We start from the raw sequence: 144,179 nt of genomic DNA on the forward strand, positions 1-144,179 counted from the left end.
AGCAAACGGGCACCGTCGAATCCTTTTCACTGATGAAATGATTTTCAGTGTTGAGAAGACTTTCAGTGACCAAAATGACAGGATATGCGCCACATCCTGTAGAGAAGCTGGTGAAAAGGTCTCAAGGATCCAGAGAGGACAGCATCCTGCCTCAGTCATGATGTGGTGGGATGTGAGCTACGAGGGCACGACTTCATTTCCACTTCAGATTGGCCTTCTATAACCCAGATGTAAACCCTTTGAAGTACAAATTGTGCTCCAAGCTTCAGGAGATGACTTGCAAGAAGAGACAACCCAATATTGAAAGTTTAAAGCGATCTCTTCGAAAGGTAACTGCAGGTTTTCTAGTTGATGTGTTCCAGTTCTAACCTAACCAAAGATCTATGGACTATGTGCATACTAATGGTAGCCATTTTGAATAATTATTTGTGGTTTTGCTTCATAATGCATCCATGTAACTCGTGTTATTAGGAGATTTGTATCTCTAACCATTTTATGTCAATGTATTTTATAACTTCAGGATAGTATTTATGGTAAGACTAGATAGTTTATTTAAAAAAAAAACAATTTTTCTGTTGGCTGTTTAAAAAGTTTAAAAACTATATAATTTGTATGAACTGATTTATTAATTGCAACCATCTTTTGCATATTTATATTCCCAATTCCATACATTCAACTTACAATCATAGAACGAACATGTTGCAATGGTATGTACCACAGTCTCAGTATCTTCGCTTGTCTCATGTGAAAGCGATCCTATATTCAATGGATTCTTTTCGTGACACCAATCTGCTCCGTAACATATACTATCATGTTCATTATATGTGGCCACAATTGGTTGTTCTCCATCACTTTGAATTTTATCACAACTAATTATTTTATAACCACCATACATGCAAGCTGCTAACAAGCGGTCGAAATCTACAGGATCCCACTTCAGCCTCCAGATTCCTCCTCCAACATCGGTTGTAGTTAGGGAGTTTTTCCACCTTCTGGTGTCCCACAGTAATAATTTTTCATCATAACTGAAGAGAAAAGTATACATTTTAAAGTAAATGTCAAATGAAGGTAATTTCACAAAGAAGTTACCGGTATTTCTTACAGTAACATGATTATACGTATGAACTCTGTTCAGGCTCGGTATTTCTTATAGTAACATGATTATACGTACGACCTCTGTTCAGGCTAGATGATTAGTATTATTACCTTTTGTGAGGCAGAAAATAGAAAATAGTTCGAATACCACAGTAAATTGCAGGTATGGATTTGGTGCTGAAAATCAATATTAATATTATACACTGGTAGAAATCGATTTGAGCACATCCAACAGGAATTCGAGGATCTGGGACCACAGAAAGGGAATTGGAGATGGTACTAATCCCAATATGGCACCGATGGACGTTCCGAAACATGTTATATAAGGTGTTAAAAAACACACTTCACTTTAACAGCACGTGTTAAATCCCGATCACCCGGTCGTACGAATGTTAAATGTCTGTCTAGGGTACGGTATCCCAAGCTCGTAGACTTTGGCGAATATCTTTACTAAGGCAGGCTAGCAGTCAGACACTGTCTTACCATACCCCATACGCACTTCATAAGACTTAAGTCTGGAAACCTATCGAGAGTAAGAAGGCATATACCAAGTACTGGACGCTGGGTTGCTTTGGCAGTACGAGATACGTTAAATACTGCCGGATGGAGTCCTGTAAAAAGTTCAGATAAGATCGGAGGACAGGATTGACGATGTCATGAATACATGACGCAGTAGTCACATGTATCTGAATGCAGACCAAAGGTGAGGGAGATATGTAGCTTATTGCCTCCACACCAGAATACCAGTGTCCATCCTCTATGAGCAAGTGTGAATACACGCTGCAAGTTCCCGTTTACAACGGTCTACGGGCCGCAATATATCTGAGACAACAACCTGTCTCATCGCTTAATACTAGCGTCCTGCTTTCGCATCTCCATTGCGTTTTTTTCTGACACCATCAAAGGGATTTTTGGCGATAATCAGATCGTGGAGAGAGACGCGGGAAGGTAAACCTGCTTTTAGCCATCAATTGTTTAGGGTTTGTGTTAGATAGTGGATTTTTTAAAGAGCTAAGAGTTATTTAACTTCTAAATTAACTTTCTAAGCTGCTAGTAATTCCTAATTGAGGTCTAAACAGCTTCCAGACTGCTCAACCTTTTAATGTATCTATATCTCTGGGTACATTAACATACGCTATTACAACCACTAAGGTTCAGAGATAACTGCCACATTTATATGTCCGTATTCTACCTAAAGAGAACTCCAACTAATACTCAGAACTAAACAATATACTCAGCCACTTTTGAATAATCAACATCAGCCACTTACGGCTCCAATCAAACATATTAACTTTAGCCACTTTTGGTTCATATCCAACCTACGAACAATTATCCATTATTTTTATTCTACAGTAACGGTTTTCTTTTGTTACTACAATTTCTTAACGCCTTGTCCGATACTTTTAAACAATGTCCAAGCATACTCACTAAACCCTAACAGTTTGCACACTCACAAGTACACAATATATATACACAATTCGTAACAGAGTATGGACATATGGTATTTGATCCAAGAAATTATGGTTACAATGATATATGAAAATCCTTAACAATGCTCATCAGTCGAGCCACTATTTCTACACATTTTTCAAAATATTTCTTAAACCACAGAATAATATTAAATAATTAATTATTACTTATTAAACTCTAGTCAAATGGTATATGAAATGGTTCGTCATTGCTACAAAATACGTCTTCAAATAAATGACATCGAGGCTTCAATGATGAACTGAAGAGAAAATTAAAAAATAATTTATGAAAAACTCAAAAACTGATATATTTACTCCAGAATTTTGTATTTACTAGAAAATTATATTTATATTTTTAAATCCTTGTCCCTTACATTACCCAAATTTTTCTTCATTTATTATTCCTTCGCTCTCCTGAGCTCTTAATCGACCCATACACCCTATTAGTTTTACCTTCCTCCACCAAACTTACATTACTTTAATTCTGGTAACAGTATAATGGAACTTTCTATTCCAACATGGCATCCACCCAGAACGCTTCACAGCTAATTCTCTGTTCTTTAATTTTTCTTTTTTCTCCATTCCTCTTCCGCTCCCTATCTGATGAAGAACTTAGCGAAAGGGCTTATGGTATACCTTTTCCAATGTGCATGATTAGGATTATACCGTATACGAGAAAGAAAAGACTTACCTTCCAGAAGCCAATAAATGTTCCTTTTTAGCATTAGAGTGAAAGCTTGTGACCCCAGCACTATGCGCTCTGCTTGTAATTCGTGAAGTAACATTGTTTTCTCTTACATCAAATATTCGTAATTTGCAGTCATCGCCACCTACGTGGTGAATAATAATGGTAACAGAACAGTGTTGCAAGTTAAGTGAAATCACAATTAAAACGTGTATATAAATAGAAAACAAACATGTGAGTTTCGTTTCACAATTGTACCGTGTTATGCAAAAGTGAACTAAGCGCCAAATTTTGAAAATCCACGTAAATGCGACGATTGGTTCCTGATAAGCATTAAAACGTTTTGCACAATCGAAAAGAGAGGAAAATGAACACCTTTCCAAGAAAAGAAACATAATTTCACTTTTGATTACGGCTACACTAATGCTGGACATCAACCTTTAAACGTAATTTTCTCAAAAGTATGAAAGTGGCGCTTAGTTCGCTTTCGCAGGACACGGTACAATTGTGAAACTACTATAGATTGCCAAATTATGCGAATTCAACATTACTGAAACATATCTATAACTCCCGGATGCAATAGATGATAATGATAGGTGAAACTTACCAAGTAGCAAACTTATCTTATAACCACTCCTGGTCTTAGTAGAGACATAAGGAGAAGATGGAATCTTTTCTTAAGATGCTGAATCGATTTTCAAAAAAACGTTTGAGTCTCTGTATTTCCACTTTTGTTCTACAGTACGCTGAACCCTGAAACCTGATCAACGCTAAAACCAGAAATAGTTGATTTCTATAACTTCCGGTTTAAATAAGTCAATGAAGGAGACGGAACCTATTCTTGGGACGCTAAATCAATATCGAGAAAGCACTTTTACCCGTTTTGCTCTTTGAAAATTAATATTAAAACCCGGAAATGCTAGGAAATTCCTACCACTTCCGCTTTTAGTAGAATGTTTTTGGAGGAGATTGGACCTATTCTTGGGACGTTAAATCAATTAAAAAACGCTTCTCGGTATCTATTACGGTTTTTGTTGTATGAAGTTTAATATTGAAACCGGAAGTACTATAAGACTTCTACCACTTCTAGCTTTAATTGTGTGTTAGCGATGGAAATGGTTATTTTCTTGAGATCCTGAATCGATCCCAAAGATCTGCTTATTGCTATCTATTACCGTTTTGTTGTATGGCGATCAACGTTGAAACCAGAAGTAGTACTAACTTACCACTTCCGGTGTTAATAGAGAAATGCAGGTTTCAGTACCATTTGAGAAAATACAATTTTATGTTGGGTTACCAACACTATTAATCTTATGGTATCGTAGAATATCCCAATCTATGTCCCCTTGCGTTTTTTGTTCATTGATTTAAATGTTACAAGGGCGTGTCAAAATAAGTGCTCCAATATATGTTAACATTCAATCTACCCATGTAAACATATACTATGTTTTGATTGACACATTCTACCTGGAATTCCTTTGTTCTAATCGTCTATATGTATGCTATTTGTGCAAGACAAAGGAAGAGAAATTCTATGATACCTTATGGTAGCTTTTGTAAGGTACGTAAGGCGGAGGGAACATTTCTTCCAATGAATGTGCTAATTAGAAGATTGTGTAACTTGTTATTTGATACGGGTTGTAGAATACACTTGTTTAATTATTGTGAGGGTAATTACCTGAATCTATTTTCATAATGTTTACGGTGGCCAATTTCAATCTTAATGTATCGTATCTACAGGTAAGGAATTCCGTAATAATGTCATTTCTAAAATTCAGAAGCATTCCGTGCGTATCAGGTGTAGACAACGAAAGCAATCTGTCTCCTTAGCCTTTTTTACTACTACTGGCATTATGAATGTAATACTTGTTAATCTTGTTAAACCTACGTTAATTTACGGTAACACGTTATACTAAACAAAAACTTCAATATTCATGTGTACAATAGCATAAAAAAATCAAGAATGAGACATTGGATTTTTTTTAGATAAAACTTAATAGAACTAGAACCAATGTTTCAGAATGAATTATTAAAAGGTATGGAATTTTATATATACACATTTCTTATAATATCCTACCTGAATATATAGTTGAAGTATTCCAATAATCGAATGCTACTATCCATGCTTCGTAATCATGGGCTTTCCAATGACACAAAATATTGATGGCATTATCTCCGATTTCAAGAAGTGTAATTTCTCCCTTTGAATCACTAACCACGATATTGGGGCTATCACAGGAGTATTTTCCCGTTGACCAATCCAGCGATAGACATAATGTTTTCTCATCATCTTTTGCAAGTTTAATTTCAGTAAGTAACTCCAACTGTGGGTGATCAACACCAGAGTGACTTCTGAATGTGTACACAAGCAAATAACCCTGCGAAGTGACTACTCCTAGAAGTATTTTATTTCTTACAAATACGTGACACCATTTGCAATCCAATATGCCTGCCATATCAATTTCTTGCAATAATGAAAGTTCTTCATTGCTGAACTTGAACAAATATAAACGTCCTATCCTAGTGTCTGAATTTCTTTTTTCTTCACTTTCATTTTCCTTCAGCTGATAAGTCCCACATACGAATAGATTTTGGAATGGTTCTATTGCGCACCATTCAACTGAATCTGCACTATATTCAGTCTTCCAAACATGTAAAGTTTGGATTTTGGTTGCATTCATTCTTGACTTCTGAAAATAAAGTAATACTCATTTTTAAAAAATAACAAAGAGCATCAGTCATATAACTTTAGTTTTGATTCTTAATGTCTATGTATGCGATTCTATAATTTATAATGCCTTGAAGTGGCTGAAATACATAAAACACTTACCGCACTGGGTTCTCCACTTAACCAAGAATACTGATTCATCCTCAAGACAGCACTAAACTACTCTTTGAGGGGCACAGTGGTAGAGCTCTTACCTCTGGTGCGTTAGGTCTCTGGTTCCCTGAAAGGACTTGGCAGTCATCGTTTCACACCAGAATACAATGGACTTATGATATTACCATCACAGAAAGCTTCTATGCCTGCATGCTTAATGCTTAGTGGAAGACAGTACTATGCGTAGGTTTCAGATAGTGTCCGCCAACTAGAGGTCTGCACGGGCTCGGGCCGAGTCCGCGGGCTTAAGCCCGACTCGAGCCTACAAAGCATATATCACTCCGGGCCCGGGCCGGGCTTGGGCCGTGAATTTTTAAATATAATATACTGTACAACGATACATCACCGTTCTTTCTGGAGAACTTTTAAAGCATAACTGCAAAATTAAACCGCTAAATGCTGTAAATAAAAATACAATTTTGCGTTAATTATTAAGTTTCTGTAATTCGGGTTCATTTGATTATCACACGAGCTCGGGCCGGGCTCGAGCTTAATTGCTAAAACATATTTCGGATTCGGGTCGGGCCTACATTATAAATTCAAGGACCGGGCTAAAAATTCCGGCCTGTGCATACCTCTACCGCCAACGTACAAACGTCCTGTTGTGGGAAACAATGTGAATAGTGATTAATCGACCACATGACGTGTTTCCATTGCTCGGCAATTCACATCCAGTGGTCTTTACAACGCTGATGTGTCGTTTAGTAACATTGACTAGTGTCACCAGGGCCTTGGATACGGTGTGATGTGTGTTTCTGTTTTATGGAGTTTCCTGCGCACTGTTTGCGGTGAAATTTGGTTTCTCGGTAATAACTCACTCACTCGGTAGTAATTTTAGTGGCAGTTTTCTTCTTATTTCTTGCCACTATTCCTTATAGTGCTTTTTGTCTCTGTCAGAGAGTGTCGTCTCTGGATTACTGTTATGTTTAGCAGACGCGGTTTTCCCACTAACTGTGTATGCTCGCATGACATTAAACAGTGATTTTTGATACCTTCACAATGCTTATCACTTTCGTCACAGATGCTCCCATTAACTGCGCACCAAGAATCTGCCCTCGTTGAGAGTCTAAAAGGTTTGCCATTTGGACACACCACAACACTCACGGATGAATTGAATATTGGTGACAGCTGAGCAAAATACACATCAAACATGGGCAGCAAAATATGATCGCCAACCCCAACACGTGTTACATAATAACACACAAAACTTGTATGTGACTTCTGACTTCTGTTCACTTCATTCTGTACAACTCCTGTATAGGCTACATTTCGTTTTTGATTATTCTTAATACGATTTCTATTTTTAAAATCTGGGACACTCATAAAATTTTGGAACATTCAGATCAATTATTCAGCTTTAACTTATTAACTGAACCTGCAAGACAATTCATATTAAATAAAATTATTCAGCCTTGTCGAAATATAAATGCAATATTAAGTAATTATTACGTACATCATCAGCAGTCTACTTAAACTTGGTAAATCATTATTTTTAAATACATTATATAAATATATGAAAATCAAATTTATGTACAATATGACTGTCTATGGAATAGTTGCAACCTTTATATAATACTAAATGCTATTCATTATTTATTTCCTTCACTATTCATTAATTATTTATCTTTATTTTTAAAATTAATTTCTCCTCTGTTGTGTATTAATACACAAGATAAAAGCACTCTAAACAAAGTTATCTCCTTAAGATATTCGTAAATAATTTCATATAGAGGTAAGAGCAAATAAGTTGACAAATTACATACTAATCATATATAGAAACATATTTTTTTATTCTATTTTAACGTCCCACGGTTCAGGATGGACAATTTATCTTGATCATCCGCGATAACGGAGAACCCGAAAGAGGGAGAAAAGTGAAACTTCGCACGAAGCAACTATAAGGAGGGGACATTGTTTTACGTATTAAGCAACACCACCCAGTGAACAGTGTTGCCATCCCAACATAAAGTTATATTTTTTCAAATGGCACTACATCAGATCATTACATATTTCAAATTAAGATGTCAAATAAAACCATAAAATACCATATTTATTATTCAGTGTTGCAAACTAAGGATGTTATAGTATCACAAAAATACAAAGTGTAGAAGCCTCTATCACATAATATACAGCACAACGGTGATGGACAGAATAATGCACATCGAAAGTACCTTAGCGTTGGATACCATGGCCATGGCATGACTTGTTTTGAATGAATAGGAACGAAGTTACCAGAGCTTGAAAATTGAACTTTTTTGAAAGGCTTTATTTCGAAAAAAAAAATGCTTAGATAAGTATCACATCTAGTTATTTGTATTGTTTTCAATGGACGTACTCATTATTTTTCCGTTTACAGCACTTCGATATCTCAAGCGTTCCGGAGATATAATACAGTGATAAAGTTCGTAACACTGCTGAAAAGGCGTATTTGTGGAAAATATTTAAAATGATTGTTGTTCACCTTCTCTTTTATAGGATTACATCAATAGCTTTTAGTAGCTGTAATTACAACAAGTTCTCGCAATTACATGATTTAAGCAGTGTTTCAAACTTAGGTAATGTTTATCATATCTCCAGAACGGTTTGAACATTTTTTTCGAAATAAAGCCTTTCAAAAAATTCAAATTTTCAAGCGCTGGTAATTTCGTTCCTATTCATTCGAAACAAGTCATACCATGGCATCCAACGCTAAGGTACTTTCGATGTGCATTATTCTGACCATCTCCTTTGTGTTGTATATGTGATAGAGGCTTCTAAACTTTGGACGTTTGTGATACTATAACATCCTTAGTTTGCAATACTGAATGATAAATGTAGTATTTTATGGTTTTATTTGACATCTTGATTTGAAATATGTAATAATCTGACGTAGTGCCGTTTAAAAAAAACATATAATTTTATATTGGGATGGCAACACTGTTCACTGGGTGGTGTTGCTTAATACGTAAAACGATGTCCCCTTCCTTATAGTTCCTTCATGCAAAGTTTCGCTTGTCTCCGTCTTTTGGTTTCTCCCTTGTCACAGATGATCAAGATAAATTGCCCACCCTGTATGTACCGAGGCTAAGGAAGACGGTGATGATGAGATGGGTAATAATGATGGAATGAATGACGAAAGTAGTAGAGAACGGGGAACTCCGAGGAAACCCACGTATATGGTGCCTATCCACCACAAAATTCACTTGGCAAGAGCTGGGATGACGAACCACGCGCCAGAGCGACCCGATACAAAAGAAATTCATTAGATACAAAACGATTAGTTCATTCTATGTGATAAAAAGCCATAAAAATAGGATAGTAGTTTATGAGGAAATCGAAATACTTTTATGTTCAAGTCAAGTGTTCGTTAGCATATCAGAAAGTATTATTTTTTCATAATTTTACAATATTATTAACATTTAAGGGAAAAAAAAAAACAAAAAACAAAAATGAGGCACGTACTAATCGATACATCGTACTAAGCTGAACAAAATTATAACCGTGAGTGTAAAACAGTATGCGTAGTTTTTGAGAAAATAAAGAAAAAAAATCTTTGTAAACCTAAAAACCGCTGCTGTACGAGAATTATGCCACATAATGAGAGACGAAACTGATACTGAAATATACCCTCATTAAGCACTTCATTATGACACTAGTGATTGATATAGAACGTTCTATAATAACAAGAAGTTATGACAAGTCAAAATAAGATAATATTCATCTTATATATTAAGATTTAAAATAATCCTTATGTACTTCACATCTTCTTTTAGATACATGAATTGGATAAATCAAAATGATAATTATAAATCAAAAAATGGAATAAGATTAATATTAAGTGAGATTTTTTTTTTTTTTTTTTTTGATGGTATACCGAATTGCACTTTCTTGTATGGAATTTCAGATAATTTGACCTATTATTTACTCCGGATTCATCTGTTTATCTCGAGACATGTGACGGACAACTTCAGTTACCATTTATTATGAGAATTATCAAATATGTTCCAATATTTCTGTTATTAGCCCTCCCCGCTAGTCTAGTGGCTTGCATATGATCCTGGGTTCGATTTTTGGTGGGATAGCACAAAAAAATTATCATTCACTTTCATAATCATCCATCTTCTTTGAACTAAAGCGCATAACCGCAGACCTTTAAACTGAAATATTTCATTTTGTTTTCATTTTATTTCTATAAAATTGGTCAAGTTATTATTAGAAAAATCTCTATTGTAGTATATATTCTCTTGAACTCACATTGTTTCTACGTTTAAATTCACTATTCGCACGACTACTGGTATTTGCTACGCTAATATTCCGGACAACGAAATCATTCTTTTAATCAAATTATTCCTCTGCTGGTTTTTAATTGGATTGTTCGTGCCAAAGTGTGTATATATTATATATACACAAGCCCTACTGCCGTAGGATACTTGTGTGTCCTGATTGAGGACCAGCCTTTATGTTTGTTATAAGATAGATAGATAGCGAGAAAGAGAGAGAAAGAGAGAGAGAGAGAGAGAGAGAGAGAGACTTGGAACAAAATAACTTTGAAGCAAAAGTTCACATTAAAGGAGTACACTAACAGCTAAAACTAACTAACTAACTCTATGGCCTATGGAACCCGGAGGTTCAATGCCGCGTTCACAAAAGCTCTCCACTGACTTCTATCCTTAGCTAACTGCATCCAGTTTCTACTTTGTATTCCAATCTCAGCGAGATCCATCTTAATATTGTCCTCCCATCTGCGCCTAGGTCTTCCTAATGGTCGTTTTCCGATTGGTCTTGCAGTCAAGACTTTCAGAGCGTTTCTACTTTCTTCCATTCTAGCTACATGACCCGCCCACCTAACCCCCTAGACTTGACGACCCTAACAATGTTGGGTAGACCATATAAATTATGTAGTTCCTCGTTATGAAGTTTTCGCCATTCCCCATTCCCGTTCCTCTTGGATCCGAATATTCGTCTCAGGATCTTGTTCTCAAATACTTTCAATCTGTGTTCTTTCCTCAGAGTAAGTGACCATGTTTCGCAGCCATACAGAACAACAGGCATAATTATCGTTTTGTATATTTTAAGCTTCAAATTTCTCGACAGAATTCGCGACGACAAGAGATTTTGAACCGAATAGTAACACGAATTCCCTGCTTTTAGTCGACATTTAATTTCTTCGTGAATATGATTTTCCTCTGTTAATATTGATCCTAGATATTTAAAACTATCCACTTTATCAAAAGTATTATTTAATATTTTAACGCATCCATAATTTGCTGTATTCCGGTCCATGTATTTAGTTTTCTCTACTTTCACAAAATACTTTATTAGGTAAGGAGGGAAAGACGTACGATAAAATAACAATTAAAGAACAGAGAAGTTGCTGTTAAGCGTCCAAGTGGACGATATGTTGTATTGTCAGAAAACCCTAGACTGTCTTTTGGAAGTAAAGTCTGAAAAAAATGATCCTAGAACTTCGCAGATTCCCTTTAGATCTGGATCATTTTCCCTGCATTTTTGCACAGTCAGGATGGAAATTGAACGATAATATTCCAGTATGTATACAAAAACTTCGTTGTAAATAAACAAAATAGCTATAATACAGGAAATTACGGTAATTTTAAGTCGTAAAATTAACACATTATTTATATTTTTAATCTGAAACGATTTAAAAAGCGATGGAAGAAGAGAAAATATCATAATTCCAAATAGGCTACAATTATTAACCACCTGCTTCGCGCGATTTGCTAATTGTTTCACTGTGAATTCAAGTGTCTCCAAAACAATTTTGTACGGTTATCTTCCCTGGAATGAAAACTATGGAGTAATTTATGAAAAACCTATCGAACTCAGCAAGAATATTTGAAAACATTCTGTTGTTCTCTGGTGTAACATGCAATTCATCCGACCCGTCTTTCACATAGGAGGTTGAGAGGAAACTGGTCTTTGTTTCTAAAAGCGTTGGAGATTTTCAGATCTTTCTAATGTTTGTATTACAAACTAGCAGAAAATAAACTAAAACCTGAATAAACTTTGCTGCGCATAAAGCGAGTTATTTATTTATTTATTTTTTCAAGCAAGGCTCGTAAAACTACAAATTTTTCACGAAAACATGTAAAAACTTTTGGAATTTATTTTCTGTAAAGTCCTTCAGCAAGTAACTCTTTAATTAGAGCATTTCTATTTCAAGTATGCCCTCGGAAAATAGGTGAAATATACTTCGGCCCCAACCCCGCCTGTTTTACGAAGAAAGCCTTCCCTTTGCTTTAGGGAAAGAACTCTGTCCCCATCCAACTATTGAAGGATCTCGGTCACAACAAGTTGTCCCTCCTCTTTCGAAGGAGGTATCGACAGGAGTGCCAGCAGGGGCATACTTGAAATAAAAAGGCTCTAGTATTCAAAATAAATATACAAATACGATGAGAAGAATCTTTAAAATTATGAATGTTTATTATAATAAACATATATACAAGGTGTAACATAAACGCGTGGTCAAAAGTGACGAGGTGATAGCGGACATCCAAATAAGTAAAAATGTTGCTATAAACATGGGTCCGATGCCGCGTCGTTTCCGAGATATAGGGCGTTCAAATATCGAGTCCCTCCAATGGCTCACTATGGGAAAGTGAATGAAAATGTTCAATATTACAGGAATAATACACTCAAGTTGAATTATGCCTGTGCAAATACATTTACACTGGCCTAGAGAATGAAACTAATCAACATTTGAGGTTATTGGATTGTTAGTGTTGCCAACCTGGTACAAAGTGTTATGTTTTCAAATAGCACTAGACATCCACACTTTAACATATGATTGATGACATCAAAACGTTCTTAAACATGGGTCACTGTCTTCCGAAGTTTATGTGTGGTATAAACGAACGCTGTGGCCTCTCGAATACCTTTCTCAATTACTTATCTTCGGAAACATGCAATAGTTGTGATCTATGAACCGTTGTTTACTATTGTGAACCGTTAATTGAATTCACACTTGGACGCCTTGTCTTTCGAAAACGAAGCGAAACTTTCCCAATGTTTAGGAACCTTTTGATGTCAGCAATCATATGCTAACGTGTGGACCTCTAGTGCTATTTGAAAACATAACAATTTTTACCAGGTTGGCAACACTGACAACCCAATGACCACAAATGTTGATTAGTTTCATTCTCAAGGTTAGTGTATATGTATTTGCACAGGCATAATTCCACTTGACTGTATTTTTCCTGTAATATTGAACATTTCCATTCATTTTCCCACAGTGAGCCATTGGAGGGACTCGACATTTGAACACCCTGTATCTCGGATATGAAGCAGCATCAGACCCATGTTTATGGGAACAGTTTTACTTATTTGGATGTCCGCAATCACCACGTCATTTTTGGCCATGCACTTATGTTACACCCTGTATATATAAATTTGTTGTTACTTCTATCTCCGGTGCGTGGACTTCCTGGAGGACAAACACCATAAGTGTGAATGTTCGCGGAGTTCTCTTGTTTTCTCTCACTTTCTTCATTCTACTATTATCTTTTATCTCATTATCACCGTTTTCTTTAGCCTCGATGCATAACGTAGGACGTTAAACTAAACAAAATGTTCCTCATTTTAAAATTAAACCCCAAGAAAACTATTTTAAGCTAAATTTCATGGCAATTCTACTTTTTGCCAGGAACAGAAATTTGGATATTAAAAATGCAAGAATACTGCTGATGTTTGATTATGATAAAATAACCCTTACGCATTTTAAAGTAATAATATCCGGCGACTGAAAGAAAGATAGGATTCTTGTAACAGCATTCCTTATTAGAAGTTCAGTAGCTTCTATTTATGTATATTTACATCACTTTGCACTTAATAACGATCCCACGCGCCGTTAACACAAACAAGAAATTTTGCACCTTTGCTTCTGGTTCTTTTGCTTTTCTGAGATACATCACTATTAAACTAAAGTACACAATTGCATTCATGTTTAACTTAACAGCTATCCTTATTTGTTTAACTGTCTCAGACCAATGTATCTACATCGTATTTTCTTTATACTGCGTAACTTACTGCAATGCATATTCCTGTATGAATCCAAAATATAATTTCCAACCCTGGGATATTTTAACATTCTTTCAGGAATTCTTTAGCATTCTTTTTCTATCATGAAATTACCTTACATGATACTGCAGTGTTGTAATAATAATACCATAACATGAATTTCCATATATATGGAGCAAACCTTTGAAAATAACTTTAGGAAAATGCGAACCCTGCACACTCCACTCCGGTCCTTCTGTATGAACTAAGAAAGAAAGAAAAATACTCACTGATAAGGTAGTCAAGTGTAAACTGAGTGGAAAATATGGAAAGGGTAAAACCCAAGATCAGTGGTTCAAACCCTCTCAACGACCTGCGACTTTTTTTTTTTTTTTTTTTTTTTTTTAAATAGTGAAACGAAAGGATAAATAACAAATATATATATATTATGTAGCAGGTACACTTGTGTTCTTAAAGCTTTATAAGGAAACTAGCTAAAATACCCGCTCCTTGCACTGGAAGAATACGTTTATGGAAAATATTTGAACTCATTTTCCCTTAGAATACGCATCTGAATGAAAGAGTAATTATAAAAACTTATAAGATACTCTATTTTTGGCGTATACTCTCCTATCCCAATGGGATATGTACTTTAATCAATGTGACATGATAAAAACATTGAAGAGTAATTAACTATGTTCAATGTTTCGTTTCAAACGGGTAAGCCGTTTTCCGTGATACGATCACAAACCAAAGACAACGTCTTTTCCAATGTAGCGAAAAAAATATAGAAACTGCAAGATCCACCCTCTTAAAACCAGAATTTTGGAGGATTTTTTTTCTTCACTTTTGAAGTTAATTTTAAAGTTTTCAGCTATTTCCCATGATGGGATCACAAGCAACAGATAACATAGATTTTAATGAGAAAAAAGTAATAGAAAATGCCTCTTTCCTTTTAAAACAGACATTTTTAAAAACGCTGGGATACGTGTCTGCTTATTTTTAATGATAAATTTATATGTCGAGTTTCATCTCCCTGACTTTATGGATTTATGTGATACTCTATTCTGGACAAAAGTCTGAGTCACTTTTTCACCTTATCTTCCTTAGCATACATATTTCAGAAAGTTCCTTTCTTATTCATTGCACTCGTACTAAAATGAGTCTTCTGTTTAAGTCTCATGTTTCTACATATGTTAACATGGCCTGAATTTTCAGGGAATCGCTTTCACTCTTCCTTATAATCAAATATATTGTCTTTTTCCCTTTCAACACTCGGAATTTTCGAAAATGCTTAAATACGTGTTTCATTTATTTTTAATCAAGTTTTTATATAACGAATTTCGCACCTCCAACTTCAGCAAATCCTCACAATGTGCACTATCTCAATAATGAAGGAACTTTATTATTATTATTATTATTATTATTATTATTATTATTATTATTATTATTATTATTATTATTATTATTATAGGATTAACTTGTTTCCCTCTTTACCCAGTGATGGGTGCTAAATGACCTCCGTCGTCGGCGCACCCACCCCAACCTTTTCAATTCAATTCAATTGTTTCCCTCTTAAGAGTACAATTTTTGAAAACGCTGAAATATGTTTTCCCTTATGTTTATATGAGTTTATATGTCGAAATTTCATATCTTCAACTTAAGTGAAGCCTTACATTGGGCACATTCTCAACAAAGAGAAATTTGGATCTTTTAGAAACTACCGCTGTTTTCTCTCTTAGGATCAGATTCGAAAATGTTGAAATATAGATTTTCACTTATTTTTATATGAATTTATACATCGAATTTCACATCTTCAACTTAAAGAAATCCCCATATTAGACACCTTCTCGATAAAGAAAGGGAAATTTGAATATTACAGAAATTGTCCTTAATTCCCCCCATTTGGAAGCGGAAGTTTCGAATACGCTGAAACACGTGTTCTGTTATTTTACTTACGAGTTTATATATCGAATTTCACATCTTCAAACCAGCACCAAATGGCGTTCCCCTGAACCGGTAAAAATTTATTGTTCAGAATTTAAATAACATCCTATCCCATTAAAAACATATTCCATAATTTGAATAAAAACGACTTTAGAACATTCAGGTTCATTATGTGGCTCCAGACCTCCCAACCCCATTTACAAACTGCGTTCAAACATACAAAAGCGGTCTTAAAACATTACAACTTTTCTCTGCTCTTATTAACAGCATCATAATAACCACAACTACTCTCAATTAGCCTAACCGGGCCCGGAGCCACTCCTGCACACTAATTATTCAAAATTCCAGACCTTATAATTAATAAATACAAAATATAAAAATAATAACATAACAAATAAAAAACATTAAAAATAAAAAATGATCTTATATACATACGGAGTATGGATTATTTATAGATTCTTTTTCTTAACTCATACTCTTCCTTCCTTTTCTCTCAAGTTTTTCGCCAATAATTTTTGTTCTTTCTTTTTTTTCTTAATATTCTATCTTCTTTACATTGTTTATTTTATCGCAATATGTTTATTTTCTCCCCATACTTCAACAATAAAACAACATAAATATAGCATTTACATAAAATAAATTGAAATACATCAATATATAATATCAATCACTCATCCAATAAAATATCATAAAAGAATAACAAATTTAGACAAAACCAATTTTTTAAAATTCCAATCATTAATCTTCAACCACTATAATCTGAGTGCATATTTAATATATCTAAGGATGACTTTAAAACGTATTTAACAATTCTTTTCTGAAGTAATTTAGGGATTGCAAACTTACTAAATACTAATAATAACGACTTTAATGATAGCTCCTCTAGATCCAATAATTATTGGAACTATTTCTAACTTTTTACTATCAGTAAAACTTCTTAAATGCTCTTTTATTATTGAGTTACTTTCCGTTTCTCCCTCCTCAAGCGTAATCGTCACATCCAGGACAAATCTATTATTCCCCTTCTCAATGATTAGGTCAGGCTTTAGCTTCCCAGTAGATGTATTGATCTCCGGTTCCTTAGCTGTTTTGAAACCATTGACTTGGAAGTGCTCAACAAACATATCAACAATCCTGTCATGCCTTGCACTACGACGATGAGCGTGGACGATACATTTCAGATAATAGTTTCCAAGGAGTGCTGGCATGAACGGCATTCCTTAGAAATATCAGGAATTAGCCCTGGCCAGCGCAATTTGAACACCATATGTATTTATTTTCATCTTAATAACATCTATGAATCTGCTATCGGGAAGCGTCTCCTCATACAAAAGTATATTACTGACAGAACTGCTTCGAAAATACTCCACATCTTTCCCTTGTGATCCTATGCCTTTCCAATCTTCAAACCATACTTTTTTAAACATTTTTTTCTTGTTACTTAAAACCATAAAATTGTAAGACCTGGATGTCTGCAATTTATTAACAGTCTTATCTTTAATCACATTAAACTCCGCTGTTCAATAAAATATCTTTCAAAAACTTGTCTCTCTCCTGATCTCTAAGCGAATGAATAAATTTTAATTGTGGTAATAGCATCTTGTTAGAAATACAGGGTGAACCTAGGCCTCCATCCCTTTTACGCCTATAAAAGAAAGCATCGACAATGGGGGGATGCAAATGAAGCGACTGCTTCAAAACTCTCCTAACCTTATCATCGATCTGCTTGAGAAATGTGAACACAACAAAACTGGAGATCCAAACGTGAAAATACCTGGGAATCAAATACATCTGTAGTAGTAATATTTTCTGTCGTACTTTTAATAGCAACCGATCTAATCTTGTCAGCAAACGGCCAAAGTTAACTAAATGAAATTTATTTTCCACTCTATGTTATATTGTATAAGCACAACCTAAGTAAATAAAAGGCTCTTCTACCTCAATTCCCTTAATTTTAAAGTTATTAATAAAAAGCTGGAATGGTTTAACAAACCAAGGTTTAATCTGTGGTTCTACTCCGAAACATATATATTTTTCAACGGCTACCCTCACACTCAGCCAAAACATTTCTAAAACTATCTATCAGTTTCTGTAGATCATTCTCATTATTACTAATAAGAAGATTATCATCCGCACCGGTCACGAGAGGAATTTGATAATCTTCAAACTTATATCCTAAACAATTTCCGAACAGCTGAATCTAATGTCAAATTAAAAAGGAGAGGGCTAAGGGAATCGGCCTGGTGGACTCCTCGCTTAACTTTCAGCAATATCCTTGTTATTATTATACAGATTGCCAATTATATTCCTATAGTTTAGAGAAACAGATCTCTTTTCAAGGGCTCGAAAAATTGCTACATGTAGCACTGAGTCAAAAGCCTTCTGGCCATCTGTAAATGCCCCATATACCGCTATCTTGGTTTTACCAAGTTTAATAAGCGTATCTAATGCGAAACAATGAAACAAAGTACTACTATCCTAAAACCTTTTTGGGCCTCATGAATACCCAGAACCTTGGCAAACCTTTCTTCAATTGTTCCCAAAAACATGCTACAAATTATTGAAGAAATAGTAATGCGTCTCCAATTTCATCGATAACGGGATAACGATGGTCCTATTTCGACACCATGCAGTTGGAACCTTCTTCATTACTAACAAAAGTTATATAATTTAGAAAGAGGATCTATTACTTCCATTTCATTAATATGATGTTTCTTTCAGACCATCAGAGCTACCTGAAATTTTTTTAATCCTTTTTATTGTTTCTTGAAAAGTTATAGACGCTGCATTCCTTTAACTATACCGTCGTCCAGATCTTGTTCACGCAAATCTTCTATACAAGTCTCTTCCGTTCCCCACAAATCATTATAGTAACGATAAATCTCGTCAGGATCCAACTTCCCCGTTTCTTTATTAATATCTAACATTCTATCCTCAAAGAGAAGCTGAGCCAGTCACCTTAATTTCTTTGGCATCTAACAGGTTTAAAAGTTTACTATACCACACATCAATTTCGTCAGACCCTACTTTATTTTGCTGCAGTATAATCCCAATCATTCAATCCAATCATTCAATATTTTCATTTATATCTCTCAATATCGTTGAATCGCAATATTCAACATCAATCACCATATCTTCCCTACAACATCAATCAATACAGACTTGTGTCTCAACCTCAGATTGAAGTACTTCCTGTACTACCTTCTCCATCTGCTGGATGAAAATCATACTATATTGGTAATCAACTAACATGTATTATCAGGTTCAACAGTATTAGCTTCTATAATCCTATCAGTATTCGTTCCTGCCTCTACCATATCGACTACCCTATCCTTACTTACACCACATCCTGTACGGACTCTTTTCCAACATACAGTTGTATTATATTTTCTAATTCATTTATCTTTAACAAAAGCTTATTCTCCTCAATCTCCCCCTTCTTCACAACCTCTTGCATATTCGTAATCATTTTTTCTCTTAACTCAACTAATTCCTTTTAATAACCATAAGCTTGTGCCCTCAATTTTTGAATCTGAATTTTTAAAACAGAAAATTCTTTTTCTTTACTTATAATATTCACTTGTAAACTTTTTTAATTACAACTAGTTCCTTTGTCCATTCTCTTTCTTTTTCTAATACAAACTCTCATGAAGAACTATTCATTATTAATTTTTTTTTTCCTGTTTAATATCTCATTTTTCAATTCCTGTATTTGATTGTTCGTAAAGGCAAATATCATCTCTTTATCCTTATTACATTCTACTGCTATACCTCAATAACGGAATTTTCTGTTCGATACATTATTTGTCCGATTAACTCAGGATATAAATCCAATAAAGACAGTTGATCCGTATCTTCAATATTTTCATTCATCCCAGGCAATTCACTTAAAATAAACTTATAACCGATTCATAATCTCATTTATAATCAATCTCCACCCTCTCATTCGATGGGGCTACATTATCTAGTTCCACTTCAATGAAAACACTATTTTCAGCTTGAAAACTCTCTTTAGCAGAGACAGAAACTCTCTTTGAGTTTCTTCAATCTCATCCCCAATACTCTAATCCGAGTTCTTATATTTAAAAAGCATGTCTAGGCTCTGCGAAATAAGACATTTCTTATTAATGAGCTGTTCGGGGAAGAACGAATGAAGAATTGCATTAATACTAAGTTTACTGATATTCTCAAGAGTTACCTGAACTAACAAGTGAACTTTATCATCTTTTCATTTAGCCAACTTCAATTTTTCTTTCTTCAACCTTTTCTTCTCCACTTTCGCCTTCTGCCACTCCCGAGGACATTTCTTTGTACGATGAATTGCTACACCACCCTGCTTGTTAAAAGACAACGTACACCACTGGCATAGATAACTAACCTGCTTTCGTGGGCTTGCACACTTTGAAACATGGCAGTGCGCCACATGAGACTTACCGAATCTGTTTTTACAAACCTTACACAAACTCAAATTGCACAGGATGTATAGATTCAAGATGTTTATAAAAATCACGTTTCCGTACGAAAAGAATATGATGATGATCAAGGCAACTCATAACTTGTCCAACGGTATAGTATATGTACTCCGTCCAGCATGATCCCTATAATGATCATTACAGTCCTGACTCATAACAGTATCGCTACTCCCAGATGCCACAACTAATAAAATAACCACAAAATATATATATAAAACTCTGCATGCTCAAAATAATATAAAATTTTACAATTTCGTTACATATCGTCTTGTAAACTTGTTTTTTTTTTAACCACCAATACCAATAAGTCTAATAACACAGTCGAGCACTTCTTACCACTGTCCAAATACAATGGACCAATCCTATTTCCACTTCTCCACTTTCCCTATTAAAACACAAATCAACGAACAATACCCACATCAAGTAGATTTAAATCAAGCATTACACACATAGCTCAATTTCCCCAGCATTCCAGTAACCTTAACATCAAAACACAAACACCTCAAACTCACTGCATATGAAATAGTTTTCACATAAACATATGAAACACAATTATTGTATTACAACAGTCTTCCCAACTAGGTACGAGAGATTCATCAACTCCGTATAAACAATCTGGCAACCTGGGCTCACATGACCATCACCTGACTTCTCAGAAACCTCTTTACCAACAAGAAGAGCCCAATTATAGCCTTACATTTTATTTTAGAAATTACTTATATCTGAGTATATCTTCCACATTGACTCACTCAGAAAAAGAATCTATAAATGTAAGCTTGCCCACTGTTTTTATCTTTAGAATAACAATCATTTGGACAGCGCGAATACTTTAATAAAAATATTCAAATAATTAACTTAAAACATCTCCCAGTGCACAAGATAACCGGCCGCCATTTCATACAAAGTTTCAATTATCACAAACTCATTTAGTATTCTTCAATTGTTTCTCTCATAGTTAATTAAAAATAATCACTCTTCAAAAATAAAATAAAAAGTGTATATACACACATAATACTATTAAAGTTTTCTACTACCGTTTCGCCTATACGGCCGTAGTAGTAAAGTTAAATATTAAAATATATTAACGAGATTCACTTTATTACCAAATATTAATCGCTTAACCATATACAAAAAGAAGACATCGTAAAAAATGCAGTCCTCCATTAATTTTGTCCATAAACTCATCCTACAGGAGCTTTCACGACACACATCTATTCTCTCTTAAAAGACAAAGCAAATTCTTACATTAGACACTTTCTGATTAAAGAATGGAAATTTGGATATTATAGAAATGACGCAGCTTTTCCCCCTTAGAAGCGGAATTTTCGAAAACAATGAAACATGTATTATCGTATTTTTATTTAAGAGTTTATATACCGAATTTTACATCTTCAACTTGAGCAAATCCTCACATCCGACATTTTGTGAACAAATAAAGGGAATTTCAATATAAACGAAATTGCCCTCTCTTCCCCTTTAGAAGTGGAATTTTCAGCAACGCTGAAATACGTGTTTGTTTTAAATTAAAAATCTATAGGTCTGTACTGAATTTCAGAACTCCAACTTAAGCAAATCCTCACATTCGGCACCTTCTGATTAAACAAAGGGAAATTTGAGTATTTTATAGATGTCCCCCTTTCAGTGGAATTTTTGAAAATGCTGAAACACAAGTTCCCTTATTTTTAATGACGAGTTCATATGCCGAGTTCCATCTCTCTAATGCCAATGATCTGTAGGATACAAAATTCTTGAAAGAAATTTTGAACCCCTTTTCACCCGCCTAGAATGGATATTTCCAAAACTTCTTCCTTATCTCATACCCTCGTGACAAAATCAGTATTCTTTCCAAAATCTACATTAATATCTATAGTAGCATGGCTTAGGCGATGACGAGTCCAGGAAACACTTCTACTATTGCAAAACAGTATACATAAAAGAGAATATTATGCAGCTCTGACTACCATAAATATTTTGTGATGGACGAACTCATGTTGGTTTTTCTCTGTGTTCTCTCGTTTTATTTTTTCCCCTTCTTCCCATCATTTCGTTCACTCTCACCATCATCTTCATTTCGTTCATTCTCCCTTAGCCTTGGAGCATTATGGTGAGATGCTATTTAATAAAATAATAATGACAATAAGCTTAGACAAACCTTACTCACTAGTCTAGTGGCTTCGGCGTTCTTTGAGTTCAATTCCTGATCAGATAGCTTTGAAATTTCAACTAATTACAGTGGTACGGGTCTACATCTCGTGTAACTTTGGCGCTGAAAAGGTACTCTGAATTCCAACCAATCAACTGAAATAAGCGAAGTCAAAAATATACATCGGGTCACGACAGTACAACGATTACTGTTTTAAACTACACCTTCGAAAAATTATTTAAGGAAACAGTTAAACCTCATCTCAGTAACGAGAGGTATTTTGCCTAAATCACGTGTCCAGCCATTCTGATTACTATTTTTCACCTTCTGCCTCAGTTTCACAAGTAACGGGATGAGCAGGTGATACATATAATATCTAGACTTTGACTCGATTTCTCATCAAAATATGCATTTCAAATTCTTAAAGATTCTCAGTGTTTATACTTTTTACGAAAATCATCACAGAAACTTCATCAAATGCGAACCTGCTGAATCAATGCTTAAGATGGAGGAACGCAGAAGGTTGAAAACCATGAACATCAAAGAATACAGAAGGTTGAATAACGAATTGAGAAGAGAGAAGGACAAAGCCAAAGGAAAGTACATGGAACACATATGTGAAGAAATAATGGAACTTCAACGGCGCGACAAATGTAATCTGATGTATCAGAAATCACAAGAAATAAGATGAAAAGCTAACAAAAGTATGCACAAGTTTGGAATCAAAGATCAACAAGATTAATGACCATCAAAGAATCCTTAGAATCTGACAGGAATATATAAAGAATCTGTATGACCAGAAGAACCGCCCTAAAGATATTACGATCGAAGAAAAGGAAGAGGCGGATGATGAAGAAAAAAAAAAACAGTATATTGAAAAGTGAAGTAGTACAAGTATCAAAAACATGTGAAGGGAGAAGGCAACTGGAAACGACGACACACCAGCAGATTTGCTCAAGAGATTAGGAGACAATGCAATGAAAATACTGACTTCATTTATTAACAAGATCTACCTGAGTGGAGAACGGCCAAAGGATTTTCTTGATGTTACAATGGTTACATTACCCAAGATAAAGCAAGCAAAGAAGTGCTGTTATCACAGAACCATTAGCTTTATTTCTCACACTAGAAAGATTATTGCGCACATACTGAACAAGAAGCACCAGAGATGCTATTGGATTGATGAGGATTATATCAGAACGAGTTCTTGACGTAAAGGAAGAGTTTGTTTGTGCTGCATGGACTGGCAAAAAGCTATCGATCGGGTCAGTTAGGCCAAACCTCTGAAAATACTTAAAGAAATCGGGATCAACTGGATAGACCGACGACTGATTCACAACCTTTACATAGGACAACGAGTGAAATTGCGCTTGAATCAACGAGAAACCAATGGTGCAGAGATTGGAAAATGAGTCAGACAAGAATATAGTATGACACCCTATTTATTCAACGATTGCAGCGAATGTTTAATGAAGGAAACATTAATGGAAATTGGAGATTTCAAGATTGGAGGAGAGATCATTAACAGTCGCGTACCAAAACTACTTTTACGTTAGTATATACCAATGACGAGGATCAGTTACTGACCCCATTTTATTGCTATACATTTCAATATAGAAACGAATATCAATGTGTTTGCTACGATACAAACATTTATATGAAGTTTAAAATGAATAGGTGGATGCGCGAATAACGTTAAATAGCGTATGATGAGCCACTTCATGTTTTTGAAAGAACAAACAACCCTAAAATAAAACTTCGTTTATAAAATAACTGAAAATAAGGTATATTTAGTTTTCAGAAAATTTTACAACATAGTGTTTTTGTTTGTCCATTGCGTTTCCTATAGTTAACCAGTTCTGCGTGCAAGTTCTTTTTATCATATGCTCTTCCTTCTTGAAATTAATTAAAAAAAAAAAAAAAGTGTGGTTAGTATAATTTTTATGAGCAAATTTATTCATATTTTCGGCAACACTAATTTGGCCACGCCAAATTAAGATGGTTGCCATCAGGTGAAATATACCTTCAAAATAAATGTCTTGAATGGTCAAAACTATGTTCGAAAGATTAACAGAGATATTGTCAAAAATATTGTATGGAGTCAGTCGCTGACCCCTCCATTGGTATGCAACTATTAACAAGGTGAGATATGCAGATGATACAGTTATTATAGTTAGAGTCGAAGAAGGACTACAGGAGATGATGAGCAAATAGTTAACACTGGGAAACAATATAGAACGGAGATCAATATCGAAAAGTAGGAAGTTATGAGAATATCAAATGGAAACGCGCTCTTACAGATCAGAATAGAAAAAAAGGAGAACTTGACGATAAAGATCATATATCTGGGAAACATTTTGATGATAGGCGCTTACTGCTGCAAATAGATAAAGTCAAGAATTGCCGTAGCCAAAGAGGCATTCAACAAGAAAAGATCACTCTTAACTAGCAGGCTTAGTATAGGACTAAGGAAGAAACTAGTCAGTGTTACATATGAAGTACTGAACTCTATGGTTTAGAGACTTGGATATTACGGAAGTTCGAGAAGAAATATATAGAGAGCTTCGAAATGTGATGTTGGAGGAAGATGGAGATGATCAAATGGACAGAGATTAACAAACGAAGATGTTCTAAAACTGGTAAGAGAGAAGAGGACGCTTTTAGCCAGCATCCTTTGTAGAAAGGTCAATTGGATTGGACTTATCTTGCGAAGACATTGTCTTCTTCATACCACCATAGATTAAGGAAAGCAAGGAGTAGGAACAAGAAGAACATAACTGATTGACGATTTGAAAAATAGAAGAAAATATTGGGAGTTAAAAAGAGGAAGCTGATCAAGAAACGTGAAAGAAATATTTCCACGCCGAATCTAAATACTTAATAATAATAAAATTAAGTATTTAAGAGATAGCAATTAACGCCAACACAAATTGAAAAAGATGTAGAGTGGGAAGTATAAAAGAAAAATAATTGTATAAAATAAAGAAATTCCCAAAAATGGAAACGGAGTGGTTGTACTTGAAGTAGACTATCCTAGACAGTTAAGACCAGGCAGTAGAATGATTGGAGTACAGCGCTTCGATGCTTCGAGACTGGAACATACCGTTGATGGTGGAATCCGTACCACTATAATGCTTCAAATTTCAAGGCTCTCCCACAGGACCAGTGCACCAAAGGAGCGCCTACTATCCACTGGACTAGTGGAGAGGGCAATGTGAGGGCAGGATAGTCATGTAACTTCACATTTCTTTCTGGGGACCATGGAACAATTTGGAAGAAGGATTTTGCGAATAGTCAAATGCACTGATGTGTCTTTTGTGATCAGTTAGAAGTATAACTTGCGCGCTAATGGAATATCCGTGACTGTTGATGCAAATCGAAGAAAGAATTACGCTACCATAGAAAGTTGAACAGGATCTAAAGGAGGTTGAAATAGTAGCAAGTACTGGGATGTTGCAAATTGTGTTATCTTTGGGATAGGGTTTTGAAAGATCAAACTACTATCAAATATAGGACAAGTTTTACATCTGGGTTTTCGAGTATCTCTTCGGTGAAGTTACAAGATCTTTCAAGAGACCACTTCACGTAGTTAATGTTGGGAGGGGGGCTTGATACATGGTTGTTGGAGGGGTCGAGAAAAAAAAAAAAAAAGCTCTTTCTGTTTTAAGAGAGTGAACAAGTACGGGATAAACACGATTCATCGGTAACTAAATAGCGAATATAGGCTGGGATGACATTAGGTAAAGTCGGAGTAAAGGATTATAAAAAAGTAACTTTTTTTTTCCAAAGACTGAACTGTCAAGGTTGAAATATGCGTGGTTATGGAGTGCTGATAAGAGAATCCTGAGGTATATTTAAGAGAGAATCTGGAGGAATGAAACACATTCCCCGAATGACCAAGGCATCGATAGAAAAAGTTTGATATAGTGAGAATGGGGGCTCTTGAAGTGGAGGCACTGTATACTGTTGTAAAATTATCACATCTGAAGTTTGACAGCCACATTCAGGAAGGTGACTGTATAGTTGGAAAAGGACTAGGTGAATTTAAATGGGTAACTGTTATTTTGAGACTACAGGAATGTTTCAGCTCTGATTATCGGTGGGTCCATATTACGACATGTCTATGAATCGAAAGCCAGTGGCAAGGTTGAAGTAATGCAGAGAGTATTATTTGTTGTTCTAAGAATCTCAAGAATAGATTGGCACAGAAGGGGATGTGCAATTCTTTTGATTTACAGATAGAGGTTATTTTTAAATGTGAAATTGTTCATGGTTAAGACAAACTGGGGAATTAGATTAGGAGTCGTGTTCTGCGTTTCTGAAGTAGAATGGGTACGTGTAGGAATTCTTCAAGAGCACTGAGATCGTTGGTAAGTGGCATATTGGTGTATAATGAAGGTACTCTACAGTTTCAACGCCCTTGAAGAATTCTTAAATGCACACCTACCAACTTCAAACAGAATTTCAAAGTAGTATCTTCCTCTGCGTAGATTGATCTCAAGGAAATAAATAAAATCCAAATCCTGATGATTCCTCCTCGTAAAAATAGTTGAATGCTCAATCCCGAATCGTTATCTATTCTTTGGTCGATTGTTTACTATAACCACAGTTACCATTACACATTAAACTGTCTTTACAAGTATTGAAGTTTTTCTTCTAGCATTTAAATTTTAGTATCGTATGAGCAAAGTGCTTTATACTAACTGCCTTTTTTTTTTTTTTTTAATTGAATTGAATTGAATTGCTCTTTATTTCAGCGGGCGAGGTTCAGCCGGAGGCTGCGCTGCCACCTAACCCTTGTCATCATTACAAATAAAGCAAAAAAGATACAAATTATATAATTATCATTCAAAATTAAAAACAAGATATTATCATTCGAAAGATCCGTCACATCATTTCCTATGCTTCGAAATAATGTGTTCATTTTACGTCTGCTGTTTGCCACTTGCTTACGAAATGATGTATAATACAAAAGTTTTCTGCTTTCGTCTTTACTGTAATTGGCGTAGAGATAAGTACTTCATTTTTGTCGTAAGCCCACTCCTATATTATAATAATAACAAAAATTTCGAGAGGTTTGATTCTTTTCTGGAATCCTACCACTTTGTCTTATCATTTAAAAAAATAAAGGTTTGTGATGATAAAATTATTTAAAAAAAAATCATCTTTACCTGTCCAATACAAAATATAATCGCATATTGGACAAGCTACGTATACAGGGCTCCCAGCAGGACATTGAAAAAAAATATAGGACAGCCTGGTTTAAAAAATAGAACAATACAATATATTTTATACAATAGAACAATGGTTTGGTTTATACAATAGAACATTATGCTCTGAAGCACAGAAAAAAATATAGATAAATGTATTGTAAGAAAAGACCACCCTTCATCTCAATGGGGAACTCTAAACAAGATTGAGATTAATACAAAAAGATTAATGAAAAAAGAAGGTTGATAACTTATTTCTCTGTAATGAAATATTTGAATCTAATTAATCACTGAATTATTTCAAGTTCCAGGGTGTTTCCACGACACACTTTTATTTCCAGGTTTTCCATGACGCGTATTATGTACAGCAATATTGGAAGGCATTGGGATATGTTGGTGAATACCAACACATCTCAATACCTAGCCAATACTACTGCGCACACTGTTGAAAAAAAATGATAACACAGCTTGTGTTATAAGAAACTGGAGCATGGCAAGGTTCCTCAGTTAAGCTTCAAATGGAGAAGAATAAGCACATAGGAAACAAAGAAAAAAGGTGGACATGGGAAGATAGGGAAAAGCAAATTTAAAAAATAATAATAATAATAATAGTGAGAATTAGTGACTAGTAAAAGAGCTAAGACACATTTAGCATATTGCTAATACTTAGCAATTTAAATTATCACTGAAACTGTCCTTGGCTTGTATTTTTAATAATTCAATCACTGAAAAATATACGAAATAAAGACCAAGATTAAAATATAGGACATATATATAGGATAAATATACAAATTTCCAAAATATAGGAAAAAATAGGAAAATAGAGCAGCTGGGAGCCCTGCATATATGATTATTATTTTAATAAGTATTCTGTCTATAGCAGATCCTGGGATTGCTTTCTTTCCCTTAGGTGGGGCCTAGAAATGTTTTTCGATCTTCGGTGTTTTCTCTTAACTCCCAATATTTTCTTCTATGATCCAAATCATTGATCAGTTATGTTCTTCCTATTCCTCGCTTTCCTTCTGTGGCGGTATGAAGACAATTTCTTCGCTGGATTTGTCCAACCCAATTGGCCTTCCTACGCAGGATATTGGTTAAAAATGTCCTTTTCTTTCCTACTCGTTTTAAAACATCTTCGTTTGTTACTTATTCAATTACATGAATTCAATATGGAACACGCAGAGAGGAAAGATATCATTAATCTTTTTGTATTAATCTAAATCTTGTTTCCAGTTGCCCATTGAGGTGAAGGGTGGTCTTTTCTTACAATACATTTATATTTTTTTTTCTGTGCTTCAGAGCATAATGTTCTATTGTATAAACCAAACTGTTCTATTTTGTAAACCAGGCTGTCCTATATTTTTTTTTCAATGTCCTGCTGGGAGGCCTGTATATGTAGCTTGTCCAATATTCGATTATATTTTGTATTGGACAGGTAAAGATGATTTTTTTTAAATAATTTTATCATCACAACCTTTACTATTCTTTTTAATGATAAGACAAAGTGGTAGGATTCTAGAAAAGAATCAAACCTCTCGAAATTTTTGTTATTAGTATAGTATAGGAGTGGGCTTACGACAAAAATCAAGTACTTATCTCTACGCCAATTACAGTAAAGACGAAAGCAGAAAACTTTTGTATTATACATCATTTCGTAAGCAAGTGGCAAACAGCAGACGTAAAATGAACACATTATTTCGAAGCATAGGAAATGATGTGACGGATCTTTCGAATGATAATATCTTGTTTTTAATTTTGAATGATAATTATATAATTTGTATCTTTTTTGCTTTATTTGTAATGATGACAAGGGTTAGGTGGCAGCGCAGCCTCCGGCTGAACCTCGCCCGCTGAAATAAAGAGCAATTCAATTCAATTCAATTAAAAAAAAAAAAAAGGCAGTTAGTATAAAGCACTTTGCTCATACGATACTAAAATTTAAATGCTAGAAGAAAAACTTCAATACTTGTAAAGACAGTTTAATGTGTAATGGTAACTGTGGTTATAGTAAACAATCGACCAAAGAATAGATAACGATTCGGGATTGAGCATTCAACTATTTTTACGAGGAGGAATCATCAGGATTTGGATTTTATTTATTTCCTTGAGATCAATCTACGCAGAGGAAGATACTACTTTGAAATTCTGTTTGAAGTTGGTAGGTGTGTATTTAAGAATTCTTCAAGGGCGTTGAAACTGTAGAGTACCTTCATTATACACCAATATGCCACTTACCAACGATCTCAGTGCTCTTGAAGAATTCCTACACGTACCCATTCTACTTCAGAAACGCAGAACACGACTCCTAATCTAATTCCCCAGTTTGTCTTAACCATGAACAATTTCACATTTAAAAATAACCTCTATCTGTAAATCAAAAGAATTGCACATCCCCTTCTGTGCCAATCTATTCTTGAGATTCTTAGAACAACAAATAATACTCTCTGCATTACTTCAACCTTGCCACTGGCTTTCGATTCATAGACATGTCGTAATATGGACCCACCGATAATCAGAGCTGAAACATTCCTGTAGTCTCAAAATAACAGTTACCCATTTAAATTCACCTAGTCCTTTTCCAACTATACAGTCACCTTCCTGAATGTGGCTGTCAAACTTCAGATGTGATAATTTTACAACAGTATACAGTGCCTCCACTTCAAGAGCCCCCATTCTCACTATATCAAACTTTTTCTATCGATGCCTTGGTCATTCGGGGAATGTGTTTCATTCCTCCAGATTCTCTCTTAAATATACCTCAGGATTCTCTTATCAGCACTCCATAACCACGCATATTTCAACCTTGACAGTTCAGTCTTTGGAAAAAAAAAGTTACTTTTTTATAATCCTTTACTCCGACTTTACCTAATGTCATCCCAGCCTATATTCGCTATTTAGTTACCGATGAATCGTGTTTATCCCGTACTTGTTCACTCTCTTAAAACAGAAAGAGCTTTTTTTTTTTTTTTTCTCGACCCCTCCAACAACCATGTATCAAGCCCCCCTCCCAACATTAACTACGTGAAGTGGTCTCTTGAAAGATCTTGTAACTTCACCGAAGAGATACTCGAAAACCCAGATGTAAAACTTGTCCTATATTTGATAGTAGTTTGATCTTTCAAAACCCTATCCCAAAGATAACACAATTTGCAACATCCCAGTACTTGCTACTATTTCAACCTCCTTTAGATCCTGTTCAACTTTCTATGATAGCGTAATTCTTTCTTCGATTTGCATCAACAGTCACGGATATTCCATTAGCGCGCAAGTTATACTTCTACCTGATCACAAAAGACACATCAGTGCATTTGACCATTCGCAAAATCCTTCCTCCAGATTCTTCCATGGTCCCCAGAAAGAAATGGGAAGGTACATTACTATCCTGCCCTCACATTGCCCTCTCCACTAGTCCAGTGGATAGTAGGCGCTCCTTTGGTGCACTGGTCCTGTGGGAGAGCCTTGAAATTTGAAGCATTATAGTGGTACGGATTCCACCATCAACGGTATGTTCCAGTCTCATATAGCATCGAAAGTGGAAAGAGGCGCTGTACTCCAATCATTCTACCGCCTGGTCTTAACTGTCTAGGATAGTCTACTTCAAGTACAACCACTCCGTCTCCATTCTCTTTTTCCATTTTTGGGAATTTCTTTATTTTATACAATTATTTTTCTTTTATACTTCCCACTCTACATCACTTTCAATTTGTGATTTTTTAATTACTATTCCTGCTCATTTGATTTATAATTATATCCTATATTATATGTATGGAATCTTTCTTTTTATTTATTATTTCATTAGTCTTGTGCATTTTTACCAATCCACCTGTCACGTTAGTTTTATCTTTACCCATTAAACTATTGTTTTTCATTCTGCAACACGTCTGGTCACAAAACCTAGGCTGTCATTAAGAGATTAAGTCTAAAAAATTGAACCTGGATTCTTACGTCCTTTGGATGTGCGCTTACAGGGAAATTTATTTTCCCTCCGTTCTGACAGAGTAAATATCTATAGTCTTACAAGAACAACAGATCATCTTTACGTTGCCGCCAAGTAAATATGTAGTTGACATATAAGATACAATTATAACACTTTACAAAAACATACATACATACATTTATATATATGGAGAGGGAGAGAAAGAGAGATAAAAGTTAAATCCTACTATACTGATGAAACGGAATAATTAAAGTGTATAAGGAGCATCATCATCAAGAAAGCTAGATACACACAGACAAAGCACTTCCGAAGTCATGCTTTCGCAGTTCGATAATTAGATGGAACCAGAAGCACAGGTTCGAATTCTAGCTTATAGACTGTTTTATCAGAAACGAATTGCATTTTATTGCAACAAACATTGATATATCATATATGAATGCAAGAAAATTATAAAAACATCACAGCTAAGTAACATAGGAAATTAAATAACATACAGGGTGACCCAAAAGTAGGTATACAGTACCATACTGGTCAACTTATTACTTATTGTTACTTACAACTTATTACTTATTACTTATATCATTTCTTATTGTTATCCATCAGGTAAAATTAGTTTCTTTATTTGTATTTGTATTTATTTTCATCCTTTTTCATACAAATTGTTCACAACGTGAACGTATGAGTTGGACACGTCATAAGAACACTGAATGTGTACATGTGTATTATTTGTTCTTAATTCCTTTTTACTATCTTAAGCTCGGAACAGCCGAAGCAAATAAACCTATAAGCTAGAATGTTATACTTGATTAATACTTGTATATTAAACCAAATCACAAATCGTTCTCGTCTCTAATGTGCACGTGGTCCTGGGTTCGATACTTGCTGGGAGAGCAGAAAAAAATAATCTTACAACCAGTTACTTTTATCAATCATCCGTCTCCTTTATTTTAAGGCCATAACCGTGTGGTGATATAATAAAAAAAATCTTTCTTTTTCTTTTCTTTCTTTTTTTGTAAGTAATTTATATTCTTGAACAGAAACCAATATGGAAAGTTATAATCTGAGATGCTGAACAGTTGTTCAGTGTTTCATTATATAAGAAAACAAATGGTCACTAAATTATATTATAGGTTACTTTACCCAGGGCGGTATTTATATATTGTGCGCCCATGTGCTCTAAGTAATTTGCCGCCCCCGCACAGAATTTTCCTCCCCCCCCCCCAAAAACGACCAATATTAGAGTTGAATTCATAGTTTTTGGGGTCGCTAAGATGAAAAGGGACAGTTTTTAATCCGATTCAACTTCAAAGCCATACTCCACTTCCTAGGGAGGGGCAGGATTTTAAAAGTAATCGAAAACGACGGATATTAGTGTTCAATTCATAGTTTCCAAGGTCGCTGAGTTTAATGGTATCAGTTTTCATGATGTTCAAGTTCATCCTTACCCCTTGGGGTGGGGGTGGGAGAAGATGACATTTTCTTAAAAATAATCAGATAAGTTAGCTAATTAGTAACTACTGTAATTAGAGCGAATTAAACACATTAACATATTTCCTCGCTTTTGCGCGGGACTGTGCGGGTTGCTAGTTTTAAATATTACTTTATTGTGAATCTTAAAAGCATTCCAAAATTTTACCGCCCCTAAATTCTGCCGGCCTGTGCACAAGCACAGAATAGCACTTACCTAAATACGGGCCTGACTTTATCACTACAAAACTGGTCAATTTCGATTGCTAATGAACCGTTGGCGTTACTTGCTATCTCTTAAATACTTAATTTTATTATTATTATTATTATTTTTTTTTTAGATTCGGACTGGAAATATTTCTTTTACGTTTCTTGATCTTCAGCTTCCTCTTTTTAACTCCCAATATTTTCTTCTATTTTTCAAATCGTCAATCAGTTGTGTTCTTCTTGTTCCTACTCCTTGCTTTCCTTAATCTATGGTGGTATGAAGAAGACAATGTCTTCGCAAGATAAGTCCAATCCAATTGACCTTTCTACAAAGGATGCTGGCTAAAAGCGTCCTCTTCTCTCTTACCAGTTTTAGAACATCTTCGTTTGTTAATCTCTGTCCATTTGATCATCTCCATCTTCCTCCAACATCACATTTCGAAGCTCTCTATATATTTCTTCTCGAACTTCCGTAATATCCAAGTCTCTAAACCATAGAGTTCAGTACTTCATATGTAACACTGACTAGTTTCTTCCTTAGTCCTATACTAAGCCTGCTAGTTAAGAGTGATCTTTTCTTGTTGAATGCCTCTTTGGCTACGGCAATTCTTGACTTTATCTATTTGCAGCAGTAAGCGCCTATCATACCCCTGCAAAATGTTTCCCAGACATATGATCTTTATCGTCAAGTTCTCCTTTTTTCTACTCTGATCTGTAAGAGCGCGTTTCCATTTGATATTCTCATAACTTCTTATTTTTCGATATTGATCTCCGTTCTATATTGTTTCCCAGTGTTAACTATTTGCTCATCATCTCCTGTAGTCCTTCTTCGACTCTAACTATAATAACTGTATCATCTGCATATCTCACCTTGTTAATAGTTGCATACCAATGGAGGGGTCAGCGACTGACTCCATACAATATTTTTGACAATATCTCTGTTAATCTTTCCAACATAGTTTTGACCATTTAAGACATTTATTTTGAAGGCATATTTCACCTGATGGCAACCATGTTAATTTGGCGAGGCCAAATTAGTGTTGCCGAAAATATGAATAAATTTGCTCATAAAAATTATACTAACCACACTTTTTTTTTTTTTTTTCAAAATTAATTTCAAGAAGGAAGAGCATATGATAAAAAAAAACTTGCACGCAGTGCAGAACTGGTTAACTATAGGAAACGCAATGGACAAACAAAAACACTATGTTGTAAAATTTTCTAAAAACTAAATATACCTTATGTTTGTCTTGCCAGTGAAGAGGATACTATGGATAAAATCGAAACCGTCTGGAGCTTCCGCTGGGTCCATTCACAAAGTTCCATCCGGTCACTCGAGTTTGTGGTGGCGAACATATTGTCCGTCTTTTTTTTTTTTTTTTCGGGGGGGTCTCCCGTTTTCTCCCACTAATTATTTCACTTTCGTTAATCATCCGTCGTTACATTAATCATCCGTTAATCAAATTCACCACATTAAAAAAAATGCTATTAACTTATTATCTGTACTAACTTTGTGATACATATAATTGTAAAAATATAGATTATTATTACAGTATTTCTAGACTGCACCGACTATTAGAGCGATCAAACAAACCCACGTGGTCGTTGGCATTTGTTTTGCCACACCAACAGAAATGCTACATAGAAGGGATACATCCACAGAAAACAGATCAGATAGAATCCATAAAAAATAGTAAAAACACTTTACATTTATTTTTAAATATCAAGATCCCAACTATTATATTTCTACCTCATTAGGAGGGGGTAAATTAACAAGAAATTTCAACCGTGGTGTATTACGTCATTATGAAGTCTCATCACAAGAATGGGAGATGGATGCAACTGCATTTTGTTTACATTAAAGTAACTCTAACGGAGAACACTGTTTAGTATCACAAGATATAATCAAGAAAGTGTCTTGCGTATTTTATACTATGGAAGGATTGAGAAAATGAACACTGAACATCTTTCTTCAAATAATAAGGTCTCAACTAAACCCATAACCCTTGAATTTCCTTTTCGTTTTGACCAAAACTGTAACTTGAATAAAGTAGCTAAAAGTACCTGATTTACAGGTTAGGTACATATTTTGTATAAATATTGAGAAAAAAAGTCATGAATTCCAAGAAATATTTTGTTAAAAGTCTGTTCAAGGGGAAATTTATGACTTGAAGGTTCATACATAGGTTATGATAAAAAGGAATATTTATACCAGAATAATGAAGCATATAAGGAAACCAAGAATCAATATTACGCAATTTCCAGCTTACTCAAACATCTAGGTACGTCCAAACCCAGTATTAAGTCAAATCATCTACGAAACTGCACCGCACATCGAAAAGAGCGTCCTAGTTTATTTTTGGATGTTGGCAACCTTGACAAGAACAAGTAGTGTTATCAATACAGGGTTTGCCCAAGTGGGTCCAGCCCGAAAAAACCCAGTGGATTTTTTCGGGTTGGATCCACTTGGGTTTTTGATCTTTTTGTTAGTATATTATTGGTACAACTAAGGTGGTCACATTGAAAGTTATTTTTATCAGGTTTTGCACTTTCTTTGGCGAATTATATGCTTTCACGTTAAGGTAGACAACAACATTCAACATAAGACCTTTATCAAGTTCTGAATGAATGAATAAGTAAATAAATAAATAAATTATTATTAAAAAAACACCTTAGCTTAAGATAATTATAGAACAAATTAATGTGTGGATTATGCTTATAGCCTATTTGAAGTAAAATAAGCAATTTTATATTTTAGAAAATACTTTCCGTGAATAGTGTGCTTCCTGACTCGGCGCCACCGAGGGACTTCATCCCTCATACGTTGACGGATTTAAGGTCATAGGTGCCGGTACTAACAGTAAATATGTAAATACATTAGTAAAACTACTAGAATTATTTCTTACCTTTGATGGTAACAAAAGTATTCAGTAAAATTTGGTTTTCCAACAGTTTAGTTCAGTCATTTGTTGCTACCCTTCAAATAAGCATTGTGTAGAATCAACACCAGCAATAGCGTAAAAATTCTTGTCAAAATTAAGAAGCTTAGTTCTCGGAGCTCCCAAGACTACGTAACGCTTACTATTTTAAGTGTTGAATTAAACATCAGTATTAATGGAAGTTTCGATGTACAGTAAAGCAACCTGCATTTTCAGGGAAAACCCGTCGTCTAAGAAGTGTTCGGGAAATTCCCGCAATTGAACGCACAAAGCATCGGAAATGAATACTTCATCAATAAAACTACTTATTTTAAGCTGGAAGATATTTAATTTCATTTATGACATGTTGAAACCTTTACTTTATAAAATATGAATTATAGGCCTATCTTTGTTAATTGTTTTAAATAGAGATGCAAAAAAGCCTGCTTTTTTGAATCGATGGTTTTTTTCACATAAAAAGCCGGCTTTTTTGGGAAAAAAACGAGAATTTTGGAAATTTTGGCTTTTTTCAACTTCATGATTTTTCTATCTAAATAGCTTTCTTATAGTATATTCTATAGTTAGATAAGAATTCCATGACCTGAATGTGATATTTCGCTCTGAAATTCACCATCAAGATGGATGGAGCACATGTTTTACGAATTAAAGCTAACATGAAGAATGTAGTATTTGAGGGTAATTTTAGAGGCTATTTAACTTTATTTTAACTTTTAAGTTATCGACATCTTTTTTCTTCTCTAGTTTGTCATCCGTGTTTCATTTCTAAGAGCTTTTAGTACTCTAGCTTCTAGCGCAAAAGTTAAACTTGCCCGTTTTTCTATTTATCCGTCAAAGCGTACGTTTTTCAATATATCCGTCAAACCGTACTTCCACATTTCTGTTATACTGTAGCTGTGAAGTGATTTAGCAATAATTTTCCGGACACAACCTTGAATACCAATTTATACAAATAATCAGTAGCGGATTTAGAAAAGTACTTTAGTAGGGTTTTTTCTGATTGTTTCGTTTCCTAAAAAGTCCTAATTTTATTTGGGAAGTGCTTGAAGTTTATGAGTACAGGCATAACTAATATTTCGTTTCGTTTATATGTTTAGCAATAATCTTCCGGATACAACTTTAAAAATCATTTTATACTGAGAATCAGTGGCGGATTTAGAAAAGTATTTTGGGAAGGGTTTCTTACTAATGTTATTTTTTTTAAACATTCGTAATTTTTATTTGACGGGAGCTTAAAGTTTATGAGTAAAGGCATAAATAATAGATATTTCGTTTGTTGCAGACATTCCGTAACTTTGGGGAACGGGCTTCAGTCCGAAAGACCGCCCCCCTAACCTTCGCAAAACCGTCACTGCTGGTAATTAGTAATAATAACGATTTAAAAACAATAAAAAAGGAAGTCGCCCAACTCACAGTACACGCACTATTTCTACATTCACAGATGGAATGAAGAAAAGCTTTGTCAGAATGGTCGAATGCTGGTTGAATCCCGGACTTCCCGATAGAAGCGCAAAAGCTAATCACTCAGTCATGTTTGTTGTGCAGTTGTATTTAGCTTAACTTAAATATATTCCGTAGTCTTTTTTTTTTTGGGGGGGGGGGAGTTCCGTAATGATATGTTGAATCCCTCTTGTTAAAAATTCTAACTTGAGGATTGGGTAAACTGTGATGGTGGTTCTATAAAACTTAACTGTAGAATTTCAAGAATATACAGAACCAAAAGCTCTAGATGTGCAGTCTTTAAGTGTATCATATAAATCTAAGTATTTCTCTCATGTTTTATTTTAATTTTATTTTGTTTCAAAAAGAGGGTATGGAATATTTTGAAGTAAAAATACTACATACTATTTTGCTAGTTATTTGTGTATTCTTTAAAAAGAAGTGTTTACTTTTACGGTTGGCTGATTTACACCAACTTTTTTTTTTTTTTTTTTTAATAACTGGTTTAAACCACAAAAATAAAAAGAATGAAAAATGCGAATCGTGTGAACTTCATGGTAACGTTTCCAGATATCAAACCACCTGCAATAGTTTTATTTCCCTTTCACCTTTTAATCAAGGTGTCCCATGTTCAATTCTCGGTCGAACCACAATCCTTCTTTCATGCGTAACCCAAGTAGCGGTTCGGATGTCAGTTTAAGCGAAAGTCTTCTCCTTGATAACCTCGGTATTTCGTAAGGATGTTAAGCCTAAATATACGAACCAAACCAAATTGTATATTTCTACATGCCTAAATGCGTGTTGTTTTATAAAGAAGCCAATATTGCTTAAATATATTGATAGAAATTGGCAAAATTTATCGATTGCCTACGTAGCTTCCAACATTAGCTTGGATTGGACTTTCAATGATATCTACGTACCGGTACTAAATTTGTAATTTAATACCTCAGTTTTAGCGATGAGCGTAGCTTTAAATTTTACATGCAAAGCAATAACAGGATTTTCCCGTTATTGTCTTACATTTCAAGTAATGACGGGATTTTCCCAATGGCTAGGGCGGGAGATTCTCAACTTAAGAAATTTACTGACCGCACTTCTTTAAGCTTATGGGAGTTCTTCCGGCATAACCCCGCTGTTGCATAATAACATCAAGGCGAAACAAACTTAGGCTATTTCTGTGAATATGCAATATAAATACATAAAGCAAAAAATGTAAGTCAAAAAAGCCTGGTTTAGACCAAAAAAAGCCTAGTTTAAACATCCCCCAAAAAACGGGTTTTTGGCATTTTCAAAAACAACCACGGTTCTTGCCAATTCTGCTTACTTTTGTATATAGGAGGTTAAAAAATTCTTATTATATACATTGGTTAATCCTGTGGAATTCATAATGTAAATATGTTGAAGAAAAATTGTTTGAAATATTTTTTCGAAATTCATAGTTTATTTTCGATGTTTTATATTATTATCAGCATCAACCACTAATTAAATGATTTTGTGTGTTATAGAGAAGCGATACAAAGTCTGTTTTATCAATTTAAAGCAGTATTTTGAAAAAAGCCCAAAATTTCCGAAGCAAAAAAGCAAAGCAGAAAAAACCGAGTTTTTTTCCAAAAAAAGCCGGTTTTTTTCCGAGCCCTTGCATTTCTAGTTTTAAATTAATTTTCAGAAAAGAACCGTCTTGCAACAAGTGCTCGGGAAATTCTCGTAATTGAACGCGCAAAGCATCGAAAGTGAACTTCAACAATAAAACCATTTATTTTACGTTGAAAAGTATTTTGATTAATTATGTCTTTGTTTTAAATTAATATAGCAATTTGGTATTCATATTTGGCGAACGTCACTGAGGCTCCTACGATGACTCGATCTACATTTGTTCGTTTGTCTACCTGTACCACACAGTGTTCAACTTTCGGGCTTTTAAATTCTCAGGATACAAGCTGGAGACACACTAAATTTCCTGTATAGATTTTGGTGGCATACCAACGTAAAATTACAAAATGACGCTTTTTTTTTTTTTTTTTTTTTTTTCAAAATAGCTACCATGCTGCACGGATATCCACGCTAAAATGCGCAGTTTTCTGTCTTTCAAATTGAAATTTTCAGAGTAGAAGCACGAGAGACTAAATTAGCTGTATATATTTTGGCGGCATAAAATTTCCAAATAGCGAGTATCCATGCTACAGGGTGCAATTTTCGGACTTTTTAAGTTGAAATTTTGAGGGTAGAAGCACAAGACATTCTAAATTTGCTGTATAGATTTTCTCGGCTATCCAATACAAAATTTCAAAATGGCGGCCATTTTTTCAAAACAGCAATGAATAGAAAATTGTTGCAAGTTGTGACAATGACAATCTTAAAATGTAAATCATATTTTAACATTTTTACCCCAAAGACATTGAGATATTTCGAGAGAACCCAATTAAACCCGAAAAACCCACATGGGCCCAGGTAGGTTGGGTTTTTAAAAAATACCCTTTTTTTAAACCCTAATAACTTCAATTATCAACTTGTGTCATCGAGATTGATGTCTGAAAATAAAAATTACATTTAAAAAAATGAAATGAGAACTGTAAGTAATTGTTCATAAAAATATAATTTCCTTACAACTCAACGTTAAAATTTATATTTAATTGGAATTTTCCGTTGTTTTAAAATTGATGTAAAAAAATAAATAAACAAAAAAAAACTTGTTTTCAACATTCATCGAACAAAAGCGATTTGAGATTTTTTTTTTATCACACAACATAACCCTTTTTTGATGACTGATCCAATTATCCAGATTACGTTCAGAACTCATTATTCCGGGTAGCTGAAGTTTCACTGTAGTTTCAATCACAAATTTGGTTTCTGTTTGTGCTAACCCCACCACTTTTTTCAAAATAGTTATTCTTACAGGCACTACACAGAAGCAAATTACTCGGTTGTATTTACTGCAATACTTTGTATAAGTTGATATACTCTTTTATTAAAAAAATAAAAAGTATATGCATTAGAGTATTCAGAACGCGTTCACCTAGCAACTTAAATACAGTAACTTGTGTTACAGTGCAGTGAAAAAAAAAAAAGACTAGGTCTTCTTTCATTGGCTACTGAAAAAGTGGGGCAGAAGCACTTTCGAAAACTTTCACCTTATTTGTTGCAACATTCTGCATCTGAGTTATTCAAATTTACGTTGAGTATTTCAAGAACTGTAACTTTTGTGAAACTAGTGCATAGAGTGGCAAAATCCGTTATTACCTTAGCATATTCGCACAGTGTTCCCGAGAAATTTATGGGAAAACCTCAGTAAAATGTTAGTTCGCAATTTTCAACCAGTGTAAAATATTCGTTCAATAAATCTGCTCACTGCAATTATTGTTTGCCGAAAGAGTTATCCTTTATTGAGGTTCTTCCAGTGGCGGATAATGTTAGTGTTGCACAATGACCAATTACAAGAAAAAATATTAGCAGTAGTAGTAAGCAGAAAAAAATATTTCCTAATACTCCTATATATACTTTAAATAACATATTTTTTTTACTTCTATAACTGTAAAATCCATTAATCCGTTTAAAAAAAGTGAAAAACAATCCGTCACATAGTCTCTACTTTATATTATGTTGCAGCGAGCATACAACGACCAGATTTCTACAGCGCCGCAATTGGAGCGAATGTTAGGTCTCCTTTCCCCTGTCTCAGAAGTTAAAGGCTCTGGTCGTTGCAGTGCTTCTGCAACGCGGCACCGTTTCCAGCGAACGAGAAAGTTTTTCTCGCTAAATAAGATTTCTGAATTTTATTTCACTACCAATTAACCAATGGAATTTATTTTTATGCATTCATATTTTTAAATTACGGGACTATTCTGAAGCAAACCCATATAATGACAATTAAAAAAGTGATTGCAGAATTACAAAATATGTAGTAGGGAAGAAAACAAACGAAAGTAAACACGCATTTACAAGTTAATTCTTAGCTTATACTGATGATGATGCTTTCTTGTACAGTAATTTGTGAACCAAATATTAATATATAGAATCCCCCCCCCCCCGTTTATAGTATTTTAGTATATACATATTTCTTTTATGAAGTTTTATGCTCTTGATAACTTTCCACATAAAACTTTATGATGGGAAACGCTACATTGAATTTGGGATAAGTTAGCAATGTTCAGGCGCACAGCCACGAGGAAAATCCACCGGTTCCGGACCTCCCAAAAATTTCGAAACTCTACTAACATTTGTAGATTTTTTTAACAACTATACTTGTTTAACACAAAAATGATCGATGTGGGCTAAACATTTTATTTTACGCCTCATCGTGTACTCTTTCTTTTCTTATAAAATAATCGTTCTACCATTTTATATATATATATAATGTGACAGTAATTAAGAATTACTTATTGTCTTTTCGGGTGCAGAATAAGGCAGGTTCGATATTACACAGGCGTATTGGACCCCCTCAAATACTTTGTACCCCTCCCAGCAAACATTTCTGGGTGTAGAACTGGCAATGCCCTTTGGTTTGACGTTCTTTGACTTATGGCTTCTGTTACATGTTGATCCTATATCTGGTGAGTTTCAAAGTTTGTTTTCCAGAACGTATGACAATAAGCATTGTTTCGCCTCATGTGGAAGTATATTGTGTTCATCGTGCATTGGTTACAACCAAGCCGGATGATTTGGAATGTAGTTTTTCTTTTACGCATGTGTGGTGTTGGTAAATATGTGACATTCGAGATTCATATACTTCTTTTGTATCAGTTATTTTGGTTTTTGTGTCAACTTTTTCAATCAGCTGTTTTCGTTTTTAGGTATAGATTTACTTGCATTGTGTGCGCTCTAATTCTGTAAATAAATTACAAATTCTGAATGAATTCTATACCATGACTTCTGTAAATAACATAAAAAAAAGAAAGAAAAGCGATTTGCCCAGCTCATCGCTGAGGAAAAACTTGCAATTAAGGCTTAGATAAAACAATAAAGGGCAATTCAGGAGTGTGTTAAAAAAAAAAATCCGGTTTAAATTCACAGAACACCTTATGGCAGCAATGTTGTTTGCATTAGATATAATTCCACAATTTGTTTTAAATTTTCCTAGATAAACTGTGAATAAAGTGTATTCAATTTACATTTTCTTTTATAACACTAATCTCTGCCAAGAACTGTCTTCAGTCTAAGCTGGAAAGGAATTTGAATCACTCTTAGGGACTGGGTTTGCTACGATGAATTGTTCGCGATAATCTAGAAAAAATATTTAATGAATCTACAAAGCTTCTGAAATGAATATTAATTGTACCTATGACGTCAGCAAAAAGGAAAAAGGCGTTTTTCCACATCGAAAAACATTGACACTTTCAAGGAAATGAATGTCCTAAGAAAGGTTATGGTGCCTTCCATTTCAATTCAGGCAGAGCATGTACCATCACCATCTCAGATATTATTGGAACTTTTTTTTATAGCAACTAGACATGTTTTTAAGAGACCCATATTTTTTTGTTTTGTCGAAAAAAAATCCCGCCAAGTAATGGGCCATCAAAGACGGGGAGTACAATTTATGAATTGTAGAAGACATGGAAATGGTCAACTTCGGAGTTCCACCATTCAGCTATGGAGGCAGGTAGAGTTATAATTTTTGTTGTGGTATGTATATATGGGTATAAATAAACTATATTTTATTATAACTTGGTTTGCGCATGCGTATCTTTTTCTACATAAATTAATAAATGAACGTCAGTTTATCTGAAAAGTCGAAGTTTGCGAATTTTTTTCGAGCACTTCCGGTTCGAATTTTAAAATTCTGTTTTCACGGTTGGTAAGACCTAGTTACCCGCTTTCCGAAAAAAAAAAAAAAAAATGTATCGCTTCTGTGTGCAACCGTTTTGTCGCAAAAAAATTCCAGAAATTGTAAAATTTTCAAAAATCGCCATTTTTGGGCGTCATTTTCTCGAAAACACCATCTTTTAAAATTCTGAAATTTTGTCATATGGTTTAACTTTACATGAATAATAAACACACCAAATACCATTCTCGACCAATGCTTCATGAATTAACTATAGCCTTTTGAAGTTGGCGAAGTTTCGTTAACTTTGATGTCACAGTTAGCAACACTGGAAACAGTAAAAGTGCAATGATTTGATGGTGTTTGTGGTTCACATTCATTAAATGAAGAATAAAAGGTTTTCCTGACTGTTTTTTTATTATTATTATTTTCATCAAAAAGGCGCTCTCAAATAGTAAAATGAGCCTCACTCCTTCTCCGTTTTTTTATTCCGAAGTAATCTGAGATGGAAATTACGACTACGAACCTCACAAATTTTAAGTTTACTTGAAATGGCCATCCAATAAATTCTGATGATCTATAAAAAGCCTAAACTATTAGCTCAGTGATGATTTGGAATGCTCCAGACAAAGTCTCAATTAAGTGCGATGTTATTACTATGATCGAAAAAGGACAAAAAGTTTAAAAAAATCGAAACGTTTTCTTACGTGTTCCATCAAAGAAATTTACGGACTTTTTAAACAGAACAATTCCAGCATAAAAATGGGTCACTCGGAATTTTATAGTATTCGACTAAAGTGGGTCAGTCCGCAACCTGTGAAAAAGTGTGTGTATTGTGCAAATTTTAAGTTAGCTGCTATTGCCTTAAAACAAATCAAAGGTGCAGCCTGTATTGAAGTTGTTATGAGTGATCTATTTCCTTTCGTAGTATGATCCGTAGAAAATGACAGCTGTCTTCTTCAAGAATGTGGTGAATGTCCTGGAGTGGACGGAATAAGTGTGGAGTCTTTAATTACTGATCCTGATGAAAATGAAAGTGTTACGTATGCCATATGGGAAAACAATGATCTCGTTAAGAAACTTTGCCACTTTCTGTTTTCGTATCGTACATTGCTGGTTTAACTTAACAACATCAAGAAAATCCAAAGAGAATTAATTCCTACCGAAATGCATCGTATAAAATTACAAGATACAAATTCTATTTTATTTTATGTGGACTTCGTTGAAAACTGGACTGTTATTCTCCAAAGTGAAATTCAGAATTATCACCGGAATATGAACTGACAGTTTTATTGTAATAAGCAACGACAAAACACGATTCGGCTCATGTATTCATAGCCATAGACAAGATTCTAAAAATACTCGAAGAAAAGCGAAAATACAGGTTATAGAAAAAGGTTTGAATACGTGAAAAGCGGTTGGCGTACGCGTCTTTGGCGTGGGAGACCCGGGTTCGCTTCCCGGCGGGAGCTCATGCGGTTTTGATTTCACGTTTCATATAGCCTCGCTGCTGAACGGGATGCTAAATTAAAATGAACTCAACAACGTGAAAATAAGTGTCTACAATTTCCCAAACCGTCAGTGATTTCTGATGGTGCTGCATTCCACTTTAAAAATCACTTTCAGATGTTCGAGATGCAGACAAGTCCGATAAAGCAGTGTTCTTGTAGTGAAACCGGCCATGCAAGGGTCTTTGCGACGGTATTGTGGGGAAGGGTGTGTGTGTGTAAAGAATGTGACAACGCGGCATAACCTTAGGCAAAAACAGATACACAGTATTAAAACCGCAAAAGAATTCGTGAGTATAGCGCAAGTACAAACTCCGGGTATTACTCTCGTTTTGTTGCCTGGAACTGAATTCAACAACTTCCGAGAAAAAAAAAAAAAAAAATGCGACCGGTAATTGGTATTCAACGAAGTCACCTTTGGCTTTCGGAAAATGGCGAAGTTTTTATGGGAGTAACGGGTCATCATGAACTAACTTCATGCAACCCCCAAAATCGATCTTCTGCAATTTAAGGTGTAGATTTAAGAAGTCTGCAAAAAGGAACTTTTGTTACATACATATACGTATGATAATAGTGGTGCGTAGCAGAAATATGAATAAATCATGAATTACGTGAAATTGAAGTGCTGTTTATGCTTCCATATGAAGCTTCAGCAGGGTACAGGTTTCCAGAAGAGTATAAGAGAAGTGAAAATAAGTGTTTTGTGGCTATCGACAATGTGCTACGCAGGGGCGGATCCAGGACGGACTTCTGGGGAAGGAGGGTAATACTGGTGCTTAGAGCTACTTTTAAGAGCTAAAAACTCGGGGGAGTTTTATTTATATATAAAATAAGAAACTTTCTTTTTCTGGGAGGGAGGGGGGACTATCGACCCCTGGACGAGTTGTGGGTGCATCAACAGCTATTGGAGCATCTGCACGGTTTACATGCTATTAGCGAAGAAGATACCAAGCAAGCAAATGATTGGTTCATGTAGAAAAAAAAAAAAATCAGTGAAATTTTGTTTCCGGAGACCATTTTAAGTGAACTTGAAATTTGTGTGTTTCGTAATCGTAATTTCCATCTCAGATTACTTCGGAATAAATAAATAAATAAAAAAAAAAAATAATAAAAAAAAAAACGGAAAAGGGAGGAGGCTCATTTTACTATTTGAGAGAGTCTTTTTGATCAAAATAATAATAATAATAATAAAAACAGTCAGGAAAACCTTTTATTCTTCATTTAAGGAATGTGAACCACAAACATCATCAAATCATTGCACTTTTACTGTTTCCAGTGTTGCTAACTGTGACATCAAAGTTAACGAAACTTCGCCAACTTCAAAAGGCTATAGTTAATTCATGAAGCATTGGTCGAGAATGGTATTTGGTGTGTTTATTATTCATGTAAAGTTGAACCATACGACAAAATTTCAGAATTTTAAAAGATGGTGTTTTCGAGAAAATGTCGCCCAAAAATGGCGATTTTTGAAAATTTTACAATTTCTGGAATTTTTTGCGACAAAACGGTTGCACACAGAAGCGATACAAATTTTTTTTCGGAAAGCGGGTAATTAGATCTTACCAACCGTGTAAACAGAATTTTAAAATTCGAACGGGAAGTGCTCGAAAAAAATTCGCAAACTTCGACTTTTCAGATAAACTGATGTTCATTTATTAATTTATGTAGAAAAAGATACGCGCATGCACAAACCAAACTATAATAAAATATAGTTTATTTATACCCCTATGTACATACCACAACAAGAACTATAACTCTACCTGTCTCCATAGCTGAATGGTGGAACTCCGAAGTTGGCCATTTTCCATGTCTTCTACAATTCATAAATTGTACTCCCCGTCTTTGATGGCCCATTACTTGGCGGGATTTTTTTTTCGACAAAACAAAAAAAAATATGGGTCTCTTAGAAACATGTCTAGTTGCTATAAAAAAAAGTTTCAACAATATCTGAGATGGTGATGGTACAAATTTATTTATTTATTTTTGCCTGAGTTGGAATGGAAGGCACCTTATCACCATTGGTTATGCCTTCCGTGGAAAAAGACCTGATAATAAAAATACCAGAGTTCAACTAGCATATATTAGACATATTTGCTCTAATTAAAGAGAGGAGAATGGATTTACTAATTAAGATGACTAATCGGATAAAATGTTCAGCATTATTTTTTTTTATTATTTCTTTAAGCAGGTAGTCAATGAGTCCAGTTTATATCTTCTATCCCCGATCGTTCATACTGCAACACCCGAAAACACAATCCACCGGCCGCCACTGGGTTCTTGTATATCCTTTATGCAATTATTCAGGTCCTTGTAATAATGTCATTCAATATTCGTGTTATTACATGGTACTGGACAGTATTTTAACGCCAGTTTTCATAAATAACGTCTTACAAAGAAAAAAAAAAACACAAAAATAGCATTGATTTCTTTAATAACTTACATTTGTAGCAATAAATTAAACTTTTTCATACAAGAAAAAAAAATACAATTACTGATGCATTTTACAAAGCATTGCTATGTATTTCAAAATCCAACAATAAATGTACGTACAGCTACAAGTTTTCTCAGACCACAATTTTCCAACTTTTAATTGCATAATACAAAGTAACTCATCATTCTTATTTCATTCATAAATCACATTATAGTCTTAGATGTACCACAACCACAAGAATCTTTCATGTATGATCTATCAATCAGGTAATGTGTATCAGTACATACTGTCTTAAATAAATTACTGTATTCAATATACATATATACATGTGAAAATATGTTATCTCTTTTCATGCAAAATTGAAAAAATGTTCAAAAACTGCATAGTACATATCCTGATTCGTAGCGAGTTGATGACTAAGGTATTTCATAATTTTGGAATTATTACTTGTCGTATGATCACAACTATGCTATGTATACTACACATTTACGATTTGGAAAAATAGTTTCTATGATTATCGTATACACAACACATGAGTTTTCATTATAGTTAATGAAAGAATACTTTTATTTATAAGTAGTCCATACAATGATCACGATACTGACTACTTCCAATGCCTGAACAATTAAGTCAGTTTTTATTTCACGTCAAAACCTATTTACACATATAACATAATAAATACTCATTAAGGTCAAACACACACATGCACAATATTACATATCACTTTTTTTTTTTTGTTTGTGACTTGGGATGCATACAATATGCCATTCAACATAGTATGATATGAATTAAATTTTCAAGTTTATACGAGCTATCCGCATTTATTTTAATCATTTTATTGACAATAAAGGTCATGAGACTTCTTGAGACGCTGGAAGAAATGGATATGTGCATGGTACGAAATGCATAGATATAAATCTGATCAACTGTTGTGCGTTTAGTTGTCAACGAAACGAACTTTTACACTGTTAAGATCTCACGAGAATAATGTTATTCGATTCGTATTATTATGAACTCCCCGTGGATAATGATCTTTTGGTGCACAAGGCTCGTGCTCACATCTCAGGAGATGTTATTTCGGTGCTGAGAAGGGACATTATACTACAAACTAAAAAGAAAGCAATATTAATGTTGATTTCTACTTTTTACAGCAAAATAAACACCTAATACGACGATTATTAAATATGCTCACAATTATAGTGAAATCTGTTAAATACAAATGAAATGGAATCTTTAATTTAACGTTCCACTCATATACCCTTAGGTTAAAGGAGACGAATTATTAATGGAAGTGAATTATTATAAAATAATTAATAAAGTGAGAATGTGGATGGAAACGGAAGAACCTAAGACAATTCAAAACCATAATGTTGTTTACTACAAACTCACGTAAGTTGGGGTCGAACCAGGAACCCCTCGCAATAGATGTGAGTGCTTTTCACTAAGCCACCGTGCAAGCTTGAAATCTGGTAAACATGCATAAACATCTTACTGTCGTTTCTATTCTACATATATGCGTTACCCTGCTCTCCTAATCGACCTTCTCTTATTTATTTATTTAAATGATAATACATTTTAAGCGATAACTATATGTAAGAAATACCAACATCTAAAGGACATGACAGTGTGTACCTTCACATTAAGTGTTTAAAAACCCATATACAATGCAAGACAAAAATTATCTAACAGGAACGTGTTCGGTAATTCAATTATATAAGACTGGAAGTTCGAATACCATTGAGCAATCGAACATACTCACAAAAGACAAAGTTACTACAAACAGAACCCAACAGCAGATCTAATCGTACGTCATTTGTTCTCGATCTCTTTACTTAGGATAAAAATATTTTTCGCTATAATTTCGTTAACAAGGTATATTTCTCCACCTAAAGACAGATGAAACAATAAGAATCAGAGTCTTTCGTGAATGGAAGCGTGGATCAATACAAAAGCTCTGAGAAATGGCTAGAGGTTTTTGAAATTTCGGAGTGGAGAATGGAGAGAACTGACTGAGTCGAATGGAAAACCAATGGCGTAAAAAAAAAAAAAAAAAAAAAAAAAAAAAAAAAAAAATTTAAAGCTCACTCCTTTTGGGGGCAAGCCATGAAGGCCCAGGAGTTATGTATGGAGGTAAAGGCACTCATGGAGGTGATATAGTCAAGACTACGCTGTGGCTGCCTTTACTTCCCCCACACTGCCCTAGGTACCATTTCAAAGAGGTTGGGGTGAACCTCAGACCCACACTAGAACGAGAAAAATTTCCGCCTCTAAAGGGGATCGAATCCGCCCGCCCAGTTGGCTGGTAGACGCCTTACTGACTAAACTTCTGCGTCTCTCTAAGTGATAGAATCTAGAGAAAAAAAGGAATGAAGTTGGAGATGATTAAAAGAGGGAAAGAAACTGACTGAAGAATTAAATTGTATTCTAGAGAACGTTATGGAAGGTGAAATAGGGAGACCCGTTACAATCGATGAACAGTACAAAAATGGATAATTGTTATGCAAAGTGACAGAGGTTAGTTGAGAACCACAGAACACGAAAGTTTCCCAATTTGCAAAAAGTGACTTGCCAATCATGGCATAATACTCATGACAATGGTGTGTACATGTAGGTCTAAGACCTCTAATTGTTTCCAATGAAATTAAATAATACCCATAAATAATATCTGAATGCAAGACCACAATCTAACTTGAGAGACTGCAGAGCATACAGGATTTAACTCTTTCACTTCAGCTGGATGCAGTTTCCTACAAGGTGTTGATGTAAGATACCAGTAAAAACAAATCGATATATGACAGAACTTATTCTGTCTCATTTGACTAAACAGTTACTGAAAAAGAACATCTCGGAAAAATGCTTGCATAGATATCCTATAGGTATCTCTAAGCTAAAATGAGGTTTTCATTACGTTCGATAGATGATTCTCATCGAAATAATTTTTTTTTTCTTTTTCTCTCTTGTTTTTATTTTCAAGTGCGGAGTAAACCGAAAGGTATCTGTCTGTCATTTCTGTGGCTAAAGAGCAGTTTTCCCTTTTTAGTGAGACATATATATATATATATATATATATATATATATATATATATATATATATATATATATATATATATATTACTCTACGTATCAAACAAAACTTGCTTGGGTTATATGGTTAGCGTACGCGCCTTTGGCGCGGAAGACCCGGGTTCGATTCCCGGTGAGATACCATGTGGTTTAGATTTCATGTTAGGCTTAAGTCCACGTCTCATATAGCCTCGCTGCTGAACGGGACGTTAAATTCTAATCTAATCAATGTACCGTGCAGCATATACGTAACATCTATATGACTCAATCTTGATCTGGAAAAAAAAAAAAAAAAAAAAAAAATAAATCTGATATGAGTCTTTTTGAAAATATTAATTTAATCAGCAAAAAATACCTTCAATATATGCTTTAAAAAAATCAAGAAGTGTTTATTCAAACTTATGCTTCGTTAAGACACCTTTGACGCCACAGAAAAGAAATCACAGCAAAAATCAAAATCAAATGACGTAAGAAAGATCTATTGATTATCCAGTTTGTGCGACTAAAAAATCAGTTTTACCAAAATACAAGTTATCTGAAAAATAATCACAAAACGAAAACAGTGCAAATCTATTTTTTAAAAAAAAGACATTGAAATACAAATCAACATCTGATAAATCCACTTGAAAGATATATTAGAGAAAAAATAAGAATATCTGTGTACGGAATACTTGTTTAACAGTTTTAGAATTTGTTATATTTTTCAAGGTTTACAATTTATTATCACCTTTCCTAGAATTTGAGGAAGCATTTTCCAAAATCTGGTGAGTTCAAGCAAAATACATTTACTTTTTGTATTTCCTTATGATTTTAACAGTACGTCCTACGATTCTGCTTTCTAGAACTGTCCAAAAACAGCAAGCATGAATTAAAGATGATGGAAAACCTACTGAGATAGATAAGAGCTACAGGAACTACCATATTATTACAGGTTACTGGATTTTTACTAAGCGTACAGGGCGAGCGATGTCATCGAACTTCTGGTTATAGAAATGAGCATCTTTCCTCTCAGTGTCTTAAAACTTTTTAAATTAGGACTAAAACGTACAACATGATTTCCTGTTACGATCATTAACTTTTGATACCTATAGAAGCGTCATCAAAAATTTGCCTTATCGTAAAGATAAGGGCCCATGTTGAGAAAAAAAAAAAGAGGATTATTTCGTCTGTAAACTTCAACTGCTTGCATATTTGATATTTAAAATTTTAGCATTTCATTTAATTGCAAGAAGCAAAGTGTTATGTAGAAATAGACGTGATAACAATCAACAGTACCTTCTCAGAAGTCTCATGACCTAACATACAGTCCATGGTTTATACTAAATGTGTCAAGGAATGTGCAAGCTGAGGTTAGCATGATTTTGAATTACAAGAACACAAACAGAGAAAATCATGTATCAAGTTAACGACTGTCTAATCTGTACTAATCCGTCATTTTACTTCCATAATACACACGCCGGTTGTGTATACCAATAGGAACATCAAAAAGTCAACTTAGTACTAAAATATCAGAACTTCTGTTAGTAGTGTTCAAACATTAATGCAAAATAGCAAGTAGATTACTTTTTAAAAGTATAAATCTCATATATATTTGAACGAAACAGGCACTCTTGCACTGAAAGACAAAAAATGGACTGGAATGTTTGTAATAACCGGGCGGAAACTTCTGAATACCTAACTTCCCAACTGTGACAGTTGGATTTTGAATTGAAATTTTCAATCAGTGCCTGTCGATTCTCACAGACTTACATCATCTCTCTATAACAGAAACTGACTGTAGTAAAATATCTCGAATCTCGCACATTCCTCTAAACTAAATGTATAACGAGAAAGATTACTCTAATGATTCGGGACATGTATAAGTAGATCGCTGAGTGTTCCAGGAATTGTATTTGATATCTTACAAGATCCTTCAGAACTTTTGACAATCAAAATGATGATGATAGATACTGAACGAAGTCGCACTAGAGTAACCATTCCCATTGCAAGTATAAAATATCTTTTATCAAATCTACCACAATAAGTTATCTTTTCGTCATAAATAATATCGAAAATCAAGAGAACAGTCTAGAAAATTTTAGTAATCAAATTACATTTCTATTTCAAAGACAAAATGAAAGGCAGTGTCTTTTTTTATTTCCTTCTTGAAGCCTCCATTATATATATATACTCGTATATACACACGCACACGTACTTCGATCATTGATTTGGTCAATATTTCTTTCTTTGCTAATAGCTCATGGAAAAATTCATCACAAATCTATAAAAGATACACAGATCACGATTACCTACACTACATATTTCTCACATTCTAGTATTTTTTTTTTTTTTTTTAACTTATATAATTTACCACTCATTATCAAAAATAAATCAATCTGTATTTCAAGTATCCCATATTGATATACAAGGTCACGGTTCCACATTAATCATTCGAAATGTCGTCACTGTCCTTAAAACATCGCTTCTCGTCATTTTCCAATTTCAGACTTCCTCGTATTGCACTGTACCAATTATCACTTCACAATGCATTAATCTTAATTCGCCAGTCCGCTGCTTGTAACTCTCAAAAATTACGTCACAGACAAATCACATTTTATTTCTCTTATTTTCCTGTAAGTAGCTTTCGATAAAACCAAAATCTACTTTTAAAAACAGGTGAGATGAAAAGCATGCAAACCTGATATAATTTGATAAGCAAATATGTTTCTGAGGCATATATATATATTGGTAGTGCTAATTTCCTGTAGGTAGTTTAAATTTAGAATATATATTTCTGATGAAATAAATGTTCTTCTTAAAAATAAATATACACTCTTAACAGTAGGCCTATCACACGTTGCTTTTTAAGATATGTATTATTTAAAAACTTTTACTTTTTATGCGCATATTCCTCCAGCAAACCGTGCAAAACTGCGTCAAACGACACGTCCAATGATCCCGAGGGTCATTGGCGTGCACTACGTTCCGTCTCCATAAGGCACTCACGGACTAAAATACGAGCATGAACAATACCTCGCTTCAATCTCTCCGCACTACTTTTGCTGCCAGCATACGTAGGCCTGATATCCTTTCCCATCTCTTCTATAACTGCAAGCAACTGTGCATATTTTGATTGAGGTGGCTGTTGTCTCACTAATGGATTTCCACCAAAGCCCTGAGGTGTTGCCATACCCATGGTTGTAGAGATGATATCAGGATCACCTCGTGGAGGAAGAATAACTGGGCTGGGAGTTGGAGAGTCGATGGCCTGGATGTCGTCATCCATCGTTTACCGATTTTTTTTTTCCACTCACACGACGGTCACCCTGTTAAAAGGAGGAAACAGATTCAAGAAATCATTCAAACTACCAGCCTTTCTAAGTATTAATGGGAGCCACTAATAATATTAAATGTCTTTATTTAACAAACAGCCTAGTGAATCCAATTTACATTGGAATTATTAACAATCAATAATAATAATAATAATAAAACTGGAAGTTCCCCGAGCCTACATGTAACGGAACCATCCCAGCATTCGCTTGGTAGACCTAAGGAAACTCTGGAATAATTTCAGTCTGAATGGCAGATCCTCAGATTCGAACCAGCGACCTAGAGTTTGCGGAATAAAAAATACTGCCCACTAGCCTACCCTTATATCTCTGTTAAGTTGTATATATAAATTAAAATTACCTTCTCTTCAAACAACACCGAATTTGACTCAACCATTCGTTGTTGGAGAAAAGAATGTCCATAAAGCAGAATCAGTCTCTACCATCCGGACTACTACATATATTAATTATCCTTGATTGTATTTAAGCCCTTTGTCAGCAGTGAAGCTATATACGACAAGATATGAAATGAGATATGAACCATTGTAGTGCATTTGATGTGTTCCCACAGAAAATAAAACCCGAAACTTCGTGCACTCGAACTAAACTTAAATTTCGGGAGATACTTTATGCTGCTACAAATAACGTTAGCTAGAACGTTTAAAAGAAGACTATAAACAATGCTATTAGCGCATTTCGGTCTTACATTGTTACAAAATCAATCACCACGTATGATGTACAGAAGTAGTAAAAATTTAATTTAGGAGTTATTATCAACCAGTGAGAGGGCGGACAAATTACCGGCCATTACATCATGAGCAAGTAAGCGTAGAGACAACTAGAATTGTACTCTTAACAAGACAACACGGCCCTCCCCACTGGTCTAATGGCCAGCGCGTGCTTCTTTGGTGCATGTGGTTCCGCATTCGATTCCCGCTAGGAAGGCACTGAAATTTGAGGATCTGGTGCGTTAATATAACTTGAGCGATATTAGTAGCACATAGCGTAACAATTGTCCGGAATAATTCTCTACAAGCACAGTTACAGGAACGTTATTATGCGGGTTATGTATTTCTCAGGATTCAGTTTGTTTTTAACGTGGCTGATGAATGCACAGACCCGATCTTTGCAAATATTTAAAATCTGAGATAAGTAAGAACTCGGTCCTATACTATTCCCTACAATTTATGACTGTTATGCCTAGAGATGCAAAAAAAAGCAGGCTTTTTTGAATCGATGGTTTCTTGCACCTAAAAAGCCGGCTCTTGGGAAAAAACTAGAATTTTGGAAATTTTGGCTTTTTTCATTTTCATGATTTTTCTATTTAAATAGCTTTCTTATAGTATACTCTAAAGTTAAATAAGATTTCATGACCTAAATACCATATTTCGCTCTGGAATTCACCATTATGATGGATGGAGCACATGTTTTATGAATTCAAGTAAACATACAGTACGTGGTATTTAAGAGCAATTGTAGAGGATATTTAACTTTATTTCAACTTCTGAGTTATCGACATTTTTTTTTCCTTCTCTACGTCATTTCTTTTTTAGTCATCCGTGTTTCATTTCGTAGAGATTAGTAGGCCTACTCTAGCTTCTAGCACATAACTTAAACTTACGTTTTTTAATATATCCGTCAGAGCGTACATTTGTCAGTATATCTGTCAGAGCGTACTTCCACATTTTTGTTATACTGTAGCTGTGCAATGATTTAGCAATAATCTTCCGGATACAACCTTGAATACAGTTTTTAGAAATAATCAGTAGTGGATTCAAAAAAGTATTTTGGGAGGTGTTTCTCTGCTTAATGTTTGTTTTTTCTAAAATTTTCTAATTTTTATTTGGGAGGAGCTTGAAGTTTATGAGTAGGCATGGAGCTTGAAGTTTATGAGTATAGGCATAACTAATATTTCGTTTTGTTTGTATTCAGCAATAATCTTCCGGATACAACCTTGAAGACCATTTTATACTGATAATCAGGGGCGGATTTAGAAAAGTATTTGGGGCGGGGGTTCCATATTAATGAGTAGTTTTTCTAAAAATACCTCATTTTTATTTAAGGAGAGCTTGAAGTTTGTGAGTAAGGGCATAACAAATATTTCGATTGTTTTAGAAACTCCGTAATTTTGGGATACAGGCTTCAATCTGTAAGACATCTCCACCCTAACCCCTTCGCAAATCCGTCAATGCTGGTAATTAGTAATAGCAACGATTTAAAAACGATAAAGGAAGTCGGCCAGGATTCACAGTACACGCACTATCTCTACATTCACAGATAGAATTAAGAAAAACTTTTGTCAAAATGCTCGAATTCGGGGTTTAATCCCGGACTTTCCGATAGAAGTGCAAAAACTAAGCACTCAATCATGGTTGTTGTCCAGTTGTGCTTAACTTAAATATATTCTCTCTATGGCTTATGGAATCCGAAGGTTCAATGCCGCGTTCACAAAAGCTCTCCACTGACTTCTATCCTTAGCCAACTGGATCCAGTCTTTACTTTGTATTCCTATTTCTGCGAGATCCATCTTAATATAATCCTCCCATTTGCCCCTAGGTTTTCCTAATGGACGATTTCCGATTAGATTTCCAGTTAAAACTTTGAAAGCGTTCCTACCTTCTTCCATTTTGGCTGAATGACCTGCCCACCTGAGCCTCCTAGACTTGATGACCACAACGTTTAGTAAACCGTATAAATTATGCAGTTCTTCGTTATGAAGTTTCTCCCATTCCCGTTCCTCTTGTATCCGAATATTCGTCTCAGGATTTTATTTTCAAATACTTTCAGTCTGCGTTCTTCCCTCATCGCAAACGACCATGTTTCACAACCATACAGAACAACAGGCATGATTATCGTTTTATATATTTTAAGCTTTAAATTTCTCGACAGAATTCGCGACGACAAAATATTTTGAACTGAATAATAACACGAATTTCCTGATTTCAGTCGACATTTAATTTATTTGTGGATATGATTTTGGTCTAGTAATATTGATCATAGATATTTAAAAGTATCCACTTTGTCGAAAATATTATTTGATGTTTTAACGCATCCACAATTTGTCGTATTACGATCCCGGTGAACTTCCATGTATTTAGTTTTCTCTGAATTTACTTCTAAACCAACGTCGCTACAAGCGTTTAGTAAGTTCTATGCATTTCTTTCTATTGTTCTCCTATCATTCTCTATTAAATTTACATCATCAGCATACGCCATAGCCTGGTGAATACCATTCAGCTCTAGGGCCTGGTTGCTATCTTTAATTTTCCTTATGGCGTACTCCGGAACAATGCTGAATAATAATGGTGATAACACATCTCCTTGTTTCAGACCATTCTCGACGTTGAAGCTCATGGACAAGAATTTTTCTACTCGGACTTTACTCTGGGATTCATTTAAACATATTTTAATTAATCTAACTAGCTTTTTCGGTATTCCGAATTTTGTAAGAATTGTACAATACTTCCCTCCTATCCGAGTCGTAAACTTTTTAAAATCAATAAACAGCTGATGTACTGAGTAATATATTCCCATTTCTTTTCGAGTATTTATCGAATAGTAAATATCCGGTCGATTTCCCTAAATCCACACTGATAATCTCCAATAATTTCATCTGCGTATGTAATATAATCATCTTGTTATATAATGTTAAGAGAAATGTCTCGCTAGTTATTGCAATAAGTTTTGTCGCCTTTTGAATTGAAACAGTGATTGATTCTTTCCACTCTTCTTAAATGTATAAAAAAGTTGAATTCCTGTTGTTAAAAATTCAGAAACCTTCAGGAATGGGTAAACCGTGATGATGGTTATAAGCCTAGGAAACCGAACGATCAGATGAACGGTCTATTACTCATATGATCCATAAACAGAAAATTCGGCACTTGCCCGATTCTAAACAAACTTAAGGAACAGTCAGTGCATTATAGAATTCGGAATTTTACCGATTTTGCAGATCCGAAGCACTTAATAGGTGGTAACAGATTATTACGTATGTGATAAATGAATGAAAAATTTGTTCGAAATATCCATACAATGTATATGAAAGTTAAAACTTTAAAGTTTCAAGAATGTGCAGAACCACCCGAAACCAACAATTTAAGATTATCATATAAAGAAGTAAAAATACTACATACAATTTTGCTAGTTTTTTGTGTATCTTTTTTTTAAAAAAAATAAAAGTACTTCCTTTTGTGTATACGAGGTTAAAAAATTATTACATCTACTGGTTTATCCTTAGGAATTCATAATGTAAATGTTATTAAAAAAAAAAAAAAATCTTTTCGAAATTCATGGTTTATTTTAGGTTTTATATTATTACCTACATCAACCACTAATTGAGTTTTTGTGCTGTAGAGAAGTGAAACAAAGTCTGCTTTATCAATTTAAAGCAACATTTTGAAAAAAAAAAAAAAAAAAAAAGCCCAAAATTTCCCAAGCAAAAAAGCGAAGCAGAAAAAAACTATTTTTTTTTAAAAAAAGCCGGTTTTTTCCGAGCCCTTGCATCTATAGTTATGCCACAACACAATGAGTAGCAACGTTTTTCTCTCATCTTAACTCCGTCATCTTTCTTACGCTAGGGTAGGTACAATGAGCACACCAATATTTAGTTCTTCGTTAATAGGTTTATCACCGATTTCAGAATATACATAAATCGTGAAATTCACCGTCCTCTTGAACTAATCCGTCTAAAGGAAATCATTCAAGATACGCATGACAACTTGCATTGTTAAATGAACTATAGTTCACACTAATGACATGGTATGAACTTTTTTTTTTTTTTTTTTTTTTACTTAAGTCAATGATTTCCAACGATTTAGCTTATTTAATACGATGACAAAAGCTAATTATATTAGGATCCCGGTTTCAGTAGTCAGAAATACATAACAATTTAAATTATTTTTTGAATTAAAAAATGCTCCGTGAGTGAACTCAAACGGTCGTTGAGTACAACCAATGATCAATGTTTTCAGAAGAAAAACCTACAAAGTGCCTTAGCTTCATTATGTAATGAAGAAAGGAAAAATAGAGGTATATATAATCTTCAGTTGACTATCAACTGAAGACAAAGACGTCAACTTCATAAAAGGGAAAATTAAAAATTGGAAATCTTAATTTCCAGGAGCGTTAGGAATCTAAAGCACCATTCATACCAGTGTTTTGAGTACTATCTAATGTTGAAAGTACCATCTCAGCAGTCTTAAATATTATGAAGAAACAACGGAAAATTTAATACATTTAAATCCTATCACTTTTTAATCAAAGAAAGTCGGAACCGTTATCCGTGCACGGCAGTGAATGTAAACAACTTCCACCTAAAATAAGTCTCAGAGCAACGAAACCGAAGGTCCATCCCCGCGCACACATATCTAAAAGCAACAAACTTTTCTCATTCAAAGAAAAACACATACAGAAACAGAACGCACTGAGAGTAATCACATGGAGAAACGAAACCATTTTATCGTACATGGACTGAAGGGTCAAATTTCCTTGCATTTACCTTGGAAATCTACAGACATCGATGCACTGTAACTGTATACTTAAGAACTGCTTGCTTGGGTGTTTGGCTTATGATGCAAATATTGGGCAGGGAGCACAGAACACAACACTCTGCCAATCCCATTGCCGGATTAGCAGAACTTTTCAGCCGCCTACCATTATAACTCTGAGAGGCTACTTGCACAGTCTGCTCAGTTTGATAGCAACGGTGTGATGGTCGATAGCCTACAGTTTCTCGCAAGGGCAGATTTTTGAAACACACATGTCGATGCATGATCTAAACAATGCGATAACTATCTGCATCAGAAGCATATTTGTTAATCATTCAACTAAATTTTATTATCGGGAAACAGAAAACCACGAATGTTTCATCGGCTCTAAGATCAGGTCTAGTTTATTAATTTAGTACTCTCATTTTCCCAAATTAAAACTGCTATTCTCAATGTCACGTACTTCCAGCAACAAAAATAGCTGAGATGTTAATGTTTTTACCTTATCTACTTAACTCAGTCTTTTTAACACTATGAACTTCATACACCACTCACGGAACTATCTCCGTAACAATCCGCCAAAAAACAATGTCAAATGCGGAAGTAAAACTTTTTTCCTACTATTTAGTTGATTGATTGGTTTATTACTGAGTATTTCATGGGAACTTCACCACGGGGGTTATTTGTTCCCGTCACGATAACGCCAGTGGCCGACACATTCTGTGCATTAAAAATTCAAATGAAACCTCTAAAAAAAAGTTCAAGTGAAAACATGACTTTAAAACAAAATAAAATTCAAACAGAACGTGAAAATACTACAAGATTAAATAGCAATATATATATATATATATATATATATATATATATATATATATATATATATATATATAAAATTAATTACAAAATAGCAATAATTGTAAGACAAACAGGAAAAATTTAAAGAAACTTTAGAGCACGTTAACTACTCCAATCTTCAGATTAAAGTGAGAATATGGTTTAATATAGACTAAAACCTGATTCAGATATTTACGACTCGAAACGTTCTTTGAAGTCTGAGTATTCTGAACATTTTACAAAATGTGCCGAATACTCTGTGGGATGATACAATTGTCACTAAATGGGTGGTTAGCACCAGAATAGGAATGAGTGAGATAAGAATATCCCATATACAAGCAGGTAAAGATCTCTTCATCTTGACGACTAGTACGCAACGAAGTCTGAAATTTGCTCAAAAAGGTTTTACAGGGTGAAGTTTATTTTCGTTGTCTACTACCCATCTTTCAAAACGTAACTGAAACCACAAGAAGTGAATGGAAAGGAATATTAGTGTATTTGAAGCTGTTATGTTTGTTATAATTTGTCCATCATTGTATCGTTTGTGTCTTTTGTTTCCAGAATGGTACAGGAACGCTTAACCATACCTGCAATATATTTTTTTTAAATTCAAAAATGAGAGCCATAAGACGTGATTAAAACAGCACTATGTGTTGAGAAAAACGCTGACAAAGGTAACGATTCCCGTTGAAATTTCGGCATTCCTGAAGCGGATAATACGTACCTCTAAAATAACCTGGTTCCTTATATACTCTCAGGCGTTAGCTTAAGATTCAGTATTAGTTTCTTTAACTGAGCTGATTTGAAGTTTAACGTCCCTTTTACAATACCTAGGCTATATTACATACAACTACAGTTAAAGGATCTACAGCTTAACGTCAGATTCCAACCACATGAGCACTCACCGAGAATCAAATCAAGTTCTCTGTGTCGGAGGTACGTATGCTAACAAGATAGCCACGACGGAAGTTTTAGTGTTCGTCTGTTTTGATCCTCGTAATTCTCTGGAGGACTCCTTATAATTTAACCCGAAGTGTCTGTCTCAGTTTTTCCAACTTGTCTTCTGAGTATGTATTATTGTTATTCTTACCAGAATTCCAGCTCACGAAGGATTCTGATTAGCGTGATAAGGATTTATTAATTGCAATATGGCACATCGAATCCTATGGCCGTAATGTTTTGTATCTTTCATTAATTAGTTTTTTAATTGCTTCACGATGCTGGATCAATACAAACTGTGTTCCCACTGAGAATAGAACTCAAGACCACGCTCAGGAAAAGAAAATCCGAAACCAATTTGCCTACTACAGCACAAAAGGAATAGCACGTTGATACTACTAAATTTCATTTCACGTGTAAGAATACAGTCTAAGGTGGTTATTAATTCACCCAATTCAGAAAACAAGCGAAGTAAAACATTAATATACTGTAAGAAACATGTTCGATATAGTAATAGTTCCCAAAAATCAATGCTCTTAAGGCCCTTTCTCATTATCCGGCGAACTGCCGTGAACGGCGACTGCGAATTGCCGGACAGGATAGAAAGACATTGCAAGCAAAAACAACCAGATCTCCATGCTAAAATCCGGCATGGCAGATCGTCGTGTATAGCTAAGCGGGACATTATAAGCAATGGAGCTCTTCACATATACACAGCAATCTGGCGGATAGGTGTTGGGGAAAGGATCAAGTGTTCCCAGGAAAGAAAAATGAAATGAAATATTTGAGTTTTACGTCCCACGCATATGCCGGTTACGCTAAAGAAGACGGTGATGAAGAGTGAAATGGTGGAATGAAGTGGGAGGAAACGGGAGAACCTCAAGAAAACCCACGCACACGGTGTTTGTCCACCACAAAGTTCACTTGGCGGGGGCTGGGATCGAACCCGGGACCCCAAGCACCAGAGGTGAACACTCTACCACTGAGCCACCGCGGACCCCCTCCCAGGAAAGAGTAGAGAGTGGCTGCGATAATAGGGATGTGTTTTATATATATATATATATATATATATATGTGTGTGTGTGTGTGTGTGTATGTATGTGGTTATGTTCTAGCCCAGGATACCTGGAGTAATTTTAACCAAACTTGTTACATACAATATGATGACATGTGAAAATAATCGAAAATGATCGATACTACCGAAGTGTCGAACCCATACGTCTTGATTAAAAAGATAATATCTTGAATTGTCCTTTGAATTCAGGGACTAGAGCAGTACTTTAAAGAGAATTGAGTCAATAGTCGGAACGCTTAAAATAAAAGAAAAAACCCGAAATACTATAATAATAATAATAATAATAATAATAATAATAATAATAATAATAATAATAATAATAATAATAATAATAATAATAATAATGCCTACAGATCAGCCTTGGGCTCAGTGGTTGAGTGTCGACTTGGGATTATGGGATAGATCTCAACCACTGACAATCCTGAAAGGACTTTACCTGTTTTTCCCAGTCACAACAAGTGAATACCGGGATAGTATTTTAAATATCCAGAACCTGGCCGCTATTTTGCTCAAGTCCATCAACTGTGGAAATAGTACAGGAAAATTTTCTTTATGATACCACTTCTCTAAAAAAAAAAAAAAGTGAACCCGTATGTGTGTCTGACCTTTTTTTTATTTTTTGTTTGTTTTTCTGTCTGACTTAACAAAGCAAGTACAAGACACTTTATGCGCCTGTTTATTGCAATCACCACAACACGACAAGAGTCATAAGGTTTTGTTTCTTCAGTTGGACAGCAACCCTGCTCGCATATTTTTCATCCATGGCAAAACGACGGGTAATATGAAAGGGTACACTTCTCACCCGGCAAACTACCGCAAACGGTAAATTTACTACCAATAATTGAAGATAATTACAACATATCCTGCTCAGTTCGCCGAAATGCATCCAGATCCTGCACATATACAAAGTAGGCTAGCCTGAACAATTGAGGGGCTATCATACAATGAATAAATATATGAACACGAAACACAATTAATACATTAAGAACTTTGGTTTTATGTTTGAATTTCCACGTTTAATGCACATGTTTACACGAGGAATTTGTTACGAAATCCAATAAAAAAAAAAAAAAAAGGCTTGAGAACGACGGAGGAAGAATTTTGGGTCAAGAACCGGAGATGGCGGTCCGAAAAACAAAATTTACAGAAAAAGATGAAATTTAAGCATCAGAAAAAAAAGGTTATCAGATCACTGTAGGCTGAGTAATTAGGAAGAAAAATAAACTTTAATTGTGGACTATAGTAAGATGTACATTGAGGCTATATTAGGTAAACTGGCAATAGAGCATAATGTATCAGTTTTAAGCTTAGTGTCTCATTAACTGATATAGGAAGTATATGCTGCAGTAATAGAGAGAAAATATGTAAACCGGAAGGACAGGAAACTGAAGTTGCATGTTAACGAACAAGGTTAAGACGTACTTTATGAATGCAATTTGATGTGCTTCAAATAGCCTATATTTTGATGTCCTAAAGCCATGCCTTGATTATTCCCCAAAGAACCACAAAATGTTCCACAATAAATCCCAATAAAAATCACATCCGCACACAACCGGATGTATGGATGGATTTGCACAAGATTCTAACGGAGAAGATGGATATCCCAATATTCATTGACTGGATATCACTTGAATGTGCAAGGAATAATTCATAAACATCTATTATAATGACACAACATCCCTTGGATATCTAAGAAATGCTTGTTGGGATTCTTAAGGATTTAAGTGTCCGATAGCTTTCGGATTCTTCACAACCGTTTGTGTTAAGTTATAAAGGAACCATCATGAAATGGCCCCTGAAGTTTATTATCACGTGCGAAGGAAAAAGGCAAAAATGAAATCTTAAGTTTTACGTCCCACGTATATGCCGACTAGGCTAAAGGAAACGGTGATGGTAAGACATGAAGAAAAATTGTAAATGAAGAAAGTGAGAGGAAACGGGAAAAAACCACAAAATTCACTTGGTGCGAGCTGGGATCGAACCAAGGACCCCATGTACAGAGGTGAACGCTCTACCACTGAGCTACTGCGGTCCGCGAAGGGAAAAGGCAACTCCAATTTTGGTGCTAGTGTTACCAACCATCACTAAAAAAACTGCCATAGATACATTGAAAAAGCTGACATGTGAGTAGTGGAAACGCCGCTGCGAGCTGTCCGAGACCTTCTCTTTAGTGACTAGGAACGCTCCCTGACCACATGGCTTTGTGCAAACTGGCAATGTCTTCGGCGTTGCCCCCGCCATCACCTGACTCCACCCGGTGTCTTAGGCGCAAGTTATCCCAACTCACACTCCACGCAACCGCTTAACCCATGGGGTCAAAATATGTATCCCTTCGAATGGCAATCTAGTACAGGTCAGGAGAGATTTCGTAAGCGTTTTGTATTTTTTGACATTTCATGAACATCCACTGAATGTGTATCAGATGTCCCATGGACATTCCGTTGCTTTTTCCTTAAATGTCGGGGGAATGTTTGTGGTATGGTTGAAGCAAAGCGAAGCGAAACTTAAATAACTGAAGCTAACTAAAGCTACAATACAAAAGATCAGCGAAAGTGCGTATAGTTAAGAAAGAATAGTTTAATCTGTTGTGGACTTCGCTCCCAAGCTCTCTCCCTCTTTAAGTTTATTAACATAATACCATAGTTTAAGATAGTCTATGATAACAATTCATTAGAGGGTTACTTATAGTGCTAGTTGGAAACACTTAAAGAAAACTAGCGGGGGAAGTCATATCAGGGCTCATAGTGATCTGGTCTCTTGTAAATAGTTGAAAAGTGACCAAAAGTACACGAAAAGTGACCAAAATCTCATCATGCCCCCTTTTTCCTTTGTCAATTTCCCCATCACCTCTCTTTGTTTGTTGTTTTGTTTCATCTTTTCTTCTTTACTTATTCTTTTTGAGTTTCCTCCTTTCTTAGGTTTTCTAAGTATGCTTTGTAGTTACGGTAAGCAGGCTTAGCAGATGTAAGAAGCTTCTGAGTAACTGAAACCAGTTCTGGCCTATTTCCGAATTTCTTTATCCGAGACATTATATTTAACTTAGCATTGCAAGTTCTCAAAGTCATGAAATATTCAAATTCCTCACCTACTCTTAAAAAGAACATACAAGAAGCATAACAGAAGACAAACATGATGAACCACACAAACACACACACACACACAACGTTGAGCGGAGCGTTACATATTACGAGAGAAAACTAAAGACTATTATGATAGAAGAAAGAATAGACACAAAAGGGTTCTCAACCAAACCTTGAGAGCTTAAGCATCCATTGTACTTTACAAAGAATAAAGGCTGGAGTGAGAATAAAGCTGACTGTTTCACATGTGGCAGCAAGTACTGAAGCTTTCAGAAGAGTAATGAGTAACAAGTTTCTGTTTTTTCCCATTTATTTTTATATTTCTCTTAGAAAACTGCCAATAAAAAAAAAATATATATATATCACACGAAAAAGTAACTTTACCTCCCAAAAAAGTAACTTTTAGTGACAAATTTGAAAAAGAGTAACTTTTAGTGACGAACTTTAAAAAAAGTAACTTTTAGTTAAAAAAGTGACGCGCTATGAGCCCTGTTATATCCTTCCTGACAGTGACAATGTAAAAATTCATTGTTTTCGTTTCCGAATAGTTAGGAGTTTGAAACACTTTACAATTTAAATGTACTACTTTTGCCAATCATAACTGCAATACAGATACAAACATATTTAGTGAAAAGCAATGAGAGCATGAAAATAAATAATATCTCTGAATGACAATTACAAGTGACAGAAAAAAATGAAACAGGAGTACTTGTGGCTAAGTTCATTAAAATAACAATGTAATTAATAAGTAATACAACACTGAAAACAGGTTAATGTGGCTGTCATCAGAGGCCACCAGCAGCGGAACCTTAGCCGATTTTTAGATTTGAGTTTAGCGTCGATTTTTAGCAGGGTTGGCTGGTTTAAACCAGCTGTTTTTTTCAAAAAAAACCAACTGGTTTAAACCAAAAAACAAAAAATGTTCGTAAAAATGTAAGTGTTTGTAAAATCTTGATGAACACACATTTGTGGGTTATCACGTTTCACTCCCGTATATTATTCGTATTATATTCAGACCTAAATTCCCCATTCATTACTCAAAAAGATTATACTACAAAAGCAACGTTTTTTAAAATAAGTTTATAAACGTTTATTTTGTGATTTTTTTTTTTTTTTTTTTTTGTAGTTATTATTGTTATGTAATTGCAATCGAAGAAAAATTCTAAATATTGTTTCGTTTCAATGTTTACTATTGATAAAATACATCGAAAATGCCGTACTTTTTGTGTGTGTGTGTGTGTGGGGGGGGGGGGGTCATACAGACCTCACGAGAGGCATTTAGTGAAATAAGTATCTTTGGTATCTATTTATGTATAAATGAGTCTGAGCCAAAGTGGACTCAAATAATTCGTATCTTTATTCACTTTTCTTATTGATATGCAGATTAAGTCGGTGTATTTCTTTAATTTGGACCAATAAAAGTCGTTATTAACTAACTTGAATTAAATTAGTTCTTCTGTACTTCGTAGTACTTTGAAATTGTTCATGTGTAATTCTGTGTAATGGTTTCAGTTGTGTAACTGTTTATCTTTTTGTCCTTCTGAAATGACTCTTGACAGAGATCAGTACAACGTTTTTTTTATCAGGATTCCTTCGTGAGTGAGTCGGCAGACGTATCGCATTTGTGGCCAATTAGTCCTGGTTCCGAGTTCAAATGGAGGACAATTTCTCTCGGATGTAACTCGAGAAGCGGTTTTTATTCCGCTTTAAGCTTATGTGACCCCTTCCAGCGTAACTCGGTTGTCGCATAATAACATCAAGGCGAAACAAACTTATTTCTGTCCATATATGATATGAATATATACAGCAAATTATTTAAACCATAAAAACCTGGTTTAAACAAAAAAAAAAACCGGTTTATTTGGTTTTTTTAATAAAAACCATGGTTTTTGCCAACCCTGATTTTTAGATTCGAGGCTACATAAAACATGGAACTATAGCTTAAAGTGGTACCCGAACCACATGAGCTCCAGCTGGGAATCGAAATGAAAAAATGAAATATTTAGTTTTACGTCCCACAATTATGCCGGTTAGGCTAAAGGAGACGGTGAAGATGAGAAATGAATGAAAATGTTGGAATGAAGAAAGTGGGAGGAAACGGGAGAACCCCGAGAAAACCCACGAGCACGATGTTTGTCCACCACAAAGTCCACACGCCGCGAGCTGGGATCGAACCAGGGACCCCAAGCACCAGAGGTGAACGCTCTATCACTGAGCCACCGCGCCCCCCAGCTGGGAATCGAATCTGGTCCCCATGCCAAAGACTGTAGGCCTATAATCTAGCTACGAGGAAGCACAAGGCTGAAGAAGGCAGTCGTGCAGCATAGAAAGACTGAGTGCCAACAGTGCAGACGCTACTTGAAGAAAGAAAGAAAACAAGGGAACCAGAAAAAAAAAAAAAAAACTAATCTACCCTACCTTAACAAACCTCTACTTCTTTTTAATTCGTTGCTAAAAAGTATATACAGCACGCCTTTTTGAACCAATAGCCAAACACAAGGTTCTAGAACACTGGTCCGCCTCCATTGAGTTAATTTTGAGTTTAACGTCCTTTTCAGCAGCGAGGCTATATTAGAAGGGACCTACTGATTAACGTGGAATCCGAACCACATGAGCTCCCGCCGGGAATCAAACCCGGGTCTCCCACTCCAAAGGTGCGTACGCTAACAGCTTAGCCACCGAGGAGCTCCCCGCATTCATTGAGTTGGGTATACTTCTGGAACTGGGGGGGGACCAATACAAAGTTAACCTAGCCTATCCTAATATAACCTAACCTGAACCACAGAAAATATAGCAAGAAAGTAAGAAAATTTTGGCATTTATTCCGATGTTGGTCGTCCGCCTGGTTTTCGATTTAAAACACATAACAACAGCACGAAAATTTAAAAATCATCAATTTTTAGGACCGCTTTAAAAGGGTATAAAATTGTAGGGTAGAGTAGACTAAGGTAGGGTAGCGCCAGATTAGCTTAGGATTAGGGAAGTTTTGACACATTTTGCTAAAATTAATAGAGTGCAATTTCGCATCTCTGCGTAAGGATACCAAATGGAGCGTTTTTGTACACCTGCAGCCATGTTCAGAGAAGGTAAATGTTCGTTATTTTCCCACAACCAAATCGTGCTGTAACCTTGCGCGAAGTAATTCCGCTTGCCAAATAGTTTCATGTTTATAATCTGTTATATAAAAAAATAAACACAACTTTCGCTCTTCCTACGTATTATTAAACACACAAACAAGCAAATTATTTATTTCTTCCCGGCAAATTTTCAAAATTTTGCTAGAAACGGACGACCAACTTTGGAACTTTACCCGAAATTTTTATTTTAACCCCCCCCCCCCATAAATCCAAAAATTGGATGACATGCCTTGATTTGTAGTAAAGAAAGAAATCTACGTCCATACTAGCCCGGCTTCACTTGCTGGGCATTACTATGTGATTTGAGTATTGATAAAGAAAGGAATCAACTTGGCTACTAACCCACCTTCACCTGTGTGCGAACCAGCATTCTAGAACCGTCCCACACCCAAAAGAAAAAAGAATCGTTAATTTAACGTTCAATGTTCATGGTCTTGAAGTTAAAGTAAACGAATGACTAATGAAAGGGAACGTTTATGAAGTAACTGATGGAACAAAGTAAGACACTTAAAATACCGAGAAAACGCAAATACCTTATGTTATCCACCACAACTTCACGTGATTTCGGATCGAACCAGGAACCCTTCAGATCAGAGGTTAAGCCTATATCACTAAGCCACCGTGCTCCCCGGACGCTACATGAAGTTACTGTGTCTTGAAATAGCTTGGGAAAGTGCATATAAAATAAGTACAGTATTTACAGTACTCCTGTGAATGACTGCATGGTAATGAGCTTACAGGATTTCTATATTATTGCTTTGGCTATCTGTTTTTCGGTAAGTAAATTCCTTAGGGATATAGTATACGTAAGACCGTCTGAGTTCCAGAAGAAGCTGGATGCTCATACTTTTAGGGATTATTCATTGAGTATCTACGAACTTAGAAAGGGGGTAACAAACCCACTTTCATTTACTTATCCACTGATACGAAAATAAAAAAGAACGTACCTATTTGCCCTTGTACTTTATATGCTATAGCGCATTACATTATATGCAACAAGGATTTTGGTCTGCATCATGATATAAATTTAAAAATATTTAACATTTTTCGAATCGAAATCAACAAAATTTATTCTAGAAAGTAAAAATATAATGTTAAGCACATATAATGAAGACAACGCAGTGATTTAATTTGGTAACGTATAAATATATAATATGAAGTATCCTCGCACACGGAAGACAGGGGGTTCTCATGTATACTATTACCTTCCTTAGATATACTTTGTATTTACACATTTAATCTGTAATTTTTCGAAAACAAGAGTTCTTTAACGGCATTCCTACGAATTTCAAAAATCCTTGCACTAAATACTGGTGTAAATCAAATAGATTTTCAATTACTACATGAAAATTTCATAATAAGCTTGTAGAATAATAATAACCATTAGCATAATTTTCCTACAATTAGAATACTATACCATTCCGAAGTGGAAATCATGAAGCAAAAGTTATTGATTACACATAAACGACTTTCTCTTCCTGCTTAATTAATATGAAATATAATGTGAATATTTAATCACATAAATGCAAGAATCCATTTGTATAATACAAATCGTGGAATGAATCAAAATTCAATGTAATAATACGGAGAGAAAATACATCTGCTATGTCACAATAAATATCGGAAATCATTAATTGCCCTATTAACAAACATATCAATCCGTAATCAACCTCTCAAAACCTACTTCTGCTAATGAAACATCAAAACACGTACAAGAAATTAATGTACAACAATATTATTAAATATTCTTATAGATACGGAAAGTAAGAAACTATGAGAAGTTTAAATCAATTTCTAAAAAAGAAAATGCCTAGATAATTTACCAAAAACTCTTCCCTGATTGCCACTCCGGTACAACGACTTAGCCCATAGACATTATAAAACAATGTTGCCTCATATCATTTTAACGAAGTTACTAATATTGGCAAAAATACATGACTTTTATTTTGAGTACTGCATGATGAATCGGTCATACTTTACAGTTTTTCTTCAATTTTTTTCGGCATAATTACACTTATTTTGTATTGGATGAGTACCAATTAAGACATTTTTTGACTCAAACAGTTATGCTAATTTATTATCGTCATTGACTTGTTGCTCTCTTTGCTTGTCAATGTATAGAATTGTTTGCGGAGGGGAAAAAAAAAGTAGATCACCAAACGGAATTTTGATCTTGCCGATGTGGCAGCACTGTACGCAGAATTGCCTGCTGTTGAGGGCATTGGCAAAGTTGTGAAGGGAGTGTTGTGCATTTCAGCTCCAAACGAAAAAAAGAAAAAAAAAAAGAAAGAAAAGAAAAAAGAAAGAAAAAGAAAAGAAAGGAAAAAGAAAGCGAGATAGTCAAATAGAGTAGACAGCACATATTTTGCACGGTTGGTTAAATAGTTTTGATGTTTTATAGAAGTCCTTGATCGTGACAGTGGTATATTACTCATAGTCTGTACTAATTTACATTGAACTATAAGACAATTATAAAAAAATCGTTTCTGAGAAAAATATTTCATGCAAATAATTGTATTGTAAGTGAGGAACTATTTCAGATTCCGTAAATCCCGCCGGGACTAGGAACAGTAGCATTTTGGGTTAACTTGTTAAAAGGGACTGAAGTGAGATCTTCCAGCTTTATGCCATTTGTTATGCCCACTAGACTAATGGAGACAAGATTACATAGTAATGAAAGCAAAATATTTTGAAAGGAATCGATGGAATCAGGATGTCGGGAAAATCGGAAAACTCTCCAAACCTTACGTATACGAGTCCGGTCAAACTCGACTCACATATGGTATTGATTGAACCAGGAACCTTATGCATCAGAGATGAGAGCTCTATTACTGAACTACCCCACCCGTACAGTGGTCATTGTGGAAGATACGAGAGACGAGGGGAAAGCTAAGAATTGGGAACACTTCCTCCAAAGCATCACACAACATTATTTTTAGCAATAAATTAGTGATTCATATCCAACTCATCACGACAACCTTTGGTTTAGTTGATGTTGAGTTCGGGGATGGGTGCCTCAGTGGTAAAGCGTTCACCTCCGGTGCTTAGGGTACCTGGTTCGATCCCAGCTCGCGCCTTGTGGACTTTGTGGTGGACAAACACTGTGCTCGTGGGTTTTCTCGGGGTTCTCCCGTTTGCTCCCACTTTCTTCATTCCACCATTTCACTCATTTCTCATAATCACCGTCTCCTTTAGCCTAACCGGCATAATTGTGGGACGTAAAGCTCAAAGATTTCATTTCATTTCATTTTGATGTTGAGTTTAACGTCCCATTCAGCAGCGAGGCTATATAAAACGCAGACCTACTGATTAATGTGGAATTCGAACCACATGAGCTCCGACCGAGTTTCCCACGCCAAAGGCACGTACGTCAACCGCTTAGCCACGAAGGAGCCCACGTTAAACCTTAGTATAAGAACTCAGTTTCTATTTGAAACAGTAAAATAAGAATAAACAGTTGAGTTGATTTTGAGTTTAACGTCCTTTTCAGCAGCGAGGCTATATGAGACGGGACCTACTGATTAACGTGGAATCCGAACCACATGAAAGAATAAACAGTAACAGTGTAGGTCTATGCAATGATATAAGCAACATTCAATATTAGTGAATTAATTACTTCTATAAGTTGTTTGCAGAGATGCTAGTAAATACTGCAGTACAGAAAACTTAAGAATTACAAAGTTACATACTGTATCTATAATCAATATTGTTTATTGTTTTATATATGACTTGATAGTGTTGCAAGTAATCAAATTTAGCTACAAATCTAAAAAAATAATTGTTTTTTGGAGTTTTACGTCCCACGATTATGCCGGCTAGGATAAAGGACACGATGGAAATGAGAAATGAATGAAATGAAGAAAGTGGGAGGAAACGGGAGAAACCCGAGGAAACCCACGCACATGGTGTTTGTCCACCACAAAGTTCACTTGGCGGGAGAAGGGTTTGAACCCGGAACCTCATTCACCAGAGGTGAACGCTCTACCACTGAGCTACCGCGGCCACCTAAAAAATAATAGTGTCGTAAATAAATATTAAATTCGATTTTTTAAAAGATTTCCAAACTATGCAATGCGTAAGTGTCGGAAGAATTATCCTTTTATAGGATCAACAGGAATTTCAAGAAAATCGTAGATCTTTACGTTAGCGGCTCTAGTGCCACTTCTAATTGTCACAGGGACACGAACGATACCTCATTGTAAAGCTTATGGGACACAGATTCCAACGAGCTAACTTTTGTACCCCCGTGCCAAACACATAGAAGAAGAAGAAGATGATGATGATTTTTAAATTCGTTATTTTTGGAATTTTGGAAATTGAAATTTTTTGTTTTTGTGTTTGTTCTTGTTACTGATATTTGTTGTACACAGGAATAAAATATTTTCACGCGTACGCCAGACATTGGGTACAGCCATGTAAAAAAAAAAAAAAAAAAAATGAAGAACGATAGTTCAACACAGTGGCGGCTAATGTTAGTGTTGCAGCGTTGCGCAACGACCAAAGTATTTCAAGAAAAAAATATTATTATCAATAGTAGTAAAGAACAGAAAAATACTTTTTAATACTCGCACATATACACTTTAAATAACATATTTTTTTACTTTTGTAATTGTCCGTTCCGATAATCCATTTTAAAAAGCGAAAAATAATTCGTTACAGAGTCTCTAATTTATATTGTGTTGCAGCGACCATACAACAACCAGATTCCTTCAGCGCGGGAATTGGAACGAATGTTAAGCCTCCTTTCTCCTATCTCAGAAGTTAAAGGGACTGGTCGTTGCAGTTCTTCTGCAACACAGCACGGTTTCCAGTGAACGAGAAGGTTTTTCGCGCTAAATAAGATTTCTAAATTTTATTTCACTAGCAATTAACAAATGGGATTTGTTTTTATGCATTCATATTTTTAAACTACAGGACCATACTGAAGCAAATCAATATAATGACAATTAAAAAAAGTGATTGCAGAATTATAAAATAAAGAAAGAAAATATCTAGTAGAGAAGAAAACAAATGAAAATAGACCCGCATTTACAAGTTAATTCTTAGCTTATATTGATAATGAAGGCTTCTTCCACAGTAATTTGTGATTCAAATATTAAAAAGTCAGTATATAGAATCGCCCCTCTCTCTGTGGATAGCCTAGTATTTTAGTATATACATATTTCTTTTATAAAATAAGTATATTTTATACTCTTGATAATTTCCACATAAAACTGTATGATGGAGAATGCCACATTGAATTTGGGACTAGTTAGCAATGCTCAGGGACGTAACCACGAGGGGGGTCCACCGGGTCCGGACCTCCCAAAAATTTCTAAACTTGACTAACATTTGTAGACTTTCCTATATTTGTTTAACAGAGAAACGATTGATGTAGGCTAAATATTTTATTTTACGTCTCATCATGTACTCTCTCTTTTCTTAAAAACAATTGTTCTATCATTTTTTGCTAAGAATATAGGTGACAGTTATTACTTATCGTCTTTTCGGATGCAGAATAAGAAAGGTATATATTGCATAGACGTATCGAACCCCTCCCAACACACATTTCTGAGTATAGAACTGGCAGTGCTGTTTGTTTTGATGTTCTTCGACTTTTGCCTTCTGTTATGTATACATGCTGATCCTACATCTGGCGGGTTTCGAGGTTTCCTTTCCAGAACATATGACATTGATAAGCATTGTTTCGCCTCATGTGAAAGTATATTGTGTTCATCGTGCATTGCGTAACAACCAAGACGGATGATTTGGAATTTAGTTTTTTTCTTTTACGCACATGTGTGTGTGTTGATGTATGAATATGTGACATTCGGAATTCATATACCAGTACCTCTTATGTATCACTGTTTTGGTTTTTATTTATTAGATTTAATTTTATTGTGTGTGCTTTAATTCTGTAAATAACCTACAAATTCTGAATGAATCGTATACCGTGACTTCTGTAAATAACTTACAAAAAACATTGACCAGCTTTCAACTGAGAAAAAACTTGCAATCAAGGCTTAGACAAAACAAGCAAAGTACAATTCAGGAGAGTGTTCGAAAAAATCCAGTTTAAATTTACAACATCTTTTATGGCAGTAATGTTGTTTTGAACTAGATACATTTCCTCAATTTATTTTAAATTTTCCTGGATAAACTGTGAAAAAAGTGTGTTCAATGGACATTTTTTATAACACCAATCTCTGTTACGAACTCTCTTCAGTCAACGCTGAAGAGGAATTCGGATCACTGTCAGGGACTGAGTTTGCTAGAATGAATCGTTCGTAATAATCTAGAAAAAATATTTAGTGAATCTACAAAGTTTCTGAAATTAATATTAACTGTACTTATGGCGTCAGCAAAAGACGAAAAGTAATTTTCTACATTAAAAAAAATTGACACTTTCAAGGAATTGAATGTCCCAAGAAAAGTTATAACCATTGGTTATGCTTTCCATCGAAAAAGACCTCACAATAAGAATACCAGAGTTCAACCAGCATATATTAGACAGATTTGCTCCAATGAAAGAGAGGAGGATGAACTTACTAATTAATTAAAGTGATTAATGGGATAAAATGTTCTGCAATTTTTTATTTTTAAAAAACAGAATTTTATTTAATTTCACATGTCACATAGCATTTGCATCTGAAGTTATGCTGATTAGTCAATGAGTCCACTTTATATCTTATCGTTATACTCGTATCGTTCGTACTGCAACACCTGAAACCACAATCCACCGTCCACCACTGGTTCAATACCAAGTGAGAAAAAAATCCGAACGTGTTTCCTAGGAGAATCACCCTGTACATGGTTTTCGAAATATTTTGGTCTACCCTGACGTTGGCAGTCCTAGTAACACCTAATTGCAGGGCCTAAAATTCAACGAAATCACAGCTCCACACTGTTAAAAATTTTATACAGTATAGAAAAAATAAGTTTAGTCAGCATTTGTTTAGACATATAATCAGTGTTCTGTCCAGTACATCATGTTTACCTGCGACCAAAAAAAAATATTATTATTATTATTATTATTATTATTATTATTATTATTATTATTATTATTATTATTATTATTATTATTATTATTATTTAGGAAAATTTTGGCATCCAGACCAAACAAAATTAAAGGCACATTAGGATACATTTTTAATTGTATTGTATTAAACCATAAAATACAGGAAACAAACCGGTAAGAAAAATAGTCACACTGGAAGAAAAAAGTCACTTTTTCTTACATAAGAATTTCACTGTCATTTTTCCGTGATCATTACGCTGTCTCAGTCTGTTTTCTGCCGAGGCAAATACACCGTTATACCAGGGCTGTTCCTTTGAGTTCCTACCAACTTCAAAACGCCTTTCCTTTCTGTCCAGCCATTTCATAACAGCAGGGGTTGGGCTAAAATCTTCCAACGGACCCATATTTATATTAACGTGAAGGTAATTTTTCACAGTAGTGGGAGCTAAAGACAATCTGTTATCTGTTTTCAATATGTTGTAGTCACTTATAATATAAGTCTTTCAACATCGGAAGAAGATGGTTTCGAAGCAACAACTCGGGCTAGACTTGATGACAGAGCATGAAATGACTGATTTCCACAGATTTTCATGAGAAGACTTTTAGCGTCCAGACCTTTCAACATACTGCACGATGATGCCTCTCTATATTGCATTGCGAACTGCAAAAGATCTGTATCAAGACAAATAACTTTGTGGCATGTTCTTAGAGCATCATCAGTTACATCCTCTTGCAAAATACGCAAAGGCTCCAAAGCAACAATACTGTCTTCATAGAGCAAACGCTGACTAACAAAGTTAATTATGGAATCCAGAACTTTGTAGCTTACTACAGTAAAATATCTTTTCTCACAGACATATTTGTTATGGGATTTATTGCGACGTGTGTTACGATGAAGTTGAATACCATGTAATGAGTATTGTATTTCTCCGTTGACGTTCTCTTGCACACGTTCGTTTAAAAACGTTTTTTCCCACCCGCCTAACAGAGGTTTCTCTTTCATACTCTCCAATTGTGCTATAGTTCTATTTTTATTTGTTATTATGTCCAAAAGAAACATTTCATCACTCTCAAACTTCTGCTGGCAGTTCTTGAAAACATATAGAGTGTCTGTCACAAGACACAGAAGATGAAGGCAATCTACTTCTATCCATTTACGCAGATGATCATTGGCTTCATTACATACATGGCTTTCCGTTTACAAGTAAAAGCAGCTTGGATACTTTTTTCTTTTTCTTTTTTCTTTTTTTTTTTTTTTTTTTTTTTTTTTTTTTTTTTTTTAAGGAGAGTAGTGAGCATACTGAATGAAAATTTTGTGCACCTGACGTCAAAATGTTCTGGGTAGTGCAAAACTTCTAAGTTATTTTCTGAAGCTACCATCGTTAAACTTTCGTTCGCTGCCTTGTTTTCACTATCAGTAACTATTGAAGTCACTCTGGGAAACATTACTCTTTCTACTGATTTTCGTAACGATGTGCTTCGGCTAAATTTTTGGCGGTTATTGATGTATGTTATCTCTGGTAGTACATATTTCTATAACGGGTTCAAAGGATCGTGTAATTTTTACCTACAAAACAACCCATTTCATTATATCGGAAAAGTGTAATGTCCTATTGAAACAACAGATAAACGTGCAGTTAGTTGCATATTTTAAAACTATATGAATGCAACCGAAAACGTTTGAAAACTAAATATAGTTAAAAAGTTCCTTCACCTCAAAATTGGCAATGGTTTTCCCTGCCATCTAGGAGACACCTATACGTATTAACTCTGGCTTAATGTCATATACTGGCAGTTATATGGAATTGAGTAACTCCCCATTGCATAATGGATGTATTGAATCAGTAAGACTTAGTTTGACACACTAAACGCTTTTAAATGCATAATCCGAGAAAAGTAAGGTACTCACATTAATACCACTCCACACTTTGAGAATTATAGTTCCACACTCCTTTCCTACAGTTCCACAAAGTGTGGAGTACTCCACTCAATTTTAGGCCCTGCCTAATTGCCACAGAGATATAAGCCATACCTCGTTGGAAAGCTTATGGGACATCCAACGATGTAACTTTTGTGCCCTCTGTGCGTACGACAAATAACAGTGTTGCCAGAGACCCACAAACTTCGAAAAAGTGTATTTTTCCCGACTTTATCGACTTTCTTCTTGTTGTTGTTCAGGTTGAACACGGGAGGCACAAGCTACCTTGTTGGAATCTGTGTCCCATAAACTTTTCAACAAAGTGTCGTTAATGTCTCTATGACAGTTAGAGGTACCGGTATCGCTAGGGCTGCCTTACATCAGAGTTCATCGAAAAATATAAATACAGGATGATTTTTGTAGATCAGGGGTAAAATCGAGGGGGAAGGGAGGATGTCATCACCCCACCTCGAAAATATATATACGGTGTCCCCCAGTTCCTAAAAAGTTAAAATAGGCAAAGATAGACAGAGGGAACGGAGTGACATCATTCCGCTACCAACCGTCCCCCTACCTTTTCAGATCTACTTTTACTCCTGTTGTAGGTATGGTGTTCCGAATTTTTTTCTCCCTTGCTATTGTATCTTCGCCTTTCATTTTTTAAAATATGATTGTTTCGAATGTCTGGCGTACATGGGATATTATTATTTTCGGCGTAGGACAAATAATAGTGTTGCCAGCATCTCACATTTTTCAAGTAACATTTTTATAAGAAAATGTATACTGAACACAAGGGTAAATTCAATATCCCTCCCACCAACGGCGCCGACTTTTCAAAATTTATGTCGCTGCATATCAATAGATGTTTTCAGGGGAGTCTCGATATTTTTTGATTGATTTACTTTTAGTTAAAAATAATTTCTGAACTCTGTCATAAACAGCTGTGCTCGAATCTGGTCACAACATAATTCCATATTTTTTTTATTGTGAGAACTGCCTTTGACTAGGCCAGAGACAGGCAAGGAAGTGAGGGGGGAGTGTGTTTCTTGGTTGCCTTTCTATCGTGGCGGACATATGGCAGTCATTCAGTTACTTAATTGGAGAAGATACATATGGGCAGGTTCTCTATTTTATAACATCCTTGGGTATCGCGAGGTATCGTTCAAGAGAACAAATGAAATCAGTGGCGTAACCAGGCCCACAGCCAGAGGGGGCTAGGAGGTCCTGGTTCCCCTAAAATATTCGTGGCAACTCCAGACCTTAACACAAAATGCTATTATTAATACAAAAAAACACAATTTAGCTATTGGTAAGAGAATGTTTAATTGCTCCTCCCTAACATATTCATGCTCCCCCCCCCCAAACCTCTGTGGCTGGTTGCAGGCCTGGGCGTAACTACAATGAAGCGAGTGAAGCAGCTGCTCCAGGGCGCAAGGGCGAAAAAACAGAATACGGAAAATTGCTCCATATGCGAAGAACTTTTGAAAAAGGTACGCTATGACTATTAGCAGTTAATTTGCAACATCCGATACCGGGGGCGGATCCAGAAATTTTTGAGGGGGAGGGGGGGGGGCAGGTCTGAAAAATAAACTTGAGACATTTTTCGATATTTGGTTTGCTAACTAAAATTGTGGACTGCAGTGCTTCATAATAGGTACCCTTCTTCCCTTCTAGAGGCGGCATTGAGGAAAGCCATGTTGCTTAACACGAGAGAATCCACGATTACCATGAACTGGAAACGCATACATTATCTCCAATGAGTCGAGAACGCACTCAGAATCTTCCTTTTGAGAGAAATTTTAAAACTTTTTTTTTTTTTCATAGTCTTTGATCAAGCGCTTCATCGCTTCATTAGGGACTAATTTATATATTTTATTCCTCTTGGAGGGGCGCGCGAGCCCCCTTTCTGGATCACCACTGGGCCATTCCCGGTTAATTGTCATTGCAATATTTGTTTAGCTAGCTGCCTAGAGAAAGTTTTGCATAATAAGTCATTGCAATCAGCGCGCCGCACCCACTCCCGGGTTTCACCACCCACCCGGGAATAAAACGAAAGTTGGACCTGTTTGAAACCTAGTTGGTACTTATAAAACTATCCTGTACTCCCTACTTATATTAAGAATTATAAGCAATGATATCATTCTACCTTTAAAGTGTAAAAGTAGCAGTTTAAATTAAGTACAGTAAACCATTTTAAATTTAATTTCCTATGAACATAATTGATACTAAGTATGTAGTGATAACTTAGGAAAATAAGTAAAAAACTAGCTAATGCAAACGTTTTATTTCGGACTGATGGCCGACCAGAACGAGGAACATCCAAAACAGTTCCCAAACGAAAAGCTTTCTTTTCCCACTTGTCAGAGTCTGACGACTTCCTTAACAAATCGTTCATTAAACCTAATCATTATCTTTGTTGTTCTTCCGTTCATGAACCCACACACTTGTCACCAAGTGCTCCTCCGAAGTAGAGTCACTGGTATCTTCCATTGTTGTTCACCAAACACGGAAAGGCAAGACAATGAACTGGTCAACGCATGGACTTTACTCTCCTCCTTCCGAGCAGGGGCGGACTAAAGGAGGGGGCGAGGGGGGCGATCGCCCCCCCCCAAGAGCCCTCTAAAATATTAAAATTACACACACTGCCGCTCGTAGCTTACCGCCACACAAACGAAAGTTTGGGATTATTCTTGCATTATTTCAAAAGAGGGTTAATTCTTCAAATTCTATTTAAAAATAGTCTCCGTTTAGCATGCCGCGTTTAGGCTAACGATAATTCGAGTCATAATATCAGATAAATCTCAGGAAGAAGGACGATGTTACTTGAGGCCAGAACATCTGAAAAACTATCCATGGCTGGTTCTTTCCCATAAGGAGAGGGATCTTTTTTGTAAATATTGCTCACTTTTAGCAAAGATTTTTTTCGGGGGGGGGGGGGGGGGGCTATCGAAGAAACGTGCCCCTCCAAACTCTTGGGACTAAACCTTTGAAGAAATTCGCTACTTTCTACGGTATTTTAGAAACTCACAACAAGGCACAATATCACATTAACGCTCTTGAGGTCGGAAAAGCGTTTCTGAAAAACTACTGGGAACCAGTGAAATCAGTCGAGAATCAAATCAACTCGTCAAGAAGACAAGTCATCCAAAATCGCGACAAACTGAAATTAATGTTGGGAAATGTGATATTCCTTGGAAGGCAAGGCATTGCTTTTCAAGGCCACACGGACAAGGGCGCCGATTTCTCCGTAAATTTGGGGGACCATTTAGATGCAGAATGTATATATATATATATGAGGATTTTAAGACAAATTGCATTCAAATTATGTCAAATATTGTATATTCATAAATACAATAGAGAGGCCCACATGAGATTTGCGGGGGGGCGGCCCCCCAGGATCGGCGCCCTTGCACAATGAAGGCGAGTGTGCGGATAATTGGACCTCAGATGGTGACAGTGCAGAAACTAAGTTCAACGAGGGCAATTTTCCAGAATTGTTAAAATTTAGAAAGGCTTGTAGTGACGATTTCTTAAAGAATCACTGGAAGAAAGCATCGAAAAGGACCATTTTTGCCAATAAAACCACACAAAATGCCCTCATTGAGGGTTCGGGATGAGAAATTGTCAATCGAGTGCGAGAGGATCAGTTTTATTCTATTATGTTTTATGGTCGTTTCGCACACATCTCAGCTGTCTGATTCTAATGTACGAACACGTGGGTGAAATAAGAGAAGACTGCTTCGGTTTCATAGATCCTCGATCAGCAGAGCTGAAAGGTGAGGACATTGGTTCGAGCTCGGAATCCGAAGACGCAAAACCGCTCACTGACTGGAGGGAAAATTGGAGAAATTGTTCTATCTTTGCTACGAGACTTCTCACTCGACCCGCAAAACTGGATTGGTATTGGTACAGATAGTTGCGTCGTCACGATCTCTCAAAGTCGCCGGGCAATGCAGGAGATCCAGAAGGAGGCTTCAAACGCGCTGCACTGTTCATATTGCAGTCACAGCCTCAACTTGTTCATCTTCAGGTCGTCGTCAGTACAATGCATGAGGAACTGTCTGGGAACAACGAAAGAGATCATTACGTTTTTCACCGCATCGTCAAAACGTAATACTGTCCTTAAGCTTATGGTTAGTGGCCAGTTGGAGACATTGTGTGAAACGAGATGGGTTGAACGGATCGACGCGGTGTTACAATTTCACTTGAAATTTCAATAAATAAGTGAGGTTCTACAGTTTGTTCCAAGTGGTCCGAGTTAGATACAGCAGCCAAATCATGGACACTTTCTTCTGCCATGCAGGACAGCGAGTTTATCGTAACTATTACGTGTCTTCAGGGTGTTCTCACGATAACCCTCCCCTCAATCGACTTTTGCAGAAGACAAATTTAGACATGAACGCAACGTCAGATGCCATTCAGGACACTATCGCAGCATTAAACAAGAAGCGTTCAAACAGCAAAGAATTCAAGGCAACTTTCGAAACAATATCCAGAATGTTTACCAGTGTCGACGTGTAGATTCAAACTCCTCATCTCACCCAAAGACAACACATTGTACGAACTTAAGGGCAGATGACACGGCATCTTACTACTGAAGAACTGTCTACATTCCGTTGATAGAGTCGGTTGCAGAAGACCTCAAAACTCGTCTTGCGCAGGAAGTTTTAAATGTATACGGACTCAACATTCTGTTGCCAACACGCGCAACTGACTAAACTCTGAGCAACAACTTCCGCGTTCTAGCAGAAAGATTTTACAAAACTATGGGAACTCAAAAAAATGCGTTTTCCCTCTTTAGTTCTGAATTTGCAATCTGCACTTCTAAATGGAAGAGAATTAAAGAAAAAGGTGGAACTCTATCACGGACTGCGTTGGAGGTCTTGACCACCAGCGACGAAAATCTTCAAGTGACTATCCGAAAACTGCTGCGCATACTTGTAACCCTGTGGTACGGATTCCACGTTAATCAGTAAGTCTCATATAACCTCGCTGCTGAAAGGGACGTTTAACTCAACATCAACTCAACTTGTAACTCTGCATTCGAGCGTGGCCAGTGCAGAACGATCTTAATCCACATTGCACCGACTGAAAACGTGTTGCGATCTCGTTCTGGCGAAAAGCGGCTGAATGGGCCAGCACTTTTAAATGTCATAGGGACATTGTCGTAGATCGCGACAGTATTATATCGACAAATACGCTTTGTGTGGTATTCGCCGAAAAGCGTGCTTTGCGTTGTAACTTATAAGTTCTTTTGTCCTTTTGTTGAATCCCTTTTACTAAAATACAGAAACATTATGAGCGTTCTAAAATATGTTTAACCTGATATTTTTTCTAGCGAAATATTTAGTAAAGCATAGCCACGACCAGGCCTGTAGACTGAATGTGCCTTATACTGAATCGTTCTGATGCGTGATTAGTGCCATACTAAAGAGTTCGACTAACATATGTTCCCTGCAGTAGTAAGGCTTTTAAAGTACGACGCTAATCATAACGTCAAAATTGCTCTTCATAAGGCGGAATATCTTTTTCGGGGAGGGGGCATTGTGGTGTAAATTCCGTAGCAATTATATCTTTCACCCTCTTTTCCTGAATCCGTTTTACCTTTATTTTGCGCGGGGGGGGGGATTTCGGGGAACATCGAAGAAACGTGCCCCTCCAAACTCTTGGGACTAAACCTTTGAAGAAATTCGCTACTTTCTACGGTATTTTAGAAACTCACAACAAGGCACAATATCACATTAACGCTCTTGAGGTCGGAAAAGCGTTTCTGAAAAACTACTGGGAACCAGTGAAATCAGTCGAGAATCAAATCAACTCGTCAAGAAGACAAGTCATCCAAAATCGCGACAAACTGAAATTAATGTTGGGAAATGTGATATTCCTTGGAAGGCAAGGCATTGCTTTTCAAGGCCACACGGACAAGGGCGCCGATTTCTCCGTAAATTTGGGGGACCATTTAGATGCAGAATGTATATATATATATATGAGGATTTTAAGACAAATTGCATTCAAATTATGTCAAATATTGTATATTCATAAATACAATAGAGAGGCCCACATGAGATTTGGGGGGGGGGGCGGCCCCCCAGGATCGGCGCCCTTGCACAATGAAGGCGAGTGTGCGGATAATTGGACCTCAGATGGTGACAGTGCAGAAACTAAGTTCAACGAGGGCAATTTTCCAGAATTGTTAAAATTTAGAAAGGCTTGTAGTGACGATTTCTTAAAGAATCACTGGAAGAAAGCATCGAAAAGGACCATTTTTGCCAATAAAACCACACAAAATGCCGTGTTGCGATCTCGTTCTGGCGAAAAGCGGCTGAATGGGCCAGCACTTTTAAATGTCATAGGGACATTGTCGTAGATCGCGACAGTATTATATCGACAAATACGCTTTGTGTGGTATTCGCCGAAAAGCGTGCTTTGCGTTGTAACTTATAAGTTCTTTTGTCCTTTTGTTGAATCCCTTTTACTAAAATACAGAAACATTATGAGCGTTCTAAAATATGTTTAACCTGATATTTTTTCTAGCGAAATATTTAGTAAAGCATAGCCACGACCAGGCCTGTAGACTGAATGTGCCTTATACTGAATCGTTCTGATGCGTGATTAGTGCCATACTAAAGAGTTCGACTAACATATGTTCCCTGCAGTAGTAAGGCTTTTAAAGTACGACGCTAATCATAACGTCAAAATTGCTCTTCATAAGGCGGAATATCTTTTCCGGGGAGGGGGCATTGTGGTGTAAATTCCGTAGCAATTATATCTTTCACCCTCTTTTCCTGAATCCGTTTTACCTTTATTTTGCGCGGGGGGGGGGATTTCGGGGAACATCTCCCACTCTACAATAAAGAGCCCCCCCTAAGACTTTTGGTTTAATCCGCCAATGCTTCCGAGGGCATTAACGTGGCAGTTACGTGGCAATCACGTAGCAATTCACACGGGAAGTACTGTTTTCGTATCAATGATCAGGATAGAAGGTTCATATCTTAAATATTTTAATATTTTACATTGTTATATGCATTTGAATTCGGGTTTAAAGGGACTTTCTGACCACCCTGTACATTATTATCCGGTGTGGTCAGAAAGGACATCCAAAGAAGTAAAAATGTTCCGATAAACATAAGTCCGATGCCGCTTCGTTTCCGAGATACAGGGTGTTCAAATGTCGTGTCTCTCCAAATGCGCACTATGGAAAAGAGAATGTAAATGTTATATATTACAGGAATAATACAATCAAGTGGAGTTATACTTGTGCAAATACATTTACACTAACATAGAGAATGAAACTAATCAACATTTGAGGTTATTGGGTTGTTAGCGTTGGAGATATTCGTCATTTGAACACGCTGTATCTCGGAAACGAAGTGGCATCGGACCCATGTTTATCGGAACAGTTTTACTTATTTGGATGTCCGCAATCACATCGTCAATTTTAGCCATGTATTTATGTTACACTCTGTAAAGTTTACATCATTTTAAAATAAAATGCGGTTAATAACAAGATTGTATCAAAATGTTTTGAGACTAGTTCCATAACACGCCAACAGATGGCAACGAAAGGCTACACACACACACATGCATAAGAAGTACTGACCTTCATAAGTCAGTGTACCAAGAGACATCTTCTGTGTTCATCGGGATTTGATCAAATCGTACTATTCTGACCACGTGCTTTACCACGTCTGCGATTTCGTCATGGACAGCAAGTTAGCACAACGAGTGATCGTGAAATTCTGTGTGAAACTGGACACATCCACCATACAGATGCTTGATATGATTTGGCAAGTGTATGGCGGTGCTGTAATGAATCGTTCGCGGGTATTTTGAGCCTCACGCGTGTGTCAAGAGCAGAACATCATTGGAAGAGTACGAGAGATCAGGATGACCTTCAAGAGAACAACACCCGAAAATGTTGAAACCATTCGGCAACTTGTATATGAGGATCATCGGAGAACAATCCACAACAATGCTACCATTGTTGTTATGGTGTCATACGGAACAGCGCACGCAATCCTTACGTGCACAATGTTGCTGCGAAGTTCGTCCCCAGGCTGCTGACCCACGAGAAGAAGGAACACCTCCTCTAAGTTTGCCAAACTCCGTCAACGTGCCGCGGATGACCCGTCCTTCATGTCCAGAATCATACTGATAAAACTTGAATGTACAGGTATGACTGAGACAAAGCAACAGTCCTCACAGTGAAAGAGTACATAATCTCCAAGGCCTAAAAAGGCGAGGCATGTCTGAAGCTCAACCAAGTGCATGCTCATAGTTTTTTCGACATTCGCGGCATTGTAAATCAGGAATTCGTCCCCAGGGGCAGATCGTCAATAGCGAGTTCTACTGCGATGTTTTAAGGCGTTTGAGGGAGGACATCCGCCGAATGACTCATTGCAGCATCGCCATACACTTGCCGAACCATGTCAAGCGTCTCTGTGGCGAATTTGCCTAGTTTCATACAGAATTTCACGACCGCTCGTAGTTCTAACTTGCTGTCCTTGATGAAATCTCAGACGTGATAACGCACATGGTCAGAATATCACCAGTTGCTCACACGGGAGGGTCCCACAAGTTGTCGCTAAAATCTGATTGCCATATAGCACATCTGATAGAGCATCATGAGAAATGAAAATAAGCAAAATTTAAGGTGCTATGGACCAGAAGGATAGGAGCTACGGGACTTCAAAATTTGAATATCCAAAGAATTATATAATGGAATTATGTGTTTAAAGTAAATATCTTGAAAACCGTTAAAGCAATCAAAACAAATGTTGCACAATATAATGAGAACAAAATGTCCTATCGAAAACCACAAACAGTGTTGCCATAGGTGAAGCAGTGTTGTCAACTCAGCATAAAATATTTTGTTAGAAATATCACCATATACAAGTGTGCACAGATTTAAAATGCGCTATTATTACTAAACATAACAGTGAGGTGTAGTGGTACAGTGTTGCCCATTATTGGAGCTACATGTACTGAAAATGTACAATGGAGAAGTCTGATATGTAGCAACAGATGGTAATAAAGGAATCTGGGTCTCATACTATGAATTTAGTTGAAATGCATAACACAGTATAACATAGCAAAATGCGAGCAGTGTCACAAAATATTGATGTATTTGAGAAACGAAATTGAGTGATGCCACTTTTACGTTCTGTGTCAGCTCCGAAGCTACATAGGAGTGCAAAGTGGGATCCAAATCACTATGAAAGAGAAAGATAACAATGAAATGTAAGGTGAAAAGTACAATAAAAACGTCCGAGACGGGATTGGAACCGCGATGTCTATTATGTCGGTTGTCTAGCCTTCTAGACCACACCGCTATCCGGCCCGACTAAAAACGAAATGAGGTAGTAATAAAATAACTATATTTCCAATGTGAATAGTGGTAATACAGTGGAACTTGGATAATTCGAACCTCAAGGGATCAGTAGAAAAATTCGAATTATATAAAAATTCGAATTAGAAAAGTTTCTGTAGATGGTTGAAATAAACAATCAAACTTCGGGTTTTAACATAAAGACCATTATTGGAGCTAATAATAAGTGTTTTAAGTACCATACACCAGTGCTTAAAGTGACATCAGATGAGGTGACGGTATGGAATAAATGAGACTACTTAGAGCAGTAGTTTTGACAGAACCCTAAAGAGCATCTCTACTCTTAGTGTTGTAAAAAAAACGGTTTTTTTCTGTGAAGTTTTTTTCAATAAAAAACACCGTTCTTTTTCATGTTTTTTTCAAAAGTTTGTTTTTTTCTGGCAACTATTATTTATTGATTTATGTTGCAGATTATTAAAATAATCAACAAAACTTGAGTCGAAGCCCTCGTAACTTACAAATCGTTTGTTTCTTTGTACCTATACGAGCAAAATTGTGTGATTATTCCTTTCGACCCCAGGTCATTTTTGGCGTTTTCCTACATTTCCAGTTAGTGACTTATTGCTCAAAAACTATTCATTCGATTGATATGGTTAAGGCCTTGTTTTTAAGAAAATAGATGTGGCTATTTTTTGGTGTAAGTTGTATTGCAGTGTTGCCAACGGGTGGGAAATTATTGAGGGAAATGTAGGGGTGAAAATTTACAAAAAATTCCCTAACCGAAATTCAAAAAAAAATTTTCTAGCACCACTGCTGCTATATGGGTTCAAGTCACCTAAACAAATCTTTGGTGTGTTGACAAGGTACAGTGAAATCCTGAAGTCGCTGGCTTCCATTCAAAGAGGGAAAGAAAAAATTCTGTCATACACATGAAATTTTGACACTTTTTACGCCTCAGAAGCAAAAATCAAATATGCCGGGACTACAGCTTCTCTAATTGTCCTATTGAAACTTTTTATGGTGCGTTCTGTAGGACAAAGAGGAAGCTTTCAGGTAGTGATACGTTTGTTTCAATGTAGCCAGTAAGAGGGTAATAATAGAGGGGAAAAGGGAAATTTTCCGAATTTTTCACCTAATAGCGGGAATTAATTGTTTTGGCTGGAAACGCTGTCATCAGACAGGCGAAAACTATCTGAAAATAAACCGTAGTACTCCAAGAATATATCCTACAAGTATCATGGCGATATATAAGAAAGCAAGCATGAAATTTAAAAAATCTCATTCTACCTCAGAAATTCACAATTTTCTTACCATTTCCAGAACATGGTTTATTATAAACGTCAACTGTACTTCCCCTAATTATTCTAGTGAAACTTTTTATGGTCCGCTGTGTAGGCTAGGGATGAGGCTGTTAGACACTGGTACGTTTGTTCGAATGTAGCCAACAAGAAGGAAATAATAGAAATAAAAAAGAGATTTTTTCCAAAATTTGCCCCTAAAATCTGGAATTAATTTTTTTGTAGCTAGCAACACTACTATCAGACACACACAAACTATCTTAAAATAAGCTTTGGTATCCCTCTAATATATCCTACAAATATTGTGGCGATATCTAATAAAGTAAGCATGTCAATAAAAAATATCTCATTCTACCTTTAAAAAAAATCACAGTTATCTTTCCAATTAGAGAACAGGTCCACTGTAAACCTCAACTGTACTTCCCCTAATTATCCTATTGAAACTTTCTATAGTGGATTGTGTAGAGCAAAGACGAGACTTCCAGATACTGGTACGTTTGTTCCGATATAGCCAACAAGAGGGAAATAATAGAAACAAAACATAAAATTTTTCCAAAATTTCCCCCTAAAATCTGAAATTAAAATATTCTGTAGCTGGCAAGACTGCTACCAAACAGACGCAAACTATCTTAAATTAAACATTGGTACTCCACTAATATATCCTACAAGTATTATGGCGATATTTAAGGAACAAAACTTCTAATTACCAAAAATATATTACGGTAAACAGAAAAGTAAGGGAAAATTAGAAAAATCAAGGGCTAGAACCTAAATACGAATTTTACGTGCGCCCCCTAATTACCCCATTGTAACGATCTGTACTTTCGTTTGTTAAGTAAGGACAAATGTTCGATTGGCGTAAGTTGACTTGCACTCGGACGTATAGGTACGGATTTATAAAAAAAAATCCTAATTTTTTGCCCAAATATAGGAGAATTGTAATTTCCCTAATTGGCAACACTGCGCGCAGGCCCGTCCAATTGATGTCAACAGTTAGGCATCCATCTGAGGTGTCTACCTGGCAAGTCTTAAGGATGTCTTTCTACAACGAAGGAAACTACAGGGAAAAAAGTAAAGGAAATTCGAAATTAGAAAATTCTCGAATTTTTGACTGGGGTGAAATTTGAGAAGGAAATTCGACACCAGAAGAAAAAGAAATTAATATGTTAAACTATAGTCCAACCACATTTTACAAAAATAATATCCCGATATCTTAATTAGTGTCCACACTGGAGCGGATTAAACAAGTGACATACCTGTGTGTGCCACTTTGGCCACCTGGGCCACCGAGTATACATTTGATTACATTTTTTTGACTACTAACTCGTGTTGTTGTTGTAGTTATAGTCTCGACTAATAATAATATCGTTGTAAACAATAACTTTATAAGGAAAATGTTCTCTCCTTTTTACATCTTAGTTTCAACACTGTTGGTGAGAAATGTAGGATGTTTCAAAATAAATTTTGGGGTTTTAAGTCTTCGTAGTATTTATTACATTTTACGTACAATTATAAGCAATGCATCAAGTAAAAGAGCACCTCAAACAGTCTTTGCTACAAGTGTACAATGTGAGATTCATTCGTCACACGGCACACATCTAGTCGATAGGCGAGAAAGGCCCATAAACTTTCCGCCACATGGCACAAAACACATTCAATTTAGGGGAGTTTCGTTTCAATTGTACCATCTCCTGAGGATTTGCTGACGGTCAGATGCAAACATTATGAGTGTTCACATTAGCTCTTAGGTGAAATGTCAATTATCACTGAAGATGACACGATCCAGAAAATCTTCATTGTTATGCAGGAATATTTCACTTGCGAAATTGGTACGTAAACCGTAGTCTGTAGGCTTTAGACCTGTAGCAACTGCAAACAATAAAGACGTAGTTGCAAGCGTCTCCTTAATATTCTTCACACAGACGATTATACTGTACAGGTTCAGTCTTTATTAAAACACAAAAAGCTTTCTGCTCTCTAGTCTCCATCTTTGCTACTTGCTCTTTCTAACGGCAGACAGAAGAAACAATGCATGTACATGCGTGCGTACAAAACTGTTTGAGTTGCTCTTTCATTTGATATAATATTTATAATTGTAAGCAGGGTGGAAAAAAATCATGATTTTTTTTCAAAAAAATCATTTTTGTTGATTTTTTTGATTTAAATCGATTTTTTTTATTTAAATCAAATATTTTTCTTTGTATAATACAAGTCGTGAACTGAAGAAAAAAACATTAGGAATTAGTATTAAATGTTAATTATGCCATTTAAGTGAAAGTATTGGGTTTTAATTTTGAATTAATTCCCAATTGTTAACCTATTTCAATCCCAAACAATGTTTCTTAAGCATTAGGAAAAAAGTACAGCAATGTATATCAACATGACACTTTTCTTTTCACGAAAGTTACTGATATTTGGCAGGGGCATATTTTTAAACAATTGGAACTAGCTAGCGGCACGAAATACATATAAAGTACATTTCGCCTAAAATTAAGTAACTCACTCTATGACCTATGGAACCCGGAGCTCCAATGCAATGTTCACAAAAGCTCTACTGACTTCTATCCTTAGTCAACTGAATCCAGTTTCTATTTTGTATTCTTATTTCTGCGAGATCCATCTTAATATTGTCCTCCCATCTGCGCCTAGGTCTTCCTAATGGTCGTTTTCCGATTGGACTTCCAGTTAAAACTTTGAAAGCGTTCCTACTTTCTTTCATTCTCGCTACATGTCCTGCTCACCTGAGCCTCCAAGATTTGATGACCCTAACAATGTTTGGTGAACGGTATAAATTATGCAGTTCCTCATCATGAAGTTTTCGCCATTACTCATTTCCGTTCCTTTTGGTTCCGAATATTCGTTTCATGATTGTATTCTCAAATACTTTCAGTCTGCGTTCTTCCCTCAGCGTAAGCGACCATGTTTCACAACCAAACAGCACAACAGGCATAATTATCATTTTATATATTTTAAAGCTTCAAATTCCTCGACAGAATTCGCGATGATAAGAGATTTTTGAACTGAATAATAACACGAATTCCCTGCTTTTAGTCGATATTTAATTTCTTCGTGAATATCGTTTTCTGATTCTATATATTAGCCGATGGCAGAACTTTCTTTGTCTTTATGTGATGAACTTTTGTAAGTCAAAAAGTTTTCTGCAGTAATTCCAAAATAAAAAATCAAGATGATCAGTTCCAGCAGAAGAAACGCTTGTGATTGTTAAAAATATGCATTATGTGACGTGAAAAACAGTTCAAATGCGAGTTGTCCGTGCATTTAAGACCTCTATACATAGCAGGCACGTTTTTATACTTTTCTGTTGGCTATTTTATTTCCTCTGACAATTTTTCCTGCACAGGCACGGCAAATTTTCTGCGATCACATCGCAGATCGCAGCATGTTCTGCAATGGGGTCAAGTATCCACTTTATCAAAAGTATTATTCGATATTTTAACGCATCCAAAATTTGTCGTATTACGATTCCGAAGAACTTCTATGTATTTAGTACATAAATTTCGCCAAAATTTTAAAATCTAATATTTTTTATTTGTTTCGGAGAGGGGATCGGACTCCTCTAAATTATCTGGAAACAAACAAATAGACGTGGACACAAAAGAGTTTTCATCTTAAATGTCCATGGTGATTTCCCCGTTGGAATAGAAATTTTAAAACCCTGTGTTACAAAGAGAAGAAAGCAGGGTTCACCTTTTACCCGTTCAAACGGGATTTTCCCTGATCGTTCTCTACATGATACTCTTTTTCATACTGTGCTTACATACATTTGAGTCTCATTGTATTATAATCATTATCTTCCATACTCGAAATAACAAAACAGAAACGAGATTTTACTTACTTTCACTTTAAATTAATTCATTTCGGAATTTGATTTAAATCAACGATTTTTATTTAAAAAAATCAAGTGATTTAAATCTGGATTAAAATCGTGATTTAAATCAGACTGATTTAAATCAATCCACCCTGATTGTAAGTTAATTGTAATAGATACTACAAAGTTTCAAAACCCTAATATTAATTTTGAAACACCCTGCATTACTTCAAATTGAGTCATCCTATATTCTCCTAGTCAATTTGTCGCCTCGTGCCATGGCATAATTTGCCGCCTCGTGCCATGGCATAATTTGCCGCCTCCCCCTTTCTCCAGAAAGAACAAATCTTAGAAGTCACGATTTTAAGTATGCTACTCCAGCATGAACAACAAAGGTGAGGGTAAGTGCAGTCGCACTCAGAACGGCTTAAATACTTACTAAAAATGCAATTCCGTTGTGTCTGTTTTTTTCTTTAAATGTTAATCTATTACACTGCTCAACAAGAAATTGTTTATCTTAATGTTTTTACATTTACCGAATGATTTTGACGTGCTAAATACGAATCTGGTATTACTTTTCTTCAAATGTCGATTGTTAGGAAATAATTTTACAAAATCGTCTTTGTTCAAGAACGCCATTTTAGAGAAAGAATTTCAGCCTTTACTTCGGCTGTCCATAGATGGCAACACAGAACAAACTCTTGTGGATTAATTAGCAAATTCCGTTTCGTAACATATGCGTTCTATGATTTTAAATTTTGAATACATTATTTAATTTGAATGAAAATATCTGTCTAGAAAAATATAATTTCTTATTTTTTCCCCTTACTTTTACAACAACAACAAATAATAATAATAACGGCATTACTCGAGCAGAGGGCTCTACCAAATTTTCACACATCTATTGCATTTTCCGGTTTCTTCTTCTACAGCATGCACTAAATGAAGAGCTAATGCATAAACCACGATAATATTACGTTCTTTATCGCACAAATCTTTGTAATAGAATCGTATATTGCATTACATGCATCGCAAACGACCATTGCTAACATGAACAGAATATTCCCGCCGTTTATTTCCATCTTTTTCGCGCCCTTGTACTCTTCCGCCTTCCGCTTCAGTAAATAGTTACACTTAGAATACGTTCAAAATATATTTCAAAATGATATCCACTGACTGAAATTAACTTATATTCACACTCCTCTTCTTTTACGAAAAGTGTTTGACATCGTACTTTACCTATAAATTTTGTTTTTGATAGAGCCGTCTGCTCGAGTGAACCTAAAATAACTTAAGTAAAGTCAGTAAATTTCTATATGACTCCACTTGGATAGCCAGCTGCATGCAATATTGAGTAACTATAGTGGTAACTACATTATATCAGTGGCATTCTTTCACTGCCTGTGCTGTGTGGAAGATAAAATGTTAGCAGACTCATTTTGTTATGTTTGTGGATATTACATAAGCCCCAAACAACTTAAACATAACATTGTGCTTAAAACAAAGTTTTGTGTTGCATATGAAGCTTACTTTCGAAGTGCCCGTAGATGGTCAAGACAAACATTGGATTCCACATGTGTGTTGCGGTAGTTGCCGCTCTACGTTAGAAGGTTGGTTACGGGGAACCAGAAAGTGTATGTCATTTGCTATTCCTCGAATTTGGAGAGAGCCTACTAATCACCATAATGACTGCTACTTCTGTTCAGTTGACGTGACACTATAAAAACAGAAAGAATAGGAGAAAAATAGAGTACCCCAGTTTACCTTCATCCATTGCTCCAGTTCCACACAGTGACGAACTTCCTGTACCCAAACAACCAGAGATATTGCCATCGGAAGGAGAGCCAGAGGAATCTTCCTATCTTGACATTAGTTTTTTCGCATGAAACCAGGAAAAAGGAACTCAATTTGCTTAATCAGCAAGAACTTGATGACTTCATAAGAGATTTAGATCTTCCCAAATCAAAGGCAGAACTTCTTGTTTACGTTTAAATGAATGGAATTTTCTCCTTCCAACATGTAAAATATCAAAATATGTGGAAAAGGCATAAGACTTTTTCACAATTCTTCAAGATGGAAGGACGTTTGTGTTATTGTCGTGATGTTAGTGGTCTGTTTGAAGCTATCGGTTTCCCACATCAACCAGAGGAGTGGCGTCTTTTCATAGACAGTTCATCTACAAGTTTGAAGGCAATTCTTCTGCACAATGGAAATGTGAATCCTTCTGTACCAGTTGCACACTCAATCCACATGAAGAAAGACTACGAAATCGTGAAATTATTGTTGGAAAAGATTGAGTACCAAAAATATAAATGGGATATTTGTGGAGATTTTAAGATTATCGGTTTTCTTCTAGGTTTGCAGAGTGACTATACTAAATATTCGTGTTTTCTTTGCCTTTGAGATAGCAGAGCTACTGACAGTCATTATACACTCAAGGTTTGGCCAGAAAGGAAACATTTACTTCCTGGCACTTACAATGTCATACATGAACCTTTAGTTGAAAGAGAAAAAAAATCTTACTGCCACCACTCCACATAAAATAAGGACTTGTAAAACAGTTTGTAAGAGCATTAGATCCACATTCTGCAGCTCTTTCTTACATAAGACAAATGTTTCCACAGTTAACTCACGCTAAAAATCACAGCTGGCGTATTTACTGGCCCACAGATACGTATGATGCTTCAGTCTGAAGAACTTTAGAATAGAATGACTCGAGAGGAAAGAACTGCTTGGGAATCTTTTAGGGCGGTAGTGCAAGGTTTTCTTGGTAAAAATAGGAGTGAAAATTATAGGGAGTTAATAGATTGTTTGATTGACCTATATCGCAATTTGGGTTGTAGAATGTGGTTGACGTTGCATTTTTTGTTTTCCCATCTTGAGTTTTCTTTCCAAATCTAGCAGATGTGAATGAAGAACAATGTGAACACTTTCATCAAGATATTGAACAAATTGAAAGAGGATAGCAAGGTCGCTGGGATACCGCGATGATGGGAGATTACATTTGGACATTGATTTCTGATGACAAATCAGCTTCAAACAAGCGAAAAAGCAAGCGTGCTCATTTTTAAAATGTTCTGCATTATGTTCTTGTAGTGAAAGTGGATATATTTTTGCGAAGTTTTTTTTTTATTTTGTATGCTGTGTTCGTGCTCCATAGTGACTAAGTTAATTCTGCATAATTTCTTCAGTGAAACATATTGTAAGATAGCAATTAGCTCTAAATTTCTCTATAAAAATCAAAACCGGGCCAAAACTGCGGCTTATATAGACTAGCCATTTAATATTCACTTCTTCTGCGTACGAAAAATGTTAGAAATGTAACATATTTTAGTTGAAAATAGAGGTTATGAACTATTGCACGGAAATGAAAAATGACTTTTTAATTTTTCTTTGTCAAGTTCCAGTTGATTTCATAACCAAATTTCTAATTTTGTCCCCAACATTTCGTGTCTTCTCATGAATAGACCTACCAATTTAAAATTTATAGAATCAGTTTCTGATCAAAAATTATCTGATGTAATTTGACTAACTGTACAGTGTTGCCAATTCCAGAAATAAAAAAATACTTAACTTTGAGGAAAAATTAAGAATTTTCTCAAAATTTGTTGAATAAATTTTCTTTCGCATGTAATATTGCAAATAAACTTACATAGTTTAAAAGCCTGTTCCTTTGCTTAAAAAGCAAGGCATATCCGGTTGTGTTAGGGCAAATGGTTTCTTAGTTATTACGCTTTAACGAAAAATGGAGGAAAAATTCGACAAATTACCCGATTTCTAAGGGTTAAAGACGAATTTTAAGGCGATTTTTGACATTTCGGGAAAACTAATGTTATGCACGTTATTACTACCGCCCAACGATATTAAAAAAAGAAAAGAAATCAGATAAACATAAAGTTGGTCAAAATTTGTTACCCAGTGTTATGATAGTGAAAGATAAAGCAAACACACCTGCAGAGGAAAGATGGTAATCCTTTTTATAGAATTCACTATCGAGCTTCAATCTCAATGTATCAGTTTGCAATTCCAGTGCAACTAGCTCTTTTATCTTTATTTCTTGATTTTCTTCTACATCTTCTAACATTAAAAAATAAAACTTGTTTCTATCTTCAATGATAAGGAACTTGTTTCTGACAAAAACAAGACTAGTTTCATATCAAAACTGTGATAACTTACTAAATGAAACAGATATTCACTTCTATTCGAGAATTGAATTCTTGCATTTGACAACAATCAAACAATTTGTGCTCGGATTTATTCGACAATTTGCTTTAGCATTGTCCATGTGGCCTTAAACTAATGTAACCTAAACATAATTTATGAATGTAGTATTCGAATAGATCAGCTTAGTAAATGTAACCACCATCATCATGAAGTCTGTTTCGAACAAGAAATATTTAATTTAAATAATATACTTATGACAGATTTTGCCGGACCATCCAAGCTTGCCGCTCCATGCAAATGCACGTGTTGCATATATGGTAGAGCCGGCTCTGCATATCATATATATCTAGTCGATAAATTATTTATATATGACATTTAGAAAAATACTATTAATCAAAATAGTATTAGTTTCTACCTTTAGACAAGTTATTGGAATTTTATACTGTTCATGACATTATTTTCGTATTTATTAAAGGCCTGCTTTCAAGAAAAAACAAAATTTCATTTCTACTTTTATTTCTTAGTTGATATTGATGAAAACTGCTGAAACCCGAATTGTTAATAGGTATGGTATTCATGCAAATTGTAAAATATTTGTAGCGTATCAGTATCTAGCGTTTAATTTATGTTGCATTTTACGGTGATTACATCTACATAAAAATATTTCATACTTAAATAGACGTAAGATGCATTACAAACGACTATTTGTAAAAAAACGAAATTTAGAAAAAAACGAGAGGCAATGTTCTTTTTCTAAAAAAAACGTATCCCAGACAACACGTACGTGTACGACACATGTGCACTATCCATGCATAAGCCGTACATTTGCACATGTGCATTTGTGCGGATGATGAACACATACATAACCCGTGCATAAGCCGTACACGTGAATTTGCGTGGATGAAGCGCACATACATAACCCGTGTATGTGCACATGTGCATTTACGTGCGTTATGCACACGTACATAACCAGTGACTAAGTCGTGGATGTGAACATGTGCATTTGCATGGATAAAGTGCACATTTACATAACCCGTGCCTAAGCCGTTATATACACATGTGCATTTGCGCGGATGAAGCACAAGTAAAGAACCAGTGCTTAAAGCCGATATGTGCACATGTGCATTTGCATGGATGAAGTACACATTTATATAACCCGTGCTGTAGCCGTTATATACACATGTGCATTTGTGTGGATGCAGCGCACGCACATAACCCGTGCTTAAGCCATTGTGTACACATGTGCATTTGCGTGGATGCAGCGCGCGTACAGAACCCGCACTTAAGCCGTTATGTGCACATGTGCATTTGCATGGATGAAACACATTTATATAACCCGTGCTTAAGCCTTTATGTACACATGTGCATTTGCATGGATGAAACACACATTTATATAACCCGTGCTTAAGCCTTTATGTACACATGTGCATTTGCATGGATGCAGCGCACGTACGTAACCCGTGCTTAAGCCGTTATGTGCACATGTGCATTTACATGGATGAAGCACACATTTTTATAACCCGTGCTGTAGCCGTTATGTACACATGTGCTTTTGCGTGTATGCAGCGCATGTACATAACCCATGCTTGAGCCGTGCATGTGCACATGTGCATTTGCGTGGATGAAGCACATTTAAATTACCGGTGCTTAAGCCGTTGTGTGCATATGGGTATTTGCACGGCTACTGCACGTGTATATGAGACGTCCATAATACCGTGCAAGTGTATACTTTTACTTTCATTCTTTTACTCTCATTCTCATCAACAAAAAGTAACCTCAATTTTTGGTAGGTGTCGTTTTCCTCCAGCGGTGTTATAGAGACTTTTCGACGAATAACAGCTGAATGATTGTAAAAACTCCATAACGTCCACTGAGCTAGGATACAAGATCAACAGGTGGCAGCATTGCACTGATGTAACTACAGTCAGACAGTTCATAGGTTTACAAAATTATTTTTCGTGACCTATTACAGCAGAATATGTTGCGTTATTTGTTACTTGGCAAACATGTCAAAGATACGCTAAAGCTTTGCTCGTTGCAAATAATAAACTCCAAAACTAAAATTCTCACTGACAATTATTAGTTACTTGTTATATACTTTGAAGGTGATGTCTTAGCACTTATAGATGGTGTTGCTGCGTAAGACACCAAATATATAAACTCCTTTTTTTTCGTTGCATCTCGAATTTGCTTTTACATCACCTCTGTACTACGAGGAAATCACCTGTGGACTACATGTAAGTCATCTGGGTACTGCTTCAAAACACCTCTATCGTACATGTAAATCATCTGGGTACTGCGTGTAAATCACCTCTGTCCTACATGTAAATCACCTGTGTTACGTGTAAATCATCTCTGGCCTACATGTAAATCATCTGGGTACTGCGTGTAAATCACCTATGTGCTACGTGTAAATCACCTCTGCCCTACATGTAAATCACCTGGGTACTGCGAAAGGCGGAAATTTTGGCACCGGAAATTTTGGCACCAGTAGTTTTGACACGGTAATTTTGGCACCGGTAATTTTGGCACCAAGAAGCGAAGCAAACGGAAATTTTGGCACCATTTATAATAGAAATACAGAAAATGTGAGAAAATACTCTGAATGTAATAGATATTTAAATTTACATGTTATTAACTAGAACTGCTCCAGCGCGACGAATCAAACCAGTGACGAATGTACAGTCAGCGATAAAATTTCTTTCTCTTCTGTAAAATTTATTTTGCTTATAACTTTGGAATTGATGGACTGATTTGAGTACTTTTCTGAAATTTACCGAAAACTATATCTGCTTTAAGTTGCTGAATATTGCACTCAAATCTGTTCGTCCATTCGAGAAATATTCGCGGAAGAAATTTTAACATAGGAAAAGAGCTTTTGTTACTGACAGTACAGACACCGGTAAAGATACTATTGGCAGTTTCATTATATATTCAAAGCAAGTTAAAATTCCCCTCTAATGGGTTTGTATTTTACTTTCAAATGCAAACAGTAAAAGCTAATTGGAACCAAGGAAATTGAAGTACAGAGAAAGAAAATTTGAAAATACTCTGGATATAATAGATGTTAATGTACCAATTTATTTTGCAGAGGAGATTACATCGAGATTCTTTCCATCGAAACTTCCGGCTCCCCCCTCACGCATATCCCAAAGCCTCATTAAAAGTTTAAGATTGAAATTGAAACAAATCCCTGAACGTGATTGGCTTGTCACACAGCGGCGCTGAAATCCGATTGGCCGGTCAACGGATGTTGTCGAAAAGTAAAAGTATAAATTCAGTATATGATTTTTACTTCATTATTTTCAGTAGTGTCATTAACTGAAAACATGGATGTGATAAGGTCAACGCGAGGAGGGGAGAAATTGTGTTTAGAGGGGCATATGTATACAAAACATAAGATTTCGAAAGAAAGTATTCGGTGGAGATGTTGTAAAAGAGTTCGTCTACAGTGCCCAGGAATTTTGAACAGTGATTTAAATAAGTGCAATACAGTTTTGATTCACGAACATATACGGTGACGAAGATACAGTGAAGGTTGAAAGTAAAATACAAACCCAGTGCAGTGAACATAGTGCAGTCTTCAGCAACTCAAAGAAGATACAGTTTTCTATAAATTACAGAAAATTTCTCAAATCAGTCCATCAATTCCAAAGTTATAGGCAAATAAATTTTACAGAAGAGAAAGAAATTTTGTCGCTGACTGTACATTTGTCACTGGTTTGATTCGTCGCGCTGGAACAGTCCTAGTTAATAACATATGAATTTAAATATCTATTACATTCGGAGTATTTTCACACATTTTCTGTACTTCAATTCTAAATGGTGCCAAAACTTCCGTTTGCTTCGTTTCTTGGTGCCAAAATTACCGGTGCCAAAATTACCGTGTCCAAATTACTGGTGCCAAAATTTCCGGTGCCAAAATTACCGCGCCCCGGGTACTGCGTGTAAATCACCTGTGTGTTGCGTGTAAATCATCTCTGTTCTACATGTAAATCACCTGGGTACTGCGTGTAAATCACCTGTGTGTTACGTGTAAATCATCTCTGTCCTACATGTAAATCACCTGGTTACTGCGTGTAAATCACCGCTGTCCTACATGTAAATCACTTGTGTGCTACGTGTAAATCACCGCTGTCCTACATGTAAATCACCTGTGAACTACATGTAAATCGAATACGTGCTACTTGTAAATCACCTGTGCGGTAGGTGTAAATCACTTGTGCAGGACGTGTACGTGTGCATTGCACATGTTCTGTGCACGTGAAGATGTTGAATAGGACCCGGCATGTATATGTGCATCACATGTACAGGCGTGCATTTATACAGATGATGCACATGTTGCATCCGTGCAATTGTACATGTACTATACGGATACTGTACATGCATTGTGCTGTCTGGGATATTTCTGAAAAAAATACGTACCGTTTTTTTTTCTATTTACAACAGTACAAGGAAGCCCGACACTTCGTTTGTTGTTGCTAGTATTACGTATTTAAATAAATAGTAAGAACGAAAATTACAGAACATTTACTTTTTGCGTTTAATAGTCATGTAAAAAATGAGAAGAAGAAGAAAAAGAAGACCACCTGTTATTCTTTAACAGTTTCAACGTGTACTCTTAGCAACACGCTTTAATGAAACAGAAAACTTCAAAGAAACAAACAATATCTCTATCTGCTCTTGTCCTATGTTCCATATTATCCCTGTCTTATCAGGAAAAAATGGAAACCTTCTGAACATGTTTCAAAACACCGCAATCCCTCTTTTTGGTTTTAATCATTCCAATTTCTCAAACCACCACACTTCTCAGGCGATAAGAGTGGTTTGACAACTTTGGGTGAAAGGAGGAATCGAATTGGAGAGCCATATGAGAACTCAGAATTATTCCGACTCATCGGAACCAAAGGATTCGGTCTAGAGAGGAATGAATCCTTATTTGAGGGAATCAAATCTTAAAAAAAAAAAGAAAAAAAACGGAATCGTTTAAGTTTGCGGAACCAAAGGTTTCGGTCCGGAGGAACGAATCCTTCTTCAGAACGGATTCAAAGGAATTGATTCCGGGAAAGGAACCAAACTTCCCAATACTAACTGGGATTTTAATTATGTTATTTTACTGATTCCTACTTTAAGTTGGCTTGCTTTCTCAAAAGAAATTTACATGACAATATTACTCAAATTAAATTTCATTATCTATCTATTAAAATGCTACAATAACACAAAAGCGCCTGAGCTCCAACCTATAACTTTGGATTTCAAACCTTTGATTTACGGTTATTTGTGATTTCACGTTTATAACAAAGACAAATATTTTAAAATATGTGTACTTTAAATAAACTACTTAAAGAGATCTTATCAATAAAGTTTATCCTTTTAAATTATTGTTCAAAACCTTTGAATTTTAATAAGCATTCTCCAAAATAAATGCAAATGAATTGTGCTGTTATTTTTGGAGTTTTTAAAACTATATGTTTGTGGACGTTTATATGTTTGTGGCAAATCCCTTCGACAGTGAGATCTCGGAAACTTCAGGCTCAAGGAAGATGACATTTTCACTGATTGATTGCAAATTTTGCGTAGATTGTTCAGTTCTAACTCAATATTAGAAAAAAAAACATGGCCTTATTTCTTTATTACATTTTTAGAAGTGTTAAAATTAAAAAAAAAAAAAAAAACTAAAGCATCATACCCTACCTATTTTACATTCCAACACCACATAATTGTATATGGGGGTTGCATATCTCTCAGACGTTTGTTCCATGGCCAAATTATAATGAAAAACGAAGGATAACCATTTCTCCAGACTAAGTTGAATCTTTATTGTTTGAAGTGTTTTGCCCAATGAACACCATATATCACTGACGTTATAATTGTTGTATGTGTAATGTATTAGCCTATTTTAAAATATATAAAACGATAATCATTCTTGTTGTTGGTTTAAGTGAATGAATGCATGGCGTTGATATAGAAAATTTGCTATCAGGCGGACATAATGGAGTGGTAGGAGACGTTTGAGTTTATATATTAATCCCTCATGCCAGATAGTATCGAAGGCACGCTCTATATCGAAAGAGATAAGCACAGATGGAAGGTGCTTATTAAAGTGATTCTGAATGAGGGATGAGAGTTTGAGGAGCTGATCACTGGTTGCAAAAAATGGTCGGAATCTTGCTTGGGTAGGTGGAAGGATGTTGTGTTGTGTCAGAAAAGGATGGAGTTTTTTTAAAATTAGAATCCTTTCCAGTGTTTTGCTAAATACTGAAGTCAGGCTTATCGGTCTATATGAGGAAACTGATGCCGGATCCGCTTGAGATTTTAGAAAAACTACGAGTTTGGCAAACTTTCACAGGTTAGGAAAATATCCTGTTGAAAGGATGATGGTGCAAAGAAGGGCGAGTAATGTATGAAATATTGTGGTACCTGTGAAAGTTGCTGGTAGCTGATAGAGTCTGGACCAGGCGCGGTATTAGGCCTTTTATGAAGAACATTCTGGATATCATCTGGTGTAATTGGGGCTAGGAGGCCAGCGGCATCAGTAAGTAGAGCGCCAAACTGTGCTTGTAGGGTTTGCTGATTTGGATTACTCTCTAGTTCAATATGTCGGTGAGAAGGATGCGCAAATGTTGGATCGGAGTGAGGGGTAAAGACGGTTTCAAAGTATGTTGCAAAGCCCGTTACCTTCTCGGTATCTGTAGTTGGAGCCGTATCATTTACGAGTAGAGGATATTGCGGACCATGTTTCTGAAAAGTCATGCGTTTAAATAGGTTCTAAAATTTTGTCGGATTGCGCTGTCTGGAGTTTTTTTAAAAGGAATTCCGCCAAGTAAGACATTTTTTGGCTATGACATAATGTTTTAATATTCTCTGAAACTGCTTGTGGAGATGGAAAAAATATGGATCATGTGTTCTTCAGTACTCAGGGCCGCGGTGGCTCAGTGGTAGAGCGTTCACCTCTGGTGCTTGGGGTCCCGGGTTCGATCCCAGCCCCCGCCATGTGAACTTTGTGGTGGACAAACGCCGTGTGCGTGGGTTTTCTCGGGGTTCTCCCGTTTCCTCCCACTTTCTTCATTCCACCATTTCATTCATTACTCATCATCACCATGTTGTTGAACATAATACTGGTTGTACTTTTCCGCCGAGTTGGATAGTTCATACTGCTGTACCAGATGGAAATGAAAATAGGTATATAATCCGGAGTAGCTGTCAAATGTAGATGGAAAATATAAAAGGCCGCCTTCTGAATATGTTCGAGAATTCGCTGACGCTCATATGGAAAGAGATTTTGTAGTACAAGAGTCGTAAAACGAAGTACGTTTTCGATAGTAGGTGGCTGAAGGATTGATGTTTGAGTACTGGTAGTTGTGGTTGTAGTAGTAGGATCATTATGGACACGGAGTGGAACAACCGTTTCCGGTTTTGCAGGATTTGGTTTCGGTTTGCTGGTGCATTTGTATGAATAAGTAGGGTGCGGGCCGTCACAAGTATTACAAGTAGGCTGTTGGTTGAGTACAGTTCTTAACCGCGTGAGGTCCTTTGCAGTGAGGACAAATAGCCTGGCTTGTACATTTATGTGTAGGGTGATCATTATATCGTAAGCATTTTGCGGAGCGAAGAGATACTGGAGGCGGTGTGTGAGAGGGTTCTACTCAGTGATAACGACGATAGATGCAAACCCCATTCTCCAAAAGATCATCTACTAATTCCGGATTGTCTGTCAGTAGTCGTATCATATATGTAGGACCAGCATTGTTCTTAATACGAAAGAGCTTCGTTATATGGATGTTATCAGCTTGCAGTTCTTCGAGAATTTCTTTCTCCGTATAAGCAGGATCGACGCCACGAATGGCAGCTGATAATAGAGGAGCTCGGCGTGGAGGCGGTTGCACTTTGGTTGTAGATGATTTTAACTTCTGCATTCAGGTAGTTGGACCAAAAGATGTCTTACCGACTTTAAAGCACAGATGGTTATATAAGGTTTAATTTGTAGTTTTTAGTATGATGCCATTTTCTATAGGAATAATACGATAGATATCCTCACGGGTACAATGGCGAAGTAGTCTCTGGAAAAAGTTCTTAGGATGTTTGAGATCTTGAGGTAAATTAGTGAAGAGTATGGTATCTATAGAAAGAGTCGTGCCCGTCGATTGATAGTCCATAGCAGGATCAGCTGAAGTAGCCGGTGGAGCAGAACGGGTTTTGCCTGGAGATTTAATAGCATCGCTATACTTTGTTTTCTTGGGTGATCGGGAGCGATCACGAGAACCCTGCGAACTAGTCGAGGCATTGGAATTGCGACGTAATTGTGAGCGTGCTTTCATGTTACGTTCGGTAGAACTCCGTGAGATGCCCGTAACAATTTTAGAATTTGTTTTCTGGCGGCCCGGGGGACCTACATTTGGCGGTAGAGAAGGTTCCATCCCAACCCCTAAATGAGGTTGAACGTAATGAGGTATACCAGTTGTTAAGTTATACCAAACAAGTTATAATTCTGATTTTTTGTTAGTAATAGTTTGGCGTACCGCTAACACTTAACACTTAAAGGCCGATGGGGATTTAAATTTCGAAACCGCCCTGTCCGGCAGAAATCAAGGGTTATTTTAAAATATCATATCTTGTTTCTTTGTTGTAGTTAGTCAAAGAAATTTTGTGAAATGTATGCTAATATACTGATACATCAAGATAAAATTATTGAAGGGTTCCTTCTTTTTTCCTTGTCAATTTGTTGCTGCCTGTAGGCCTAACTATTTGCCTCAATTTTGCAAAGTACCCTTTCATTTACCAAAAAGTTTTGCCCCAAAAAGTATGAAAATATATCAAAATGAAGACTTTCCTGCATCATACAAAGGAGTAGGAAATTCACTATTTTTTAAAAAGTCTGAAATTAAGTTTATATACCCTTTTTTTAATGTCTAAATGCCTGGACGCTCCTGAGCGTCCAGCGGATTCAACGTTAGTAAAGGGATGGACGCTCAGGATCGTCCATCGGTTTTTAAGTGTTAAGTGTTGCGCATCGCCTTACTTTTGAGCAGACTGACAAACCGTGTTAGGATGAAACAAAGCAAGATCACAAGGAGTCACTTGTAAACAATGCACAGATGATAAGCGCAAAATTTAAGTAACTCTATCCCTTTCGAAAGATAATCTTTCTCAGTCCTTGAAATAGACTGAGTTCATATGTCTCACAAATACGTATGCAATATCTGATCACTGTATTATGCACCGAAAGCTATAAGTAAAGCTAGGAATTCAAATAGTATCAAATAGTAGCGTTTTTTAAATAGTAAAAGTTAGGGATTTAGGGAATTCTTTATTTATCATTTGTTGTCATGGGGATAATATTCCTAACCCTAGCCATTAGAGGGTTACGCCCTCTCTTTAGCACATGTGTTATTACACATTAGTTTTATTGCATTGGTTGATGGACTATGTGCAATTGTGAAATGAAAAAGTTGAAAAAATATCTAAATATGAAATCGTGTAGAAAAACATTAAGTGTGAGTGCTGAAAAAATATATACAACAAACATACATATATAAGTGGTGCAAGTAGAAACACTTTTTTATGACTAATTAAAGAAAAGAGTTTATAAACAGAGTTGTGTTTTTAGGAATAAATATAATGCAGATGAAAGATGAAGTGCAGTGCATGCACGCCACAATCACAGACACAGTGTTAAGAAGACAAATGCAAATTAGTTCTTCTGTCTCGGGGCGGGTCGAGACTGATGGTGACATTGGAAAAGCCCAGTGTTAGTGATGAAATTATACATGGTGCAAAGATGGAAACAAATGAGGAAGATGATCTGGTATATGATAAATATGGAACATAGCACGCTCGTCGGGGGTAGGATGCTCAGTATTGAGATACAACGAAAGAAGAACATTTAATGGTGTGTGCAAGTACCTCAGTTTCAGCATCAGTCTCTAAAGTATCAAGAAAAATGGGTGTGAGACTGTCAGACGAGAGAGTATGTATTTCAAACGGATATCTGCGAGATGTTGAGTCAGTTGAGGAAAATCGATATGCTCATAATTGAGAAAGTTGGGATATGGTACCCTTATGCGATGCGCAAGTCGAATGGCATGACGTTCGATTATTGACAACCGATCATAGAATTTCGTAGGAGCGTCGCACCAAGCTATGTGTCCAAAACTTGAGATTTACCGAAGGAACCTTTTATATGTATTTAGTAGCAATGGTGCGTTTAGGCCCCATGTAGTTCCAGTTAGGCGACGTAGAAGATTGAGCCGGATAGTAGCCTTTTGCGATATTTTCCCAAGATGAGCCTTCCAATTTAGTTTGGAGTCGAATACAACCCCAAGATATGCAGCCGTGGAGATAGGTTGAAGATGATGGTCATTAAGTGTGATTTTGAGGTTTCGCGGATTGCGGTGAAGCTTGGAGCGGCGTTTCGAGGGTAAGAAGAAGTAGTAGGGACCCCCGTATGCCCGAATGACTCATCCTCACTCTCTTTTACGACCGGGATTTTTGAACTTCGTTCCCTTTTACGGCTAAGATGAATGCTTTGGTACCTCGATTCTGATTGGCTGAGAGAGGTCACGTGACGTTAGGCCCCGCCCACGCGGGAAATTCAAATTTTCAGGTCACGTGGTATGACGTCATGAGTCACCCTGTGGGGAAATCCCTCATTCTCTTTTATGACCGGGATTTTTGAAATTTGTTCCCTTTTACGGGTAAGATGAGTGTTTATGATTGGTTGACAAATGTCACATGATCTTAGACCCTGCGATATTTGAAATTCGTTCCCTTTTACGGGTAAGATGAATCCTTTTGGTACCCCAATGCTGATTGGTTGATAGAGGTCACGTGATCTTAAGCCCCTGTGACTTTTGAAATTCGTTCCCTTTTTACGAGTAAGATGAGTGTTTTGGTACCTCGATTCTGATTGGCCGACAGAGGTCACATGATCTTAGACCCGCCACACACCCCATGAGTGAAATATAGAGCGATATGTCGGTGATCCTGGATTTTAGAATTTTGTTCCCTTTTATGGTTATCCTTAAAGTTCCCATGGAGGGTTCAACCTCCTCCTTAAATAACCCTTTTTGGTATCATGATATTGTACTGAAGTTTACATTAAATATTATCGTTCTCTTTGACAGATAAGATGATTCTTACCTTGATGGAGATCTTGTCCTTGAATTAGTAGCCTATGTCTCTGGAAGTAACAATGGTGAAAGAGGGGTGTCGCTTGTAGATTTCTTATAACACATTGTTGTGAGTTTAAGCGATTTATTGCTCAGTAAACGCTTCATTAATGGAAACAGTGTTGCCAGATTTTTCTTACCTAAACTGCTCCGATTCTTTTCGAAACGGTTCCGCAGAGTACAAGAAATTTTAAACTAAAAAATTTTTCGAACTAAAAAAATTTCAAAACTAAAAAAATTTTAAACAAAAATTTTCAAACAAAAAATTTTCGAACTAAAAAATTTTGAAACAAAAATTACAAAATATTTTCGAACTAAAAATTTAAATAATTTTTTTTTTAACAAAAAATTTTAAACTAAAAACTTTCGAACTAAATTTTCAGATCAAAAATTTTCGAACAAAAAATTTTCGAACCAAAAAAAATTTCAAAAAATTTCGAACCAATTTTTAAAAACAAGTTTCGAACTAAAGTTGTAAACCACATCTAAAAATTTTCAAATCCAATTTTTTTCGAACTAAATTAAAAATCAAATTTTGGACACTAAAAAAATTCTTTAATTATTTTTTCGAACAAAATCATGTAAACCAAATCTTGAATATATTTTCCACCTTAAATTTTCAAGATTACCATGATTTGAAAACAAGTGTTCAGGGTTTCAAGAAATAATAAAACATATTTTTTTTTCAACTTGTTGTATTTTAACGAAAAGTATGTGGTCTTCCTATACATGTTTATTAACATAATAAATACAGGATCTAGTTTAATGAATATGTTGGACGTATCATCATCTTCGAATCTTGTAGCCGTATCCTGTAAAGAAAAAGAAGAAACGACGGATTACTTTATGAATTTCTTTTTTTTTTCTGAAACAATAAAAACGAGTCAATATTGATAAGAGAGAAATAAAACTTACTCGTAAATGATGGATCTGTTTAGGTTCATCTTCCTCCTCGGGTACGAGATGACAGCATTTTTTTCACTGATGGATGTTTATGAACTCTTCTGGGTACTGCATTTTTCTTGGTGTTGCTGCTTTATGGTCAAGGTTCCTCCTTCGGTACGAGATGACTACATTTCTTCCACTGATGGTGTTGTTGATGGTTTATGAACTCTTGTGGGTACTTCATTTTCTTCTTGGTGTTGCTGCTTTGTGGTTAAGGAAGGGAAAGAAGAAAAGGAAAAGAAGAAATGGCGGCCTTATTGGGTATTTACAGTTTTTTCTTCTTCATCTTCTTTTTCCAGTTCCATCTTCTGTTTTTTAACGTACCCGTACGGAACCGTATCATAAGAATTGAATTCTTTAAATCGACGTTTTGTGTACTGGATACTGTACATTTTTTCTTCCTTTCGTGTGACGATGGTATGGTCTTTGGTCCTACATATTTTATGGGGGATAGTGATGGTGACTTGTCCACGGCATTGATTTGTAATCATTTCTTTTAGCGTATTGAAATTTAATTGTTGTCCTGCATTGTAATTTAATGTAAATCCTCTAATTTTGCATATGTAACTGGTGACGTTGGTATCTGGATTGTATATTTCTAGGCTGTAATTTTTGTCCTCCACTGACAAATGTCTTGATGTATGCTCGTGGTCCGTAAGATTCCATCTCATTCGATAAGCATCCCAAGTACGTTGAAGGTTCAATGGTTGGCTCCCCGGGCTTCTCCGTAAATATTACAGAATCCGTGTCGAAATATAAAACACGTTCCTGCAACATTTCCAGGTACTTGTACAGTTCCAGACGTGCCTGACATGTTGTAAATGCACCTAACACGACATTGGTGTTTCGGTTTTGAACAGGCACATGTTCATTGTACTCCCAGAACGCATACAACATCGTATCATTGATGGGTACAATTTGATGGAGTTTAATGTCGGGGGAAGTGAATTTTTCATAAAATTCTTCCGGCCGATCAATAATTGTGGTCTGGCTAAAGTTTGTACGCTGGCAAAGCTTTCCCCATAGAGAGTTCCCACAAAGCTTAGATAAACTTCTTCGTGCAGGATTATTTTCAATTTTGGACGGATCCAATGCAATACCTTCACGCTCCAGGACGGTTTGTATAAATTTTGATTTGTCTTCTTCGGTCACACAGGAACTGGGCCAGCCAGACGCTTCCATTTTTGATTTCAAAAATGTATTGATATATTCCGTGAACAAGCCACCTGTTTTCGTGATGGGATCATATTGTTCAATGTCATAGTCCCAAATTTCAAAAATTTCCACCGGTTGATATCCTAATTATACTGCTTTCTGGATTTCATATGATACCCATGTTCCAGTGAGGCATCGCTCCTGATCGTTGTGTGTACACGTTGCTGTAGGGTCTGGGTTCATTTCTTCGGCACACGCAGCACACAGTGGAAAGAGTAGTTTCTTGTTACATCGGTAAGGCAGGAGACCATGATAAAGATGGCGACTTGGTAATATCGTCATTTTGATCAGACCATTGACTTTATTTATTGGTGGTATATTTTCATCACCCTGTAGATAAATTCGTGGATGGCCTACAGGGTATTTAGCACACTTATTGATGTAAGGATAAAGCGAGACAATATCGAAATATTTTATTACTTCCCCCGCTTTTTCGTCGACTTGGTGGTACAATTTCACGCAATTGGTCCTTCCTCCAAAAAAGCTATCTCTTGGATTTAATGGTCTGCGGTTCATGTACGGGTGATTCTTCAGATACGTCGCCATTGCAGGATTTTGTTTTAAGAACTGATTAAATTCGCACTCCCACATTTCATGTACAATGTAGCCCAATTCACGCAGTCTTGCATTTTTGCGTTGCGTTCGTTCATAACGGAATTCCATGGTGTCTTCTGGATTGCTGTAGATGGGCTGATTACGGCCTGTAGTAAAACATACTTTACACCCGTGATAAAAGCAGCCGGCATGCTCGTAGACGTGCTCCTCTAACGTCTCAGGATCTTGGTAGTAACCATCAACATGGAATCCCGCAATAAACACTTCTTTTTGTCGGGCCGCATGTAAGATTTGTTTTTCTTCGGTTTTTTCAATGTAGGCCAGCCATTGCATTGCAGCGATCGATTGGGTACTTCTCCATCGATAGCCATGTGCCGGTAGAATTCCAATGGTGTTGGGTTTAAGGAAATTCCGGCGGAATACTAAATTGGAAGCACTGGCAATCGTGATCGTCTCCAAGAAGGGATTCACTTTGGTTTCTGTTTCAAATGACGTCATAAACGAAACACATGCTTGCCGCAGTACATTGACATCTTGTATACAATACTTGAGAATTTCTTTCTGAAAATCAAACGTGTCATTACGATGATCGTTGTACCACTGCATGAACTTGTTCCTGTCTTCGACGGCCATTTCATCTGCACCATAATACTTCGTTTCTGGAAGTGGTCCAATATACGATTGATTCTCCTTGGTGTTGAAGAAATGCGGGAAGTAGCCTTTGGTTGCGGGTAAATTGAACGCTTTTGACAATTTACTTAATGCCATAGGTAGGAAGTTCAACGAGTCAATGAACGTCAGATTATTCAACGTTAAACTCAGTATCTTGGTCCCATTTAATATGACGTCAGGTCTCCATTGGCATTGTTCTACCATGGTCTTTAGGATAAAATGCCCATCGTATCCCTTAGCGTTGTGCGCGACACAGAAAATCCTATTTATATTGGGACGACGTTCCCGCAAGTACTGGAGAAAATTATAAACTGGATCCTCTCCTTGGAAAATATGCTGGCGCTGACCACACGTACTGCAAGACTGCTGGATATTATTGTTTTCAACACATGCATAACATACTTGTTGTGCAACCAATAAATTTGGAATGTGTACATACGTATTATCGTCAATATTCGTGTCCTGCATAGATTCTATATCGTAGAATATCAACAAGGCTTTCTTTGCGTGCATGAGTGAAGGAACACCAGGTTTCAAGCATTGTCGATCAGGAAGCATAAAACATTGATGTGATCCCGGAACAATCTTCTTACAAACATTGCAAAAGATCTCATTACAATCATGAATGCGTTGTCCACTTCGTACAAAAGAATATACTCTGTAGCATCTAGTACATTGCTTCACCATTTTGCATACAGGTTCCCCTTGATGATATGGAGCATTACGATGATTGTTAAAACATTCTTCGCCGTAAAATTGACGATTGCAGTCGTTGCACAAAACTGACGTTTGATTCTTGTCGCATAGAGGTCTCTGTAAACATTTGGAGCACGTTACAGGACAATTTTTTACATGTCTGTTACGCTGATCATATTTTTTATGGCACGCTTCACAGTAGAACTTGGTTGCAAAACAAGCAGTTAAAGATTGAATGATGTCAAAATGGCCAGCCAAACAAATCAAATTTATGGGAGTGCGATTTTCATCGTTGGGCCCCTCGTACATGATGTCATGGCCTGTGAAACTGGTATACACAGTAATTTTATATTCTTTGAGGTATGCCTGGAATTGTCGAATTTCATTTACACTGGCACCATGATCCAAATTCACTCCTGCATTTGCACATAGCGCATCGACTTCTTGGTCCACAACATATTTCGATTGGCGTTGATACTGCTTATAACGTTGCATATCTACATTCTTGTATGCCTTCAGACCAATAGCAATAACAAGGGCGTACGCCAAGCACCTTGAATCTTGATTTTGTACACGTACAATCCCTTTTTTGCAACGTAACAATTCTTCGTTCTCCAGTACTCCTTGCCGCAAACCGCCATAGCCACGTGGAATATCCACACGATGAAAATGAACGGTGAATGGTTCGTGCAGGAGAAATGCATTGTTACTTTGTAAAACTCTTTCAAAGGAGGCCCACATCGTTTCCAGTGTGAAGTTTCGGGCTTGGCGAAAACTCACCCAAAACGGTTTATTCGTGTTGCGTGGTGATATTACAGATAAACCAACCATCGCCTCATCGTCGACATTGGCTAACAAATGGTCTAGCATTGCTTGGAAACTGTTATGTACATACTGTATGATATCGGTTCCTACGGGCGGTGCGTTGAATTGAATTTCGAGCATTCTACCCTCAATGTTAAATCGTCTATAATGACGAGTGATTTCATTGCGAACAGTAAAACCCGATTCGGCCATGGTTAAAAATGAAAACAAACAAACAGGTACGGTAAAACAAATATGTAATGGGAAAAAAGGAATTGAGCAGCGTGAATTTACTACAAAAGAAAAGAAGAAAGAAAAAATCTTAATCATCTGATAACATTCATGATAAATTCTTAACTAAGCAATTCATGTAAAGGTCCTGAGTTTGATTCCTGGCGGTGACGTTCAGAATCTCATTATGAAAGCACGTGTACTAGAAATCAAAGTTTTTTTTTAATAATTATGTTACTGAAATGAGTGTTTTATTGTCGTCAAACTCGAGACCATTACATCAGCATGTAACTGACCTATCATTCTATAGTGATAAAAAGAATGCATGAAATGAATGAATGTTTTAACAGTGCTGAGATGTGACAAAGTACGCGTAAGCATTTTTTTCCACTCACAACGACCTTTAAATGATGCGTTTGCAAGTTGAAGAGACTCATCGAACATTAACGTTACGCATACGTAATTGTCGAAACAAAATCTGTATAGTGTATTTTTTTATTATTATTATTGTGACTAAGCGGTTAGCGTACATGGTTCGGACGTGGAAGTCCCTGGTTCAATCCTCGGTGGGTTTGCTTTCCACGTCGGGGGCATGTCAAGGCTTTTCTGTAATTTAATATTCTCACGCGTTATCATACATTCTTTTCAAAACTAAGCTAAATGGTTGACGTACACACCTCATAATACATAAACGTACATAAATCGTCTATAATGACGAGTGATTTCATTACAAACAGTAAAACCCGATTCGATCATGGTTAAAAATGAAAACAAACAAACAGGTACAATTACGGTAAAACAAATATGTAATGGGAAAAAAGGAATTGAGCAGCGTGAATTTACTACAAAAGAAAAGAAGAAAGAAAAATCTTAATCACCTGATAAACAGGAAATCATAACATTCATGATAAATTCTTAACTAAGTAATTCATGTAAAGGTCCTGAGTTTGATTCCCTGGCGGTGACGTTCAGAATCTCATTATTAAAGCACGTGTACTAGAAATTAAAGTTTTTTAAAAAAAATAATTATGTTACTGAAATGTGTGTTTTATTGCTGTCAAACTTGAGACCATTGCATCAGCATGTAACTGACCTACCATTCTATAGTGATAAAAAGAATGCATGAATGAATGAATGTTTCAACAGTACTGAGATGTGACAAAGTACGCGTAAGCATTTTTTCTACTCACAACGACCTTTAAATGATGCGTTTGCAAGTTGAAGAGATTCACCAACCATTAACGTTACGCATACGTAATTGTCAAAACAAAATCTGTATAGCGTAAATCTTTTAACCACATATTCATGCACTCGTGGCTAAGTGGTTAGCATACATGCTTCTAACGTGGAAGGTCCTGGTTCAATCCTCGGTGGGGTTTGCTTTCCCACATCGGAGCGTTGTCAAGCCTTTTCTGAAATTTAATATTCTCATGCGTTATCATACATTCTTTTCAAAACTAAGCTAAATGATTGACGTACACACCTCTGGCCCAGGTTCAATCTCGGGCGGTTGCTCGAATATCACGTTAAGCTGAAGGGGACGCTAATGGTTTCAAAGGGTATCGAACCATATTATTCTCAGGCATAGTTTCTGAAATTTTGTAATGTATTCTTTTCAAAACTAAGCGCACACATCTTTGGCCATGGTTCAATTCCCGACGGGAGTTCACATTCAACATTAAGCTGAAGGGACGCTAAACCATATCATTTATCGTGCTTACTTCTAATGTGTGGGGGTTCCTGATTCGTACTCCCACTTTCCCATTCCACTAATTCCTTCATAGTCTAAATATTTCGTACTAAAAGTAAAACACTGTATTCGTGATCCGCCCACAAATATAAAATAAAAATGATTTTCGAATCTTGTGTGAAAAATAAAATCTCACTGAACTTACCTCAAATTCAATGAACAAAAAGTCGGTGCAGTAAAGCTTCTTAAATGAAGACACTTTTCAAGAACAGACCTTCTCACACGATAGTTGAGAGCGGTGTAAGATTTGAAAAATGAAATTTAGATTTTTATTTAGGTCGCTGTGAAAACGACGTCACCGTCAACCAATCAGAAACGAGGAAATTTATAAAATGACATCACAACGAACCAATCAAAACGCTCGCTGCTTTTGTCATGAATCACGAACCAAAACGATGTGTAACAATCGATCGTGACGTCATTCACGTTTCTCAATAGTATCGCAATTCCGATCCCAAATGATTTCTACATGTCACTACTTGTCGTAACTGTGACGACATTTCATTTTCATCATATTCCATACGAGAATGTCATTGCTTTTTTCATGAATCATGCTGACACGTTCGTAGTAAAACTAAAGTAATGCGATCCGCTGACGTTTGCATTTTTTTCAATCATATGTGCTTCTATGTCGTCACACAAAGAAGTCTATCAGCATTTTATTTTAATCCACGAACGGAAGCGTTACACTGTCAGATTTATTTTCTTAAAGTATATGTGTATCCTTTTCAAGAACCATGGTTCGAAACCCACCAAGCACGATTAAAACCGAATTCATTCATAGCTAAACGATTAGCATACACATCTTTGGTTTGAAAGACCTGAGTTCGATTCCTGGAGAAACATTTCTTAGGATTTTTCTAAAACTTGCTTTAAATTTCTAGTTCGAAAATTTTAAAAGTTTAGTTCGATAAAAAGTTTGATTTGAGAAGCGTTACACTGTCAGATTTATTTTCTTAAAGTATATGTGTATCCTTTTCAAGGACCATGGTTCGAAACCCACCAAGATCGATTAAAACCGAATTCATTTAAGCTGTTAGCATACACATCTTTGGTTTGAAAGACCTGAGTTCGATTCCTGGAAAAAACATTTATTAGGATTTTTCTAAAACTTGGTTTAAATTTCTAGTTCGAAAATTTTAAAAGTTTAGTTCGATAAAAAGTTTGATTTGAAAATTTTTAGATGTGATTTACATCTTTAGTTCGAAACTTTTGTTTTTAAAAATGTTTTAGTTCGACAAAATTTTGTTTCAATTTTTTTTTAGTTCGAAATTTTTTTGAAATTTTTTAGTTCGAAAATTTTTTTGGGTTCGAAAATTTTTGATCTGAAAATTTAGTTCGAAAGTTTTTAGTTTAAAATTTTTTGTTAAAAAAAATTATTTAAATTTTTAGTTCGAAAATATTTTGTAATTTTTGTTTCAAAATTTTTTAGTTCGAAAATTTTTTGTTTGAAAATTTTTTAGTTTTGAAATTTTTTTAGTTCGAAAAATTTTTTAGTTTAAAATTTCTTGTACTCTGCGGAACCGTTTCGAAAAGAATCGGAGCAGTTTAGGTAAGAAAAATCTGGCAACACTGTTTCCATTAATGAAGCGCTTACTGAGCAATAAATCGCTTAAACTCACAACAATGTGTTATAAGAAATCTACAAGCGACACCCCTCTTTCACCATTGTTACTTCCAGAGACATAGGCTACTAATTCAAGGACAAGATCTCCATCAAGCTAAGAATCATCTTATCTGTCAAAGAGAACGATAATATTTAATGTAAACTTCAGTACAATATCATGATACCCAAAAAGGGTTATTTAAGGAGGAGGTTGAACCCTCCATGGGAACTTTAAGGATAACCATAAAAGGGAACAAAATTCTAAAATCCAGGATCACCGACATATCGCTCTATATTTCACTCATGGCGTGTGTGGCGGGTCTAAGATCATGTGACCTCTGTCGGCCAATCAGAATCGAGGTACCAAAACACTCATCTTACTCGTAAAAAGGGAACGAATTTCAAAAGTCACAGGGGCTTAAGATCACGTGACCTCTATCAACCAATCAGCATTGGGGTACCAAAAGGATTCATCTTACCCGTAAAAGGGAACGAATTTCAAATATCGCAGGGTCTAAGATCATGTGACATTTGTCAACCAATCATAAACACTCATCTTACCCGTAAAAGGGAACAAATTTCAAAAATCCAGGGTGAGGTCGGGGTGACTCATGACGTCATACCACGTGACCTGAAAGTTTGAATTTCCCGCGTGGGCGGGGCCTAACGTCACGTGACCTCTCTCAGCCAATCAGAATCGAGGTACCAAAGCATTCATCTTAGCCGTAAAAGGGAACGAAGTTCAAAAATCCCGGTCGTAAAAGAGAGTGAGGATGAGTCATTCGGGCATACGGGGGTCCCTACTACTGAAGATCAATGCTTGTGTTTTCTCGCTATTCACAGTAAGCTTCCAAGTTTTGCACCACTGCATAAATTCGTTGAGAGTGGATTGCAATATTGTGCTGATCTGGTGCATAGTCTTGCCGAGAGCTAGAAAGGCCGTGCCATCGGCATATTGAAATAAAAACACGCTTTGCATTGGTTTAGGTATATCAGAGGCATACAGTGTATAAAGAGCGGACTGAGGGCGGAACCCTGTGGAACGCCACAATCTGGAAATATAGGGTGTGAAATAGCAGATTCTATGTAAACATATCCTGTACGATTAGTTAAAAAGGAATATATAAAACGTAAGTAGCAGATCGGGAGGTTTAGCTTCTGTAACTTTTGAATAAGGCCATAATGCCATACTTTATCGAAAGCCTTTTCAAGATCCATTAAGACGAGGCAAGATGGAAAAGCCTTGTTATATTGATTTTTGATGATTGTAGAGAGCCGAAGTAACTGATCGTTAATGGAAAAGGCTGGTGGAAAACCTGCTTGGTGCATGGGTACTAAGTTATGCTCTTGGATATGTAAATGGAGCCGCTGGACAAGAATTTTCTCAAACAGCTTACTGAAGACTGATGTCTGTTGTATTGGGCGGTAAGACGTCAAAGGCGTGTGCAGGCTTGTGAGGCTTAAGAAACTTGCAGATTTTGGATACTTTCCAATCCACATGGTAAAAGCCTGTACGGAGGATAAAGTTGTAGAGTGCAAGAAGTAGTATAAATAAAGATAAAGTAGCTTCTTTAATTAGCTGGTACGAAATATGATCGATGCCGGGTGCAGTATTTTGTTTCTTATGAAGTGCACGTTGAAGTTCATGGGTAGTGATAGGTGCTGCAAGAGGATGGTCAATATCTATGACGTGTGAAAGTGATGGTTGTAAAGCTGGAATAGAAGACAAGTGTGTGCGTTGACGAGGATTATATAATATTGCAGGCGTAAAGACTGACAGTAATTGTGTTGCATTACAATTAGCCTTATCTTAGTCTGTAAATAGAGGAACAGCATTGTCCAAAAGAGGGTACGATAATTTAGTGCTTTTGCCCGTTAGTCTATGGAAGGCTTTCCAATAACGGCTTGGTGAGGCTTCATCGTTGAGTTTATTACAGGCACTGATCCAAGTGCGACGTTTGTATGCTGTGAGATAATTTGCAACAATGCGTTGCCATTTTTTGTGTTGATGAAGACATTCTTCGTTGCCCGTTCGCTTATATTCTCGAAACTGTTGTGATTTCTGTATTAGAGAGAGAGAGTGTGGAGGCAATTTTGGCTTAGTCGGATACATTTTCTCTACAGGTATAGCTTGTTGAGCACCGCTACGTACGGCATCTGTGATATGGTTGACAACATTATACATTTCAGTTTCTGAAATTGGTGGTTGAAAAGTGGAGACGCGGATATTGACGGTCTGACGAAATTGAGGCCAATCAGCTTTATCATATCGGTGAATAATATTAGGTTCTAATTTTTGTAGAGATAGACGATTCTTTTTGATGGGACAGTGATCGCTCCCGATCGTGTCAAGAATCTTCACCTCACAGTCGTTCGTAAGCGTGAGGGATGTGATTACTACATCCGGGGTTGTTTGGCTAGCTGGTCGAGTGGGACCAGGAAGGTTATGAAGTTGTAATGTATTTGAAACAAAGTCCGTAAAACGTTGTTTTTCTCTAGCGCTTTTGCTATGAATATTTATGTCAGCCATGATGATTATATTTTTAAAATTATGGGCTATATAATCGAAGAAAGTAAGTGGTATTGGATGACCAGGGCGTACATATATAGTAGCTACATTAACTGTAAGAGAAGGATAATATATGGAGAATATAGGTGTTCAGGAAGGTGTGCAAATGCAGTAGGATTGTACTGTCGATAATGACGTTTGGGAGAAAAACGAATTAACACTCTTCCTTGAGCATGTATATCGTGGTAATTAAATCGTTCAAGTTGGTAGTTAGAACGTCGTGCTGAAGAGCCTGGTTTTAAAGCTGTTTCGTTAAGGTCTACGATATTGATTTGTTCTTCTAACAGAAGAGGCTTCAGAAGTACTTTATGTTAATGGAAAGATCTGATGTTAAGTAAAAGTAAAGTCAGAGCCATAATATATACTGCCAAATTAGTTTTAGACTGCTGTTCTAGTGGAAGTGAACGAAAGATTCTGAATATGTTGCAGTAAAGTTGAGGTTAAAGAGAGATTTGGCTGATGAAATGGCAACACGAAGTATGTGCTCACGCTGAAAACGAAAAACATTTTGTAACACATTTGTGATGTAACAAAGATCTTCGACAGAGAGAGATTGTGCGAGAGACTGTGAGGATGGAGTTACTTTGTCAATGCTTTGTACAGGCACTAGAATCAGTGGATGGTTGTCTATCCCTAGACGTACTCGCTACCGATTTACTTCCCCATGAGAAATGTCTAGTGCAGCTGGAAGGTCCAACGGGTGCAGCTTGAGTAAGCGAAGTGCTTGCGTTTGTAGGAACTGAGACTGGTAATCCTAAATGTCTACCGAGAATCGATTGCCCGTTAGTGATGCCACAGTCCGCCATCGTAAGAAGGTAACCTAGGGCCGAAGCCCAAATGAAGATGAATGTGAAAGGAACGATGATAAAATGAAGTTCAAAAAACAAGTTTACCCTCCGAAAGTGAGAACTTCCGTCAATCCTCTAAGTGTGCTTTGCTCACAAATGCATATTGCAACACTTGGTCTTAGCTATCACATTAACAGACATAAGATAGGTTAGGCCCCTTGATTCAGTATGCATTAAAAGCGACTGAGCTCCAACCTATAACTTTGACTTTCAAATCTTTCATTTACGGTTATATGTCATTTCACGTTTAACAGAAACAAAACATTTTGAGTATGTGTAATTTAAATAAGTTAGTTAACTAGATCTTTTTCATAAAATTTGTTTTAAAATAATTGTTCAAAGCTTTTGTATTTTAATAAGTCTTCTCCAAAATCAATGCAAGTGAATTGTGCTTCCATCTTCCGAGTTCTTTTTAAACTATATGTTGTGGACGTTTATATGTTTGTGGTCAATCCTTTCGACAATGAAATCTCGGAAACTACAGGCTGTACAAAGATGACGTTTTCACTGATCGATTGGAAATTTTGCGTGGATTGTCCAGTTCTAATTGAAGATTTTAAAAAAAACATGACAATTATTTCTTTATTACATTTTTAAGGATACACTGGAAGCGTTGAAATTAAAAAAAAAACTAAAGCATCATATCCTACGCATTATACATTCCAAAACTACACTGTTGTATATAGGGGTTGTATATCTCTCAGGCGTTTGTTTCATGGTCAAAAAAGGAAGGATAACCATTTCTCCAGTGTAAGATGAATCTTTATTTTTGGAGTGTTTTTCCCAATGAATACCATATATAACTGACATTATAATTAATTGTGTATGTAATGTATTTGTTTATTACATGCTACATGCAAGAAGAAAGAAAACACTGATCATGCATGAATTAGAAACTCCAGCCGGAAGTAGGTCCAAATCTTGCAAACGATGCGAGATATTGAGAGAAAATAATCGAAAAATCTCCCCTTTATGATACCCCTTGCCTATTTTTTTAATAAAGGCGTCTCTCACTTGTATCTGTAAAGGGACATGTACAGATGTGAGGAATGAGAAGGATATGTATGCTCATATGTGAATGATGCGCTGTGTAGAGAGCACAGGTTCAGCTAGTTAAATATTAAAGTTATCTCTTTATTAAAATGCTACAATAGCAATTAAAACGATTTTTTTAGGGTTAAGCCGGTCAAAGGGTTACGTCCTTTCCTCTGGACGAGGATTATAGGTATGGGGAATTATCTTTATTTGTAGGGGGCATTGAGGGTTGGGAGCATTGTTTTATTTTATTTTATTTTATTTCGTTCTTAGCTGTGGGCATCAGTTATTTTTTAATATGTCCTTGGATACATCAATTTGCAGTAGGTAGGTGGCATTTATTATTCACTATTGCTGTAATTCGAGGCCGGACTATTGGTATGTTATGAGAGATGAGGTGAAGTGCAGGTGGACGTCACAGACACAAGGGTAATGTTAGTATGGACGAGTCAATGGTTATCTTCTCCCCTGGGGTGTCACAGGGCTGATGAAGACAGATAAAGCCCGCTGCTAGCAACATTGATGGAACACTAGTGCAGAGATGGATAAATCCCTGGACTAAGATGAGGTGGATGGTAAATGGCAAAGTCGGCTTTTTGAGGGTCATTGTCGTCTAAAGTGTTATGGTATAGAGTGAGAAGATGTTGCGGATGAGTGGCTTGGTGACGTGGTTGCGTATCATGTATTATGTCCTGTTGAAAGGTGTCTAGGAATATCGGATTTCCTTCTGCAATGACTTTTGTAATATATTTAGTGCGAAGTGTTTCTAAGTGTGGAAGTATGGTTGGAAAGTTGATTCGGCAATAGAAGTCGGCAGTCAGTGCTGGTAGTTTGATACGATAAGCAAGTCGGAGAGCATGTCTTTCGGAGATGGCGAATCTATTATATAGTTCATCAGGGGCAGAGATCCAGCAGATATGGCCACGTGTGAGGGCAGGTCGGAGGAATACTTTATAGGTCGTTATGACTGTGTCGGTATGTAAGCCCCAGTTGTGCCCACTAGCCGTCGGAGGAGGTTTAAGTTGTTCGTTGCCTGTAATCGAATCTTCTGTAGGTGGGGTTTCCAACTGGGTTTAGAATCAAAGATGATCCCAAGGTAGGTAACTTGTGATGATGGGCGGATGAAAGTGCCGTTTACATGAATGTGAAGAAGTGAAGGAATGGGATGGATTCGTGAGCGGCAACGAGGTGGAAGAAAAATAAGGGCTTGTGTTTTTAGAGAATTGATGGTAAGGCGCTATTTTGAACACCAGGAGGTAAAGGCGTCTATTGCCTGCTGGAGTATTCTATTTATGGTTTGAACAGTATTAGATGTGGCAAGAAAAGAGGTATCGTCTGCATATTGGTGTACTGAGACATTTGGTGGGAGAGGGGGCATGTCGACGACATATAGAATATATAGAAGATGTGAAAGGACAGATCTCTGAGGGGCGCCACAGTGAAGAAAGATCGGATAGGAAAGGGATTGGTTGATATTAATATAAGCCATACGATTGGATAGGAAAGAGTGTATAAATCGGATGTATGAGATAGGAAGATTGAAAGAGTGAAGTCTTGCGAAGAGGCCGGCATGCCAAACTTTGTCAAAAGCCTTCTCCAGATCGAACAGTAACAGACAAGATGGTTTTGAGGTATTATAATGAATTGTTATAGCAGTGGTGAGGCGCAGAAGCTGGTCAGAAATAGTAATATGTGAACGAAAGCCGGCTTGATGTAGCGGGATGAGATTATGGTCGGAAAGATGAGTATGCAGATGGCTGACTAGAATGCTTTCGAAGATTTTGCTAAGGACTGATGTTAGTTGGATGGGTTGGTATAATGAGAGTGCAGTAGGAGGTTTGTTTGGTTTGATGAAAAGGAGGGTTTTTGAGATTTTCCATTGGAGAGGGTAAAATCCGGTGCGAAAAATGAAGTTGTAGGTGGTTGCGAGAAATGAAAAGAGGATGGAAAGAGATGATTTGATAAGTTTATACATAATATGATCAAGGCCGGGGTACGTGTTCCGTTTAGATCGGATGGTGGAAGAGATATCTTCAGGAGTTATGATATCGTTCAGAGGGGAAACGGTAAGTTGGTGGTGAAGATTGGGTCGGAGTTGGGGAGCGTGCGGGTTTGTAAGATGTTCCACTCGGCGGGTGAGAGTTGGATGAAGTGGTTGCACGGTTGGGGTAAAAATGTCTTGAAAGAAAGAGGCGAAAGCATTTGCTTTGTCAGTATCGGTTTAAAGAGGGTTGTTATGTGAGATGATAGAGTATGAAGTATGACGGTTTTTTCCAGTTAACTGATGAAATTTTTGCCAGAATTTGGTAGGTTGCGAGGTAGTGGATAGAGTGTCGCAGGCTGAGATCCAACGTTTTCGTTTATAGGCATCTAGGTAATTGTGGAGCATGCGATTCCAGCGACGATGATGTTTTAATAATATAGGATTACGTGTACATTGGAAGTCACGGAAAGAACGTCTAGAAGCAGCAACGATAGACTGATATTGTGGAGGTATTAGAGGTTTGTGCGGATGACGTGTACGAAGAGGGATGTTGTTTTGGGTGGCTGTGACAAGGGATGTTGTGATTTGGTTCACAAGGTTATAAGGTTCTTCTTCACTACTGGGCTCCTGTAGATTTTGTAGTGAAGTGAGGCCGGTTTGAAAATTAGCCCAGTTTGCCTGAGTGTAATCAAAGAAGTGAATCGGCGGGGGTTGTGTTTAAGGGGGTGTGGTGATAGTAAGATCAAGGAGTATCACAGCATGATCGCTGCCGAAAGGTGGTAGAACTCGGAGAATGTGAATAGTCAGAGAAGGAGTACTGATAACTATGTCGGGTGAAGTATTGCTATTGGGCGTGGTTGCGATGGTAGATGATGGTAGTCGACGACTAGAATATTAGAAATATAGTTTTGAAAATGTTGTTTCTCTGCCTGTGGGCGACTATGAGTATTGGATGTCTGCCATGATTATATAATGTCTGAACGTATTGTCGATGTACTGAAAACATTCGTAGGGAATAGAGTGGCCTGGTCTGACATTTATGGTACAGAGAGTAATGATTTTTGTGCGAAGATTTGTGTGGAATATTCTGGGAGATCATATGATTTTGGGAAAGAATGAGGACGCACAGGAATAGTATGATAGGTTCCAATTGCTGTGCCTCCATTTGCTCGTTGATAAGATCTAGGACAGTCATGACGTTGTAATTGAAACTGAAGAATGCGGATATAATCGGTAGGTTTGAGATAAGTTTCATTTAAGGTAAAAGTCTGTACTTTTTCCTCTCGGAGTTGTTCAAAAACTGCTTTCTGAGTGAGAAGAAATCGAATGTTAAGGAAGAGGAACGTGACTGCCATGGTGATTGAGAACATGAGAAAGGTTGTTTGGATGGGTTTTGTATTTACGGAGATGACCATTCTGGATCTGTTTTGGTAGATGTTATGGAAAGAGAGCATGTGGACTTGTATAAATGGCAGAAAGTTGTAGACCAAATAATTGTATTAAAAGCGATAGAGCTCCAATCTATAACTACTTTTCGAATCTTCCATTTACGGTTATGTGTGATTTCACACTTAACAGAGACAAACATTTTGAGTATGTGTACTTTAAATAAATTAGTTAACTAGATCTTTTTCATAAAGTTTATGTTTTAAAATTATTGTTCAAAGCCTTTGTATTTTAATAAGCCTTCTAATATCAATGCACGTGAATTGTACTTCCATCTTCCGAGTTCTTTTAAACTATATGTTGTGGACGTTTATATGTTTATGGTCAATCGTTTCGACAATGAGATCTCGGAAACTTCAGGCTCTACAAAGATGACGTTTTCACTGATCGATTGGAAACTTTGCGTAAATTGTCCAGTTCTAATTGAAGATTAAAAAAAAAAACATGGACATTATTTCTTTATTACATTTTTTAAGGGTACAATGGAAGCGTTGAAATTAAAGAAAACAAACTAAAACATCATATCCTACGCATTATACATTCCAACACCACACTGTTGTATATAGGTTGCATATGTCTCATGTGTTTATTGTTTCACGGCCAAATAATAATGAAAAAGGAAAGATAACCATTTTTCCAGTGTAAGCTGAACCTTTATTTTTGGAGTGTTTTTCCCAATGAACACCATATATAACTGCCATTATAATTAATTGTGTATGTAATGTATTTGCTTATTACATGCTGCATGCAAGAAGAAAGAAAACACTGGTCATACATGAATTAGAAACTCCAACCGGAAGTAGGGTCAAATCTTGCAAACGGAGCGAGATATTGAGAAAAAATAATCGATAAAATCTCCCCTTTATGATACGCCTTGCCGATTTTTTTTTTTTTTTTTTATCAAGACGTCTTTCACTTGTGTCTGTAAAGGGACATGTACTGATGATGTGAGGAATGAGAAGGATATTTATGCTCATATGAGAATGATGCACTGTATAGAAAGCGCAGGTTCAGCTAGTCTACATATTAAAATGCGAGGTTTATATGTTTGTCGTCAATCCTTTCGACAATGAGATCTCGAAAACCACAAGTGCTAGAAACATGCAGTTTTTTCACTGGTCGATTCTAAATTTTGTGTAGATTGTCCAGTTCTCATTCAAATTTTCAAAAACTGTATCGTTATAGGTCTATTCGGCATTTTAGGGGCCATTTTAAGCCCATAAAATTAACATTGTTGCAGGACGAAACTACGGTGTTATTCAACCAGTAGAAAAGTTACGTATGACGGGTTGATAGATATTGCAGGTGCTTTGCTTAAATATGAATAGCAAAACCTATTATTGTATGCTGGCAACTCCAAAGTAGGGATGGCCACAAAGTTCCGGTTCCGGTGGAACCGGTTTTGCGAGGAATCGGTTCTTGGAGATCAGGTTTTTGTAACCGGTTTCGAAAACCCGTTTTCAGATCCGGATCTTAGGATCCGGTTCCAGACCTGGATCCGAAAACCCGTTTCCAAATCCGGATCTTAGGAACCGGTTCCAGACCTGGATCCAAAAACACGGTTCCAGAACCGGATCTTAAGAACCGTTTCCAGACTTGGATTCGAAAGCCCTCAAAAACCTGTAAAGGTGGCACAAAGTTAATCTTCAAAACACTGCAAAGAGGACCACGTGATTGTGCCCTCCCCGCCCAGACCCGTTTGTGCCTCCCAGAAAAAATGTTGGTCCACCAGTGGATGTTTAGCCAAATGAGTTTGCGAGTTACCTAGGCCGTGTCCAAAAGTACATAGTGCACACTTCGAGGATGCACACTCGAAGTCTACTAGTGAAGTGCACACTAAATAGTGTACACTTCGTCAAATTAGCTTTTGATCCGCACTTGATTCGAACGCCTCATAGTGGTGGAACATGAAACATTGATAACAAAAGAAGGGGGAATTTCGCGTACTAGAAAAAATAAACATGCTTTTTTTAGATGAATGATTTTCCAGTTATATTAAATATAAATATATCGTACAGATTGACAATATGGGGTAACCATAAAATGACTTGAGAGTTTTTTTCATGTGCGCCAACAGCTTCAGCTTCGCCATACCTGCAAATATTTGCCATTTCGGATCTTTCACGCGCAGATTAACAAGAGCGGAGCGTAAATTCAATATCTATCTATCTATCTATCTATCTATCTATCTATATATATATATATATATATATATATATATATATATATATATATATATATATATATATATATATATATATAATGTGTGTGTGTGTTTGTATCTTGTCTTATGTGCACAATAAACTCGTAACAGCATAGAAACCACTAAACTATTGGCGATGTTCTATTTATTAATTTCCGGAAGAACAGTAGCACTGGTGGTTAGGGCGCTGACGACACTATTGCGAAGTAGCTTAGGAATTTTATTGCAAGCGAAAATAGGCAATTTGCAAGAGTATTAGGACACCAAAAGTACTGAGGGAAACGCTATTTACAATAATATGGCTCAAAATTACTTTGGGAGAGAGTTCATATTGGGTATAAATGCTTCTTGTACGGAATATGACACATAGGTCTCGTAGTTCTGGGTGTATTGCTCCAGTTACAGGTATGCTTATTGGACTATTTCTACCATACTGCGCTAGTAATGAAGTTCCTTAGATGTTACTCTTAGATATTATGAAAATTAAGAGACAGTTTTATGAAAAAATACAGTATGTCTTATGTAATCGCTCTCATTGTTCAACTATACGGAAGTAATTATTTGTTCATAATCGTTTCATAGTGGATACAGTAATTGGATTATATGAATTAAGAGGAAAGCTAGTTTTTACTTTGGCCATTTCACGAATCGTTCAATGAAACGATTTGTAACCAAGACAGAAAATAACGTGCCCTCCGGGGCTCTAACCCGCCTTCGCTCGCTAACGCTCGTTCGGCAATACTATGTGAATTAAATATTAAACTTTAGTACAGAAAGGAACCAACCTAGCTACTAACCTATATGTATGGGCTAACAGGCAAGTTCTCGAAACCGGTACCGGAAGATCAAATCACTGAACGAAGAATAAAAAAAAAATCAAATGGCCAAAGTAAAAACTTACCAAGAGAAATTTGTGAAATCTTTGATAAATGTATGGAAAGAAATTTTTTTTATATGTATTTCACTTTTGTGCAGCTGTCAAAAATGCAAAATGTACGATAATTGGCATATTAGTCTCTCACAAGTGCAAGGAAATGTGGTAGCTTTAAATGGAATTTGTTTAGAATCAAAACTAGAAAATTAGGCGCATCTACCTACGAGTTAACATTTGCAGCTGCAGCTGCAACTTTAGCTATAGAGAAATGAATAATCTAGGTTATCATTATTCTATGCTAGAGCTTAATATTTTAATTCATACGGAATTAACATTTTTCATTTACGTGCAAAAAGCTATATTACCGATAGTCTAATTATCTCAATTAAGCTACATAAACCATGCAATATTTAAACATAAATGTCTTTATAGCATTATTAAAGAAACTATTTGGTTGCTTTCCCTTTGCATGCTGAGAACAAAGTAAATAGGTTTGTTATTTGTGTAATATTTTCATATTTCACTTGTAATATCACTAAATTGCATATTTATCAAGTAAATTATTATCAGATCAGCTCACAAATAAATTCACCTCAACAAAAATATTAGACATATGGCTTTTAAAATTTTAATAGATTATTTTATTAGATATCGCCATGTTAAGCTCACAAGTATACTAACATAGTGTACATTCTCGCACACTACGCACTATGCACTCGTAGACTTGTGAACTTGGACCCTTTGACGCACACTAGGTGACGTCAGTTCCGGAAATAAGCGTACTTCAAATGTGCACTTGTATCTTTTGGACACGGTCCTAGTTTGTTTAGCCAAATGAGACAAGCGGGCGCTGCCTGGGTGCCTGCCTGTCGCCTTCACCATTTCATCTAGCATTCTGTTCACAGCCTGCCAGCAGCTCGGGTTTAGCGTAGGGACGGCCACAAATTTCTGGTTCCGCCGGAACCAGTTCTTACAGATCCGGTTTTCAGAACCGGTTCCTGGACTGGATCTGAAAACCCGGTTCCGGAACCGGATCTTGGGAACCGGTTGCAAACCTGGATCCGAAAAACCGGTTCCGGAACCGGATCTTCTAGAACCGAATCCATTTAGAGCCGAAAACCGGTTCCACCAGGAACGGTTCTGGCCATCGCTACTTCAAAGGCCTCAAGAGACGCAATGAGGCGTACTCGGACAGATATGAATTTATTTAAAAAAATATTTCCACTTGATATCGTGTTACTTCTAGAAATTTGACACAAACTCACTCCAACATCTATACATAGGAATTCACTTCCTTTGTAAGTCTCCTATCCTTTACTTGTGTGAGTAAGAAGAGATGCACAATGGGAAGGAGATTCATGGTCATAACAGAACGATGCACTGAGTAGACAGCGCAGGTTCAGCTAGTTGTATTATAAAACTTAATTTTTACAAGTTAAGTAGATTTTAAAGGGAAATCAATACAATAATGCTACTAAAAATTAAATTTCACTTCAAACAAAGAAACAATATTTCCCGTAAAAATCACTGGGCTAAAAATAAAGATGGCGTAGGTATTCAACGCCGTTAAAACATGTCTTAAAGAAACATATTTTAAGAAACAAGCTGAAGAAATTAAAAGAGACCCGTTGGATTGAAAGCAAAGACATTTATTTATAAAACATAAATATATTAGATAATTGATATTCTTGACAAGCAAATGTATCCAATTTTGAGTTAAATGTTCTTTTCATTCTATTGATGATACAGCTTTCCATTCACTAGTACTTTGCTGATCTTCTTCCCTCTCCTTGGATTAGAATTTCAATTTGGCTTTAAATCACGAATCTCTTCTAGCATGACTTATCTTCTTAATGGAAGGGTATTTCCTCTCTTTGGGCATTGATCCTCTTCTTTTCTTCCATTGCTTTTATTTCAGTATTCCTTTTCATTAGGCCAACTTTAGAACAGCTTGCCTCCTTCAGCTTCAATGGGGTGGCTGAAAGAATGGTTAGATAGGGGGAAGACAGACAGAGGAGCGCGAAAACTTCAGGAGAGACATCTGGGCCATAGGACATCGGGTCAGATGAAAATGTAGGCATCGGACCAAGTGTTAGGGCGCTGATAAAAATGCCATAAGCTATGTAGAAACATACATAACATATGGAGAGACAGGTAAGGTATGGTGTCGTGTAAGTGTAATTGTTCATATAACCATCAGCAATAGGAGAGGGTACACAAAAGTAACCGGAATTACAACACAGTATGGATACGTTTTGTAGTTACGGAATGTGCCGCTAGACATTATAGCTTGGGGTTTCCTCGCCAATGTCATGAGTAGCGTCAGTCTTTGTGAAGTGTTTCCTTCTTGATACTACATTGTGTATCCTCCTACTCTTAATGTTCTGCGATTATTGTGATGTATGACCACAAGGAATAAAGAGGATGGAACGGATTTATGGGGAAAGCTGAATATCACTCTTAAACCAACTACTGGAGGCGCATATCAGTATAATTAGTGCCGATTCAAAGCCAGGGTAAATGGTGAGGATTAGCGTTAGGAAGTGCATCCGGACGTAAAGACATATTGCCTAGCCAAAACCAACAGTTTGCCTAGGAAAATGATAGTGTTCTCCGGAAGCGACGCGTAAGAGCCTGTCTCCTGTAAGAAATGAGGAACGGCTACCTAGTAATGCGCGAGAACTGTTCAACAAGCTACTCCATTTACAAATAGGAACCTTAAATGTGGGGTCAATGAGCAGAAGAGGAAGGAAAATGGCAGATCTAATGGCAAGAAGAAGAATAGAAGCACTGTTTGTTCAGGAAGCAAGATGGAGAGGATATACAGCGAAGAACCTAAGAAGTAGATATAAACTACTGTATGGTGGAGCAACTCAACAAGGTAGAGCAGAAATTGTCCTGACTAGTGAGCTAATTCAATGTGTAGTTGGTGCAAACAGGAGTGATAGAACAATTAGTGTCAAATCGCGTCTTGAAGAAATGTTTCGTATGATGAGCCTGTACGATCTGCAAGTTGGATGCGAAGATGAAGAAAATGACACTTTCTGGAATGATTTGGAGTGAACATAACAAAGGAAGAAAGAGTAATTGGCGATCTAAACGGGTATGTTGATGCAAAGGAGGAGTTATATCTTCAAAACTCCACGTAGGTTGGAATGCTAGAGAAAGGGATGGGTAAGGGATGAGAATATTAAATTTTGCACAGGCATGTGATTATACTATCTATATATGTGACACATTATTCCAAGAGAATACAAAGCAATTAGTTACATATAAAAGCAGAACAAGGGAGAGCCAAATAAATTCTTTCTTATACAGAAGACAACTTGCAAAGAATTGTAAAATCAACCACAAACAAGCAGTACATCACAGAATCCTAGTACTTGATTGCAATTCTAATGCAAAATGAAAAGAATCGCTAAGAGAACTACAGCTAACATTAAGTAGTAGAAATTCAAAGATCCAAATCTAAGGTGCGAGTTCAAAGAAGCTTACTACACAAAATACAACCCATGAAAGGTGCCAGCAAATGGTGGGAGTTAAATACTGTAGTCATTAAAAAGATAGGGAAAGAAGTATTAGGTAAAACTTCAGAGAAAGGTGCTCTAGTAAATAAACACACTTGGTAGTGAGATGAAGACGTTCAGACAGCAATCAAAGAGAAAGGAGATGTGAAAGTAAAATGCGATAAAATAGGAATTAACGAGGATCGAGAACTATTCTGGAAACCGAACACAGTAGCTAAAAACAGAGTAGAACAAAGCAAAGTCAGACAACTAGCGAAAAGTGTACGAAGAACTTGAAACTAGTAAAAATGAGAGGGAACTCCTATAGATAGCCAGGGAACGAGATGAAGAAACAGAATATTTTTCTGATACTTTACAGATAAAGAATGAAAAAGGAGAAGTACCACAGGAAGAATAAAGTCAAAAGAAGATTGGAGACTACTATAAAAAAATTGTTAATTGAAGAAAACTTGAAAGTAATCTTGAAGAACAGTGTACTAAACAAAGGGGTTGAAGACAACATAAGGGAAAAAGAAGTAATATTAGCGGTACTCAAAACAAAGAATAAGAACGCAACCGGCCCGAATGAAATACTTGTGGAAATATGGATATGCCTCGGCGAAGAAGGAAAAATCTATTGTTTAATTTGATGCAGGTTATTTGCCGAAGAAAGAATACCCCAAAGAACAAGAGTATAATAATACCAATTTTCAAGGAGAGGGAAGATATTCAAGGCTGCGATAATTATAGTGGGACTAAGCTAATGTCCCATAAAATGAAGATCCATGAGAGATGGCTTCGGGAGGAGACGTCAATAGGAGAGGAATAATTCAGATTGATGGATGTCGAAGAACAACAGGTATGATTTTTGCAATTAGACAAATGATGGGAAAATATCAAGAAAAGAAGAAAGAACTACATGTAGTGTTTTTCCACCTGAAGAAATATTTGACTGTATATCGCGTCAAGAGATCTAAGGATTCATAAGAAGTAGAGTTGTACCAGAAAATTTGTTCGTCTCATCCAAAATACATATAAGGAAGGTATGAAAGACCAATCACTTTTGGGGTATGCTATATGCAGATGACACTGTTTAATATAATATCAATAGAAAAGAGTTGGAACAGTGGAAAAGACCTTTGAGGATAGAGGGTCAGAAACCAGTGTGGAAAAAAACTGAATATATGAACTTTGGAGAAGATGGATACGAAACCGTACAGATGGAAGGACAGGTTGTAAAGAAAGTAAACAGATTTGAATACCTAGGTTCCACAGTGAGTAAGAATAGTAATTTAGGTGCGGAAGTAGAGCAGAGAATTAAGATGGGATAGATGAAATGGAAGAAGATCTCAGGTATTGTTTGTAATAAAGGAGTAAGTTTCAGGGTGAAAGGAAGAACCTACAAGCATAATAAGACTCACAATATTGTATAGAACAGGGACTTCGGAAATCAAAAAAGATGTAGGAGAAGAAACTAGACGTGGCCAATACGAAAATACTCAGATGAATTGTGGTGTTACCAAAAAGATCAATGTTGGACAAGATCATAAACGAAAGAATAACAGATAGCTTTAAAAAGACTGAGATATCTAAAAAGTAAATAAATAAATAAAAATTATAGGAGGTTATTCCAGTGGTATAGTCATATTATGAGAGAAAAGGATGATTATGTCGATAAGAAAATGGGGAAGCAGAAGCCAAAAGAGGAAGAGAAAGACCAAAAGGAAGATGGATATATTGTATAACTACTAACTTAGAAGAAAAGAGGTTAATAGAGACTGGGGTTTGCAACTGAGTAAGGTGGAATCAAATTTTCAAAAATGTCGATCTCACATAAGCAGAGAAAGAGTAAAAGAGAAAAGAAGACAGTATATCACCGTCCAAAGTTCATGAGTAGAACAAGTGCTTTCGCGAAGAACGGACGTCGCTCGGGGATGACAAGCAGGATGGTGCACCGAAGCGTGTTACAGACCAGTATATTGCTCAAGTGGATGAACTCATCAAGGAAGTGTAACAGTCGTCGAGTAACAACGAAATTTCAGTCTCACCCTTAAGTCCTTGTAGTCATACATCACATTGGACGCTATGAGCAGGGACATATACAATTCAATATCAATGCTAAACACAATCCACACAGAGGTGACGCCACTCGGCTAGTGACGTGCTTTCCGTAACCATAAAATGCGTGCATGTTGTGTTGCAATTCTGGTTGGTTTGGGTATTCCCTCTTACTTACGAACTGAAGTGCTAGAGTGCGCGTATTTGGAAATATCAGTGTAGTGTAGTATATTTATGTAAAAGAATGCGGCGAGGTTCAGTGCTAGAGCGCTCACTTCTGATGCGTAAGTCCTTGGGTCAACCCCAGCTCCAGCCAAGTAAGCTATATGATGAACAAACACCGTGTGCATGGATTTTTCTCAGGGTTTTCCGTTTCCTCCCACTTTCGTCATTCCATCATTATCATCATTCTCATCATCACCGTCTTCCTTAGCCTCAAACTAAAAAAAAAGTTAAAAAATCTCTACAAATTGCAGGTGTCTCCGGTTCCACTATCATCAGGGGAAGATCAAATGATTTCGATTTCATGTTAAGCTATAGATCCACGTCTCATGTAGTATCAGTCATTAAGGAAGAAAGAAAAAGACTTGAAAATAATAAGTTGTTACTATGTATATAACTTTTACGTAGAAAGGGTGTCATTATGCGTTGTTGATGAGTAGAAATATGTGAAGTCGAGATTACGATACGAGATGATAGAGGCAGTGATTGAATTAAGCCGGTATGAGTCTGTATGGCACACTGGCGGTAAATTGAAAAGCCAAAAGCTCATACCAGCTGTAAAAAGTTAAAAATAAGCTTTATAATATTGGAGTACATCAAAGACATATCTATGGATATAACCATACGGGTAGTATTTTATTTCCAACCTAACTATTGAATTATGGTGAATGTTGGAGTAAATAAAACGAATAGTTAGAAAAGAACAGAGTATTGGGAATGAAAGAAGAGTGGGATAGAAATTTGATAAAAAAAAGATGTAGAAACAAATAATTATTATTAAAAGAAAGATATGGTGGAAGCTTCAGGAAATAAAAGAATTGGAAAATAAATTATAGAAAAGTGATTATATCAAAGGAATTGAAACAAAAGAAGATAATACTAAACATCTACTTCATTTGGAATAAAAGTTGTAGAGAGAGAACGAAAAAAACAATTATAGATATTATAAAGAATATAATAAAAAAAGGATAACAAATACATATTAAAACATAATGATAGGAATAACACTGGATTTGGTAAAGAATGGATCAGACGGTTGTCACTGTTTCCGAAGTTCAAATTAAGATCAAAACAGGTTATGATTTATACGTCATTTATGCAATTTGGTGCATGAAAGAGAAGACTAATTTACGACATCATTTCTCTATATTATGTAAATTGAATGGAGTCCTTGTACGGTTTTAGGAATAGAGAGAAAAACTGTAAAAAGCAGACTTACTTTTAAAAAATAAATTCATAGCTATTTATAGATGGGACTGGAATGATATTAATGCTTGATGATTGTTGGCAAGAAAGTGTAAGGCACACTCATCGAAAAAATTAGGATTACTATGGTATCCTCAGGATTCAGCTAACAAGTATCTTCTAGAAATGACGTAATGGATGTGGGTGTCGCAGTGTCAAATGCGTGTGTGTGTGTTAGATTTTTGAGTTTAGCCTTCTTTCGTTAGCAGTGAGGCTATATGAGACATGGACTACAGTTTAACATTAGATTTAAATCACTTGAGCTTCTGCCGAGAATTGGACCCGGATCTCCCGCGTCAAAATGTGTGTGTGTCATATCTATCTATCTATCTATCTATCTGTGTATATATATGTGTGTGTGTGGATGGGTAGGTATTTGTGGGTGTGGGGGTGTCAATGATGTAGATGGGGTGCGTGTAGTTTAATATATTTATACATATGTACGTGTATATGCGTGCATGGAAGTGGTGTCGTACGTGTATATGTTTATGTGTATATGTGTGTGTGTCAGAGTAATACCGCTCTGCCTCTTAATTGGGATGTCTCTAGACATAAGTGGCATTGACTCTGTAAGACATCCCACGCACCCAATCCAATGCCACCCAAGAAAAAAAAAAGATCAATATGTAAAGAGCCGGTTTTGAAAAAAAAAAGACGTAACTACATCCGACCGTCTGCCCAGCGGCCCAAACGCCCTCCTTCCACTGCCTGTTCCCCTGTCTGTTAATCCAACCACCATCAATCTTCACCTTTGACCCTTTGAAGTCTCTGAAGATTGATGGTGCACTATCCCCACCCACCCATTGATCCGACCACCCCATTTAATCAAAGCTACGTAACCTAAAATCAGTTCTGCATACCCCTAGTGATCTGAAAATTTGAAAAGAAATAGATTTAACTCACCAAATATTGAGAACTATTAAACACATTTATAATGAGAAACAAATAGAAACAATAGGAATCTATTCCTAATTCAAACCATACATAATATATAGTATACATGTAAAACTTAACAATTGCTTGCTTATTTATGTGTTATATATTATTTTATTAACTGCAAACTAAGGTTACCAAATACAAACTATCATCAGAAGGGCCAAAGAACTAATGCAGATTATAATTGAAAGCGTTGAAAGAAAACAAATAGAAAAAGATAAATTTATTTTTTCACGAACAAATCTTTTTCAAACCACGATAGTAAATCACTGAATGTTTTAAAGGATTTGTAGTTCAATGGCAGTATTTGTAGTATGGACAATCCACTCTATTCACTATGATTATAATCTATTTACTAACATAGACTGAAATTTTGAGGAATTCAGACATTACAAGTACAAAGAGTAGTTTTCTGCAGGCCAGATCAAGTTATTAAACAATAATGCCCTAAATAACTATATCTGTAGATTATTCCCTTTTTTTGTCAATTCTCAACCTCTTTCGTGCTCTCAATACCTATTTCGGTTAAATTATTTTTTTTAATATTAACTAATTTTATTTGTTTGAATTTTACATTTCACATCTATAAACTTAGGAACAAAGATGATGGTGAGAAATTATGATTACGATAATGAAATCAATATTAACATTTTATAAAACTCAGCCCATGACATCTTAGCCTTTTACCACAGAACACTTAAGTATGTACCTAGTACAAAGTATTCAGTAACATTAGTTAACATATGGACTAAACTATATATTTTAAGAAAAAAATAAAAGAAAAGAACAAGAGTGAGTGTCAGCTCGGGGTAAGGTTCGTCATCTCTGTGATATTAGGAAGTTTACTATATTTTGTTACTACATCAACCACCACTGGATTTTGTTTATTATGGTTGATTATTATTACTGTTCAATAATCTTATTTATGTTTATATACTAATTGGACATTGTCTATTGCTTGTAAGGTTTAACGGCAATAGATTATTTTATTATATTCTCTTCTATATCTAAATTCAGTACTGAATGTATCTATTATTCAAAGAATACTTATGTTTGACTGAAGTGGCTCACAGAATGTACTCTGTATTATACGTTTATTCAGTGGAAATGGTACATCGAAAAGTTCTACGATGGAATGAACTGAAAGAGGAAGATAAGATTGCTCAGGATGAGAAAGAAGATTGTATACTGCACGCTGAATTTGACAAGACCATAAACAAACAGAAGAAAGGAGGTATTGATATCGTTCCAACAAAACTTATCAAGGACACAGGTTGTCAAATACATAATGATCTGTTTCGTCAGGTGCAAAAGGATCTATGCCATAGAACAACTTCTGGAAGGCTTTAAAAAGTGTCTTACCGTATCATTACACAAAACAGCGTCTGGCGTCAAATGTGAACGATATAGAACTATGAGTTCAGTAACGTGACGAAAATACTAACGGCCAAAGTTCTATGAACAACTGAAAGAAAGCTGTAATCTATTATTCAGATGATCAATTTGAATTCAGAAGAGGAAGGGGAAACGCGAAGGAGTATTGGGTTTGCATTTAATCTTGAAGAACAGAATACGAAAGATAAATATACGTATATTGCCTTTGTCGATGTGGAAAAGTCACTTGGTAGAGTTGATTGGAAAATAATGTTTAGAATGCTGAAAAGGTTGAGCGTAAATTATAGAAATAGGCGGGTAATACAATAGTTGTATAGAGATGAAACCACTGTGATAAAAAGTGGCGAATATATTGAGAAAGATGCTATCAAGCAAGGTGTAAGGCATCCTGCGATGTTCCCGGTAAGGTGTAAGCAAGGTTCTTTATCACCTATTCTATTTAATGGATATATTCAATAGAATGGACGAATTACGAGAGAAAATAGGTATAAATAAATAAAATAAAGGAGTGAGAATACATAGTGAGAAAGTAGATTTCTTTGGAAGTGCCGGTAACATGACTGTGTTAGCAGAAGATAAACAAGAGTAGGAAGTCATGCTTAATATGATTGGTTGAAGTCGTCAAAAATTATAATATGAAGATCAATTGCTCTAAGACAGCTGAGACAAAGATAATGGTAGCAAGCAAGAACAAAACAAAGTTAAGATGTTTTATTGAGAAGTTGGAGAATGTGTCAGCTTTCACGTGCCTTGGTTGTAACATAACACCAGATGTAAAAGGTAAAAGTTGTTAGTAGAATAAATCAGCTAAAGCCACCTTTAACAGTAAATAGAATATATTTACTTTCTGTAATATTGATACGAGAATTCACAAGAGCTTGCTAACTACCTTTATTTTTAAATGGTAGCGAGACCTGGATGCTCGACCAAATAGATAAGAAACGTATAACAGCCTTTAAAATGTGGTGCTACGCAGTGTTCGAAGTGGAAAAAAGCAGAGGCGGTATATTTTATTATGATTTTGGCTCAACATATCGGCTATTTAAATATTGTCTTGATCACTGAAAAACCAGAGACGGTATGTCCTCATTACTGAAAAACCAGAGGCTTACTACCGCATACCGCTCACTTTGACCACTGGTGCTACAGACTTGTTTTGAAAATTCCGAGAGTGGACAAAGTAACAAATCAGAAAATATTGAAAAGGATTAAATACGAGAAAAGAGGAATATCTGGTGTGAAGACATCTTACGTCATGATGACTTGTTAAAAGGTTGCTAGAAGGATTTAAAGAGGGAGAGAATCCTAGGGTAAAACCTAGATTATAGTACATACACCTGATAATTGAAGACACTGATTGCAAAAGCTACGAAACACTAACAAAAGGCACACTGACAGTGGCTTGCAAATGACCGTGTATTATGGACTGGTTCACACCAATCATATGACTAAATACAAAAGATGGAGATTCTGTTTAATATACCACCCAAGATATTTTCCATGGGGCGAGTTGTGCTGCAGAAAGAAAATGAAATAAAAATTTTTAGTTGATAGATGCAAGTGAATAAGTTTGGGGAAAAAAGTTAGGAAGTGGAAAAAATAGGAGAATCTGCGGGAATAATGTCATTAATTTGAACACACATGGCCCGAGATTAAAGTACGATACTTTAAGCTAGAAGAGAATATTATACCACCGAGATGCTATTCTCACAATTATGTGGAAGAAAACTAGAACTAAAAATATAAAGCAACATTTTTTAAGGACTAAAACTATAAAACAAATAATGTTCCTTTTGTTTCCTTATAGCTAACCCAATTTACAGTATGAGAACATAGTTTATGATCAATCCAAAAACTCCAAACGAGATTAGTTCTTCGCATTATTTTTGTTATAAATCATATTAGTACCCAATCAAATATGGAAACGACGGCAATATATCTGTTTCGAAGATGGTGCAGAAAAATGTAAGTACTCCACTGCTGACAGACGTCATGACACAACACACACATATATGCATATATACATATGTGCCGCCCGATTGCACATATGTATATATGCATATGCACATTGCACCGCCCGATGGTCATGGATTCCCTGCCAAGAAGTGATCAAGGTGCCAGAAGAGACGATAGTCGATAGGAGAATCGTCAGTAGAACAGAAGAATATGGTTGGCTAGGAAGGGTTTCATACTGCAAGTTAGAGAGTCTACACGGTCCTTCAAGAGTAATATGGAAGTTCATTTTCGTGAAACAAAAAGATATAATATCTGTCACTCATTGTTCTATGGTTGTGGACAAGTTTTCGGTGATTTGATGGGGTTCTCCACTATAATGCTCAGCAGTGAGGTTTCACCTCGATGGAGAAAAACATGATGGTGGTGAAGAGGCGAGTTTGGACGTTATCACGATCCAACCAGTCCTGACCGTATGTGGTTGTCGCAGCAGAACCGTTTTTCATCCAATTGACACTCTGATGTAGGAAATCTTCCCGGTTATTAAGTACACTGAGAGAACTGCACACTACCAGATGAGGATCCTTGTCGCCCAGTGTCGACTCATGTGACACCCACTCCAACTGTTCCTCCTTACCGATTACAGGAAGCCACCGAACGACAGTGGTAGAGTCTACGTCCAACTCGTCTGCAATGGCACGAACACTTTTTCCAAGGTTCGCTTCCACGATATTGCTGAGGGGCTCATCAGAAATCCCTTTTGTTGATTTCTGTAGTTCTCATTTATCAATCCCTAGTTACAGGCAAGAAAATGCACTGTTGATATTTTTCGCGACTAGATAGTAGAATGTCTCAGTTTAAGCTCATGAAGGATAACTACTCATAATTGTCTGTTAAAAGTCATAGTTTATACTCGTAAAGAGTAAGCACTCACAGCTGTGTATTCTCCATGATGCATTTTCAAACAACCCTGTTGAACAATACACTTAATCTTGACTGACTGGGCACCTCAGTTTGTTTCGTGAACATCTACTGAGTTTGTGACGTCGTACGCGTGATTTCGGCTTATCCATTGGCTGCATTATACAGAGTGGTTTCCCCTGCAAACATAAGAGCAGACATTCCGATCGTACAACCGAAAATATATTGTATTTCATTTATTCTCTTTTTTCAAATGTTTTCTATCTTTCTTGGAAAGTGGTTAAATTCTTTCTAAACCCCTATACTATGAAGAATCAGTGATTTTAATAATATCGCTAAGCTTCCTCGTGGCTATACGCATCTTCGATGCTCAAGTCTCGGGTTCGATTCCCGGCTGGAGGTCATGTGGTTCGGATCATACACTCTAGGTTCACGTTTCATATAGCTTCGATGCTGAGAGGGACGCTAAATCTAAACTCAACCAATTAATAACATAGTTAAATGAATAATAACCGCTGCTAGTTTTCTTTCTATTATTTCAACCCAGGAAGTACTATGGCCGATTAGACGGATTTCAGTTGGTTGGTGTGTGGTCAGCCCTTCACTTCACTTCGTTGTTGTCTCGTTCTGTATAGATTGGAGTTCGTTTCCTTTTAATCCAATGGTCCCGATTGTATCAGGATGGTGAGACAACAAAAGAATGCTATGCATTCGTCAGGAATTGAGCTCGATACCATATTTCATGAAAGACATTGCAAGAGGGCCCTGTGGTTCGATGGGAGTATAACAAATTACTAAAGCGTTAATAGAAAGAAACATTAAGCGCTGCGATCCTCGAGAATATGAGTAATATTTTAAAAATATACATAAACATTACACTCCTTGTAATCGAAACCAAGATTTTACGTAGAAGGAATGTCTATAATTAAACAAAGATAAAGAAAAAGCTTACTTTCTTGAGAGGGAAGAGATACATCTTGCTCTTCTTTATGTTAAATTTCAAGGTTGTTCGCAAGATTGAGGTGATTTAACCATAGTTTCTTCTCTGAAGACATTTAAAAGCTGAAAAGAATGAAGAATATTAAAGTTTTGTTCACTTTGTTCAACGATATTTAAGAAGTTATACGTTCTCTGTTATACGTTTTCTTACCTTGTTTACTACAGTAAAACCTGGCTTCAACGGGCCCTTTATTAGACGGAAAACTGTCTTAAACGGAAATATTTCACGGTCTCATGAATTTTGGACTAAAAAACTCCTAAAAGTCCCTTCACTGTGTTATGTGGACAACGGAAGGCAAAATAAACCTTTAACGCAGAATTCTGAGTTCTGGACTGCAGCGTTTAGAAAATTTTTAGACATCATGTGAGGGACAAACATATACATTATACTATCTGCAATAAATTCTTCGTTCCTTTGTTAAATCTTTGCGGACAATTTTCCTTACGGAAAAACATCTCTGATTTACTAAGTGTAGTATCTGAGGCTAAAGTGTGTGCGCAAAATGGAGCAGCCAAGCAGCAATATATACAGAAATCCCTACTTGAGTATTGGAAAAAATAAAGGTAACGTGTGCATAGCATATATTATGTTTATTTGAATATTTTGTGTATTAATTTGTAGAAGAAAGAATTACTGTAATTGAACAACGTACGTACAGCAATATATTTTCCCAGTATGTCCGTTATAAGCATATATTTTTAAGGAAAATTCTACCTCCATTAAGCGGAAACCTGACTTTAACGGAAATTTTTACGAGTCTCGCTCGCTTCCACTAAATACAGGTTTCACTGTATTAGATTTAAGTTGGAATTCAAAATTCTCAATATCAACAATTTAGAAATCAACGGACAACCCCTTTCATATGATTTTTTCATTGCAGTTGTTTTTAGTTGCTTTTTTTATCTTGTCAGTCAAAATCATGGATCATACAATTCAATAAATGAATAACTAATAAACATAACTAATAAAAGTAAACTATAAATAATTAAAAGACCATATCCAAGAAACAATGTGTGTAGTTAGTTCAAAACACTCCTCCTTCCACTCCAGTACAGAAACGGTTCCTTTTTCCACCCAAACAACTTGAATACAGTGACACCTGTCAAATTGGGTTTTACAGAGCAAGAAAACTGTACGCAACGTGAATCAATCTCTCACTTATGTAGCAGAGTGAAGGTCTTATAGTAAGGCAAAATGCCGATAAGAGATACGTCATGGCTCTTACCCATGGAACTTTAACATATCCTTCATAGTAGAACGGTGTCAAAATAATGGCTTTGTCATGAGAGGGGCCATTGTTAGTGATTTAATTAAACGTTATGCATAGCATTCTTCTCTACAACTCTTATTACCAAAGGAATTGCATCCAAAGAGTACACCATTGGAACTTACAAGATCTGTACTAAAGAAGATCTGAGATATGGCTGCCTATGAGAATCCACTACCTCAGCATGTTACGGTGAAACGGTTACATGTGGCCCAATCACAGTGAGTCGTGAAATCCATCACAAATTGAGGCTGTAATCTGTCCCCAAGGGCAGCTGCATGCGTTAACATTATGGAGCAAAAGAGCAAGGGCAGAAGGATGTACGAGCGCCACCTATTTAGTACCGCTGGAAGTTTGTTGTGACAATGCAGGAAGCTTAAATTTACCTAAAGGTCAAGGGTTTGTGGAAAAGGTCGACCATCACCTACAGAGCTGTTCGTCAAAAAGGTCTATGTAACTTGGTACATCAATTCAAAGTTTGTCGAAAGGTTTTATGACTTTTGCTTTCTCCTGCTATAGAAGAAAGGTCGAAACACAAGTCTAAATTAATGCTGCTTATTCACAACACGTTTTATCCCCAATTTATACAAATGAAATACGACATTGTATGGCTACGACATTCATTGTATGGAACTGCACCAGGAAAATGGCCACCGGCAAGGGAAGGGTAAACGCTAAGTAAAAGCAACACTGCCATCACCATCTGCTTTTCCATTCATCTCATCTAAGTATTGCCCAAGTTCAGCAATGATTATACAGAAATCGATACATCAAAGAGATTAGGACGTTAGGCTGTGCTACTGGACAGTTCTAAGGAAGTTTTTACTGGTGAAAGCAAGGTGTGTGTAAAATTGACTAACAGCTTTTAACTCGTGCCTTCTGAATTATTTCTTTTGATTGCCTAACAATTATCACCAAATTAGATGAATTCACATCTTTCGGGTAAGTGAAAACGATTTAACTAACTCTTGACTTCGGGAAAGTCATTTCCAAGGAGTTTGTGAGAGTCTGGAACTGCGATAAATTTGAACTTGCTCAGCGAGTTTCCTGAAGCACAATTGAAACCATTATATGTATATAATTTTTGACTCTTCAACAATCTTGTTTCTTGTTCTGAAAATAAAGAGAAAGATGCTACAGTAACTTAATGTTTAGATCTATCATTATACTTACTAACATCCATAGCATTTAAAGCAGGCGTAGACAGCAGTTCTAACGTAGAAGCTGGTTGTAAAATCCACAACTGTAACATCCATCAGTAACAGCGACACTTCATTGCAGGTACTGGATATTTCAGTTCTTTGAACATGTAACGTTAGAATCTTCTGCTAATTACATGTAATATTGAATATGATAATCTCAAATGCACTATAAAGAGTTAATAGCAAAGTCTTGAAGAGGTTAAAGAGTGTTGAACAGTCAATCATAAGCGCTGAAACATTACAGAATCTTCCCTAAAATAATCACGGGAGGTTGTTCGATGTCTCGACAATCATTTACTAAGCGTTAAGAAGCAACTTTGTAGTCTAGATTCTTCTTTGGATGAACACTGCCAATTAAAATTTGAATTTCTTTGTTTATTCACAATTTAAACCTCAATAATTTTTGAGTTTTCCTATATACTGTTCACATGCAACTAGTCATAAAATATTTTGTGCAAAATGTTGTCTTGGTGTAAGTGTATTATGAAGTTTTCGAAGTATTCCATCTCATATTGGGACCTCCTGTCCATGTAATTTATAATTGGTTGAGTATTATATTTTTCCATCTTCAACAACGTTATGCCCATGGAAAAAAAAGAAGAAAAATATTGTGTTGATGAAGGTTGTATATAATCGTATATTCTTTCAACTTCATCTTTTCTAGATTCTTCTGGTCGTTCATTTGAATTTTGTTCTTCACTTTGCATTGGCACTTATTGGCAATTAAAAAAAAAGTCTTGGTGTGTGATAGATATTATCGATTTACACAGTTTTAGTTTCTTTTATATTTAAAACCTGGTAAGTCCCTTTGAAATTAGAAGAGCAACTGTTTTTGCAAATGCAATGGTTTTATATTGAATGTTTCTTCTTCAAATTTAGTTCCGTTACAATCTTCTGATAAATGGATCACAAAAATTATCGAACCCGTCTTAAAATTAACTTTTTTTTAAAGCATACTAGAAGTACATAAGATCAGTGCATTCAAAGCAAGGAGTTATCGTATCTGCTTCATAGGTGTGTTACTCATGATCATGTCGAAGCTATCTGCTCTATCGAACTGTATTTTTCAGTATATTTTACTAATTTCTTCCTATAATATGAAGTTAGGCGGTATATTATTCTCTTAATCATCCAACCCAAGCATTTCTTGAAGATGTAGCTAATTAAGGACTATATGTACACATTTTCCCTCTGCATCACAAGTTATCTCTGTAGGTTTCGTACTCATGGCACAAAGAATATCAGTTCTTTTCTTTAATTCCATTCTGCGAAGAATATATCCAAGGTAAGTTTAGATCCATTACTCCTTCTAAACACATGTAACTCCTTCCATCGTTTTGATTCCTTAAGGAGTATTTTTGGATTCAAAGGAAGACCTTTGACTGGTAGATCTGACGAATGAGAATCTGCCTGTAAAGACAAAACGCTTGAAAGAGTCTACACTTCTTAAAATATTAGGTATTTCAATTATGCTGTCTATTAATCAATGTACCATCATCACATTTTGAAAGAAAGTGATTACTAGCTGAGAATTGTGCTTATTGTACTTATGATTGCATATCTCATCAATAAGTATAAAACATCAATATGATTTTGTCGATGAGTATGTAACACAGATATGTTGCTAGTGGAGAATATCTTTTGACGAGGAAACACACTTGTTGCTAATGTTGGAGCAAGCTTTCATAAATTCAAGTGCTTAAAATTTATTAATATCTGAATAAATTATTATTTCGTATATTCATAATTTCAGGCTAACAATCTGATGAAAACAAACAATAGCAAATAATTACATTTAGTAGTTAATATTGTGCGAACTCTCTAAAACTCTCTGACAGGAAG

At 36.1% G+C, this 144,179-nt stretch overlaps 3 protein-coding genes across 3 annotated transcripts; 1 reads left to right on the forward strand and 2 right to left on the reverse strand.

The window, feature by feature from the left end:
- Positions 1–592: 592 nt before the first annotated feature.
- Positions 593–70,728, reverse strand: LOC145664630 (diphthine methyltransferase). The gene is made up of 4 exons (XM_081731464.1): positions 70,321–70,728; positions 5,327–5,939; positions 3,256–3,394; positions 593–1,025 (listed from the first exon to the last, which is right to left on the reverse strand). Exons 2-4 carry the CDS (start codon positions 5,928–5,930, stop codon positions 626–628), a joined length of 1,143 nt encoding a protein of 380 aa, XP_081587590.1. The 5' UTR covers positions 5,931–5,939; positions 70,321–70,728; the 3' UTR covers positions 593–625.
- Positions 47,559–70,059, reverse strand: LOC145664631 (cyclin-dependent kinase 2-associated protein 1-like). The gene is made up of 2 exons (XM_081731465.1): positions 69,915–70,059; positions 47,559–53,943 (listed from the first exon to the last, which is right to left on the reverse strand). Exon 2 carries the CDS (start codon positions 53,901–53,903, stop codon positions 53,583–53,585), a length of 321 nt encoding a protein of 106 aa, XP_081587591.1. The 5' UTR covers positions 53,904–53,943; positions 69,915–70,059; the 3' UTR covers positions 47,559–53,582.
- A 58,658-nt stretch (positions 70,729–129,386) lies between the features above and the next one.
- LOC145665402 (uncharacterized) lies at positions 129,387–129,695 on the forward strand. Its single transcript, XM_081732708.1, has one exon. It carries the CDS (start codon positions 129,387–129,389, stop codon positions 129,693–129,695), a length of 309 nt encoding a protein of 102 aa, XP_081588834.1.
- Positions 129,696–144,179: the final 14,484 nt, after the last annotated feature.

This window comes from Thermobia domestica, chromosome 11, assembly GCF_964235325.1.
Source record: "Thermobia domestica chromosome 11, izTheDome1.hap1.1, whole genome shotgun sequence".
Classification (NCBI taxonomy): domain Eukaryota; kingdom Metazoa; phylum Arthropoda; class Insecta; order Zygentoma; family Lepismatidae; genus Thermobia; species Thermobia domestica.

Excerpts from the sequence above, each read along its gene's own strand:
- LOC145665402 (XM_081732708.1), top strand. The coding sequence starts at position 129,387 with ATGGCAGATCTAATGGCAAGAAGAAGAATAGAAGCACTGTTTGTTCAG.
- LOC145664631 (XM_081731465.1), bottom strand. The coding sequence starts at position 53,903 with ATGGATGACGACATCCAGGCCATCGACTCTCCAACTCCCAGCCCAGTT.
- LOC145664630 (XM_081731464.1), bottom strand. The coding sequence starts at position 5,930 with ATGAATGCAACCAAAATCCAAACTTTACATGTTTGGAAGACTGAATAT. Across the intron at positions 3,395-5,326 it reads TACTTCAACTATATATTCAG|GTGGCGATGACTGCAAATTA; the intron begins GTAGGATATTAT and ends TTCACCACGTAG. Across the intron at positions 1,026-3,255 it reads CATTTATTGGCTTCTGGAAG|TTATGATGAAAAATTATTAC; the intron begins GTAAGTCTTTTC and ends TTTTCTCTTCAG.